The 144,179-nt window shown below is 43.9% G+C and overlaps 3 long non-coding RNA genes and 1 pseudogene across 6 annotated transcripts in view; 1 reads left to right on the top strand and 3 right to left on the bottom strand.

Moving 5' to 3' along the window:
* Positions 1-47,641: 47,641 nt before the first annotated feature.
* On the bottom strand, positions 47,642-82,439 carry LOC109496385. 4 transcript variants are annotated; one of them, XR_006593212.1, is made up of 10 exons: positions 82,310-82,439; positions 78,789-78,863; positions 73,654-73,872; positions 71,760-71,915; positions 68,544-68,682; positions 67,284-67,390; positions 52,295-52,464; positions 51,672-51,786; positions 49,567-49,694; positions 47,642-49,170 (listed from the first exon to the last, which is right to left on the bottom strand). It is a non-coding gene; the product is annotated as an uncharacterized LOC109496385 (long non-coding RNA). The 4 variants fall into 4 exon arrangements; XR_006593213.1 differs by having other exon boundaries at positions 68,544-68,630; XR_006593214.1 differs by lacking the exon at positions 52,295-52,464.
* Positions 59,907-60,539, top strand: LOC109496384 (annotated as a pseudogene).
* A 3,910-nt stretch (positions 82,440-86,349) lies between the features above and the next one.
* On the bottom strand, positions 86,350-105,534 carry LOC123383502. Its single transcript, XR_006593311.1, has 2 exons — positions 105,269-105,534; positions 86,350-86,535 (listed from the first exon to the last, which is right to left on the bottom strand). It is a non-coding gene; the product is annotated as an uncharacterized LOC123383502 (long non-coding RNA).
* A 36,771-nt stretch (positions 105,535-142,305) lies between these two features.
* The window catches only part of LOC109496383, a 26,286-nt gene continuing 24,412 nt past the window's right edge, over positions 142,306-144,179 (bottom strand). Inside the window, exon 6 of the long non-coding RNA XR_006593171.1 lies at positions 142,306-142,364. This is a non-coding gene — a long non-coding RNA (uncharacterized LOC109496383). The remainder of the gene's footprint in view (positions 142,365-144,179) is intronic.

Here is a 144,179-nt window from a genome sequence, read left to right as displayed (position 1 = left end):
TCAGTTACCTTTCTAAAGTGGTGTGTGTGTGTGTGTGTGTGTGTGTGTGTATGTGTATCAGATGTTCAACCAACTGAGCCACCCAGTTGGCTTTTTATTTTTAATTTTTTTAAGTTTATTTTGAGAGAGAGAGAGAGAAAGCAGGAGAGGGACAGAGAGAGAGGGAGAAAGAGGGGATTATAAATTAAAATAAGGGAATCAAACAATAGATGCATTACGGACGAATATCTTAAGTGAAAGACATTAGTTCCTGCCCCTCCGTCTCATTTGTATTGCTTTACAAACTTTCTTTTCCTTTCTAAGTCATCTGTGACCGGTAGAGCTGAAAAGAACTGAGTATTTGTGGATATTTATTTATCCTGGCCAGCAGAATGTACTTTGGGTTATAAGAGATTCTCCATCTATATCATCAGGGGAATGCCAATTAAAACAACAATAAGATGCCACCACACACCTAGAAGAATGGCCAAACTCTGGAGCACTGACAACATCAAATGCCGGTGAGAATTTGGAGCAACCGAAACGCTCATTCATTGCTGGTGAGAGTGAAAAATGGTATCGCAACGTTGGAAGCCAGTTGGATGGTTTCTTACAAAACTTAAACATGCCCTTTTCATATGGTCCAGCGATCACACTCCTTGGTATTTGCCCGAAGGAGTAACAAATGTCCATACAAAATATGTCCATAAAAAATATGTCCATACAAACGTGCACACTGATGTTTATTGAAACCCTGTTCCTAATTGCCAAGACTTGAGAGCAACCAGCATATCCTTCAGTAAGTAAAAAGAAAGGAGCTATCAAGTCATGGGAAAACATGAAAGAATCTTACACGCATACTACTAAGTAAAAGAAGCCCATCTGAAAAGGCTCTATACCATAGGGTTCCAACTATATGACATTTTAGAAAAAGCAGAACTATGGAGACGGTAAAAAGATCAGTGATTGCCAGGAGAAAAGAGGAAAAAGATGGATAGGCAGAGCACAGAGGATTTTTAGGGCAGTGAAAATACAGTTGATCCTTGTACAACGTGGGTTTGAATTATTTGGGTGCACTCGCACATGGGTTTTTAAAATAAATGTAGTACAGTTCTAGAAATGTATTTATCCCCCTTCCGATTTTCTTAATAACGTTTTCTTTTCTCCAGACTACTTTATGGTAAAAACAAGTATATAATACATGTGACATACCCAATGTGTGTTAATCGACTATGTTATCAGTAGGCTTCCCGTCCACAGTGGGCCATTACTTGCTAAGTTTGGAGGGAGTCAAAAGTTACACAGATTGCCAACTCTGTGGGGTGTCCGTGGCCCTAACCCCTGCACTGTTCAAGGGGCAATTGCACTCTGTATGATATTATACAGATGGATATATGGCTGTATACATTTGTCCAAACCCACAGAATATGCGACACCAAGAATGAATCCTAGGGTGAATGATAGACTTGGGGTGATTATGGGTCAATATAGGTTCATCTTTGGTAAAAGTACCATTTTGGCAAGTGATGTTGATAATGGAGGAAGCGAGGCCTATGTGGAGGCAGAGGGGTATATGGGACATCTCTGTAGTTTCCTCTCCATTTTGTTGCAAACCCAAAGCTGCTCGAAACAATAATAAAGCCTAAAACAAATACACGGAATACGGTGTCAATGAAGCCTCACTACTCCACACAGTTTTCAAAAGACAGAATGAGCAACATTTCAGTTGATTTTCGAATACAATTCCCATTTTTTTTCCTCCTTCTAAATGAAAAAAAAAAATGAGAATTTGTCAACCAGTGGCCGCACTTCCCAGCCCTCCTAAGAATTCTTATTACAGTAAGATAACTGGTCAGGAGAGCAGTGACGTCAGGCAAAAAGTGTATTTCGAGATGAAAAAAAAAATTGCTGAAGATCATCCCAGGAGTGAAGAGAGTAGACTAGTGTGTCACAGAAGGTTTTCCTGAAAAGAAATGTCGCATTTCATCTTTATTCATAAAAGTATATATCTTCTGCAAGAATCTTCGCAACAGCACAGCAGAGCAGATGTCTGATGACGGGGTCAACCAAAGAGCAGTATCAGGGAGGTGCTGGAAATGTGAATGTGACAGGTAAGGGAGTGGGCCAAAAAAAACCCCAAAAAACCCAAAAAACCCAAGGGATTTAGCCAAGCTTTCATAACTAAGCAATGGCAGAATCTGATTTCTAATCCTACGTCCTTCATCGTTCACTTTTTTTGTTGTTTTTTTTTTTAGCTGCAACTCTGGGTTCTCCTAGACCTTGAAGGGACAACCATGAAACGGACATTGTTCCTTGTCCTCAATGTAGGTTACAATCTATTTTGTCGTCCCTGGAATTGCACCATGTGTCCCGGCTACAGGGACATCACGGTCCTCCACGTTTGCCTTTCATGCTTCCAAATATTCAGACCTGTACCCGTGAAATACATGAGGCGAAAATGGAAAGGTGAGAGGAATAGACACTTTAATGATAACTTAATAACCCCATTTTCGGTGATGGGTAGAACTAGACAGAAGATAAATAAGAGAAGAATTAAACACCACTATGAATTAACTAGACCTGACAGACATCTATAGAATGCTACACTCACCGAAACCAGAATACACGTTCTTCTCAAGTGCACATGGAACCTTCTCCAGAATAGACCATATGTTGGGCCACAGATAAGCCTCCATAAATTTAAAAAGGATTGAAATCAAAGAAAATATGTTCTCGGGCCACAGTGAAGTAAAATTAGAAATCCGCAGAAGGAAATTTCAGGAATGCACCATGTGGAAATTGGACAACACACTCCTAAATACACAATGAGGCAAGGGAGAAATAATAAGTAAAATGGCAAAGTATTGGGGACGAAATGAAAATGGAAACAAAGCCCACCCTCCCCTCCTCTCCCACAACCACCGGTTTGTTCTCTGCATTTATAAGTTGCGTGAGTTCTGCTGGTTTGTCAGGGTTTGGTCTGTTTGTCTGTTTGCTTGGTATTTCTATGGCCACATCCTGTGCCAGTATAGATCCTATGAGTTCGTATGAGACATGCCACGTCTCCTATCCCTCAGTATATATTACTTAACATTAACTAATGCTGATCTTTGGATCTGCTGCTGCTCAAAGTTCAGCCCTGAAGACGTAAAATCAGCTGCGGGTCTACTGCTCTAGCTACTTCCTTTCCGGGTTACTACTGGTCAGTGCGGTCAGCGCTGAAAGCAGGGAGTGCCATGACCTCAGAAAAACAGCAGTTTCTGCCAACGGCTTCTGCAAAATAGCTTTTGGAAGTGCAGAGAGACGAATTTTATAACTTCCCTGACTGTAGGGAGAGGAAAGAACGTCTTCCACGTTAAGTCCTCTTTGGAAGACTCCGCTCCCCGAAACCCTTACTGTTCTGGTGGCTTCCCGTTTCTCACTCTCAACAGTTGAAATTAAAAGGAGTTAGGGGACTATATTCTTATGTGTGATGGCACCCACTGTATCACTCTATCGTAGTCCTTTCTGTCCGTCTCCTCTACTGGAGGATGAATGCTTAGGGGACCCTTATTCATTTCAATACGCATAATGTCAAGCACGACGCGTTGCACGGAGTAGACGGTCGCCGGGTATCTGTTGACTGGATGAATAGATCCATCTTGTACAGACATTTTCCGCCAGTAGGTTGAATCAGAACTACGTGGTATTGAGCAAGTCTGAAAAACATGCCAGACAGTATCCTTACATGTAACTCACAGATCACCCATCAAGACTTTGAAGATATTTTAGTGTTGAAGAAGACCTCAATACGAAGCAAATATTCCGCGGAGAACCCTTCAAGATGTCCATGCCCTAATCCCCAAATCCTGTGGCTATAAACAGTTACCTTACGTGGCCAAGGGATTTTGCAGATATGATCCAGGTTATAAACCTTCAGGGGCGCCCGGGTGGCTCAGTCGGTCAAGCGTCCGACTTCGGCACAGGTCACGATCTCGCGGTTCGTGGGTCCGAGTCCCGCGTCGGGCTCTGCGCCGACGGCTCAGAGCCTGGAGCCTGCTTTGGACTCTGTGTCTCCCTCGCTCTCTGCCCATCCCCCACCTGCACTCTGTGTCTCTCTCTCAAAAGTAAATAAAAACATTGAAAAAAAATTTTTTTTAAAGGTTAAAACCTTCAGGTGGGGAGGTTATCCTGGATTATCTGAGTGTGACCAATCTAATCATGTGACTCATTAAAAGCAGAGAAACTTTCCCAGCTGTGTTTAGGGACAGATGTGATGATGGAAGGAGGTCACAGAGATGCAGCACTGCTGACTTGACCACGGAGGAGGAGGGTCATGGACCAAGGAGTGTAGATGGCTTGTCGAAGCCTTCTAGAACCTTCAGAAGGAACACGGCCATGGTGACACCTTGACTTCAGCCCAGTGAGACCCATGTTAGATTTCGACCCTACAGAACTATAACACAATAAATTTGTATTGTTTCAGGCTACCAAGTTTGTGGTGATTCCTAAAATTTCATTCATTCATTCATTCATTCATTCATTCATTTTTTGTGGTGATTTGTTTAAACAGCAGCGATAGGAAACAGATACAAGAACAAAACCAGTCGTCGCATCAGGAAGTTTCTGGCAATACTCCCATTGCCAGATTTAATTTTTCCTTTATTGAACATTTGTTAACTGTTAGATAAAAATGATCATTAAGCCTCAGAATAAGCCTTAAGGGCAGCAATGTTCAACGAAATACTTTATAAGCATCCTGTCTGTCTTTAACAACATCCATCGCAAAGAGTATGGTGATTAACGTGAAAAAATTGAGTGCTGTAACATTATCCAGCTGGCTGGGACTACACGCCCTTCAGATGGTCCTGTTACCACTGATGTCTACAAACCCCTCTAAGAACGACCCTTAGAATGGGGGCTATGGCACAAATTGCCAAGGGGTGAGTCCGTTTTTTTCCAAAGTAGGTTATGTCAGACAAAATTCGGGACTTCAAAAAGAGAAAAGCCCACGATTGGCCAGATGTTTTCCCCTGATTTCCAGAAGACTCTCTCTGAGCTTCAAAAGTGGGGTCTCTCCTCCTGTCCTGGGGAACGGCATCAGCCACGCGGTGCCCCCAAATCCTCAGCCGTGTGTCAAGTGAGAGCTTGTTTACGTGAAAGCACGTTGAAGCCGTAAAGGGCTGTGTACGTGTTAAAGGACTGTATCACTGCCGAGTTCCCGTCGATCCATCCATGGTCTTCTTCAAGGCTCTGGTCACACCTAGCATCTCATTAATTATGACAAAACCAGCTCGTGGTTCCAGAGCTATTTTTATCTTCCCGTGTTCCTATACTTGTACCAGCTCAGCCTTCTCTCCCACAAAGCCTGTGACATAGGAAGTTCAAATTCTATTAACTCCATGGACGGAGGAGAGCATTGAGGTTGAAATTAGGTAACTGCAACTTGGCAAATACACATAAGAACCATTGAATTGTATACGTTATTGTGTTTTTGTTGTTGTTGTTGTTGTTTTTTAAAGTAGGCTTCAGGCTCAGCGTAGAGCCCAACACGGGGCTTGAACTCACAACCATGAGATCAAAACCTGAACGGAGATCAAGAGTTGGATGCTTAACTGACTGAGCCACCCAGGCCCTCCGAATTGTACACTTTAAATTTTTTTTTAATGTTTTTATTTATTTTTGAGACAGAGACAGAGCGTGAGCAGGGGAGGAGCAGAGACAGAAGGAGACCCAGAATCCGAAGCAGGCTCCAGACTCCGAGCTGTCAGCACAGAGCCCGACGCGGGGCTCGAACTCACGGACCGTGAGATCGTGACCTGAGCCGAAGTCGGACACCCAACCGACTGAGCCACCCAGGCGCCCCAAGCTTTAAACAGGCAAATTCTATGGTATATGAATCACATTCTCAATAAAGCTGTTATATATAAAAAAATCATTACTACCTGCAATTTTTTTTTTTTTAATTAAGTGCCCAGCCCAAGGTCTCACAGAGTCCGATCAGAGTTGGTTCGTGCTGACAACGTTGGAGATGCAGGGAAGTGAAAGAAACATAGTAGCAGAACCGTGATTATCATCAACCACTGAGCGTCAGATCACCGGACCCAGGAGTCTCGAGCTCCGCTCAAAATGGAGTTCTCCTCACCCTGCCCCCTCCGTGGAAGCTTTGAAACTCCTTCATGCCTCGGTCAACAACTCAGGCACTATGCTAAGCCCGAACCTAGAGGTGAAGGCCGTCGACAGATGTAGGTCGGCAAAGCAGGTCAGACAGAAGCAGTGGCAATGAACCAGAATTGCTCATGTGCTTTCCCAATGGACCGTGCTCAGTGACATTGTTCTGTGTGTCTCAAATACAATGCCCAAAATACAAGTGGGTATTTCCAGCTTATTTACTTTCATGCACAAGTTAGATCCCCGTGCAACGCGAGGAAACTTTATCTGCTTGAGCATGCCCTATACTAATTTCCATTCCAACCTTTAACTGGAATAAAAGAAAAGGCAACAATCACCTCCCAAGTTACAGGACAACAAAAACTGGAGCTGAGAAGAGCCACCGTTCACTCATTTCTCCATAGAAAGAATATGGATGTGGCTTTGAAACAAATATCATTGAGAATTTTCTAGGCAAAACTGTGCATCTCCCCCGCCACCCCCCCCCCCCGTCCCCATAAATGATGTATGCAGATTTTCCCTCCACACAATTCCCAGTGTGCCCCCTGATCTACGCGCTGACATTTCTTTGTGAATATTTAAGCTAATGTCTGTTCTGGTCTCCTGTGCAGAATCAAACGAAACTTTTCCCGCTCAACTTGAGTCAAGTCTTCCGTATTTGCTTATGAACATTGCCTGGGAGAAAAAAAAAAAAAAAAATGGGTCACCTATTTTTAAAAAGATTATCTTGTATCTGTATAAATGAGGGTCCCTAAAAGGCGTTTTGGGGATTTTATTCGCAAAGAACACATTTCAAAGAAGCTTTACATTTACCCAGACCATAGAAAGCTGTCCCAGCTGGAAAATGAAACTACCGTTTCACTAATTACCTCCTTTCATTGATTGGAATAAAGTTCTGTTTGATGTACCGGGACTGTTCCAGTCAATGATGAGTTCAAATGTCTTTCTCTGTAGATGAAGGGCATTTAGTACACCTAGTGACCACCTGCCAACTACGGGAATGCTTTTGCAAGTATCTTTTTGTGTTCCAGAATTGTGCCATCGCGGGGAACTTTTGGTCACAGCTGATCTGCCCATAACAATCATCTAGTTTGCAACTTGAACAACTAACCCCTGAGAACGGGTGCTGGCTCTTCAGTGTCCCACGTAATAATATCTTCCATTTTTGGCTCAAGTTTGTCACTGACTTTATAGGCAACCGCATCTCTATGGGCTCCTGCCATATTCCAATCCATTCTGGCCGCACGTTAAATTGGTTACCTTTCCGCCGTTTCTCTAACTCTTAGTCACTTGATCCAAGTTTCACCTCCATAATCCTTTCTTGACAACTGAGATCGCTGCATGTAAATGAACTACCCTGTGCTAATGATTTATTTTACTCTGCCCCTCAATTCGTTGAGGATGGAGAGTGAAGCCAACACACAGAGAGAAGAAAAGCAGGAGCATTCATAAAATAAAGGGTGAAAGGGGCCTTAGAAATCAGCAGGTCCAGGGGCGCCTGGGTGGCTCAGTCAGTTAAACATCTGACTTCGGCTCAGGTCATGATCTCACGGTTTGTGGGTTCGAGCCCCGCATTGGGCTCTGTGCCTAATTCATCTCTGAATCGTTATGCACAGAACTACACCCTGCCTAAAATAGGTACACATCAAATGCACACATCCAACGGAATAAACTTGGATTTTTTACAGTGTGTTTTTATTTATTTTGAGAGAGAGATAGAGAGCAAGTCGGGGAGGGGCACAGAGCAAGGGAGACAGAATCCTGAGCAGGCTCCGCACTGCAAGTACAGAGCCCGATGCGGGGCTTGAACTCACGAACTGTGAGATCATCACTTGCGCCCAAGTCAAGAGTCAGACGCATACCCGGCTGAGCCACCCGGGTACCCCTGGAAAAAAGTTGGGTTTTAAATTTCAGCCTCAACATTCAAATCAAAACCGAGCTAAGAGGCCCTTTTCACCTACTGGCCAGAGAAAAACCTCCAAGTTTAACAACACGCTTTTTGTTGGTGAGGCCGTGGGGAGAGAAACATCTAAATCATTGCTGCCGAGCACACCAAATACTAGCCTCTCCGTGGAGGGACCGTTGGGACTATAGAGGGAAATTATCATATGGTTTAGCTTTTGACCCAGCAATCTCGCTTGTAGGAATTGATCTCAATGACACACAGGCAAAAGTACGGACAAAATGTGTACACGATACTCTTTACTGCAGCACGATTTCTAACGGTGAAAGACCAGAAAATCACCCACGTTTTCCAGAAGACTGAGTGCAAGAAAGACTATGGTACATGTACAAAATGGATGCACTATGGACCATGCACCAAGGGTCAGTGTCTGACTCCTGATTTCAGCTCCAGTCCTGATCTCGTGGTTCATGGGTTCAAGCCCTATGTTGGGCTCTGTGCTGAAAGCACAGAGCCTGCTTGGGACTCCCCCTCTCTCTCTCTGCCCCTCCCGTGCACTCTCGTGCTGTTTCTCTCCCAAAATAAATAAATAAACTTAAAAAAATTTTTTTTAAAGAAAGCAATGTGAAACAAATAAACCTAGCTATGTATCCAATTGATGACATAACCACAAAAAGAAGAACAATTCCAAGGGACTTTAAATCACGGTGATTTAGTGGCACTGAGTTACTGGGATAAGCCCTGCAGATAAAAATGACCGCAGGGGTGCCTGGGTGGCTCAGTCAGTTAAGTGTCCGACTTCGGCTCAGGTCATGGTCTCATGGTTCGTGGGTTCAAGCCCCGCGTCGGGCTCTGCGCTGACAGCTCGGAGCCTGGATCCTGCTTCGGACTCTGTGTCTCCCTCTCTCTCTCTCTCTCTGTCTGTCTGCCCCTCCCCTGCTTGCACTCTGTCCCTCTCTCTGTCTCTCTCAAAAATAAACATTAAAAAAAATGTTTAAAAATGACTGCAAAAAGCATCTTGACAGTTTTTTTTCCCAGTAATCATATCATTATTAGTAGTTTTACATTGTTATTCTGCAGTTAAAGCCAATGAGCAATTATTTCGGGATCGTTGAGAAGTAGGATTTTCAAGTGGTTAACGAGAGATACACAGGTGAAATTGATAAGGTTAGGGAAGCAAGACAAAGTAATGCTATAAATGTGTAATATACTTTACCCTAAAACTGAACACAACACACATTCTCTAGCTCTGAACGCTAAAGGGTAGTAGAGATAAAGTCCATCCCGATAGCGGCAAACATTCCGAGTGCCCCAGTTGTCTTTTTGAAAGACAACTTCCTACTTAAAAGGAACCTTCGGGGTGCCTGGGTGGCTCAGTCGGTTAAGCATCCGACTTCGGCTCAGGTCACGATCTCACGGTCCGTGAGTTCGAGCCCCAAGTCGGGCTCTGGGCTGATGGCTCAGAGCCTGGAGCCTGCTTCCGATTCTGTGTCTCCCTCTCTCTCTGCCCCTCCCCCGTTCATGCTCTGTCTTTCTCTGTCTCAAAAATAAATAAAAACGTTAAAAAAAATTTAAAAAAAAATAAAAAAAAAAAAAGGAACCTTCAAGGAACTCTTTGGAGAAATGGCTGATTTCAGCGCCAGTGTATGAAATGTACAAAAGGAGCCTGGAACATGTTTTAAGGTCATCAAGCAAGAAACCCATCAAAACCTTCTGGAGTTATGTCAAAAGGACTCAAAAACCAATCGGAATGAACTCTGAATGGCTTAAGATGGGATCGTATGAGCATAAATAAAGATACAAGCTACAATAGGGGCGCCTGGGTGGCTCATTCCGTTAAGCGTCCAACTCTTGGTTTCGGCTCAGGTCACGATCTCACAGTTTCATGAGTTGGAGCCCTACGTGGGCTCTGTGCTGACAGCAAGGAGCCTGCTTCAGCGTCTCCCTCTTTCCCTGCCCCTCCCCTGCTTGCAGTCTGTCTCTCTGAAAATAAAGAATTGGTTGTTTTTTTTTTAATGTTTTTATTTATTTTTGAGACAGAGAGAGACAGAGCATGAGCAGGGGAGGGGCAGAGGGAGAGGGAGACCCAGAATCCGAAGCAGGCTCCAGGCTCCGAGCTGTCGGCACAGAGTCCGACGCGGGGCTCGAACCCACGGACCGCGAGATGGTGACCCGAGCTGAAGTCGGACGCTTAACCGACCGAGCCCCCCAAGGCGCCCCAGAAAGTAAATAATTTTTTAAAAACTTATCCAAAAAAGGATTCAAGCTACAAAAAAGTTAAATACTTTAAATATTTTAAATATGTTGACATCCATAGCTTTCTAATGACACTCAGAGAATCATGACTCACTTGTGGCAGATGCCAAGAAAGGAATCCATTATTCCGAAAACTGGTAAATGAGAAGTAATCATTTCTCTTGCTTTTCCTATATGACATGTACCTCATGAGAACTAATGATAGATTAGGAAGCATTTGTCTTTGTGAAAGCATCTCAGCTAATAAATGAAGAAAGTTATGATTGCATGAGAATATCACCATTTAGAAACCCCTATTGTGTATCACAACAGATATCGGGCACTCGTGAGGGAAGCACTCTGTCACTTCCCTGTGGTACAGGCTCGCCATCACAAAAAAATAGGTAAAATAAAGTAAAAATCTGCAACGTATCCGATCCAGCCTGTGCATCGAATGTTCAATTTACAGAAAATACTAGGGACAGAGAAATATGCTCATGACCCCACGCGGAGGCAGACAGCCAAACCAAACTGTGGAAACTTCCACGGACAAAAAAAACCGTTTCCTCCAAAAAAGTTTACAAAGAAAACTTAGTTATCGGAGCATCTAGAGATTATATTTGGATCCCTACTTCGACAAACCATGAGAAGGTAACTACAGAGGAATGGCTATTTGAGGATATTAGAGAATTGTTCTCATTTGTTGTCAGAGGTAATGTTTAAAATAACATTTCAAGTTTTCAATGTCTATGTATTTGGGGGGGGAGGGGCAGAGAGAGAGAGGGAGACAGAATCTCAAGTGGGCTTTGCTTGTCAGTGCAAAGCCCGACGTGGGGCTCAAACCCATGACGCTCAACCAACTGAGCCACCAAGGCCTTCCTAAAATAATATTTTAAAGGGATACTTTTAAATATCCCTCAATATTTGCAAATTAAAGAATATTATATCTGAAGTTGCTTTACAATAAAGCTAACTCTGTGGCTGGGGTGTAGACGACACAAGATCAGTCACGAGTTGATAATTGTTGAAGCTAAATGAGTTGTAATGAGAGTCGGTTACACTGTTCTATTTTTGCGTATATTTGAAACTCTCAATGGAATATTCACAAAATTTCAGTCGGAAGCTTATAAATAAGTAAACAGAATTCGGTTCAATATTTTATTACCAAGCCTTCCATTGTAATCATTTTAGTGTCTCCTGCCTGAACCTCATTTAGAAACAGAATGGTAGTTGGATCTATTCTACATATGACAAAGTCCTTCGACAAAAATATAGCTGAGTTTTCTTCCTCGGCCCACATTTAGGGAAAGGGGGGAAAAAACAATCCTTTGCTGTGCTGTCTTTCCTATATTCTATCAGGACAACTTATGTCAGCCAATTTAAGAAGGGTCATAATGAGGGGCGCCTGGCTGGCTCAGTCGGTTAAGCGTATGACCCTTGATCTCGGCTCAGGTCACGATCTCACGGTTGGTGAGTTCGAGCCCCACGTGGGGCTCCACGCTGACGGCATGGAGCCTGCTTAGGGTTCTTTCTCTCTCCTTCTCTCGCTATCCCTCCCCTGCTCTGTCTCTCAAAAATAAACACTAAAAAAAAAAACAAAAAAAAAAGATGGGTAAAATTGGGCTTCATACACACTGGTATAACTAGCCACGGTGAGAAGGGCATCAGGATCTAGCCTCCAACAAAATGGAGCTGGGACCCTCTAAGGAATCCAGAACCCTCTCGATCAGTCTAGGAGTTCCAGAAGGGGCCCGATGTGCAAATGACGGCATCCAGATAGAAGCCACAGGATACGGATTTAGACATAGATAACATGATGGGGGACGGCCGCGGCTCAGGCACCCAGGAGCATCATAGGCGTTCAGAGCCAATATTATCCATCTGGCTAATGAATACGATCAGGCGAACACCTGGCTGGCTGGTCATGTTTGGTTTAAAAAATTGGGGGGGGTCTAAGCCTGCAGGCTGAAAGCTCTCAGTGCCTCTAGCTGTGCTTATTCCCATGCTGTCAGCCCTGCCTCTAACGCGTGATGTCCTGCTGAGGTGCCACTACTGATCTTTTCAGAATCAGGTCAACTACCATCTCTTCTAGGAAGCACTTCGTGATCGAGATGGACAAGATTCCTCCTCCGTTAAACCCCAGAGTGTCCGGCCTGTAATTCTCTGATGACATTTCTCTTACTTCGCCTCTTGCCTTTCCCTTGGATGCTTATCTTGCCCCTGTGAGATTACCAACTCCTCCAGGGCAGGGATCACGTCCCCATCTTCTTATGTCCCTCACCCCAGAAAAAAAACTTCAAAAGCATGTGTTTGCTTGGAAGTTTAACTGCCTTCCGAGTTGAAAATCTGATGCAGGACTTCAGGTTTAAAATGACGCCCGCCAGCAGGTTCCTGTTTCACACTCCCTCACTTTGCAAAAATACCTTTAAAGATGGGGGGGTGGGGGGCGGGGGTGGGGGCAGGAAAGAGACAAGAAAAAAGTCACAGTGCCAAAGGAAAAAGACATGAGGCACAATCACGTGACTGCCAGGACGCAGAACAGTTTTTTCTCTAATTACTGGACCCCGAGAATGAAACTGGCGATCGCAATTAAAAGGCGGCCTATGCTTTGCAAGTAGAAATGAAGACCACCTTGGTGTACTATGGCACCGGGGAAGGCGTCATCCCTCCCACGTGTCTGACCCCGGGATGCGCACTATTCAGAAAAGCAGGCAATCACACCGATGCGATGCAGGTAACTTTTGTGGGGGACCAAGATACTCCTGTACTCTCGTGTCCGTTTTTACCTTTGTGATGATCCAGGGCCCGCCACTCAAGAAAACAGTGTGGCAGGAAGGCGTGATGTGAAATAAGAACGGGCAGTGATACCCTGCGTTGCACAAGGAATAGACCCACGTTCACGAGCCTTGTTTGATTTGGTTTGGTCGTTCCTATTTTAGTTGGTTAACATGCAGTGCGATATCGGTTTCGGAGGAGAATTTCGTGATTCATCATTTCCACACAACACCCAGTGCTCATCCCAACAAGTGCCCTCCTCAGTGCCCATCCCCCTCCCAGGCTCCGGGCTCCGAGCCGTCAGCACAGAGCCCGGCGCGGGGCTCGAACCCACGGACCGCGAGATCATGACCTGAGTCGAAGTCGGACGCTCAACAGACTGAGCCACCCAGGTGCCCCTTGCTTAGTTTGATTGTAAAAAGATGCTCCTTCTTGGTGGATCCAGACTCACACGCACATACCTAGGAGAATGAAGTGTATGCTGGATCACACCCCACCCCACCCCCAAACCAGACGCCCTTTTGTAGAACGCAACCTGTACAACCATACTTGGCAGCTGTGAAGAGTCCCAGGACGTAAAAGGCTGTAGGTGGAGGAAGAGATAGAAAAGGGACTGGCACTGGTAGACTCTGGAACTTAGACGTTTTCAGGTTCTTCTTTAGTTCAATGTCAGCAACGAGCGTGGAGACAAAACGAAAACATGGACGTGATCCCAGATCAATTCAACAAAGTCTGCTTAGGAAAATAGTTCTCAATCCGGGGGTCATGTTGGCCCCCGGGGGGACATTAGAGAAAGACGAAAGACATCTTTGGTGGTCACGCTAAGGGAGAACGCACAATTTTGAGGGTCACGCTGGCATCTCGCGGGTAGAGGCCAGGGATGCTGCTAGAATCCTATAATATACAGGAGAGCCCCCCCACAGCAAATGAGCAATCTGGCCCCAAATGTCAATAGTGCCGAAGTTGAGAAACCCTGGATTAGATAAATGTGTACTAGCACTTTAAATTGGGCCAGTAGGGGCGCCTGGGTGGCGCAGTCGGTTGAGCGTCCGACTTCAGCCAGGTCACGATCTCCCGGTCCAGGAGTTCGAGCCCAGCATCAGGCTCTGGGCTGATGGCTCAGAGCCTGGAGGCTGTTTCCGATTCTGTGTCTCCCTCTCTCTCTGCCCCTCCCCCGTTCATGCTCTGTCTCTCTCTGTCCGAAAAATAAATAAAAACGTTGGAAAAAAAATTTTTTTTAAATAAATTGGGCCAGGAAAATACAAACAGCAATCTATCTTGACAATAAGGTTCTATCTATGTATGAGCTGGAAAAGATTAGGGAAAAAGGGTTGCCTACATGTATCTCCGATGTTGGGATGGACTAGAGCTCTCCTCGTCCTCAAAGAAGGAGAATAAATGATTAATATAGGGTCTATGAAGTGGTATTGCAGAACAAAGAAAAGGTGAGTTGTTTTTTTTTAAGTTTATTTATTTTTGAAAGAGACAGAGAGAGTGAGCAGGGGAAGGGCAGAGAGAGAGGGAGTGAGAGAATCCCACGCAGGCTCTCTACTGCCAGCACGGAGCCCGATGCGGGGCTCGAACCCATGAACCTTTAAGATCATGATCTGAGCCAAAACCAAGAGTCAGATGCTTCACCGACTGAGCCACCCAGGCGCCCCGGAAAAGGTGAGGTTTTGAAGGTTTTGTAAAGGGGCAGATTCTGACAATTATTTGTTCTAGGCAAAATAAAAAATACAAAATTAAACTTCTTAGCAACCTGTATAAAATTCAACAAGACACGGTCTTTATGAAATGAGAACAGAGAAAAATGAGGAAGGCTAGAGAATACTATGCAAAGGCATCTAGACGAGCTAAAAAGAAGCTGCATAGGAAGATGATTCTGAAGAAACTACAATAGCACACCTTGAATAAAACACGGTCGACAGGGGCGCCTGGGTGGCTCAGTCGGTTGAGCGTCCGACTTCAGCTCAGGTCGCGATCTCACGGTTCGTGAGTTCAAGCCCCGCGTCAGGCTCTGGGCTGACGGCTCGGAGCCTGGAGCCTGCTTCCGATTCTGTGTCTCCCTCTCTCTCTGCCCCTCCCCCGTTCATGCTCTGTCTCTCTCTGTCTCAAAGATAAATAAACATTAAAAAAAAAATTAAAAAAAAAAAAAAACACGGTCGACAAGCAGAAAACAGAACCGAAAGGAAGGGTTAAGGAAGGGTTTAAAAAATTAACGAAATAGAGGGCAAATTAAGAAACTGTATCAGCAAGGAAAAGGCCAAAACAATGAGAGAAATAAAAAAGACTCTACTACAGATAACTGGTGTTCCTAAGCAAAAGACTAGAATAAAGGGAGCAGATATGATCACAAAAGCTATAATAACTGGAAACTTTTCTGAACTGAATAAATATCAGAGGACAAAATCCTCAGGGTTTAATACAGCAGAAATACTTTTTGAAAAAAAAAAAAGGCCTGCACTATGCATTCTCACAAATATTTGATTTAAGTTAATTAATAATTAAAAAGATCCGACAAATTTCAGGCACGCATGGGTCGGGGCAAGATTTTCTACATAGAAATAAAAATCAGACATTTCAGACTTCACACGTCTTCCTGGATATACTCCAAAGACATTGTTAATAATTGTGCGATACATACAGAATTCTACAGAAGAAACATTCTGCCTCAAGAATTTTATACCTAAGTGAGTTATCATCTATTTATATCAGATATGAAAGAGCCTGAAAAAATACACCAACCAGAAGCCCTTCTTAAAAAAATAAATACTTGACTACATATTCCGGCACAGCCAGGAACGAAGCTAAATGAATAAGTTAAGCAAAAGCTATTCTAACCTTAAGAGGTTGCCCATTGGTCACCCAAGTGGATGAAATACAGACCCCACTCCCAAAGGGATATAATTAGAAAATTTGAATGCAAATGGTAAAAAGTTGTATCATAAGAGACCTATGACGACAAAAACATAATTGCGTGCCTAGAGCTAGATCTCAAACTCTGATGGGGGTTGGGGAGATGGAAAATTAATAAATGATTGAGCACATGGATAAATAAATACATGAACAAAAGAAGCCATTGGTAAAGGAAGCAAAGAAGATGATGTGATGGAGAAAAACTGGGCGACCCACTTTTAGAGAGTAACTTTCTCAGGATGTCGCATTGAAGCTGAGACCTTGAAGGAAGGGAATGTGACCAGTTGGGGAAGAGAGGGGCAGAATGCACTATGGGTGAAGGCCACCACAAGCGCAGTTGTCCTGTGCAGGGAAGGAGCGTGGCACCCTGGAAGAACCGAGCTACAGCCTCACCAGCTTCTTTCACAGTGAGCCTGGGCAAGTATGGTGGGACAGGATGGTAACCAGACTGGTGGGAATGGTCACATCATGTAGGCTCTTGTTGGCCATAGCAATAGTTTGTAGGTTTATTCCAAGATCAAGACGTGTTGGGTATTTTTTAAAGTTTATTTATTTTGAGAGAGAGAGAGAGAGAGAGAGAGAACAGAGAGAGACAATCCCAAGCAGGCTCCGCATGAGCCCGATGTGGGGCTAGAACTCACGAACTGTGAGATCATGACCAGAGCTGAAACTGAGAGTCAGACGCTTAATCCATTGAGCCACCCAGGCGCCCCCAAGATCAAGAAGTTTTAGAGTGAGAAGGAATATATATATAATCTGATTTACTTTTCAAAAGGAAAGTATAACTATTCTGTGGAAATATACGGATGTTCTTTTAAATGACACAAAGACAAATATTTTGCAGTTTACATGAATTATTTCAAAGCAGAGAAAAATGCGAACAGCTTCCCACATAATTTTTTGAATAGAATGTAACCCTGATACTGAAATCTGACAAAAATAGCTCAAAGAATAGCAAGCAAGAGATAAATCTCACTCATAATATAGATGAGCTCTAATTAAAATAATGAGAAAACAAATTTATTGGTATATGAAAAAACGTACCATGACAATCCCAGGGAAATATAGATCGCAAAGATTTTTCAACATTAGGGAATCTATTAATATAACCCATCAAATTAAAAAGCCAAGTGAGAAAAAAAACAGGCAAATATCAGATGGAAAACAAAGTCGTTGATAAAATTAAAGTTTTATTACCGATTCTGAAATTCTTAAATAAACGAGGCATAGAGGCATATTTCCTTAATAGGATGTAATTCATCTATCGTAAACATCCCCATAAGGGATTATCCCAACGTTTTCCGTATTTTCCCCCAAGTTGCCAAAAAATGTAACAACCTCAACAAGAACAGCATTTACAGAGGATTTACCATTTGTAAAACAATGGTGTTATTTGTTTTAGATGACTTATCCCCTTTTGATTTTCACAGCAATCTTAGCCGTTAAGTACTATTTATCTCCATCTTACAAATGAAGAAATTGAGAGCATTAAAAGAAATGCCAGGGCGCCTGGGTGGCTCAGTCGGGTAAGTGTCCGACTTCAGCTCAGGTCATGATCTCACGACTCGTGACTTCCAGCCTCACATGGGGATCTCTGCTGTTGTGCAGAGCCTGCTTTGGATCCTCTGTCTCCTTCTCTCTCTGCTTCTCCCCAGCTCTCTCTCTCAAAAATAAACAAACATTTAAAAAATAAGAAAAGAAATAATAAAAAGAAATGAGATACAGAAAAAAGGACAAAAAGATGCAAAATTATCTTTCCTTGTGAATATAGAATTAGATGCCTAAAAATCCAAGAAAATAAATTTCAAGTGGAATAGAGTTCAGTTAAATTGGCCAGATTTTTTGGGGGGGGGGGGGGGAGGGGCAGATTTTTTTTTTCAAGTACATAATTGTATAAATAACAGCAGACAAATACATTGAGACTTAGTTTCTTTTTTTCTTTTTTTAAGCTTATTTATTTAGTTTTGAGAGAGCGAGAGAGCACACAAGTGAGGGAGAGACAGAGAGAAGGAGAGACAGAATCCCAAGCAGGCCCTGTGCTGTCAGAGCAGAGTCTGACTTGGGGCTCGAACTCACAAACTGTGAGATCATGACCTGAGCCGAAGCCAAGAGCCGGACGCTCAACCGACTGCACCACACAGGCGCCCCAAGACTTACAGCTTCTGTACCCAACATTGTGAATTTGTTCACTGTCCCCAAACTAACGTATATGTGTAAATCAGTTCTAATCAAATACTAAATTCAATGATTGGGAATTGACAAATGGGTACCAACATTCGTAACAGTGACTAAAAGGGCAATGGAAAATTTGGAGAAAGAGTTTTAAGGAAAGACTTGCTCTATCAGATAAATACACATCACAAATCTAAGTAATTAAAATTGTAACACTATTGTAAGTAGCATATCTGATCAACAGAAGAGAATAGAAAGCCTTGAAATATTTTAATATAAAATAATGTAGAAGAAAGTAAATACATTATTTCAAATAAGAGTAAAATGGATTCTTCAATACATTTCCTGATACAAGTGACTATTTGGAAAACACTGGTATGTTGGAATCCAGTATTATTTCACCTCGCTAAACTATACAATAGGTAAACCAAAAAATAAAATATAAAACAACAAATACGTAATGAAACCAGAAGGAAACGAGTGATTATCAAAACTTGATGTTTGTAACCGAAAACTATTATCATTTTGAGAATAAAAGTACTAAAAAGTGAATTAGAGAAATGAGTATCAATGCCCAATAGAAACAGGGCATAGCATGGGCGCCTGGGTGGCTCAGTCAGTTAAGTGGCTGACTTCAGCTCAGGTCATGATCTCACGGTTCCGGGAGTTTGAGCCCTGCATCAGTTCGAGCCCCGAGTCGGGCTCTGTGCTGACAGCTCAGAGCCTGGATCCTGCTTCGGATTCTGTGTCTCCCCCTCTCTCTCTCTGTCCCTCCCCCATGCATTTTCTGTCTCTCTGTCTCAAAAATAAATACATATTTAAAAAATTTTAAAAAGTCACTTATCAAAACAGGGCATAGCATCTAAGAGACAGTCATTAAAAAAAATATATAAATGGTAACTAAACATTGAAAATTCAACCAAAATAAATGTATGACCTTGGGCAAGATCACACATAACCTCTAAGCCTCAAAATCCTCATGTGTAAAATGATAAAATAAGCAAGGGAAATAGTTTGTCTTCAATATCCATGAGGGTATACAGATGACTGGTTATAAATTATCCACTGTGATAACAAAAGTTCCTATCTTTGAATGGGGGCTGCCTCCTTAGGAAAGGTATGCCTCTAGCTATCATGCCAAGGAAAGGAAGGATCTAGCAGATTCCCATATGGACTTACTGGTAGAAAAAGTGGGTCACAATGCCCTTTCAGCATGGCTAAAGTGCAGTTCAGTCATCAACGCATTGTAAAGAATCATTTTTCTACTTGATGGGAGGTGTTCCCGATAACGAGTGGATTCACGAACTCAAAGTTTGCTTATCTGGTGTCCCATCTCACAAAAGATTATGAGCCGCAAATTAAAAGGAAGGGGGAGGACACATGGCGAAAACTGTTGGAGACTGACGGTAACGAAAGAAACAGCGGATAGCAAAATTACTAAAACACACGCGCACACAAATACACACAGCCTAGAGCCATTTGCTGCAGAGACGAACAGCCCTACCAACTTAATGGCCCGTGGGCTTGTCGAGACATTACAAGTCTGAGCAGTAATTACAGACATAAGAACAGCTACTATTGATTGAAAATGTATCCTGTAGCCAGATACTAAGAGAAGGGTTTCGTGCGTGCCTTTTCACTTCATCCTCCTAACAATCGTAGGAGATTGGCACCATTATTATCCCAACAGCATAAACGAGAAAACAGAAAGCTTAAGCAACTGTCAAAGGTCACGGAGACCGAAAGCGACAAAACTTGGATTGAATTCTGGGCATTTCTGACTCTATCCTGCTGTGTGGTCTTCTCCGGTCAGGTTCATACACTATGTGTTGGACAGCCTGAATCTCCATTTCTTTTTCCTATCACTTGTGGGCCGTCCATTTAGCAAACGTATTGAGCAATCAATGAATGGCCTCACCGCTACTCTTGGATGGTCCTGAAGGGGCTCGTACTCTAGCGAGGGAGCACATAGGTCAAATCATTATCAGCAATGCAATAAAGTAGCACTAGCATCTTCCTTGATTGGTGGAGGGGATGAATTACCATGAAATACTTGAGCTTCTTTGCAATGGAATCTAACTGTAGTGCATATTTTATTTCACTTTTGTTCAGAGTTCTCAAAAAACAAATACTGCCTCCTGAAATCCCGATGACATTTCTACCCGATCTTCATGAGTGATGGAGAACGGGGAGGGAATTCTAAATATTGAGAAGAGAATGCAGAAACGCAGGAAAGCGACAGAGAATAACAATGAATTCAGCGACTGGAGTCTTCCGGATAGCTCGTTCTCAACCCTGAGCCATCTGGAGCACCTTCCAAAAATAAAATTAAAAAAAAAAATCGCATTTCTGGTCCCCATTCCAATGATTCTGATTCAGAATCTTGGGTGGGGCCCAAGAATCTGAATTCCAAGCAGGCTTCACTCTCTTACCTAGATGGATCTGATGCATGCTCTGGGGAAGGAACCCTAGGAAGCGATGAAAGGCAGATTCTGGAAGTTTAATAGCTTTGTTCATCTTAGGCATCGTGCCTGAGGCAGTTCCTTGGGCTCCAGCTCCAATTTCCTCTGTGGGGTTACTTCCTACTCTTGGGACAACAGGCCACAGACCATTGGGTCATCTTGCCTGTGGGCTGCAGGCATCCATCCAAGCCCAACTACCAGTGGTGTTTTTTTCTTAGCTCGGGCTGTAGAGGAGCATCCAGAACGAAGCTGAGGTTGCCGTCTAGTGGGTTCTGCGCACCAGGGGAATGACCACACCAACCGCTCTTCGTGGATGTCAGTTTCTGTTTTTAATTTTTTTTTTAACATTTATTTATTTTTGAGACAGGAAGAGACAGCTCATGAATGGGGGAGGGTCAGAGAGAGGGAGACACAGAATCTGAAACAGGCTCCAGGCTCCGAGCTGTCAGCACAGAGCCCGATGCGGGGCTCGAACTCAAGGACCGTGACATCATGACCTGAGCCGAAGTCGGCCGCTTAACCGACTGAGCCACCCAGGTGCCCCCGTGCATGTCAGTTTCTGGCCAAAGCTATCCTTAAACAAGCCCCCACATTACACACACATACAAGCACCCCACCCCCATCGTGCCCCTTCCTCACTTGGCAGATACCAGGCCAGCAAGATGTTTCATGTACTACAGTTGGTCCAGAAGCCAGACAGGAACTATGTATCCTTCAGGAATGACTTACAGACCTTTGGCCCCAAAGGTATGAAATGGGGCCCATTTCTGGCTATTGTTTTAACAATACTAATTAATTTTGAGAGAGAGAGAGAGAGAGAGAGAGAGAGAGAGAGAGAGAATGAGCACGGGAGAGGCAGAGAGAGAGGGAGACACAGAATCGGAAGCAGGCTCCAGGCTCGGAGCGGTCAGCCCAGAGCCCGATGCGGGGCTCGAACTCACAGACCGCGAGATCATGACCTGAGCCGAAGTCGGACGCTTAACCGACTGAGCCCCCCAGGCGCCCTGATTTCTGCCTCTTCTTAAAGGACGAAGCTATGGGCCTGTATTTAAAACACCAACTTTAAACTCTCCCTCTGAGATATTTCAAATCGGAAGGTGTAGTATAGAACAACAACTACGATACCACAACAACATTTAGAGCCAATTTAATACTTGACCGGTATTTATTAAGCAACCGACCCAGTTTTGGAGCTGTGCAAAATGTTACAGGAAAGGGAAAGACATTACTCCTGTTCCCAGACAGCTTAGAGTCTAGGTGTGAGAGAGAGCACCCAATTCCAATTCGGACGGGGTGGGGGGCAGTTTCCCCCACACCACTAACAAGCAATGCCCAGACGCCAGCTAGCGTCCTACGATTTAACTCGATCCTGACACTGTCTACCCAGAGACAGCATCAGATCCCACGGGTCAAGGGCTCAGTCCTGCAAGACTACTCCCCATACGCACGCACTTCAGATGCCAGTTGCCAACCCAGGTTTGTTACCCGTGCTTCTGACCGACCGACGGTAGATCAGAGGTTCCAACCACCACCTCTTTGGGTTCCACTGATGAGCTAGCGTTCCATGAATTTGCTCACAGAACCAGAGAAACATTTTGCTTACCAGATTACCGGTCGCAAGATGATAGGATGTGACTCAGGAACAGCGGATGGAAGAACCACGTGGGATGAGCTATGGGGAAGGGCTGCGAAACCCCCATTCTCTCCCCAAGCGCCATTCTCCCCGAATCTCCAGCCAAACCCGGAAGCTCTCCGAACCCAGTCGTTTTGGGCTTTCACGGAGGCTGCGTTACCGAGGCTTGATTGATTACATCATTGGCCACTGGTGATCCACTCAAGCTCCAGCCCCTCTCCCTTCCCGGGAGGTCTGGGGGCGGGACGGAAAGTTCCAGCCCTCTAGATGCAAGGTTGGCTCTCTGGGCAACGAGCCCCCACGCGTAGATGCTTTCTGTAAGTTGCCTCGTGAGGACAACAAAAACACCTTTATCTTTCACCACTGAGGAAGTTCCAGGGGTTTTAGAAGCTCTGTGCTAAAACTAAGGCCAAGACCAAATACGTATTTCTTCTTAGACATCACAAGACCAACACACACCGATTGTACCGCATACACCACAGCAATACCGTTCACACACGCCACACGAACCCCAAGCCAACACAACACTGAACCACACGCGCACGACACACGTACACACAGAGCACACCTTTGTATGTGTGAATGCGTGTGTCAGTGTGAGCCTGTGCACAGGAGAGGGAGGGGTCTTGGCTCTCTGGAGCCCAGCTAGGTCGAAAGGAAGATACCAGGAAGTTAGTGACAAAGGCTTTCCCCTCCACGTTGTCACGCCCACTAGGAATGCAAAGACGGGGAGAGGTATTTAGAAAGCTATTGGAATCACAAACGACAACAGAAGCGAATCCCTTTGTAATCAGCCACAGCCATACACAGCTACATACAATAAACCCTCAATTAGCCAATCAAATTACTTCACGTTCAGGTTCTCCCCCACATTGTATGTTTAAGGAAAGGGCAAGGACAAAAGAAGTGAATGCAGAAAAGGTCAACAATAATAACATCTGTTAGGTATGTCCAAGAGTCAAAAGAGACTTACCTCTTCCATTTCGCTAACCATCCTGTTGGGGCGCCCCCGCTGGCTCAGTTGGTAGAGCAGGTGACTCTTTTTCTCAGGGTTATAAGTTTGAGACCCACACTGGGTGTAGAGATTACTTCAGATCTTAAAAAAAAAAAAAAAAAAAAAAAGGATTGCGCAAGTTACCGAGACCAATAACTTGCAGTATATTTGCAGATCACTATACTGTTGGCAAAGTACTATTCCTATGTATTATCTCATTTAATCCTTACACCTCTCTCTGACCCTCCCTGGCTTGTGTTCTTTCTCTCAAAAATAAATACACATTAAAAAAAATTTTTTTAAATGTCTAGCTAAGTGTTGTCAACAAGGTCACAACTACTCTTTATTTTGGTGTAAAAAAGCCCACCGACTTTTCATGTTGAGCTGTTCTATGAACCTTTGTGCGACCTGCTCACTTGATAGTGGTAAGAGCATGGGATTTAGAACTTGACGTACTCGTGTAGAAAATATAGGTCCGACACTATCCAAGTGGTCTTGGCCAAGTCACTGTACTTTCACAAGTTTCCACAGAACGGATGGGTTAGAGTCTGGGGTCTAGAGCGAGACCAAGTATGAATCCTAGCTCTTATACTTACAAGCTGGCTGGTTTGGGGCAGGTTAAATAACCTCCCTGTGCCTCAGTCTCCCCATCCATTACCTTCACAGGGTGTTATCAGGAATAAATAACATACTGTATGCATCCAGCACAATACTGAACACTTCTAAGAGCCCAATAAACAGCGGCGATTATTACTTACCCTAGCCTGAGAGTGAGAACGGAAGTTGGCAATTATTAGGCCAAGACTGCAGGTGTGGCTGGCAAATTCAACCAACACGCGCACGTTGACTGTGTCACAAATCCCTCCCACAAAAGGCGAGATTCGCACCACAGTGCATAAAAAAAGCTCACTTCAACTTCAGGAAACGGTGGATTTTTACAAGGCCTTCCTACGAAAACGTTCTCCTGGAATAGTTTAGATTTGCTAAGAAGGCACACCTCTCCCAGCCTAAAGATCGTATCTGGCACTCTCCCTTCAAAAGCGTGATACCAGTTAAAAGCACAGAACAAGTGAGGTTGGCCGAGCCACCAGCTGCCGTTTGGTTAGCCCGGCACACTGGCATGGCGAACAAGGTGTACGACTTGGGGCCACGGAGACCTGAGTTGGAGACTTGGCTACTGGGTTGAATGATGTCTCTGCATCCCAGATTCCTCGTCTGTAAAATAAGAATAATAAGAGCTGCCATTCAGGAATTTTGGCGAAGACTGGAGATATCTAAAGCACCTAGCTGGGGCCAAGAGTAGAAGCTCTGTGAAGGAAGTCTTTACTATTACAAACCGTATTCAACTTCCGGTCTCCGAGTGAGCTGAGGTGGAAAGGAGTCTGTTTTCGATCGATCGATCGATCGATTTATTTGTGGTTTGTGATTTTTTTTTTTTCTGAGAGACAAAGAGCACGAGGAGGGGGAGAGGGGCAGAGAGAGAGGGAGACACACAATCTGAAGCAGGCCCCAGGCTCCGAGCGGTCAGCCCAGGGCCCGACGCGGGGCTCGAACCCACGAACCTGGAGATCGTGGACCTGAGCTGAAGTCGGACGCTTCGGTGACTCAGCCATCCGTGAGCCCGTTTTCTTTTTAATCACACCTTTTCACGTGCCCTTAATGAGAACTGTTCCGACAGAGGATAGCCAGCCAACATTCAGCCACCTGAGTTCAAAACAGTGTCGCGGGTAGAGGGCTGGGCCAAATAGGTGAAAAGCCTCAAACTTCCAGCTATAAAATAAATAAATACGTCACGGGGAGGTAATGTACAGCATAGGAAAGGTAGTCAACAATATCGTAATAACTTTGTGTTGGGTCAGACGGTGACTAAACATACTGCCGTGATCATTTTGTGATGCATAAAAATATCAAATCACTGTGTTGTGTATCCGAAACTAATACGATATTGCACGTCAATCATAATTCAATAAAAAATTAAGAAATAATAGAAAAAAAAGTTTAAAAAAAAGACAGTGCAACGTGGGGGCGCCTGGGCGGCTCAGTCAGTTGAGCGTCCGACTCTTAATTTAGGCTCAGGTCATGATCTCACAACTCTTGAGTTCAAGCCCCACATCGGGCTCTTTGCTGACAGCACAGAGCCTGCTTGGGATTCTCTCTCTTTCCTTCCCCCCCCCCCCCCACTTCCCCTTTCCCCACTGGTGCTTTGTCTCTCTCCCTCTCTCAAAAATAAATAAACATTAAAAAAAAAACACCAGGGGCACCTGGGTGGCTCAGTCGGTTAAGCCTCCAACTCTTGGTTTCGGCTCAGGTCACGATCTCAGTTTGTGAGTTTGAGCCCCACATCAGGCTCCATGCTGACAGTGCGAAGCCTGCCTGGGATTCTTTCTTTCCCTCGCTCTCTGCCCCTCCCCCACTTGCTCTCACTGTCTCTCAAAAATAAATAAATAAACTAAAAAAAAAAAAAGAAAACTTAAAAAAAAACAGTGTAATGTGTAGTCACTTAATTGTTTAAAGTAAAATAATAAAAGTACACGTCATGGAATCACTCATAATTCTTTTTTTTTTACTTTTTATTTTAAGTAGGCTTTACGCCCAGCACAGAGCCCAGTGCAGGGTACAAACACGTAACCCTGAGATCAAGACCCGAGCTGAGATAGAGAGACGAACGCTTAACCGACTGAGCCACCCAAGTGCCCCTGGAATCGCTAATTCTTAAATTTGTTTTAGCTAATGCTTTCAACTTCTTCACTAAGTCTCTCGATTTTTGCAACAAGGAAGCAAACAAAAAAAAAAACCGCCGTCGTGTTTCTATCGTTTTTTTAAAAAAATTTTTTTTTCAACGTTTATTTATTTTTGGGACAGAGAGAGACAGAGCATGAACGGGCGAGGGGCAGAGAGAGAGGGAGACACAGAATCGGAAACAGGCTCCAGGCTCCGAGCCATCAGCCCAGAGCCTGACGCGGGGCTCGAACTCCCGGACCGCGAGATCGTGACCTGGCTGAAGTCGGACGCCTAACCGACTGCGCCACCCAGGCGCCCCATCTATCGTTTTTATTTTGTTTTCCCTACAGTCTGAGAGAGGTGATACGGGACAAAAGTATTGTGGGGTGGCCATAGGAACAAATAAAGGAAATGGACATTTATGGAGCTCCAACTCTGTGCCAGGCGCTGTGCTAGGCATTTAACACACGCCATCTCATTTTAGCAGTACAATATCCCTAAAGCATAGGGATTCTTTTTATCCCCATCTTACAGCCGGGGAACTGAGCTTAAATGTCTTGCCCAAGTCCCACAGCTTGTGTCTGAAACAGACACTGAAATGAACACTTTGCCCTTTTCCTTAGAAGAGCCCGGGTCGCGATTGCTGACCAATCTTTGATCCGAGATAATGAGCCTCAGGTTGCTGTGAAAGGCAGTGTCAGTCTCACCTCCAGAGCAAGGTGCATTCCGCGTGCAGCCATGGCATTAGCAGGCCTAACTCCAAAAGATTTGCGCCCCTTTCCTTTGCTAATTCCTCTTAACTTCCCTTAAGTCGGTAGGAGCCGTGTTGCCCATTGTTCCCTTCAGCCTATTTGTCCTGAGGATTTGCTAATTCAATTATTTTATTCTTCCAATATTGATCTTCGCACCGTCCTCTAAGCCTTCGCCGGTCCCATTCCCGGAAGCGCAATGATTTCCCATCAAGTTTTCATTCTGCGGGTGCACTCAACTAGGTCAACATCACCTTCTCCTTGGTATTCATCTGCCCAGATTTCCTCATTAGACTTTAAAATTAGATTTCCCCGCCGCCTGGAGCAGGGCCCTCCCCTTCCCTGAAATGGCGGAATGATTTCAGCGCTTTCTCAAGAAAGTTGTGTAGGGAGCTACAGCTCAATTTTCAAAGTAAGGGATGCAGTTCAGTGGTTTCAAAGGCCGACCTACCGCACAGAAGAAGTCATATTATCATGACTACCGATTCAAGAATCCTCAACTTTTTGTAGGGGCGCCTGGGTGGCTTGGTCGGTTAAGCCTCCCACTCTTGATTTCGGCTCGGGTCATGGTCTCACGGTATTAACACTGAGGTCCGCATGGGGCTCTTGCGTTGAGTGTGGAGCCTGCTTGAGATTCTCTCCGTCCCTCTCTGTCTGTTCCTCCCCCCCTCTCTTTCTCTCTCTCTCTCTCTATATATATATAAATTTTTTTTAATAACAAAGATGAAAACCAGAATCTTCAACTTTTGTAGAGTATTATGAAATGTTTTATTTTTAAAATTTCTTAGGAGAGCACAGAGTAGATGAAGGGTGGTAAGATTGACAAGAGTGGGGGAGTGAGTGAGAATGATTTGAAATCAGGTCAGAAACATCGGATTATAGCACTTCAAGAAATGACACTTGAGAAATTAAATGTCACTTTTTCTGTTGAAGGCCTGTCTTGTCTTTTCTGACAACCTACATAAGGGCAAATGCAAGATCTATCTTTTAGATCCAGATAGATCATGTATGATTGGAAAAACATACCAGTGGAATCAGCCAACATATTTGACAGGAGGTATTATGGTGTACAGGTGATTGAGCGTTGGACTAGGACTAGAAAGATTCAGCCCCATCAAGAGAGCAGTGTTAGGCAGTGAGAACAGAAAGCTGTAGTTAATTAAGTAAGGAGGGGTTGGTGGCCATGGGCTAAACCAACTAAATTGTTGGTGGGGATTTCTAAAAGCCAGAGTTGCAATTAAAAGTCACTTGGGAGGGAGCACGGAAGGGGGAGAGTTGTTCTAGGATAGGGGAAAACTGAACTTCATTTTTTTGGTCGACATCATACTTTCTAGCATAATACCTAACAATTTAGCTCTTACCATATGCCAAGCATTCTGCTAAGCACTGTCTGTAGATTATCTCACTTAATCCTTTGAAACAATCCTATTTGTTCATAGATAGGAAAATTAAGCTCAGAAAGGCTAGGTGACTTATTCAAACTCACGCGGCACTTAAATAGTGGAATCGGGGTTCAAATCTAAGCATTCTTTTCTCCAGAGTCCGTGCTTGTAAACATTATGTTATATTGGCTTTCAAGTGTAAACAGAAGGAAAGAAACCAGAATATAAAGAGCCTAGACTTGCTTGGAGAGGATTATAATTGATGGAGTTATGGTCCCAGAAAAAGAGTGACTAGAAAGACGGGAGATATTTGCCTTGGGAATGAAAGGAAAACATCTTTCTTCTAGAACAAGAGGGAAAGAAGCTAAGCAGAAAAAGGGAGAGGAGCGACTGGGTGGCTCAGTCAACTAAGCGTCTGACTCTTGGTTCTGGCTCAGGTCACGATCTCACAGTTTGTGAACTCGAGCCCCGTGTCGACAGTACGGAGCCTGCCGGGGATTCTCTCTCTCCTTCTCTCTCTGTCCCTCCCCCGCTTGTGCTTTCTCTCTCAAAAATAAATAAATAAACATTTTCTAAGAAAGGAAGAGACAGAGAGATTTTGAAATGGAGAAAATAGATCCCGAGGGAGCACACAGTGTGTAAGTCAAGTAGCGTGCCGCAATCTAAAAAAGTCTGGAACAGTCGTTGGTTACTGAGGTAGGGACTCTGTAAGATGACAAGGATTTTTAAATATAACGAGGGCCCTCTAAGACTAGGGAAGATGAATTTTCAACGAACTCCATGAACGTGGTTTGATAATTTTCTCAATGATCATTTTTCAATCGATAATTTTCTATAGGGATTACCTTAGAGCCCAAGATATAGTCTATGAAAGGCAGCAGGCTTTAGCCAGGACCGGACAAAAGAAAAATGATGATAATAAGGTCAAAGGGACGGGGGGACTCCGGGAAGGGAACATGTTCGTTCGTTGGGAAGCTTCTAGGAAATTGGGGCACTAGACACATAGATCAACTTTTTTCCCCCACGGGAGGAAACCGACAGCCAGGATTTTTCACCTGGTCACGCTGTGCTGAGCGGGGGTAAGGATCAATGGCACAAGCGACCACCTCCATGCTTCCCTGGGCAGCCAGTCCATGCTGGACTCAAGAGTTCCAATACCAGTAAGACAGAAGTTAATTCTCGGGGAGCCCCCTCAGGATAGTTGGGCCACTAGGGGAGGTCGGGGGCTAGGGAGTTGCTTCCTGCTATCATGGTGATGCACGGAGAGCAGGGTCTCCATGTAAAGGTGTCCTGAATCTCCCTACCGGCTTTGGTGAGTCTGGTGCCGGAGACTTTCCACTGGTTTCTGATCCCTCACGGATGGAACGCGCCCATGAATTACTGCTGAATCAATGTGTCTGTTGAGGAAAGAAGGGTTTAGGACGTCTAGTCTGCCATCTTGCCGATGTCAACTGCCCCTCGACCTCTTTTTTGTTTGTTTGTTCGTTTGCTTTCTTTTACCGGTATTCTTTGTTTGTCTTTCAGCAGATTCCCACAAAAAGGTGCGTGATAGTTCAATTTTTTTTTTACTTGGCCTACCTAAACATGTTTATTTTACTCTCCTGCTTGATGGCTACTTTTTGACTGAATAGGGAATGTTAAATGAAAAATAATGTTCTTGCAGAATTTTGAAGGAATCGCTACATGGTCTCATAGCTCTGTGTTGTGCTTGAGAACTCAGATGTCATTTTGAGGCTTGATCCTTTGTAAGTAACCTACTTTTTCCTACCTGGGAGTTCTTACTGCTGTCTCTTTATCCCTATTGTTCTGAAATTTCACTATCATGTGCCTTTTTGTGGATGTTTTTCCACGTATTGTTCTCAGTGGGCCCACTCAGTCTGGAAACTCGTGCCCTTTAGTTCTGGGAAATGAAAATCACCTTGGATCACTTCTTTGAATTACTTCTTCTCCCTTTCACATTTTTCTCTTATGACAGAATTCATATTACTCAAATATTTCACTTCCTAAGGAGAGCCTCCAGTTTTCTTATATTTTCTTTTTGTCTTTTTATTCCAGCGTGATTTTGTGTGCAAGATCTTTGTCTGCCATTCATCCATGGGTTGCTTTATTTACGCTAACATGCATTTGAGAGCTAGTTTTAATAACCTGATGCTAACATTGTACAGGGCTGCAGTCCCAATAGTTTATTTTTGCTTTTACTTCCCTTGCCTCAGGAGACAGATCTAGAAAAATGTTGCTGGGGCCGAGGTCAGAGACATGGCTGCCGGTGCTCTCTTCTAGGATCTTTACGGTTCCAGGTCTCACGTTTAGGTCTTTCATCCATTTTGAGTTCATTTTTGTGTACGGTGTAAGAAAATGGTCCAGTTTCAGTCTTTTGCACGTCGCTGTCCAGTTCTCCCAGCACCAATTGTTGAAGAGACTGTCTTTTTCCCAGTGCCTATTCTTTCCTGCTTTATCAAAGATTAATTGGCCCTATAGCTGTGCGGCCATTTCCAGGTTCTCTATGCTGTTCCATTGATCTATGTGTCTGTTTTCGTGCCAGTGCCACACTGTCTCGAGCGCTACACCCTCGTAATACAACTTGACGTCTGGAATTGTGACGCCTCCGGCTTGGCTTTGCTTTTTCAAGGTTGCTTTGGCTATTCGGGGTCTTTTGTGGCTCCATACCCATTTTAGGATGGTTTGTTCCAGTTTCTGTGAAAAATGCTGGTGGTATTTTGATACATTAAATGTGCAGATTGCTTTGGGTGACACTTTAACCATATTTGTTCTTCCAACCCTTGAGCATGGAATGATGTCTCCACATTTCTTTCCATTATCTTCAATTTCTTTCACCAGTGTTTTGTAGTTTGCAGAGTGCAGGCCTTTCACCTTGTTGGTTCAGTCTCTTCCTGAATATGTTCCTGTTTCTGGTGCGCTCGTAGATGAGACTGTCTTAATTTCGTGGAGAGAAATTCTTAAGATACGTGATCGGAAATAATAATCAAATTCATAAAGTTTGGGGGACACGATGTCTATATACAAGAGTAAATAGCAGCCCAGATGAATTAGAAAGGATAAATGAAAAAATAATCCTATTCAGAATACCATCAATATAGTTTAATGGTTTACCTTGCGACCTTAGACTAAAACCAGAAAAGCAACAGACAGCCTTTAAGAAGAGAATTATAAAACAATTCTAAAGAAGGTGAAAGAAGGCTTGATAGAGAAACACAGTGATCATGAGTGAGAAGACGCAATTCTGTAAACATGTGACATAACCCCAGATTAAGCAATCTGGTGTCCTTCCAATCCTGATAGGATTTTATTTTATGTTTTATTTTCTTAAAGCTCTAGGTGAGATTTTATTTTAAGTTTATTTATTTATTTTGAAAGAGAGAGGGAGAGTGGGCCGGGGAGGGGTGGAGAGAGAGGGAGAGAGAGCATCCCAAGCAGGCTCTGTGCTGTCAGCACGGAGCCCGAGGTAGGGCTCAATCTCACAAACCCGGGAGATCATGACCTGAGCCGAGACCACGAGTCGGATGCTTAATCGACCGAGCCATCCAGGCACCCCACCCAATATGACTTTAGTACAAAGTGATTGGACAACCCACGTGGCAGAATAAACATAAAGAAGAACAAAGGCAATTCTGGAGGAAAAAAGAACAAGCAAGGACGATGTGCCCCACAGAACACTAAAGTTACTATTATGCTGTAGTATTTAGTTATCCCCCTTCTGGTTATATAGTGGACTAAACGCTAATCTACCGCAAAGTAACAAAATCATTCTTTAAAAAACCTCTGCTGTGTTACTGTTATTGCAGGAAATGGGAAAAATGATCGAAAAGAACAAAAATTTAAGAAACTTCCCTTTTCGTAAGCACTGAAAGGATAGCTATAAGGAGTAAGTATGCAAGAGGGGTAGACTGCCCCGAGGCAGATGCATTTCAACATTACAATCTGGAATTGAAAATTTGGCCGAGATATAAAGTAGCTGTTAGGCTAAGTGACGACCAGGTTAATTTGAAGTGTGGAACAGGGCTGAAGTCCCTCTTGGTCCCATGTGAGTAGTATTCCTGAGACTACTTGCAGAAAAAGAAAAATCAAACTTCCTATAAAAGAGAGAACCTTAGGGCGCCTGGGTGGCTCAAGTCGGTTAAGCGTCTGTCTTCGACTCAGGTCGTGCGTGATCTCCCACTCATGGGTTCGAGCCCTGCGTCGGGCTCTGCGCTGACAGCTCAGAGCCTGGAGCCTGCTTCGGAGTCTGGGTCTCCCTCTCTCTCTGCCCCTCTCCCACTCGCACTCTGTCTCTCTCTCTCTCTCTCAAAATAAATAAACAAAAAAAAAGTTTTTTTTAATAAAAAAAAAAAAGAGAACCTTCAGTTTCGAACTTCAGTATTTCCTGAGATTAATATCACCTAAATCGGTTCACAATGAAAAACAATCAATTAACAAAAGGAAATGAGTCGAGTGGGATCGCAAATATGAAATTTAGACAGATTTCCTCTAGGGGCTTTACATCCTGCAATTATCACATTCAAAATATAAACTATCAGTGATTTTTGGAATGAAGGAGCGTATCAGTCGGAGTTGAACCAGAGAAGCAGAACCAATAGGGTATGTATTCTCTCTCTCTCTTCCCCATCCCCCTAGTCCCCCGACTTCCCAGGTGTCTGCCTTATGGATTGTGGACTTTCTTAGCCAATCCCTGTGATGACAGGTCCAAAATCCGTAGAGCAGGCACTCAGGAAGCAAAGTTCATGGGCTGGCTCAAACTCCACAGGCATGGGCTGAAGCTGTTGCCTGCAGATAGTATTTTGCCTCTTTCTCTTAGGGAAATTTTGTCCCTGCTTTTAAGCCTTTCCAGCAAATTCCATCAGGTCCACCAAGATTATCCTCGATACTCTCTCTTACATAAAATCAGCTGATTAGAAACGTTAGTTGTATCTGCAAGATGCCTTCAATCCAACACCTAGATTATTGCTTTATAGGACGATTGGGTACTGCAGACCGGCCAAGGTGACATATCAATAAAGCCGTTACGTAAACTCGAGAAAAAGTACAAAGTTCAGCCACGTAAAGCCTCTGGAGAATAAACAAAAAACAGGCAGATTCTGTACAAAAATTGAAATTTGAGAAAACAGACCGACACGAATAAATTGTACTGTATTTACAAATTTAGCCAAAGTATAGATCACAGTACAGGTGCAACACGAGGTCACAAAAATTGTGGTTTTTAATTTTTAAATTCTTTTCATGTTCTTTTTTTTCAAAAGTGTTCATTTATTTTTGAGAGAGAGTGTGCAAGCGAAGGAGGGGCAGGGAGAGGGGGAGACGCAGAATCCGAAACAGGCTCCGGGCTCCGAGCTGTCAGCACAGAGTCCGAAGCGGGGCTTGAACCCATGAACTGTGAGATTGTGACCTGAGCCGAAGTCAGACGCTTAACCGACGGAGCCACCCAGGCGCCTCCAAAATTGTATTTTTTTTTTAAAAAATGCCTATTTTCTGTCCTACAGAACCAGAGAACATAGCCACTAAACAACAACAGCCACTGGAAAGTGAGGAGGGAATCCTAGAGAGGAGAGAAGTAATGAAAAGAAAGCCTAAATTCTGTGTATAAACACTGCCTAAATTTCTGTCTGATGGGTGAATCAAGCATATGTAAGACACTCTAGAAACAGAGTACAGCTAACACTTTAAAAAAAAAAGACCTGGGATCAGAATTTATGTCCACTCCAAGCGAGACAAAAATTTCAGTTTGAGCGTAAATAAAAATGTCAACGCTCTTCAAAAGATGGTCAATGAGTTAACAGAAAACACACGCGGAATTAAGGAAAAGATAGGGAATCTAAACAGAAAGCTATGAAAAAAATATGAAAAAAATTACCTAAGTTTCACCGCTTAACCTTGAGCCAAGTCGCACACATTATATAAAAATGAATTAGGGGCGCCTGGGTGGCGCAGTCGGTTAAGCGTCCGACTTCAGCCAGGTCACGATCTCGCGGTCCGTGAGTTCGAGCCCCGCGTCAGGCTCTGGGCTGACGGCTCGGAGCCTGGAGCCTGTTTCCGATTCTGTGTCTCCCTCTCTCTCTGCCCCTCGCCCGTTCATGCTCTGTCTCTCTCTGTCCCAAAAATAAATAAACGTTGAAAAAAAAAATTTTTAAATGAATTAAAAATGGATCACTGATGTTAAATGTAAAACGTATAACTCTGGCGTTTTAGAAAACAGCAGGAGAAAATCTGGAGAAGGCAGGGCTAGGGGACAAGCTGTCCGACTTGACACCAAGAGTATGATCCACGAAAAGAAAAATTGATGTTTGAACTTCATCAAAATTGGAAAGTTTTGCTTTGCGTAAAACCCGGGATGAAAAGACAAGCAGGGCGCCTGGGCGTCTCGGTCAGTTTGAGCATCCAGCTTGGGCTCGGGTCGTGATCTCGTGGTTTGTGAGATTGAGCCCCACGTCTGGCTCTGTGCCGACAGCCAGGAGCCTGCTTGGGATTCTCCCTCTCCCTTTCTCTCTGCCCCTCCCCGTTTGTGCACACACTCTTCCTCTCAAAATAAATAAACATTAAAAGATAAAGGAAACAACCGAGATGCCCTTCGACGCGTAAATGGCTAAAAAACAAACCAAAAAACCCCCAATGCGTTATATGCATGCCGTAGAATACTACTGAACAACGCGAAGAACAAGCAATGAGAGTGATGTCAGCATCATGGTGGCATAGGACATCCTCCTTTTTGTCCTCCCTTCTTAACAATTAATTTGGCATCCATTCGCAAACAAAAGCACCTCGGTGGGAATCGGAGGATCCAGCGCCATATATCAAGGGACCTGGGAGGGTCTCATCCACCTGTGCATTGGGCAATAAGCAGACAGACCTTGATATGGGCTGTAGAACCAGGAGCTTGCAGGATGGCCACGGTTCCTCTCAGCCACCCTCGGGCCAAACCAGGAGAGCGCTAGCTTGAGTAGACACCCGATAGTTGAAATAGCCTTTGTAGAAGTCCAGCCTTTTTGAGGACAGATTCCAGCAATCTGCTGGAGGGAGGAAAAAAAAAAAAAAAGCATGTGAATTCGGATGTATTAGAGAGAGTAAGAGGAATCCTCAAACAGCAATCATAGCTAATACAGCCCACCAAGGGCCCCGTCTCGCATGATATGCGCGCACTTGACACACGCACGTAAATCCTAAGAGCCCAAGAGACCACGCCGGATTAGATTTCTGTCTCATTTCTTTGATTCCAAAAGTTATTTCCATTGCTTTTCAGGCAAATGTTAACTGCCTCCCTATAATTTAACTCTGTGGGAGTCGGGGGATTTTGATGGTAAAGTCATTACTCATTAGACAGATTTGTAAGAAATAATTTTTAATTACATAGCACGGACATAGGAATGAAAACATTGTAAGCACAACAGCGGGGAAAAAAATTACTTGGTACAGACTAATGGGAACAGTTGGAGATAAGGCCCTTCCTCTTTCCCCACCCCCACCCCCACTTTCTAGAAACAAGCAGGAATTTACAAACACATCTACCGAGCTTACGGAAATGAAAAAAAAAGTCCAGAACAAGTTGAAGCCTCTTGCAAATTTCAACTGACATGTTAAATACACAGCAGGAACCATCCCTACAGTTCACATGGAGTGGTGTGGTGATCGTTTTAAAAAACTCTCTTGGGGGCGCCTGGGTGGCTCAGTCAGTTAAGCGGCCGACTGCGGCTCAGGTCATGATCTTGCGGTCCGTGAGTTCGAGCCCTGCGTCGGGCTCTGTGCTGACAGCTCAGAGCCTGGAGCCCGTTTCCAATTCTGTGTGTGTGTCTCTCTCTCTCTCTGACTCTCCCCTGTTCATGCTCTGTCTCTCCCTGTCTCAAAAATAAATAAAACGTTAAAAAAAATTAAAAAAAAAAAAAACTCTCTTGGATGTGAACATTAGTGTTTTAGTAGCAGGCCGGATTGCTCCAGAAAGACAAGGCGGTCCTGAAATGAGTCCAGAAAATTTCTCTTTGCAATCCCTCTTCTCTTCCCAACGCGTTCTCATCACTACTATCATGCAAAGAAAGCGGCCAAGGATATCCCTTTTGATTGCTATGTGGTTTAAGGAATCCCTGTTACTAGTTGAGGAAGTAGTCCAGCCTCCAGCCAGATCCCATAAAAGCAGATCTACATTAACAATTGACTGGGGGGTAGCGGGCAAGGTGGGGGGGGGTGCACCTGGGAGGCTCAGCCAGTTAAGCATCCAACTCTTGATTTTGGCTCAGGTCATGATCTCCCCGTTCGCGAGTTTGAGCCCCACAATGGGCTCTGTGCTGACAGCTTGGAGCCTGCTTGGGATTCGCTCTCTCTCCCTCTCTCTGCTCCTCCCCTGCTCACTCTCTCTCCCTCTCTCTCTCAAAATTAATAAATAAACTTAAAAAAAAAAAAAAAAGAATGGCCTAGGATTTTATGCTGAACTGGAATTATTCCCAGGCTATGTGAACACTGAGCAGGTTCAGGAGATCTTTGTACACGTAGTTTGCCTTTTTCCAATCTCCTTATTATCTCTCTTTCAACTCCCAAAACTACTCTCAATCGTTGTTACTATGAGCTTAAATTAAGCCCTTTGTCAGAGAAGTCCTGTTGAAGGCCTTTTAGGCAGCCAGGGGGAGAAGTCCACTCGTGTGATGAGAAGGCTCTCTTCCTGTGCTCCTAGAGGCTACCTAAGCAATTGAAATTGAAGGAGATTGAAATTAAATGGCTCCTCTAATCGAATGACACCAAGTGTTTGTATCACTTCCCTTGAAAAGTCATGTCATTTGCCAGAAGGCTGGACATCATGCCTTACGTGCCCACTTCTGAAACTTAAGAGAGACATCTTTCCAAATGGAATTCGAACCTTCCAACGGTCACCATACACCTTCAGAAGCCAAAATGACTTCCGATTACTGCTGTTTCTTGTGTCCCAGAGTGCTTTCTGCCCAACATGCTCCTCCTACTGGAGGCAAATTTTTGCCTTCAATTGTCATCATTTAGAGCCCTGGGAATGGTTGACTACATGTGCCGGACCAATACCCGGTATTTTATTTTTGATAAAATATCTATAGTGTCTCTCAGAGGAAAAACTTCTAATATTTTCTAAGATAAACAGAGAAAAAAAAATACTACCCTGCTTCTTGGGCATTCTAGATGCCTCAGCTGAAGCAACACAGTCTCCAGGCTCTCCTGCCATCATAATATCCACAATCCCCTTTGTTTTAGTCTCTGTGGCTCTGAAAGATCACACTTTGAGAAGAAACTGCCATTCTTTAGTTGAAACGTTAGCGAGTACGTTTCTAAACAAAAAAAGCTCTTGTTTAGAAACTGGCCTTTCGCGGGGCACCTGGGTGGAAACTGGCCTTTCGCGGGGCACCTGGGCGGCTCGATCGGTTAAGCATCTGACTCTTGGTTTCGGCTCAGGTCATGATCTTGTGGCTTCGTGAGTTTGAGCCCCACATCCGGCTCTGCACTGGCAGCACAGAGCCTGCTTGGGATTCTCTCCCTCTTCCTCTGCTCCTCCCCCGCTCTTGCCGTCCTTGTCTCCCTCAAAATAAGTAAATACACTTACAAATTTTTTTTTTTAAAGAAATTGGCCCTTCACTACAGACTATGCAAGCCTGAACTCCAAACTTTTTTTTTAACGCTTTTTAAAATAATGTTTATTTACTTTTTTTTTTTTTTTGAGAGTGATCATGCACACGTGAGCCGGGGAGGGAAGAAAGAGGGATAGAGAGAAGCAGGCTCCGAGCTGTCAGTGCAGAGCCTAACACGGGGCTCGATCCCATGAACCCATGAGATCATGACCTGAGCCGAAGTCAAGAGTCAGACCCTCAACTGACTGAGCCACCCAGGCGCCCCCTAACACTTTTAAATGAAATTGAGAATAGTTTGGGATTTTCAAAACAGTTGTGAAGACAGTGCGGGGAGTTCCCATATCTTACATCCAGTTTCTCTGCTTATTAACTTCTTTATATCAGATTGGTATATTTTCCATAATTAATGAAGCAATATTCATAAGTGATTATTACCTATTTTTGTTCTTCATTTTTACCTAATGTTCTTCTGTTCCAGAATTCCATCCAGGATTAATCTCAGTCGCCATGTCTCCTTAGCTATTATAGTTTCTCAGACTTTCCTTTTTATGACCTTGACGGTTTTGAGAAGTAGTAGGTCAGGTATTTCATAGAACGCCCATTCATTATGATTTGCCTGATGTTTTTACAAACAACAAAACAAGCAAACAAACAAACCCACCCAAATACTACTATAAAACTTCACGCACACAAATTATTTTTACTTCTCGGGGCTAACTGTCTAGGCGTGCTCCAAAGTAGCTGTACTATTTCACATGCCCATCTGTTAAAAAAAAAAAAAAAAATCTGGGACTTTGATAGCAATTGAGTTAAACCTGTATATACGTTTGGGGGAAATGAACATCATTACTATGTTGATCTTGCAGTTCTTGAACGTGACATGTCTCTCTATGTATTTAGATGTTTGATTTCTCCAATCAGTACTTTGTAGTTTCCGTCATATGTGTCTAGATGTTTTCTTAGGCTTAAAATGCTATTGGATTTTTAATTTTGACATCTATGTGTTCATTGTTAGTACACAGAAATACAGCTGATTTTTGTATATTTTTGTGTATCGTACAACCTGGCTGAGTTCCCTTATTAGTCTCAGGAGGGTTTTTTGTAGGCTCCTTGGGAATTTTTACATAGACGATCTTATATTCTGAAAATTGGGATAGTGTTATTTCTTCCTCTTTGAACTGTAAGCCTTTTTTCTTTTCTTGCTTTATTGCACTGGCTTTCAACAGTAGTTTGAATAAGGGCAAGGAGGGGAGACACCCTTGCTTTGTGTCCCATCTTAGGGAAAAGCATTCTATGTTTTACATTTAAGTATAATGTTAACTGCAGTTTCTGCATGGATGCTATTTTTTCAAGTTTAGGAAGTCTCCCTGTATTCCTATTTTTCTGGGAGTGTTTTATCATAAAAGATGAGTTTTCTTAATGCTTTTTCTTCATTGATTGGCATGATCATATGATTGTTCGTTAGCCTGTTAATATGGTGTATTGCATTGAATAATTTTTTAAAGTATCGATATAGCCTTTCAGCCCTGGAATAAACAATACTTGGCCGTGCTATAAAATTCTTTCTGTATATAGCTGATTTATATTTGTTAATATTTATTAAGGATTTTATTCATGAAGGACTTTGGTTTGCAGTCTCCTTTTTTGCCCTGTTTTTTTTCAAGTTGGCATTCTGTTAATACAGTCCTCATAAAATGAATCAGAAAGTGATCCTTCCTTTTCTATTTCCTGGAAGAGACTGTGTACCGTTGGTGTTCATTTCTCCTTTGATAGAAATCTCTAGTCAAATTATCTGGGACTACTGACATCATTGTGGCAGTTTTTTAATTACAAAATCAACTCCTTTAATAGCTAGAGAACTTCATATTATCTATTTCTTTTTTTTTTTCCAACATTTATTTATTTTTGGGACAGAGAGAGACAGAGCATGAACGGGGGAGGGGCAGAGAGAGAGGGAGACACAGAATCGGAAACAGGCTCCAGGCTCTGAGCCGTCAGCACGGAGCCCGACGCGGGGCTCGAACTCCCGGACCGCGAGATCGTGACCTGGCTGAAGGCGGACGCTTAACCGACTGCGCCACCCAGGCGCCCCCATATTATCTATTTCATATTCATCGAGTTGGAGTAGTTTCTATTTTTAAAGGGTTGGTCCATTTCTTCTAAGTTATGGAACATATGTGTGTAGAGTTGTTTGTAACATTCACCTACACCCTTTCAGTGCCTGCAGGGTGTGTAGTTAAATTTTCTGTTCACCCCTAATATTAGTGATCTGTGTTTTTGCTTCCCCCCCCCTTTATTATTAGAGGTTTGCCAATTTTATTGATTTTTTATTGAAGGAAATGGGGTTTGTTTGTTTTGGGGGGGTTGTTTTTGTTTTGTGTGTTTGTGGTTTTGTTGTTTTTTGTTTGTTTGTTTTTTTTTTTGTAGAATTAAGAGTTTCCATTGTGTTTCTGCGATCATTTCCATTGGTTTATCATTTCCTTCTTTCTGTTTGTGTTAGACTTTCCTCTCCTTTTTCGTGTTTCTTAAGGAAAGCTATTACATTGAGATCTATACAATTTTCTCATTCAGGGTTGCCATAGGGAGAGCAACACCTCCAGGAAGCACCAAGGCGTTCAAGGAGAAAAGTGCTCATTGAAGAAGTGCTACACCGTGGCCCTATTCTGAACAGTATAAAAAACCCGAATCGCTGCAGATGTGTTCAACAACAGAATTGTGTACCGGTACCCTAACAATGATTTGTGACCTTTTCCCCCTCGAAACTGAATAACTCTATTCGCAGGCAGGAGTTACCATGGTGTCACTAAAAATATTTCAACAAAAAGTAGCGCATCTTTTTGTCCTTGGTAACTATTGCTGTATCTGCCATTTATACTTTTGTCCAATTGCTAAATAAACGAAATTTTGCCTTTTAACATTTCTCCCGGAGGTTTACGGAAACTTCCAGCGTTTCACAGTAAAAAAAAAAAATGTGACTTATATATTAAAATTAGGTTTGCTAAATCCTCCTCTTGCCTGCATCTGTTCCTAGAGTATAAATTGACAGTCATGGCAAACTAAAAACCATTGTTCTGGTCTTTTTACAAACCCATACAAGTATTGGTTTAAAAGACAGGGTGAGAGGGATCATTTCTTTCATGGTCGGCTTCCAGGAAACTAAACGCTGCAAGATTAGGAGTTAGAATTTGACCCAGGATGCCAGTGATGGGCTATGTAGGCAAGAGGGCGTGAGGAGTCAAAGATGATTACAGTTTTGTAAATCTGTGCAGCTGAGAGGTGTCTGTACTATTAAGAGAAATACAAAACACGAAAGAAAGAAACCCTGAAGGTGTGGAGACAGAACAGAACATCCAGCTAGAGATATCTAACTCAACAGGCCTTTGTGAAATTGGGGAGAGGTAAGGGTCAAAAATATCCAATTCAGGGGCGCCTGGGTGGCTGAGTCGGTTGAGCGTCCGACTTCAGCTCGGGACATGATCTCACGGTTCGTGAGTTCAAGCCCCGCGTCGGGCTCTGTGCTGACAGCCCAGAGCCTGGAGCCTGCTTTGGATTCTGGGTCTCCCTCTGTGTGTGTGTGTGTGTGTGTGTGTGTGCGCACATGCGCTCTCTCTCTCTCTCAAAAATAAATAAACATTTAAAAATATACATACAATTCATACCTTCCACAAAAGTTTACTGACTGGCTATTAGACGCCAGATTCCGTTCTCCACTGCGGGGTGCAACTGAGAGTTGCAGTCCTAAAACACGGGATGACACCCTAAAGGATAGGTACGAAGAAAGGTGGAGAGCCAAAGCCACATGCTAATGTCACCCTTACCCTTAGGATATAGGGGAAGGGAAGTGGGAGAAGGGAGCCTCTAAGAGGCAACAGAAGAAGCAGGAGAACACAATGAACCAGAAGCCAAAGGAGGAGAGAATTTCGAGGAAGGGATGATACGCAACAAGAAAGGGCGGGGAGGGTTTGCAGAAACTGGGGAGCAAAAAAGAATGTTGGAGATGTAACTTGCAATCCTAACAGTTAATATTTATTAACCGCTAAGCGCTTCACACGAGTGGTATCATTGTATCCTCACTACAATTCTGTAAGAAGGGGCACGGTTATTTCTGTCTTACAGATTGAGGCAGTTGAGGCTTACGGAAGAAAACCAGAGCCTAACAGTAGAAGGGAGAAACCAGGTTTTCTTCAGGACCCACGGCAATAGGGGGAAAAGAGACGTCAGTATAGGAATGAGCTCAATTCTGAATACAGCAAGGACGAGTGAGAGTCTCTAGCTGGCAGGGTGTGGTGAGTCAAGGAAGCATTAAGGGTATGGAGACTCTTGCCAAATCAAGCAAGATCCCTTACGGACATCTTTCGAAACAAACAACACAGCCCTTAAGCGAGAACGCGTGACAAGACCTTTTGTCACACATGATTCATCCCAACTTTGTCAAGGAAATTGGGAAGACCCTCCGTATTAGTCGACGGGCTTTATCCGGGAGGAAAACAAACTTCTTGATGTCTTAAGGGCAGGTAGCAGTTTTGCAAATTGGAGGAAAGTGCCCACTGAAGTTGGGGGTCTTACCCTTACACAGTAATGGGAGATGGGGGTGCTTATCTCCCTTGATGTCGGCATCTCAGAAAAATGGCTCCCAGGTCTTTGAGGAACTATTCCTGAGTCTTGAGACTGGTGAACTGCTGATTTAGTCAATATAAAGATTTATATACATTTGAAAAGGGCAGAGGAAGAAGTTCTGAAATTAAAGGGGATGGGGGAGTCTCTTCTTTTATTTTTAGCCAGGAGAATTAAGCCTCTTATTTTCAAGTTGTATCTGTCCTTACAGGAGATCTCACAATTAAGGGGACTTAGTTTCCTTAAAGGAAGGGGAAGGAAAAATAATTTCCCCTCTACCCTTCTAGGTCCTTGGCTGAGACACCCAAAAAGTAAAAAGACAGATCGATGGGGGGGGGGGGGGGGCGGGGCAGGGGGGAGGAGACAGAAGGCTAATGAGATGTATACCTCCTGTATACGTGGCAGAGACCCAAGAAAACTGAGTAATTCCCTGAAATGGCCCCCGCCAACACCTTCAATCCATTTCCAGCTAAAGACAAAAGAAGGTGATGGGGGTGGGGAGCCGGTTATAGGAGGTGATTCGGAAAAGCACAGTGAAGGAGGATATGATTGCTATGCAGATTGGAGTCACTGCCTCCTTCTGGATGAGTTTCTAGAGATTTAGTTAGTCCCCCTTCCCTTCCTGGTACAGAGAGGGAGACATCCAGACAAACGAAAATTTCCTTTATAAACATACATTTCTCTTACAAAAGGGTAACTTCTACTGGGTATTCAGAGCTTCTCCTGTGTCTGCTGTTTCTTAAAAATAACCACCTCGAGGGGCGCCTGGGTGGCTCAGTCGGTTGAGCGTCCGACTTCGGCTCAGGTCACGATCTCGCGGTTTGTGAGTTCGAGCCCCGCGTCGGGCTCTGGGCTGATGGCTCAGAGCTTGGAGCCTGCTTCCGATTCTGTGTCTCCCTCTCTCTCTGCCCCTCCCCCGTTCATGCTCTGTCTCTGTCTCAAAAATAAATAAATGTTAAAAAAAAAAATTAAAAAAAATAAATAAAATAACCACCTCGAGGGGTGCCCGAGTGGCTCAGTCGGTTGAGTGGCCAACTTCCGCTCACGAGCCCCAGGTCGGGCTGTGCGCTGATAGCCCAGAGCCCGCTAGGGATTCTCTCTCTCCCTCTCTGCCCCTTCCGTGCTCGCTCTCTCTCTCTCTCAAAAATAAATAAACATTAAAAATTGAAAAAAAAAAAAAAAAACCCCAGCTCAAGACGATCCTCATGTCCAAGTGGGCTATTTCTCTCTTTTTACGCGGACAAATGCAAAAAGCTTGTAGTTGAGAGTAAAAAACCGTGCAAGAAGAGGGCGTTAAGTGTGAGAATGGAGGTACTGATGAAGGAAGCTTCCGGAACAGGAGGGAAGTACTGACGTAAGAAAACAATCTAAGTGAAGTGTAAATTTGGGCCAGGAAACACACTACTTCTTCCTCTGCAACGAGAGGGTGAAGATACAGACAGATGATTTTAGGGAGGAAGACGACTCTGGAATCTGCAGTGTCCCTCCCTTAGCACCATCTCCAGGGACCGAACCCACTTCCGACAGGCACAGTCCAGGGCTGGGACATTTCTGCGGCGCAGTTCACAGCAGCATTTCTGCAACCACCGTCGTCTGATGAGGAAGGCTGTAACAGACGGTGGCAATTTATTTGAATTTGCTCTGATTCACACACCAGATGGATATAAAGACAGGTACTTTAGTCTTCATCAGAGGTCCTACATTTCCAAGCTATCCAAGGTCCTATAGCTAACAAGCAGGAGGTCTGTAGGAGATGTCAAAGCCAAGTAGTTTTTGACAGAGAACTTTCTATTTTATCTGAGACGTCTTCTTTTTTTAATTTTTAAAGTTTATTTATTTTTGAGAATGAGGGGGAGAGGGAGAGAGAGTGAGTGAGTGAGTATGTGTGTGTGTGCACGAGTAGGGGAGGGGCAGAGAGACAGGGAGACACAGAATCCGAAGCAGGCCCCAGGCTCCGAGCCGTCAGCACAGAGCCCGACGCGGGGCTCGAACTCACGGACCGCGAGATCACGACCTGAGCCGGAGTCGGACGCTTAGCCAAGTGAGCCACGCAGGCGCCCCTCTAAGGCTTCTTTTATAAATGTGAGAGATCAGACAGGGTTATCTCTGAGGCACACAAAGAAGAAAATAAGGTAAATGTAATTCAGAGAGGGCTCTTGTTGGGGCTTCGTTTGGTTTTGGTTTTGTCTCCGCTGCCACTCTAGGGTTTCCTCGTCAGGTGCCCCCCCCCCCCATCCAAGGTCACTTGAATCATCCTGTTAAGTACTCCATGAAATATCTGTACTTTCGTCTACTTAAATTAACTGATCGAAGAGAGAAAAGGTAAAATCTCAGACGAAAAGCCCAGATTTGTGTAGAATTGTACGCTGATGTGGACACAGCGAATCGCAGGGCAAAGCCACGAGGCCGAGCAGGATTCTACGGTAGCAGCTTGAAGTAGGACAAAAACCAAAGAGCTAAAAAGATCCTAACTTTGGCCTTTTCGATAGCGTTAACTGGGTGACCTAGAGTAATGCCCTGAGTTAACCCCTCGGGACTCTCTGTTTCCGTATCTGTGCGACAAGACTGTTGGATTCTGCTTTGGTTTGGAAGGCAAAATTGTGCGTGGAGACTGAATTTGTCTCTGCTAGCAATTTACTTTTTTCTTTTCTTTTTTTTTTAAGTCTATTTATTTATTTCGAGAGAGAGAGAGAGAGAGAGTACACGTGGGGAACAGGCAGAGAGAGAGAGACAAAGAGAGAATTCCAAGCCGACTCCACACGGTCAACGTGGAGCCCGATGCGTGAGCCGTGAGGATCGTGACCTGAGCCGAAACCAAGAGTTTGATACTTAACTGAGCCACCCAGGCGCCCCTATGCCAGCCATTTATTTAACGCGGGTTCGCTGTGGGAATTTCACAAGACAACAGCCTACAGGATAACGTCTCTTAATAAATCAATAAAGAAATAACGTACTCCAAACCGATGATAGATTAATCACACTATTGAAAGAGGACTTTGGCTGTTTCCGTTTTGACCTCAAACTTTCTAGCTGGGTTCTTCTTTCCAGCTTCTCTTGGCTCAGGCAGAAGATCATGAGGGTAAATTATCCTCTGATAGGAATGGAAATGCCCCCCGAAACATTAAGGCCTGCCCTGAGCCTGCAAGACGCCACTCGTGATGAACTCCAAAACAATGATGGATTTGACCTTCTCCAGCCCACCCGCAGGTACCCACCCACCTTTGTCCCACACTGTCCTTATAGACCCGGAACTATTTTTGGCACTTTGGAGGCACTTTTCGAGACACTGGTCTGCTGTCTTCCTGGGGTTGGCCTCACCGAAATAAAGTCCTTGCTTATTTCACCCCCACCCATCTGTCTGCCTTTGGATTTTGTCACCACAGAGCGGCTGAACCTGGTCCGTTTGGTACCCCCAGGGCCATGAATTCTTGCACCCCAGCACCCCGGCTACAGTACTGTTCCAGGCAGGGGTAGATGAAAGGAAAACGGCCCGAATGTGGTTGAGGTGTACCTTTATACAAGCTGGTGCTTGGGAGAGATGGCTTAGCCAACCAAGAGTTGATGTTCAGCTCCAAGCTCAACCGTACAAGTCCCCTGCTGCTAGAGCACCTTGCTAGGGACCCCACGGCACTGGTGTTGATTGACAGGCAAGAGGACAGTCTTCAAGGGACCACTGCACAGGTTTGGGCACTGCTGGTAAAAGAATCGCCCTCGACTGCAGCAGGAACCAATGGCCCCAAGGTCCTCAGAGAGCTATTTGAGATCAACAAAGTACAGCCGTTCCCAGACCAAATACTCTCAGCTGGTCTTCACAAACTCTTGGTATTTATAGTCACAGTGTCCCCTTGCCATAGTAGTTCCTTCATATATTTGTGTTGATAAGCCCCCAGTGGGGCCCCTCAGCAGCTGAGCTACTGAGTACTTATCAGTGAGAACGAATGAGATAATGACATCCTGCCAGGACCCAATGCATTCTTTTTTTTTTTTTTTTAAGTGTATTTATTTATTTGGAGAAAAAGAGCACAAGCAGGGGAGGGGCAGAGAGAGAGGGAGAGAGAGCATCCCAAGCAGGCTCTACGCTGTCAGCCCAGAGGCCGACGTGGGGCTCGAACTCATGAACCACAAGATCGTGACCTGAGCCGAAATCAAGAGTCGGACGCTTAACGGACTGAGCCACCCAGGCGCCCCTTACTTCGTTCTTATGCCAAAACTTCTCTCTTAGAAACAATCTCATCTTAGGGGCACCCGGATGGCCCAGTCGGTTAAGCCGTCCAATGCTTGACCTTGGCTCAGGTCATGATCTCACGTTTCATGGGATCGAGCCCCGGGTTGGGCTCTGCACGGACAGGGCGGAGCCTGCTTGGGATTCTCTCTCTCCCTCTCTCGGCTCCTCCCCCACTCTTGCATGCTCTTGTTTTCTCAAAAGAAGCAGATACACATTTATCGTTAATCTCCTGTTGTCACCAACGACTGGACGTGAAAACACGGGAAACCAACATGCAGCAGATTTGTGAAATTAATGCCACAAGGAGGCCGTTGGACTAAGGCGGCTCTAACGGCACCTCCATAAGCAGAGCACAGCCTAAGCCTGCAAATACCTCAAAGTTATAAAAACTGAAATCTAAAGAGAACCAATCGCAACCGACTCAGTTTTAAGCTATTAACTGAGAGGCTAAGAGAAAAGTTACCAGGTGTACTCACAACTGCAAAGAAAAATCTTTCCCTTCCCCCGCCGTTCCTGAAACCAGCCAGGGCGTGCCCGGTCGTAGTCTGACATAAAGGCGGAAACCAATCAAGTTCTGCTGAATGGTTTGAAATAAAGGCGGGAACCAATCAAGTTCTGCTGAGCGTTCAAATTTAAATGTCAGCCTATAACAACTCTGTAACCTCAAAAAAATCCCTAACTTGTTTGTGCCTGTCTATAAAAACGCTGTACCAACCCTGATCGTGGCCTCTTGCGTCACCGGCGACAAGTGCGCGGAGGACCGGGTTCGAACCTGCAATAAACGACCCTTGCCGCTTGGCTTTGGCTCTGGACTCTGGTGGTTTGTTTTCGGGGGGGTCTCTCGAATCGGGGCATATCATAACCAGTAACTTCTTTACTTCCTTCTGCCTTTTCTCTTTTAAAAAAACTTCCCCAGCTCCCCTCAACAGAGCACTTTTAACCACTTCTTGATTGGTACCGCCTGATTCAAACTGATGTCTGCTCAAATAAATCCTTAAAATTTTAATACGCCTCAGTTTATCTTTGATCAGATTCCATGAGTTAGCCTCCAACTTCTACTGAGGAAGCAACAAGGCAAAAAGGCTTTAAACCGCAGCCTCGGGAGTTAAGACTCGGTGAGAACAAAACTTCCAAAGTATTGCAGCTATAGTGAAAATCTTCCTTGGATACTTTTTTTTTTTTTTTTAATAGCAAAACTCCCTGTGTGGAACAGTTGCGGATAAAGGTACGAGAAAGAAAGAGCCTCGAGAAAGGTGCTTCCTGACCATGAGTATAACTGTTTCTAAAATAAGTAAATTAAATGTTCTCCAGAAGTCAGCTTCACTGTGCCATCAGGCAACCGGCAACCGGAATGTTCGATTCACGCACCGTGGGTGAGTACCTCCCACTGAGGTCCAAAAGGAACCCGAGCCCTAGAAAGCTCTGGATTTGGCCCCAGAGCATTAGCATTTTTATTGCTTGATGATCTATCCACATCCATATAAAAGTGATTTACTCCCTCGGTATGTGCAATATAATACTGAAGAATTAGCACTGGAACAGCCTCGGGGGTCAATTAACCCAAACCTAGGAGTCTAAGCCTAGAGATTAGGTTTTGGAATGTCTCCCAGTAATTAAATCTAGCAATGAAGGTGATTCCACCATTTTTCTAACTACCCTGCTTTCGACGCTTTTAACTATCACTGAGTCTAATCTCCTCGTGTAAATAAAAAATCACTTAGGGAGGACTCGGAGTACTTATAGAACACCAGAATATGTCACCCCAAAATATGACCGTAGGAGACCGGAATATGCTACCCTAATGATGCCTCTTTGGCACAAGGATTATTTTTAGGGGCTTAGTTTGAGAAACAGCGAGATATGGGAGGAGCTCTGCAAATAAGAGTAGAAGTCACCCTTTTGTGAGGGAAATTTACATTTATAAAGGAAATCTCCATTTGTAAGGGTGTCTCTCTCAACAGGAAGAGAAGAATGATTCTAAATCACTAAAGAATCTTATCAGTGGAGAAGGCCCAGCTGAAATTTGCATAACCAGCCTGACCCTTGTTTACCTAGCTTTTCTGGCTCCCATTCCGTGACCAGGCTTCCCCACATCCATCTTCTGTTTTGGCTGAAGATGATTTTTTTTTTTTTCAGAGGCAAATTATTACTTACAATACAGCAAGCAGGATGTGGGCATCCACAGATGCCTCATTCCCTTGCCCCCATTTTCTCCAGGGGTGATGCAGACGTCCCTGATGAAAGCATACACTGGCATCCATGTTGCTAGAATCTAGGTGCTGGGACCAGAATTATCCCTGAATCCCCTAGCGCTCCTTTTGGCCAGGCTTCCACCCAGAGGGTGTATCTGATAGGGAAAAATCTGTTATAAGATGGCCGACAGGACCGATGGGCGAATTCCAGTGCCCACCAGGAGACTCCCCTTCCCGGTTCTTCTTCCTACCCTGCTTGCCGTGCAAGCCAAATTACTACTAACTCGGAATGCGGAAGTAACAGACTATAAATTGTCCCCCATGCTTATGCTCTGGATTCAGACCTCTGGAGAGTGATCTCCTCTGAGCCCACCAGTGGGAAATAAACCTCCTGCCTTCCAAGATCTCCGAGGGCTGCGTGGGTCTTCCGCCAGGGGATCCAGACCGGGTTCCGTAACGTATCAGCCAGGCCTACCTGAGGCTCCTGGTAGGGGAAAAAGACACAATGCCCAGCAACGGCCAGGGAATAATCCTGAATGTTCCAAACAGTTTTATCTCTTTTCTCTTCCCTTTTCTCTGATTACAACCCAGGAGGAAGCCAACAGATCAACCCATGCTGGGTGGGCCACTGAAGGAGAGTAGAATTTACCACCTTGAAATATGTCACTTTGGCATGGGGGGTATTTTGAGCTCAAGGCAATCAAAATCCACCAGATGCAGCAAAAGCTTTTTCTCTCTCCTCAGTTGCCTAAATTGACGTTGGAAAGGGGGTACCAGGAAAGTTGTGCCGGGAAGAGAGATCTTACTAGAGACACGTTTTTATTTGAGAAGCTCATTTGCATAACAGGGCAACCTTTGTTTCCCAAACATCTCTTCTTACCTTGTAGTGAGTGGTTCTCCTTCCCTTTGTGTCCCCAGATCTGATGAGGGAACAGAAGGCAAGCTGACACCCGCAGACACCCCTCGCCCCCAGGCGGGATCTGTGTGACACTCCTCAGGCACTCCCGGCTGCTCAAGAACAAAGGAAAAGACAGAAAACAAATGGTTCCCTGATAGAGATCACAGTCACGCAGGACTTGGGTCTCCATCGGTTTGCAAATATCTTAGTAAATTACAAGAAAAAGGCAATCTGGGGCGCCTGGGTGGCGCAGTCGGTTAAGCGTCCGACTTCAGCCAGGTCACGATCTCGCGGTCCGGGAGTTCGAGCCCCGCGTCGGGCTCTGGGGCTGACGGCTCAGAGCCTGGAGCCTGTTTCCGATTCTGTGTCTCCCTCTCTCTCTGCCCCTCCCCCGTTCGTGCTCTGTCTCTCTCTGTCCCCAAAATAAATAAACGTTGAAAAAAAAAAAATTTAAAAAAGAAAAAGGCAATCTTACCAACAGCCTAATGTCCAGGAACTCCCTACTATCTTAATGCTAATGCTTTGCTAGAGGGAAAAACAACCTTAGCCTGACAATAGCTAGGCCTCCAGTATGCTGTAAACCCGCTTTGGCATATGGAAATCCCTTTTAGAAACTTCCTCTTGACTTTACCTCCACCAGCTCTACAGTATTTAAGCAGTCACGCTTCACAACCCCAGTGTAGCTCTTTGGGCCCACGGGTCCTGTCCCCTTGCTTTAATAAAATCACCTTTTGGCACCAAAGGCATCTTCAAGAATTCTTTCTTGGCCATTGGCTCTGAATCCCACCATCACCCCCAAATCTCATCAGATCCCTACCTATTTCCTTAGCTCAGGGTGTTATAGAAGCCTCAATTGCTTGACTGACTGCCTTATGGTCTCATATTTTTATGGGTCTACTATATGGATGAAATTAAAATTTGTTTTTCCTCTGTTAATCTGTTTTATATCAATATAATTACTAGACAGAAGAACCTAGAAGAGAGGAAGGAGAACGTTTTCTGTCCCTATACCACATTCTGCAACCAAATTGTCTTACTAAAAGGTATGGACCAGAAAGAGATAAGAGGCAGAGGCAGAAACAATTTGTAGATTTTTTTTTTTAATTTTTTAACGTTTATTTATTTTTTTTTGAAGGAGAGAGAGACAGAGTGTGGGGGGGGGGGTTGGGCAGAGAGAGAGGGAGACACAGAATCCGAAGCAGGCTCCAGGCTCTGAGCTGTCAGCACAGAGCCCGATGCGGGGCTCGAACCCACAAACCGCGAGATCATGACCCGAGCCGGAGTCAGACGCTCAACCTACCGAGTCACCCAGGCACCCTAGATTATTTTTTAAAATCCATCCCACTTCTTAATGATGTCAGCAGCTCGAAGATGCAAAGGGACATGAACGTCTATCCAATATCATGACCACCAGCCCATTTTTTGAGTGACTTTTATGACAAAAAGCAAACGACTGTCAGACTGTAGATGGTTTGTAAAAGGGACCATGGTACAGTTTTGATTTAAGGGTCCTAACTGGGTGGCCGCAGTTCTCGGATTGCATTGGAACAGCAACACCATGACCAGAAAAAGTGTTGACAGTAATGGAGTACCACAGATAGCCTTAAAAGAGGAATCAAGATTCTCTTTAGTCAATTTGTCCAAAGAAGGAAAGAGCAAAGACTCTTGCAACATGTCCTCCTACTGTGAGTCAAATGGGTCAACTTTCGGCCAGTTGCAAGTTCGGCACCAGAAGCATATAGTCCTTTAATTTAGGACTGGTCTAGGATGGCTATGTTGCCATGTTCAGTCCAGTGATGAAGCTGGCCAGTGATGAAGGCCATCTGAGCAGGCTTGCTCAGCAGCTATATTCCCTTTAGTCTCACCAGAGAATGCGCCCTTACTATAGACATTTACATGAGTGGCTCAGTCCGTCTGACTGCCAGCTGAAATTTGTTTCCATAGTTCAGGACTCCAAAGAGGGGCGTATTTAATCTGCCAGTCTGTAGTCTTCAAAGTGGCAGACCAGACCCCTGGGACATTGGCAACGGCCCCGCAATGTAAAAAGATTCAGGAAGGGTCATATCGGCCAGAGCTAGGAAGCCCACCTTGAGTTCTGTCCAGGGAGTGGAGTAACCGCACCCACTTTTGCTTACAAGTAGCTGGAACTAAGACGGAACATCAGCAGCGGCTCAGTGGACACCAGCCATCAGTAAATCAAGCCTAGAAATGTAGAAGAAGAGTCTCTGTGACTCGAGAACCCCACCGAGCTGACAGTATTGCTTCACGAAGGTGGTGGAATTGAAGAGACTAATTCCTTCAAGGGTGTAGCTCTTTTTTTTTTTTTTTAAGCGTTTTACTTATTTTTTGAGAGAGCACAAGCAAGGGAGGGGCAAAGAGAAAAGGACAGAGGATCTGTGCTGACAGCAGTGAGCCCGACATGGTGTTTGGACTCACGAACCAAGAGGTCATGACCTGAGCCAAAGTCGGACGCCCCACCGACTGAGCCACCCAGGCGCCCCGCTGGCTCGCTTTGATATAAAGCGAAATGTTCTCCCAGCCGGTCCACCTGTGCTCTTGACTATGATGTTTCCATTCAACTAGTGAGGCTTGTTGGGCTCCTGTTAATGACCCTGTACATATTTTAATGTGTTGATTGGGTATTTCTACTTATTTTTCGTGAATTGTTTGTTTGCTTTACTGGTCCACTCTTCTATTCAGTCGTTCATACCTGTATTGCTTTGTTGAGGTTCTTTTTATGTTTTCTGATAAAGATGATATGTAAGGCCACATTTTAAGCCATCTCTTTTTCCCAGCTGTCTGCCATGTATATATGAACTATCTGTGTTAATGAACTTCTTTCTTCTCTCACCGCTCTTTCTTGTGGTTCAAGAGCCCCATCTAAGAATTTAGAAGAACAGAAGAAAAATTACTGTTTTCCTCCCCGACAATATACATACATAGAAGTGTTCCTGGGGACTAATTGTCTCGGTGTTTCCCGAAGATTGACAGGAGAAACTATGACCGACATGCAAATGATCACTTTTGGTTGTGACGCTCCGGTAAGAACCCTCTACCTTGCGTAGAAGATAAAACATTTCAATCAGAAAAAGAGGGCTCATAGCCCAGCTTTAGCCCGTGTGCGAATGTGAGTATGCTACTGACCAACAATGAGGGCTCTTCACTATGGAAATAAGCACGGACGTTTTAATCAGAGAAGAAAGAAATCAAGGGTGACGAAGGAACAGCGCAGCTTTTATATGTCATGAAAGACAAATCAGAATTAGGTCGAAGTGGTCAATTAGGAGAGTCGCAGGATCACGGAATTGGAAAGGGAACTAAGAAATTAGACCAAACCTCTCATCCAAAGAAGAACCCCTCTGGGATGACTGGTGGCTCAGTTGGCTGGACAGCAGACTCTTGATTTCAGCTCAGGTCATGATCCCAGGGCCATGGGATCGAGCCCCGCAGCAGGCTCTACACTGGGCATGGGGCCTGCTTAGTAAGATTCTCTCTCTCTCTCCCTCTGCCCCTCTCTCCTGCTCCTGCTCTCTCTCCTTCTCTAAACACAAACAAACAAACAAGCAAAACCAAAGAAGAACTTCTCCTCCGACACCTAAGCTTGGTGAGCATTCAGTTTCTGCCTGAATACGTTGAGTGACTGGACGTCCTTTGGAGAAGGAAAGGGTAACAGTCTTCCTTTTGTTGAGCAGGCATTTGCCTTCTATAACTCTTGTGCATTGATTTGACTTCCTCCCACAGAAACTATGAAAGATGTAATTGAACCCAAGTCCATCCGCCTGATGTGCAGCAAAGCCAATCACAGAGACATCAAGCATGCAGCGAGGAAAGAGTTTATTTGAGAGGGCAGCCAAAGGAGGAGGTGGGAGAACGGGTCTCAAATGTGTCTCCCTGAAGCGGGAGAGAGCGCAGGGTTTTTGGGTTTTTTTATAACCATAGGGGCCGGGATTACATACATATTGACGAAAAGGGCAGGCAAACTTATGATTTTTCCCGAGGAAAGATGCGGTTGCACATTGAATGAACAGAGATGAAACACCCAAGCCGTGCTCACTTTGGGGCGAAGACTTAACATCAGAACGAGGCAAAATTCAGCCCCTGACTCTAAGAGGTTATTTTAGGACAAGGAGAGGGGGCTATCGGCATGCTCTGAGCACTGTTATAAACAGGATGGAGACTTGGGCTTGTTATCTTGAGTAAGGAACGTAAGCCCTTGCTAGTTCACAGGCTGGAACCGCATCAGTTGACCTTGAGTCCAAGCTTCTACAGAGAGAGCTAGTGAGTTTGTTACTGGGGTCTGAAAAGACACAGTAGCTGATTGGGGGGGCGGGCGGGAATAGCTCTCTGAAAAAATAAGCTTTACTTTTTCTGCTAGTTTCCACTTCATTAACACTATGGGGCACAGTTTCAACTCCTCCCTGAGTTACGATCTTTCCTCCATCTTGAGGAATTAGGATGGGGACTACTCGGCTACTTCCTGATCTCCTCGGGTGAGGTCGATTCGGGGTGAAGAGCAGTGTTTATAAATCTCAGCTGTAAGCAAAATTCCTTGGATGATTAATACGCCTGCCTGCAGGGCGAAGCGGAAGTTTCTAAGCTATAGGTCACAGCAGCGAGGGAAGTAGAAGCAATATGGAGCCCGACATGCTAAGTTTCGCCCCGTTACAGATACACACATAATCCCACTTTCATACGACAGTCCTTGAAGTACTTTAAGGTAGGCCTATTTACTTTAGAAAGAGATAAGGGAAGAATTAAATTTATAATCTGCGAAAAACACTGCAACACGCATGGACAGAGCTGAATATGTTGCTCTGGATATATTTTGACTAGCACGATCTCCACAGTAGACTATGGATCGTCCCACCTAATAGACTTCTATTAACGTGACCCCAAATCCCCCACCCCCACCCCCATGCTGCCACAGGTCACATTGGTGGCGCATACCAACTAAAATCTCCTGGTGTTTTTCACACCGTTAAACCAAAATACTCCCGTCCTCTCCTTTGTACCTTCATGCCTTGACCTTCAGTGAAAGACATTAGAGACAGCATTGAATTTTACCCGAGCCCTACACTCCTGGAAAACATGAAGTTAAGAGGAATCTACCGCTCTTTCGTTTCAGAAAATGTCTTCTTGCAAAGAATCATCCTTTCCCATATGACTTACGTAAGATTCACACAAGCTCTGCTAGTGTATCTAAGCCAAGGTCAAGACATAGATCCTCCAGAGTTCCGTATTCTTTTTTTTTTTTTAATTTTTTTTTTAATGTTTATTTATTTTTGAGACAGAGAGAGACAGAGCATGAATGGGGGAGGGGCAGAGAGAGAGGGAAACACAGAATCGGAAGCAGGCTCCAGGCTCTGAGCCATCAGCCCAGAGCCGGACGCGGGGCTCGAACTCACGGACCGCGAGATCGTGACCTGGCTGAAGTCGGACGCTTAACCGACTGCGCCACCCAGGCGCCCCAGAGTTCTGTATTCTTTGCCTCATAAGTAATCAGACGAATGCCTGTCTCTACTGATATGTGGAACAAAACACTTCCCAACCAAACTCTTGGTAAGAGTCTATCCTTCCCCGAGGCCTCTGAAATCTGGCCCACCCTCATCCGGAGCCAGTTTTCGGCAACTCCTTAAGGGCCCCTCTTGGAAAGCAGGCTGGATCGACAATGTGATCCTGCCCCCCTTTCGGCTCACTTCCCCGGTACCTCGTTCTTTCCAGCTTTGTTTACACCTCTCCGTAAAAGGCAGCTTTTTACTGAACTCTTGGGATGCTTTGGAGATCTTGCGGTCAGTGTTCTCCCTATTACGATAGCTGCTGCTCCCCCTCTCAATGATCCTTTTGAATGAAGTCTCTGCTCACCAAAGGCAGGGCGGGTGTCTATTTGATTTTATGTATATGCTTACGTGAATTCGATTTTGATCGTAGCCCATCATTACGGCCTGTCCAAAAGCTTTCGCATCCTAAATGGGAAAAGAGCACTAGACAGGTCTCTCTCTCGTTTATTGTTTTTTTTTTTTTTCTCTTTCAAGGAAAAAGGAACTGAGATTTAAAATTATGTGTGCCAAAACAATATTTCTGATAATGGCCAATTCACAAACTACCTGGAATAACTCTGCCATTCAGAACAATCTAATAGTAGAGCCCGTTTTCTCTCAGCATTCAGGGATGATTCGGTATAATGATCCCAATCGCTGCCAGACATTTGTCTAGGGTTCTGCTAGTTTCTGATACTTGTCTTGAGCGATTCTGGCAAAACAGGCTGCCTTCGCCCCGTCTCATAGTCTCTCATCGAGCAAGTATGGCTAGAAGTTTGTGACATGGTAGGGGCGCTTGGGTGGCTCAGTCAATTAAGCGTCTGACTCTTGATTTTGGCTCAGGTCACGATCTCACAGCTGGTGAGACTGAGCCCCGTGTTGGGCTCTGCGCTGACAACGCGGAGCCTGCTTGGGATTCTCTCTCTTCCTCTCACTCTGCCCTTCCCCAGCTCATGCCCTCTCTCTTTCAAAATAAATAAACAAACATTAAAAAAAAAAGGAAGCTGTGACACGGTCGACAGTGTTGATGCTTTAAGAAAATATTTCCTCTCACCCAAACATTTCCATAGATTTTCCTCCCTCCATTTTTTTAAAGTAAATTCTGTGCCCAACATGGGCTCAAACTCACCACTCAGAGATCAAGAGCCACATGCTCGGGGCGCCTGGGTGGCTCAGTCGGTTAAGCGTCCAACTCTCGGTTTCAGCTCAGGTGATGATCTCATGGTTTTGTGAGTTCGAGCCCCGCACCGGGCTCTGTGCCGATAGTGTGGAGCCTGCTTGGGATTCTCACTCTCTCTCTCTCTGCCCCTCCCCTCCCCTCCCTGTCTCTGTCTCTCTCAAAATAAATAAACTTAAAAAAAAAAAAAAAGTCACATGCTCTACCGACTGAACCATCCCCAACCATGACCCTCCTGCCATCATTCTTATCCCTTTGATATATGCTTGTGTTGGGAAGAAAAACTCTTCTGTAACGTTCAAGGTTCTTCTGGCTGGTCTAAGAATTGGCATGGGGTAGAGCAACAGAAAATTAATTACTTAGCTATGGGGAATCCACACAAACATGAATGGTTCCAAAGATAGTCAGATAAAATGAGTTGTGTCATCCGGAACTAAGAAGGGGTTAGGGGTCTGGGACTTCAAAGGGAAGGAAAGCAATTTACAGGAAGGTGAAAAAGAGTAAATGCTGGGTACACAGAGGATTGCTAGGTCACGCAGAAACAATGAGACACGGGAGCGTCTGGGTGGCTCAATCAGTTGAGCGTCACACTCTTGATTTCGGCCGAGATCATGACCTCGCAGTTCATGGAATGGAGCCCTGCGTCGGGCTCTGGGCTGACGGGGCAGAGCCCACTTGGGAATCTCCCCCTCCCTCTCTCTCTCCCCCCCCGCCCCCACTCACTCTCTCTCAAAATAAATAAGCATTTAAAAAGAAAAAGAAGCAATGAGACCCAGAGAGGAATTTTAACAAACAGACTCTGCTCAATTCTTGTCTGCCAACCTTAGTTCACGTCATAATGCCATTGTCTATGGCGATTGCTCTCTTTTGGGCCTGAACTGTTTTCAGTTTGAAACAATCTGCAGGCCAAAGTGGCACATCTTGGGGCAACTCACTCCGAACCAACGCTCGGCCTTGTGCGTGGATGTCTGAAAGGAGAACATAGGGACCAGATCTTCCGAGAAATGTGAACACGTGTTAGTTGAGGAGAACTAAACCCTCAGCAGAACCACATATACCTGAACAGATACATTAGATACATAGTAAACACATATGAATATACTCAAACAATGAAAAACAATGGCCAATTACAAATGCAGATTCTAAGGGTCACAGGAGGACATTCTCTTTGAGGACCCTCCCCTTCTTAGGATGTCTCTAGAAAGCTGACATGGCAACCGAAGAGGCTGACCCTTTTGAGTTTTTTTTTTTTACAACTCAATTCACATATCTTCTGGCTCTCAGAAATACAGACAGACAGTTTTGAAATTAAGTCTCTCAGGAGATATACAAGCAACAACCACGGTGCATCTATATGTCTCTCGAGGAGGTTAAGAGACGTTTTCATTGTTCTTTCTTCCATTTTAAGGTATCAATGTATGGGACATTCTGTCCAGACTTTGTAAGTCAGTCCAGATTGTTCTACTACCTTACAGCACGTGGATGTGATAATGCTTATGCAATATTAACTTGTGTTATTTCCCATGTCTCTACTCCTACAGAGGGGTCTATTGCTGGCAGGATTCTTTACATTTCCCTATCGGGTGGTAACTAGAGTAGGTAATTCTTCCTTACTGAGAAGAAAAGCTAGTAAAAACAAGATAAAAGGGGCCAGCCAGACGCCCGAGGCTCGATACTCCCCTTGCAAGCTTCTGGCTTCTGTGATCTTGTTTGCCTCCTGTGTCCACCAACTGCCCAGATAGCACCACTGATAAGGGCCCCCTCCCCTTTTTCTCCTGTCTCTCAACCCCCTACCATCCCAGCCATAAAAGGAGGCCGATGCCAAGGTTTAGGGCTCAGCCTTTGGAGGTAACTCCGCTGGGCCGGCACCGGTGCTCAATAAACAGTCTTTTCCTGATTCTCCGGGTGCGTGTGACTTGTCTCTTCCTGGGGGCCGAGAATTTGCTATAACATTACTAGAGCATCAATGAAGGATTCTGTTATTTTGACTAGAGTGGTCATGAATCTCCACATTATTCCTAAATTGCCTCCTCGTTTCAAGATTTGTGTTCTACGGCTATGGGAGAGGAAGAATAATTGTCCCTTCTACCTTTCTAAGTTCTTGGCTGAGACCCCCCCTCGCCCCCATGGGGCACCTGGGTGGCTCAGTTGGTTGAGTGTCCAACTTTGGCTCAAGTCATGATCTCATGGTTCATGGGTTCAAGCCCGGCATCAGGCTCTGTGCTGACAGTGTGGAGCCTGCTTGGGATTCTTTGTCTCCCTCTTTCTCTCTGTACCACCCCCCCCCCCAGCCCCCACTTGCATGCTCTTTCTCTCTCTCTCAAAAATAAATACACATTTTTTTAAAAAAAAAAGATGCTTAATAACATGTATATCTCCTATATACATGGCAGATACCCAGGAAACCTGAGTAACACCCTAAAATGGTCCAAGCCACCATCTTTTATTTTTTTTAATTTTTTTTAACGTTTATTTATTATTAAGAGACAGAGCGCGAGCGGGGAAGGGGCAGAGAGAGAGGGAGACACAGAATCGGAAACAGGCTCCAGGCTCCGAGCGGTCAGCCCAGAGCCCGACGCGGGGCTCGAACTCATGGACCGCGAGATCATGACCCGAGCCGAAGTCGGACGCTTCACCGACTGAGACACCCAGGCGCCCCCAAGCCACCATTTTAAGTCTATCTCCATCTAAAGACAAAGGAAGATAATGGGGCGGGGCGCCAGTTATGGGAGGTTACCAGGTAAAGAGGGTAAAGGAGGGTATGGTTGTTACACAGACACAAATTACTGCCTTCTCCATTGATAAGAATTTTTAGAGATTTGGTCATCCTTCTTCTCTTCCTGGTACAGAGAGGGGGACACCCTTACAAGTGGAGATTTCCTTTACAAATACACATTTCTCAGCCAATCAAGAAATCAAAGAAGAAATAAAGAAGTCTCTTACCACTCCCATCACTGTGTCTCAACACTGCACGGGGAGTCCTAGCAACAGTAATTAGACAACATAAAGAAATAAAAGGCAGACAAAATGGCAAGGAAGAAACAGAATTCTCACCACTTGCAGATGACATAATACTATGTAGAGAAAACGCCAAGACCAGGACTGATTACTCGAACTGAGAAATGAGTTCAGTAAAGTCGCAGGATACAACGTCCACGTACAGAAATCTGTTGCATTCCTATACACTAATAATGAGGTGACAGAAAGTGAAATTAAGAGACAAATTTCTGGGGCGCCTGGGTGGCGCGGTCGGTTAAGCATCCGACTTCAGCCAGGTCACGATCTCGTGGTCCGTGAGTTCGAGCCCCGCGTCGGGCTCTGGGCTGATGGCTCGGAGCCTGGAGCCTGTTTCCGATTCTGTGTCTCCCTCCCTCTCTGCCCCTCCCCCGTTCATGCTCTGTCTCTCTCTGTCCCAAAAATAAATAAACGTTGAAAAAAAAATTTTTTTTAAAAAGAGACAAATTTCATTTACAGTTGCACCGTAAACAATAACATAATCAGTTCTTTGAGGAAGATGCAGTTACAGCTAGAGTGGATCTCTGGACACCCCACTCCTGCTCCTGACTCCCCACTTTTTGCTTTTGCTGAGCAGCAAGTTGGTCATAGCCATGGCTTTTAAAGACACTGGGAAGACACCCATGGAACCCGAGGGGGCGATTCACAGAATGAGAATTACTCTAACCAGCCGCAATGTAAAATCTTTGGAGAAGGTACACGCTGACTTGACCAGAGGGCAAAGGAGAAGAATCTCAAAGTGAAAGGACCAGTCCGGATGTTTACCAAGACTCTGAGAATCAGGGGCGCCTGGGTGGCTCAGTCGGTTGAGTGTCCGACTTCGGCTCAGGTCGTGACCTCACAGTTCATGGGTTCAAGCCCCGCGTCAGGGTCTGTGCTGACAGCTCAGAGCCTGGAGCCTCCTTCTGATTCTGTGTCTCCCTCTCTTTCTGCCCCTCCCCCCCCTGCCCCCCCCCCCCCCGCGCTTGCTCTCTTTCTCTCTCTGTGTCTCTCGAAAATAAACAAACATTTTTTAAAAAAGACTGAGAATCGCTACAAGTAAAACTCTTTGCGGTGAAGGTTCTAAGGCTTGGGATCATTCTCAGATGAGGATCCACAAGTGACTCACTGGCTGGCACGGTCCTTCTGAGATTGTTAAGCAGATTACTTCCATCAGTATTGAGCCAGGAGTCGACACTGAAGTCATGATTGCAGATGCTTAAATAAACTTTTTTTAATAAATTGGTTATCAGTTGTTAAAAACAACAACAACAACAACAATAAAATACTCGGGAATAAACTTAAACAAAGAGGTACTCTAAAAACTATAAAACCCTGATGAAAGACATTCAAGAACACATGAAGAGGGGCGCCTGGGTGGCGCAGTCGGTTAAGCGCCCGACTTCAGCCCAGGTCACGATCTCGCGGTCCGTGAGTTCGAGCCCTGCGTCGGGCTCTGGGCTGATGGCTCAGAGCCTGGAGCCTGTTTCCGATTCTGTGTCTCCCTCTCTCTCTGCCCCTCCCCCGTTCATGCTCTGTCTCTCTCTGTCCCAAAAATAAATAAAAAAACGTTGAAAAAAAAATTTTTTAAAAAGAACACATGAAGAAATGGAAAGACATTCCATGCTCAGGAATTGGAAGAACAAATATTGTGAAAATGTCCATACTACCCAAAGAAATTTACAGATTGAATGCAATCCCTATCAAAATGCCAATAGCATTTCTCATAGAACTAGAACAGATGATCCTAAAATTTGGTTGGAAGCACAAAAGACCTCAAATAGTCACAGCGATCTTGAGAAAGAAAAAAAGAAAAATACCCTAGAGGTATCACAATTCCAGATTTCAATTTATATTACAAAGTGGTAATAATTAAAATAGTATTGGTACTGACATAAAAAGAGACACATAGATCAATGGACTAGAACAGAAAACCTAGAAATAAACCCATATTTATCTGGTCAATTACTCTTTGTCAAAGAGGAATGGGCAAAAGGCAGTCTAGTCTCTTCAACAAACCGTGTTGGGAAAACTAGACAACCACATGCAAAAGAGTAAAGCTAGACCACTTTCTTTTAGCATACACAAACATAAACTCAAAATGGATTAAAGACCTAAATGTGAGACATGAAACTATAAAAATCCTCAAAGAGAGCACAGGTAGTAATCTCTCTGACATTGGCCGTAGCAACATTTTTCTAGATATGCTTCCTGAGGCAAGGGGAATAAAAACAAATATAAACTATTGGGACTACATCAAAATAAAACGTTTCTGCACGGTGAAGGAAATAATCAACAAAACTAAGAGGTAATCAACTGAATGGGAGAAGATATTTGCAAATTACATATCTGATAAAGGGTTAGTATCTAAAATATATAAAGAACTGATACACTCGACACCAAAAAAGTAATAATAATCCAATTTAAAAAATGGGCAAAGGGGCGCCTGGGTGGCTCAGGTGGTTGAGCGTCCGACTTCAGCTCGGGTCAATGATCTCTCAGTTCATGAGTTCAAGCCCCATGTCGAGCTCTGTGCTGACAGCTCAGAGCCAGGAGCCTGCTTCGGATTCTGTGTCTCCCTCTCTCTCTCTGCCCCTCTCCAGCTCGCTCTCTCTCTGTCTCTCTCAAAAATAAATAAACATTAAAAAAGAAATTAAAAAAATGGGTGAAGACATGAACAGACATCTCTCCAAAGACATCCAGATGGCCAACAGGCACATGAAAAGATACTCAACATCACTCACCATCAGGGAAATGCAAATGAAAACTCCAATGAGATATCACCTCACACCTTTCAGACTAGCTAAAGCCAAAAACACAAGAAACAACAAGTGTTGGTGAAGATGTGGAGAAAAAGGAACCCTCGTACGCTGTTGGTGGGAATGAAAACCGGTGCGGCCATTGTGGAAAACAGTGTGGAGGTTCCTCACAGAATTAAAAGCAGAACTGCCTTATGATGCAGTGATGGCATTCCTGGGTATTTGCCCCCCAAATACAAAAACACTAATTCAAAGGAATCAGCCCTGTGTTTATTGCGACATTATTTATAATAGGCAAACTATGGAAACAGCCCAATGTCCGTCAACAGATGAATGGATAAAGACGTGGCATGCATATGGACTATTACTCGGCCATAAAAAAGAATGAAATCTTGCTATTTGCAACAACATGGATAGAGCTAGAGAGTACAATGCTAAGTGAAATAAGCCAGAGAAAGACAAATACCGTATGATTTCACTCTTATGTGGTTTTTAAGAAAGAAAAGTGAGCAAAGGAAAACAGAGAGAGAGAGAATCCAAGAAACAGACTTTTAGCTAGAGAGAACCAACTGATGGTTACCAAATGGGAGGTGGGTTTGGGGATGGGAGAAATAAGGGATGGGGATTAAAGGGTACATTTATCATGATGAAAAAACATACATAAAAAAATCATTAAGATGGTAAACTTGAGAAGAAAATGCAACTGCAAAAAATATTTACAAATATGTACGTTTCTGTCATAACAGGGTAACTTTTGCCAGGTTTTCAGAGCTTCTCCTGAGTCTGCTGTTTCTGCAAAAGCACCAGGCAGAAACAATCCCATGTCAAAGAGGCATGATTTGGGGTGGCAAATTCTGCTCCCCTTCAGGCCCCAATTCCTATGTTCCCTTCAGTTGTATACCGATCCGATGGTACCGTGCTAATGGGGAAGTATTTGCAAATGACGTGTCCCTAAAGTCACTCCCCACCCCACGTGTACATACACACCCACACACAAAGACTGCTAATCTAAAACACAGCTACACTGTCAACTCCTATCTGCAAGAGAACATTTTCAAAAGTGGTATTACGCGGCATGCGAGCTTGTAGACGGATTACCAAAATAACAGATTCATTTTTCTCGGTGCTTTTTAGGCCTCTGAAAATTACTGTTTGAAGCTGAACTTCACCAGCTCTCAGGCACGGAAAGTGACAGATTTGCGTGGGCACTAAGATGATAATAAGAGGGAAATTGCTTCAGCCGTCTTTCCTCACGTGTCACTGATGAAAACAAAACAGCATTTTCCGCAAGTGAGTATAGGCTCCTGACCCTAGAGTTCCTTCAATTGTTTATTCGTCTTTCTTGTAAAAAAAAAAAAAAAAAAATGCTTTGGTGTTGTGGATCCACGCCTACAAATATGGAGTCTGTTTTCTCCCCCAAATTAATAGAGTATAACTTGTAATAATGAGCCGTGATAGACAAATAAGCGATTCAATTGCAGCATAATTACCGTTAATGGAATTAACTGTTCACTGTGTTAGAAGACAAAGATGAAATTCTATTTTCCAAGCTCAAAAAGGAATCATTTTATGGGATTTACACGGTATCCAGATAAGCAGCCAAACGAGAATTTCCAGAACTTCAATCTCTTCTTGTTAAATGTGATTAAGTGCCAGTTTCCCCGCTCTGGATATTCCTGCTCTGGATGAGGCCAATAATAAAACACACATCTGACGAATAGACAAAATTCTCTGCTTCTTCCATGTCTGCTTAGTAAGGAAATGGCGTGTGATGCCTAATGACTCACTAAATCCCCAATTTCCACCAATTTGAAACTTGCCACCTCCAACTTTTGTGACGTTTATAAAGATGCAGGACGGCGGGTTACCTGGATAAAGAGCGGAATGGTGTTGCAGTTTCAAGCAACTCATACTAGTTGGCGACATTAGTTAGCGTGGGTTTGATTTCATGGAAAAGGTCTGGAACGTTAAAGCGTAAACCCAAGGCGGGCTACATCAATGAAACAAGGTGGCCATTAGACTGAGGGGTTTCTCATGCCAGGGCAGTCTACTTAAACAAACCAAAATCCAAGCCAGTGAATGCCTCAAAGTTATCAAGTCAAAACGCAAAGGGACAACGTATCACAAACAGCTAACTTGGCTTGAAGCTATAGCCAATCAAGTAATGTCTCGTTTTGCTTCCTTACATTCCCGGGATAAGTCTCTCCCCTGCCTTCCTGTTGGCCAGTGCTCCTGAAGCAGGCGGCCATCTTGTCACTTCCAACGAAAGCATGAACGCTGGAGGTCTTATCTCCCGCAGGCACAGCTGGACTAGCCAGAGAACCTGGAGATATACAACCCCACTAGCTTACAAGTAAAGATACGTTTTCAGATTCCAAGTCTCCTGAGATTGAAGAGACCTTCTGGGGACCAGACAAGATGGCACCAGAGCTCCTGCTAGTATGATCTGATAGGCCTCCAGTCAACAACATCCATCTCCTCGGGGGACCCCCCCCGCCCCAAATTTGGCCCTCGAAAGCCCTCACTTGTGAGCCATCAGGGAGTTTGGGACTTTGGATCGTTAGCTCCCCATTCTCCTGGGCGGGGGAGTGCCACACCAATAAATACCCTTTCTTTCCTCACTGCGAAAGCTCAGCGTCAGGTTTTTGTTTTGTTTCGTTTTCATTTGTTTGTTTATTTATTTCTTTTGAGAGAGTCAGAGACAGCACGAGTGGGGGAGGTGAGACGGAGAATCCCAAAGCGTCTCCACGCTATCAGCGTAGAAGAGCCGGATGAGGGGCTCAAACTCCTGAAACCGAGAGATCACGACCTGAGTGCGAACCAAGAGTCGGACGCTTAACGGACTGAGTCCCCCAGGTGCCACCTCGGTGTCCGTTTTTATTGGCTGGCTGTGCATCGGGTGACCGAGCTCTTTGGTTCATTTATACTCCTAACCGCTAACAGTTTGGCACAGCCCTAGGTGAATGGATTCCTGCTCAAATAACCTTAAAAATTTGAATATGCCTCAGTTTATCTTTTAACAAGCGTGTGCCTTTGGTGATGGGGGAGAGGACTGCTTCATTTTGGTTAGACAGAAGGAAAGGGCCTCGTGTTTTTTTTTTTTTTTTTAAATTTTTTTTTTTTTCAACGTTTATTTATTTTTGGGACAGAGAGAGACAGAGCATGAACGGGGGAGGGGCAGAGAGAGAGGGAGACACAGAATCGGAAACAGGCTCCAGGCTCCGAGCCATCAGCCCAGAGCCCGACGCGGGGCTCGAACTCACGGACCGCGAGATCGTGACCTGGCTGAAGTCGGACGCTTCACCGACTGCGCCACCCAGGCGCCCCCAAGGGCCTCGTTTTAAAGGCATTTAAAATTTGCATCCCATCTTATCCGACACATTCTCGGGTGCAAAAAGTTACAATAGCCTCAAGTTCTTAAGTAAATTGTGGGGATCCTGTTCCCCAGCACGGTAGCAACACGCGACGTATTTATGTTCTGATGCCTGAAAGAAAGAGTTGCCGGGAGAACAAAGCGCTGATTTTTATTGCTTTTCGGAGTTAAATACGGTCACAGTCTTTTTTTCCCCCTCTTGAGCACGGATGCACAAACAGTGGCTAGGGAAGAGTTGCGAACACATGAGCTCACTTTAGAAATACACAAATTGAAAGATTTAAAATAAAATCGGTTCCAACCTTTTTCATTCTTCAGCTTTGTCCTTTTGTGATGTGTTATTTATAGCCCGAGCTTCAGGGGGGAAAAAAAAATTTCAAGTCAACTCACAGTGTAGATTAAACCCCTGAAAAATGGCGACTGTGAGGCGTATTCAATAGTGTTCGGTAAAAGAACTCATTTCACCACGATAACGTTGAGACACTGATATGCGGCAAAGCGATTCCATAGATTTATAGCTTCATCATCTGCTTTGCTGATTGCTACTCTCTCAAGGACAAATGGGCTCTGAGATACAATTGTAAATATCCAGGATAAAGCAATGTTATGTCTACTCTGAGCGGTTACGCCATCATTAGGAAAAAGTTGCTAAATAAACTTAATTGAGCATTTTAGAGGGCTGTGTGAAACATTTTTTATTTCTTCCCTAGAGGACCATGCTGGAGTTTTTTGTTTGTTTGTTTGTTTGTTTGTTTCAAAACATCATCCACTCTTTCACTGGCCATCTCTCCTTCCTACATGTTAATTGCCTGAGTGGGTTGACGGGTCACTATTTTCACTGAGATGCAAAACACCACTTCCCCAAAGCCATCCAAGTTGTTGTTTTTTTTTTCCTTCTTCTTCTTCTTCTTCTTCTTTTTTTTTTTTTTTCAATACTGGAGGAATTTGACAATGACTAAGCCCATCAGGTACGAGATGAAGGACACTCAGAGTTTAGAGAAACACAAGAAAGTTTAGAGAGAAAAATCTGTTTGGAAAACAAGACCTGATTCTGCTAAACCCTCAGGGTAGGAAAAATAGCCTCGAAATGAGAGCGAGCAATGATTAAACACTAAAACGGGTTCCTTTCAATCACCTCTTGACATTTATATGGTATCATAACACCTCTGGTAACTCTTCTCGGGTTTATGAAAACAATAATAGAGCCACTGAAATTACTCAGCGCTTTATTTGAAAAGCTACAGACAAGTCCATTGGATAGAAAGCATTTTGTTGTTGTTGTTGTTGTTTTAGTTACTAAAGCAGAGACATTTAGCTGTGGGGATGCCTGTTAGGAAAGCAGAGCAGAGATTCCTAGCAGTAGCTACTTTTTTTTGCAAATACAAACGACGCGGCGCAGAGCCTTGTATGTGCATCTTTGGTCAAGTGGGTAAGCATTGCCGCAAGATACAGTTCTAGGACTGGGATAGCTGGAGGGGGCATGCATTAAAAATGTTGATAGATAGATACTGGAAAATTGCTCACCAAAGAGGTCACACGGCATATCAGTACGCTCGTAATAGGGAACTGCCAGAGTTTTAGCTTTAATCTGATAGGCAAAAATGGTGGCTGGTTGCTGCTTTGTTTTGCATTGCAACTAACATTTGCATTTGCAACTAACAAAGTGAGCCTTGTCATTTCGTATTTCTATGGCTCTTGAAAAAAATATACCTTTCGCAAGATTTTTAGAGCATCCCGTAAAGGCAAGTTGTAAGTAGCACCAAGTGTAATACAGAATCCTCTATTTTCAGCAATTTATTCTAAGCTCGATTTAATGTGCAGTCGCTGATTAGACTGATGGGAACATTTCTGTGACTCACCTTGGCATGTCCTAGTTTGGGGTTAAAGTCCTTCCTCCCAATTTGCAGACAGGCTTCATTTGAAAGGGCCTCTCGGAGGCAAGATGTGGATCACATCTAACAATCTCCTTTCAACCATCAGTGATGGAAAGGACAGCAATGGGAAAGAAAAAAATGATAAGTTACCAGCCGGACCTTATTTAATCCGTGTTAAAATATATTTTACTGTTGAAGAAACACCGATTCGGAGAAGGTAAGCAACCTACCAAAATACTCATAACTATTTTTTTTTGTTAAGACTCATAACTATCAAGTGGCAGATCCAGGGCTAAAATCTAGAAGAAAAAGAAGACAGTCGGGGAGCCCGGGTGGCTCAGTCGGTTAAGCATTGGACTCTTGGTTTTGGCTCAGGTCATGATCTCACGGTTCATGAGTTCGAGCCCCATGTCCGGCTTTGCGCTGGCAGCACGGAGCCTGCTTGGGATTCTCTCTCTCCCTCTCCCTCTCTCTCTCTCTGCCCTTCCTCCACTCGCACTGTTTCTGTCTCTCTCTAAATAAATAAACTGGAAAAAAAAAAGAAGATAGAATTAAAAATATATAGAGGTTGGTTACTTAAGGTTTACTGGCTGTGTGACCTCAGTTCAGTTGCCTAACCTTCCTGTGCTTCTGTTTCCCAACATGAATATTGGGAAAATGCTAGTACTCGCCCCAGTACTCACTCACCTTATTGTTATTGAGATTAAACCAGCTGAGATATGTAAAAGGCGTGGGAGATCATCTGTGTGGCACGGGGCAAACGTCATGGAGGTGTTAATCATTAACACCATGAAGGGGTTAATCCTTACTATCTGGAGCCCGTGTCTCCCAAAGAAACATTCCAGGGCACTAACTTCTCCCACCCTCCGTTCTAGGACTGCGTGAACTATTTGCTACAGACAAATGTCTTCACTTACCCTCTTCGTATAAACTGTGGATCCCTCTTGCCTCTTGTTCCAAAGAACACTCCTCTCCCTTTATTTCCCAACCCTTGCTTCATTCTTTCTCTCCAACTCCAGCTTCTCTAAGGATCCCCGGAACCACACAAGGGGCCAAGGAATCATTCGACCTTTCCTACACGACCCCACCTGTTTTCCTGGTCACGCAAACGCCATGAAGTCCGAAACGCTAATACGGCCCCTCGGCAGCAACCACAGCATCAACGTGTGGCAAACCCAGTTAACAGCCTGCTTAGAAGTCAAGCTCTTCATCAAGACCTTCTAGGGAAGCAGTAAATATTCTCACCTGGGGAGGGAAAACCTGTATTGTATCAGCATCTGGCATCAGAATTCTTGGGAATAAGGCTTCTCAGTAAAAATCATTTGCAAGGTCCTAGGAATGAAAGTGTTTGCTTTGGTTAGTTGTTTTCCTTCCTTTTGTGACTCTGAAAATGAGAGGAACAGAGGGAAAAAGTGAGATACCATCAAAGTGGCAGACTTTTGGGAACCATGGAGGGGGACGGGGTGAAGGAGCAGAAACAAAAATCCTCAGTGGCAAACAAAATCCTTGTGTGATTCTTTTCCCTCTCTTTTAAAAAAAATGTTCATTTATTTATTTATTTTCGAGAGGTGGGGGGAGGGGGAAAGAGAGGGACAGAGGATCCCAAGCAGGCTCCACACTGTCAGCGCAGAGCCAAGGGTGAGGCTGGAACTCACGAGCCGTGAGATCGTGACCTGGGCAGAAGTCAAGAGTCAGACACTTAACCGACTGAGCCACCCGAGTGCCCCTCCTTCTTCTTCTTTTTTTTTTTTTTTTTGGTAAATATTTTATTTTTAAGTATTCTCTACACCCAATGTGGGCTCGAACTCACAAACCCGAGATCAAGAGCTACATGCTCTAACGACTGAGCCAGCCAGGTGCTCCTTTTTACCCCCTTCCTTTTAAAAAACTGAGATAATTACAGGTTCATGGGTAATTGTAAAAAATAATACAGAGAGATCCCTCGTGTACTTTGCCCAATTTTCCCCAATAACCAAGTTCGCAAAGCTCTGGTACGATATCACAACCAAGACATTGACATCGATCTTACGCAGATTTCCCCAGTGTCACTTCCACTCGTTTGTGTGCGTGTGAAAGACTTTTAAACCCGGGCATCTAACGTTCAATTTGAAAACAGTTTCCTTAATTCAATGTAAACCTTCTTACCGAGTCTCTACGGGGTTTTTTTGCGTCAATAAATTTTTGTTTTGTCTGGTTGCGTAAATAAGAAATAACACAAAATACTTTTTTTCCCGGTCTGAGTCAGAACAGTGCACAAGATGGACAGCATACATGGGTGTAAGAGTCGTGAAGTGAAAGGGAACCATGAGAATGATCACACCCAAAATTCACAGAAATCGTTAGAAGGTGTTTCAAGTTCCATATTGTATGGAGTGGAGTTCAAGTGAGTCTCATATAGATGGAAGAACCCAGTTGAAAGGAGCGTCCACCCTTGAAGGAGGTTGTTGTTTATGTCATATGGTGTAAGGAACCCCATAGGGACCCTTCTCCTAAATCCGTAACCACAAGCCATACTGCTTTAAGAGCCACTGTTATGAACTTATTCACTTATATTCCTGAAGGCATTGCTTCTTTTTAAAATTTTTTTTAAGTTTATTTATTTTGAGAGAGAGAGAGCACATGCATGCATGTGAGTGGGGGAGGGGCAGAGAGAGAGAGAAGGGGAGAGAGAGAATTCCAAGCAGGCTCCGCACTGTCAGTGCAGAGCCCGACGCGGGCTTGAGCTCACGAACCCTGAGATCGTGACCCAAGCCGAAATTGAGAGTGGGACGCTTAACCGACTGAGCCACTCAGGCGCCCCTGAAGGCATGTGTTCTTTAATAATCCCTCTTAAATACAAATGCTTCTGGAAAGAGACGTCTGGCTGGGATGGTATAAGTGAGCTCGTGTTTTAACGACCTGTGTGCTCCAAGCACCAAGTTATGATTTAGGAAAGACAACAAAAGAGAAAACAAAAGGACATAGTTGGAATAAGAAATAATATGGTATCACTGAGGACCACAAATAGAATAAAAGCATAAAATAATACGTGCACCTGAAGCCCCTTCTAGGTTCTCTGTTCAGGAGAAGGCAGCTGCTCTACGGAAAAGAAACTACAAGTACTTCTGGAAAGACGTACGGCTGGATCCAGGCTTGAGCCTAAGGGCTTGGAGGGATCGCATTCCCTTCATTATTCACTGAAGTAAAAAGTGCTCTCGGGGCGCCTGGGTGGCGCAGTCGGTTAAGCACCCGACTTCAGCCCAGGTCACGATCTCGCAGTCCGTGAGTTCGAGCCCCGCGTCAGGCTCTGGGCTGATGGCTCAGAGCCTGGAGCCTGTTTCCGATTCTGTGTCTCCCTCTCTCTCTGCCCCTCCCCTGTTCATGCTCTGTCTCTCTCTGTCTCAAAAATAAATAAACGTTAAAAAAAAAAATTAAAAAAAAAGTGCTCTCAACTTGACAGAGTTGAATAAAGAATTAATGAATTTGCAAATATTTCTGAAAAAAAAAATCAACCCAAGCCGTGGCACGAAGGGACAGAGATCAAAAATACATGAAGGATAAATTAAAGAGATGTGGATAGAACAGGGGTTTCTAATATTTGTCTCATAAATTCCAGGAGAACGGAATGGATGGCGGGATGGCAGAAAAAAACTCTTTGAGGACATAATGGCTGAAAATGTTCCAGAGCCGAAAACATAATTCCTCAAATGGAAAGCGCACCCTGGGGCACTCGGGTGGCTCAGTCGTTTAAGCGTCCGACTTCGGCTCAGGTCATGTGTTATACCCTTTTCTTTCTTTCTTTCTTTCTTTCTTTCTTTCTTTCTTTCTTTCTTTCTTTCTTCCTTCCTCTCTCTTTCTCTCTCTCTCTCTCTTTATTTATTTATTTATTTATTAATTATTTGGCTACCTGCCCGATGTGGGGCTTGAACTCCTGACTCTGAGATCAAGAGTTAGAAGCTCTACCAACTGAGCCAGCCACACGCCCCTAGGTAGAGTATTTCTTTTTTTTTTTAATGTCTATTTATTTATTTTGAGAGAGGGAGAGAGGGAGAAAGAGAGAGAGGGAGAGAGAGACTCCCAAGCAGGTTCCATGCTGTCAGCACACTGAGCCCAATATGGGGATCGATCTCCTGAACCATGAGACCATGACCTGAGCCAAAATCAAGAGTCAGATGCTGAACTGATTGAACAACCCAGGTGCCCCTATAGTATTTATTTTTGTTAAGGTTTACGTTTTTTTGAAAGAGAGAGACAGAGCGAGTCGGGGAGGGGCAGAGAGAGGGGGAGTCAGAGAGGATCTGAAGCAGGGCCCGACGTGGGGCTCGAACTCACACACCATGAGATCATGACCTGAGCAGGAGTCAGACGCTTAACTGACTGAGCCACCCAGGTGCCCCAGCCCCTATAGGATTTCTTAATAAAACTTATTAAATTCATAACTATTAAAATGGTTTTAAGTGCCATCCAAAGGCATTCACATACCATAGGAAGTGTTTCTATATCATTTGGAAATGTTGGATTAGATGATTTTCAAGTCCTCTCTGAGCTCTAAATATTGTTGTTTTCTGAGGTTCTTCTGTATGATCATTTTTTCTCCAAAGGCTCCGGACATTTTTCTTCTTTAAAGATGCAAAACGCCTGCATTTAAATAGCAAATATATAAGATGAGGCTTTAATGTTTGAAAAGGGAAAAAAAGCCTCTGCTTTGCTTGAACATTTTCTCTCTCTCTCTCTCTCTCTCTCATTATACATCTTCGAATATTTGCCAGGGTAAATTTCTGCTTCTTTTTCAGAAGCAGTAAAGCTTACTTTTTGCATGTTGTATCTTTTTTCTATCCTTTTACTTTCAGTTTATCTGTGTCTTTAAATTTAAAGTATATCTCTTATAGATAGCATCTAGTTGGGTCTTGTTTTTTTTAATCCAGTCTGGCAAATCTCCCCCTTTTATGTGGAGTGCTTAAGTTAAATTTATATTTCAATTAATCTGTCAGCGCAGAGCCTGATGCGGGGCTCGAACTCATAAACCGTGAGGTCAGGACCCGAGCGTCAATCAAGAGTCAGATACATGGGGGCACCCGGGTGGCTCAGTCGGTTAAGCGTCCGGCTTCGGCTCAGGTCATGGTCTCACAGTCCGGGAGTTCGAGCCCCGCATCAGGCTCCGTGCTGACAGCTCAGTGCCTGGAGCCTGCTTCGGATTCTGTGTCTCCCTCTCTCTCTGCTCCTCCCCTGCTCATGCTCTGTCTCTCTCTGTCTCAAAAGTAAATAAAAACATTAAAAAAAAAAGAGTCAGATACTTAACTGACTGAGCCACCCAGACACCCTGCCAGATATATTTCTAGGTGAAAGCTACGTAGGCAGGATGTCATTTAATAAGCTATAGGGCAGAACGAAATTTTCACATCACATCCAACTTTCAAGAACTCAAATCCCCACAGGTACCTTTTACCTATGGTCATGCTATATTGTTCATAGACAACAGAATTTAGTTCCACTTAAACTTGCAAGCGAAGTTGCTTCTGGAGTGACTGCATGAAAGAAACCATCAGGATGGTTTAAGTTATGTTGCAGTAACAAATGCAAAATTTCAGTGACTTGAAACAAGGTTTCGTTCTTGGAAACAAGGTCTCATTCTTACTGGTGCTGCCTGTTTCTCAAGGGTAAGCTGGGGATCTGTTCCATGCTGTCTTTTCTTAGGACCCAGGAGGACGGAAGTCACTCTCTGGAGCCCTGCCTGTCGTCGTGGCAAAGAGAAAGAGAGCTCTAATTGATGAATTCATGAAGTGCTTGGCCAGAGTCTCTCCTGCTCGCAATTTATTAGCCAGAGCTGGTCACACAGCACTACCCAATCAGAAGGGTCCAGAAGGGTACAACTCTACCGTGTGAGCTCAGAAGGCAAAGAGAATTGCAATATTTGACAAACGTCATTAATGATTATCACATGGGATTTTTTTGTTTTCCAGGTTCCAGAGTCTTAGTTCCTGAAGGGCTAATGCTGCTTAGTCCTTATGTTCTCACTGGGTTGAACCTTACGAATAAATACTGCCAACGAAAGGAAAAGTATTTATGAAACAACGATAAATAAATGGCTGGGGGGCTGCTCTTAGATGTTGGGAAGGACAGGGCTAGGTGCTGAAGGTTGGCAATAATGCTTTCTGCCACTGGACTTGGAGATTCTCTGAGCTTTAGTTTTAAGACTAGATGGATGCTCCTCGCAGAGAAAGCAGGAAGTAAGGAAGCAGGGCAGATAACCCTCATTAACTGGGTGATGGTACAATGATAGGTGCTCTTGTAGGTGTTTGAAATTCAGTATTACAGGAAGCGTCCCCTACAGTTCCCTGGGGGAAAGGCAGAAGATAAAACTAGGTGATAGACAAACCTGTGCAGAATGAGAAACGAAGACCTTGCTTTTCTCTTTGTCACATGCTCTCCATTCCACTTGCATTCGTTGCGATTATATTTTAACGCACCGTTATATTGAGCAGATAATGGCAGACAGATGGCCCACAGGCCGGTGAAAAGGTGCTTATCGTCACTCATCATCGGGAAATGCACATGAAAACCACAGTGAGATGTCATCTCGCACCGGTCAGAGCGGCTGATTTCAAAAAGATAAGAACCAACAAGTGTTGGTGAGGATATGGAGACAACGGAACCCTCATGCACTGTTGACGGGAACGTAAACTGGTGCGGCCACTGTGGGAAACAGTATGGCGATGCCTCAAAAAATTAAAAACAGAAATACCACATGAGCCGGTAATTCCACTACTCAGTTACGTACCCAAAGACAATAAAAATATTAATGCAAAAAGAAACACCCCCCCCCCCCCCGTGTATTTATTGCAGCATTATTTACAATAGCCAAGATATGGACGAACCCACATGTCCATCGATAGATGAATGGATAAAGAGATTGTGGTATCTATCTGTATCTGTATCTGTATCTATATCATCTCTGTATCTATATCTATATCTATTCTATCCACCCATCCATTACTCAGCCATAATAAAAGAATGTGATCTTGTCATTTGTGATAACATGGATGGACCTAGAGGGTATTATGCTAAGTGAAAGAAGTTAGACAGAGAAAGACAGATGCCATGTGATTTCACTTCTATTTGGAAGAGCTATTTTGCCATGATTAGCCAAAGCAAACCCATGGAATCTTCCAGGAAGACTGAATTATGTGGGTGATGTCCTGTCAGGACATCTGATAAGAAGGGACCGGTCAAGCAAGGCACCAACTTTTCTATATTAGAATACATTGTTCTTCCACAAGTGAAATGCTGAAAGGAAGGCCAGGCGGGCGCCGTGTCCTTTAGTCAGAGCCAATAAAATTAAAGAAGTCTGTGGCTAGAGTATCCTAAAGTCATGGTCTAGGTCAGTCCTAATCAAAGTGCGGTCTGAGGGCCAATACTAGTCAACAGATCAGTGCCATTCTATGAACTCTTTACTGGTCAATCTAGAGATTTGGAGTGTTGTGCCAGAACGTGAATCAACGTACTCCTTCCAACATCAAGAAAGTCCTGCTGCAGGGGCGCCTGGGTGGTTCAGTCAGTTGAGCATCCGGCATCGGTTCAGCTCATGATCTCGAGGTTCGTGAGTTCAAGCCCCACATTGGGCTCGCTGCCTCAGCGTGGAGCCCGCTTTGGATCCTCTGTCCCCCTCTCTTTCTGCTCCTTCCCCACTCGTGTTCTGTCTCAAAAATAAATAAACGAAAACAAAAAAAGAAGAAAGTCTTGCTGCAAATATATGCATATCTATAGTGTGTGTGTGTGTGTGTGTGTGTATACATACCCGTGTGTATATATATTCTTTTATGTAGATCATATATATCCTTTTATATATATAGCTCTGTGGCAATACAAATGCATTATTTTAAACTGTCTGAGAAATACGAACCAAGAATAATTAGTTTAAGAACTGTGTAGAAGCGGTGATGCTCCCTTTCTGACATCAGGAACGTCTTGAGAGACCAGATATAGCCATGGAGATTTTAGACTTCCAACACACTGGTGCTTTTTTCTTTTTTGTTCTTTAACCCCTTCTGTTGACATTTCCATTGATGGTTTCCTTCTCAGCTCTTCCCAAATACCATGTATTGTTCTTAAATATCTTGTCAAAAAGGGCTATCTTGATGAAACCAATTGACTTAAGAGTGTAATAAGAAAATACCGTCAAACATTGTTGACAGCTTACCGTGTGCCTGGCACTCTTCCCAAGGGCTTCACAGTATCTGAGGCACTCAATCCTAACAACTGTCCTATGAAATAAGTGCTAGTATTCCCATTTTACAACGAGAATCAAAGTTTATTTTTATTTATTTTCTTAATGTTCATTTATATTTGAGAGAGACAGACAGAGAGACAGGGCACGAGCAGGGGAGAGGCAGAGAGAGAGGGAGGCACAGAATCCGAAGCGGGCTCCGGGCTCTGAGCAGAGCCCGACGCGGGGCTCGAACCCACACACTGGGAGATCGTGACCTGAGCCGAAGTCCGACGCTCAACCGACTCAGCCACCCAGGTGCCCCGAGAACCCAAGTTTAAACGATTTGTCCTAAATCACTCATCACCAAGGGGACAGAATAAGGCACCCAACTGATGCCTTTTAACTCTTGAGTCAACATTCCTAACACCCATGGTGTATTTCCTTTCTAAGGGAAGACAGAGGCAACATATATTTCGTGAAAAGGGTCTGGGACTAAGAATCAAAAGACCTTGATTTTCATCCCAGTCCTGCCACTGGCCAGCCACGTAACCATGGGCAAATTCTTCTCCTGTTTGGGCTTCGATTTCCTAACCTAGAAAAACGAGCAGGGTGGACTGGATGTTTTCTCAGACCCCTTTCAGTTTTAAGGTTTTAGGAGTCTAGAAGCCTAGATTTCTTACTAGAAGCGGAGGCTTATGAATGTATCTTTTATAGAGAATTTCTGGTTCCAATAGAATTCTTTGGTGCTAATTCAGCGGAGCAGGATTGCTCTGGGCTCTCTGCCTGGATGTAGAAATAGCCTTACAATATAGAATTGGATGTTAGCGTGAGGGTCGTTGAAATGGGATCCCATCCCTTTGCTCTCCGCGAAAGACAGGAGGTAACAATTACACACAAGGAATAAGCAAGACATTTAATATTTTGCTTTTTCTCATTGCTCTCCGTTAGGAATAAGGCTACCCTACCTTGTGGCTTGACTTGGCTTCATAAGGAATAAAGTCTTCTTCATGTCTAAGGTCTCGTCAGTCTGGAAACGTTGACATATTTAGGTATTTTGTTTCTGACATACGGCAAATTTTGCCAAGTATCATAGCTCCAAAGTGCACCATTTCTGGTACTAAGCCACCGTGAACAAAGAATACAGTGTTTAACATAGTCTTCTCCTGCTCAGTGAGATGGTGAGATTTGTAATGAATGGTGGGTATTAATGCTTACAGATTTAGATCCATTTGTCTGACAAATAATCAATTTGGAAAGAAAAACATTTCTGGTCTCCAGTTGGAAGAAAAAACAAACTAAATATAAGTAAGCAGCTATGTTCCCTCAAATATGTACTTAAGGACACAATGACGGCTCTGTGCTGCTGTCGGCCGAGAAGTAAATGGCAGGAGAGCAGTTTTTCAAAATATCAGCGAGCTTCTAAATGTCAGATCTATCACCTTTCGTTCTCATTTTGCTTTGCCTCTTGAGTGATGTCAGATTTAAGTCTGCAGTGGTCATCTCTGGCATCATCCCCAAGTGTCAGGTACTTCTGTCCCGTTTTGTTCTTTAGCTGATGGTTAGTTTAGTTGGGCAGAAGGGGGCTTTTCTAAGGTTTTTATCTACACCGCTAAAGGTCACGAGGCTGGGAGTCAGCTAAGCCAGGAGGAAAGCTGGGCCAGGATCCCAGTGGAAAAGTGAAAGACCCAATTCTCACTGGTATGACTTTTTAGTAGCTATGACTGTTCTGTGTGTCCAGGGAGATGATGGGGCAACACTTAGGCTATTCAGATCCCAAGACCATAAATATGGATGATCATCGTTACCGGGATGGGTTCAAATGATATTTACCACTGTCGATATCCTGGTCCAGAAGGGTGGTAGCCTTCGTCTCAGAAATAAGTAGTCATTTAAAGCAGTACTTTCAAATTTGTTCCAGGGCAGCTAGTGCTGGAAAGTTTAAGACTGAAGTTTGCTAGTAGCCTCACTTAAAAAAAATTTTTTTTTGATGTTTATTTTATTTATGTTGAGAGAGAGACAGACAGCGAGCAGGGGAGGGGCAGAGAGAGAGGGGGAGAAAGAGGATCCTAAGCAGGGTCCACGCTGACGGTGCAGAGTGCGATGCGGGGCTCAAACTCAGGAACTGGGAGATCGTGACCTGAGCTGAAATCAAGAAGGACGCTTAGGGGCGCCTGGGAGGCTCAGTCGGTTAGGCGTCCGACTTCCGCTCAGGTCATGATCTCGCGGTCCATGAGTTCGAGCCCCGCGTCGGGCTCTGTGCTGACCGCTCAGAGCCTGGAGCCTGTTTCGGATTCTGTGTCTCCCTCTCTCTCTGACCCTCCCCCATTCATGCTCTGTCTCTCTCTGTCTCAGAAATAAATAAACATTAAAAAAAATTAAAAAAAAAAAAAAAAGGACGCTTAACCGACTGAGCCACCAGGCGTCCCTCTAGTAGCCTAACTTTTAATAGAAAGTAATTTATGGTCATTTTCTTTTGTGCATAATGCAAGGGAAAGGATCTGAGTTATAATTCTCACCTGCTGGTATCTGTATGACTTTGAGGAAATATCTTAAATTATGTTGGCCTCAGTTTCTGCTTCCATAAAATAAGGTATTTATTGGACCAGATGATTCACTTTCTCTAGCTGAAAACGAATTATGCTTTTAAGGCATTAGGATATAAAGATTCAGTCCTCTTAATAACATACCCTAGTTTCCCCTCAAACCCCTGTCCTATGGTCTTCTCAAAGCCTTTATAAACTCAAAAAGAGCCAAGATTAATAGAATGATACATTCTATTTCCAGGATGCTTGACCCAAGGGAATGTGGCAACGCTTACATTAGGTTCCATGAAAGAATTCTGCATCCCTAAAATTACCTAAATGATTAGCAGATACCATTTATCAGTCAACTCCTATATGGGGGGCACTTTACTAGCATTTTACTCATACAGCAAAACCTTGGTTTGCGAGCGTAATCCGTTCCGGAAACATGCCCCTAATCCAAAGCACTTGTGTATCCAGGTGAATTTCCCCATAAGACATAATGGAAACTCAGATGATTTGTCCCACAACCCCCAAATATTCATATAAAAATGACTGCAATACTGTAATAGAATACAACGTAATAACGAAAATACAAAATATAAACAAAAATAAATGAACCTGCACTTAACCTTTGAAAACCTTCGTGGCCGGCGTGAGGGAGGCAAGAGGGAGGAGGGTTATTGTGCAGGACGACGTTCACTATCACTAAGGGAATCACGGCTATCTAGTGGCTCAATGGAATCTTTGTGTGTGTGTGTGCACCTTTGACAAGGAACCTACCCGATGACACTTGCTTTTGCCTCCTTTTGAGGATTTCTCGGAAATGTGACATTGCACCGATGATCATCCACAATCCTGCAGCGAGAGAGAGAGAGAGAGAGAGAGAGAGAAGAACCGATGGCTCAGTTGTGATCATGTGACATGTAGCGTCACATATTGCTCATGTTGCAAGACATCCCTCGTCTATCGAGTTAAAATTTATTAGAAATGTTTGCTCGTCTTGTGGAACCCTCGCGGAGCAAGTTCTTCGCAATCCAAGGTTTGACCGTATTATCTAATTTAATTCTTATGATAACCCGTTGGGATAAAGGAAGGCAACCAGGAAATAGCACTCTTCTCCCTGCTCAATTGTGATCTAATTGAGAACTAAGGGCGTAGAGGTCAGCACGCGGAGAACAAACTTTTACCTTTAATAATGAAGCAATCAGAAATAAATCAGAAAATGTGGCTCGTGGCTGTGGCCAAATAGGAACTGAACAGACTCAACACCCAATGCCGAGCGTATGGAGAAGTGTCCCCAGTCTCAGGCATCCCTGGGTCACCGCAGGCTTTTCCCGCCACTTGTTGGCACGGAGGAGCAGAGCAGAACGCATGCCCCTTGTAGCCAACCTATCTCCCAAGACAAAGGGCAAGAGAATAAATTGGGCCACAAACACCTGGCTCTTCGTCCACACGTACCAATTAGGAAACTCACTGCACCTCCATGAAAAATAACTGGGCGTGGGGCACGAAACCGGGAATGGCAACGGACCTTTACGCCAGCATAAAGAGACTTTGGAAGTGGGGGGAAAGCAAGTAATCCTTAAGGAAACCGAGGTTCAGAGAAAGTAAGTATCTTGTCAAAGATCACACAATGGGTAAGAGGAAGGGTGAGAATTCAATCTCAGTTCTGTCTGACTCCAGAACCCATACTCATACCCCCATATCTTTCCCTACATTGTTACCCTACGGTTTTCACGTTAGCGATGTTTTACCACTGGCTGGAGACATACCCAACAGTTCTTTCTTCCGTTTAAGAATCCCCTGTCACCACACACAAACCATCAGAGTGGTAACATTGTGGGATTATCACCCAAGACAGATTGGCTTGATTTTCAAAATGACTGATGAGAAGTGGCCTTCCTTGTGTTAGAAACCTAGGAACGTTAAGGGGCGTCTGGGTGGCTCAGTTGGGCGACCGACTTTGGCTCAGGTCATGATCTCGCGGTCCGTGAGTTCGAGCCCCGCATCGGGCTTTGTGCTGACAGCTCGGAGCCTGGAGCCTGCTTTGGATTCTGTGTCTCCCTCTCTCTCTGCCCCTCCCCGTTTGCACTCTGTCTCTCTCTCTCCCTCTCAAAAATAAATAAACATTAAAAAAAATTGAAGAAAAAAGAAGCCTAGGAACATGTTGGCTGTTATGTTTCTCTTTTTTTGTAGATTAAAACAATGACAGGAATATGAAATACTCTGTGATCTGCCATTTTGATCCCGCTGATCCTATAGTTTCCTAGACTAGACCGTGTAAACAGTGAAACGGAATGTTTCTAATGAAATATTCATTAAAATTTTTTTAAAAATTTTTTAATTTACATCTATGTTAGTTAGCATATAGTGCAACAATGATTTCAGGAGTAGATTCCTTAATGCCCCTTACCCATTTAGCCCATCGCCCCTCCCAGGACCCCTCCAGCAACCGTCTGTTTGTTCTCCATATTTATGAGTCTCTTCTGTTTTGTCCCCCTCCCTGTTTTTATATTATTTTTGTTTCCCTTCCCTTATGTTCATCTGTTTTGTCTCTTAAAGTCCTCATACGAGTGAAGTCATATGACATTTGTCTTTCTCTGACTGACTGATTTCACTTAGCATAATCCCCTCCAGTTCCATCCACTTGGTTGCAAATGGCAAGATTTCATTCTTTTTGATTGCCGAGTCATACTCCATTGTATATATATACCACATCTGCTTTATCTCTAATGGAATATTCTTTTAAGGCAAGGCAATGTCTGATAGTGTTTTCCAAGTTTATAGATTCTAGTCATGTGCCACGATGCTTTTATTAACAAATCTTCAGAGGTCAAATTTCATTGTAAAAAAAAAAAAAATTACCCTAGGATCAGAAGGACTGGTATAAATTCCAGTATCTCTGGTAAAGAGTTAGAGGTGATAATAAGAGGAAGGAATAAGTTCATAATCTGAACCCAGCAGAACAGAGGACTAGGTACCTGAGCCCAGAGTGAGAAGAATAGTGATCGTGTCTCAGTAGGGATTGATTGGCATATCATTCAAGAGGGACGGAGTCCCCGGGATAGACCTGTGAGCAACAAGAGACAGGAAGGAGCACCACCATGGTAATATGGAGCTAAAATGCTGTATCCTAGGTCTCTTAAATATTGTTCCCTCCACCAGCGAAGTTTCTGACGACAAAATCTATCATTGGATTAAGACAGGTCTAGCTACTTTGAGGAGACACTTGGCCTTGGGATGCTGCCCACCTTCCAAATATGCATCACGTGGAAAACACAAAAAGGGTACCAAATCATCGAGGAAAAGTGATGGTGCGTATTCTGTGTTTCCTGATAAATGTTATGGAAAAGTTTGAATGTGCTGAAATTATCTGAAGGTAGATTTGTTTTTAAATCTTCAAAAGATACACAGGGAGTTCTGGAAGACACCATAGTGAAAATGTCCATGAAATGCATCACTAAATCATGTAAAATGCAGTAGGGAAGTCACAAATTCACAGGTTGCATTTTACTCTCCGGTACAGAAAGCGACTCCTCATCACTGACCAGAACGGGGAAGTCATTGAGGATTTCATTCCTCTTAATAGGTTATTTCTTTTCTTTTTTTTTTTTTTTTTTAGAGTTTTTTAAAATGTTTATTTATTTTGAGAGAGAGAGAGTGAGAGAGAGAGAGCATCCCAAGCAGGCTCTGCACTGTCAGCATAGAGCCCGATGTGGGGCTCAATCTCACAAACCTTGAGATCATGACCGGAGCCAAGATCAAGAGTCGGACACTTAACCGGCCGAGCCACCTGGGCGCCCCTTATTTTCTTCCTGATGGTGACAAGAGCTACTATGAAAAGGGTGGGAGTGGGGCACAGCATCATTACCAAGTACCCGTACGCTGTTTCAAAGAAAGACATTATATTATTTGTGCAAATTAGAAGTAATAGATAAGAAGACATCAGACAAATTTAAATCTAAATCCTGGCCTATTAAAGATGTCTATGAGGAAATATCATTCACCCATATTAAAAGCTTTTTCAAGATTAAAACGGATGCTGGCGATGTAGGCATATAATATTTCCACGGTATTTACCCTCTGGGAATCTACGTGATCATCACGTAAAGGGACGGCAAGAATGTCTTTTTGTCTGTCTCCGTTGCTTGGGTTTTGTCAGAAAAGACGCTTAATAAAAGGCTGTGAGCCAGAGCTGAATTTCCAACTGGAACACTATAGTTCTGTGTTAGTTAGCTTGGGCCACCATCACAGAATACCACAGATTACATGGCCTGAGCAACAGAAATTTATTTTCTCACCGTTCTAGAGACTAGAAGGCCAAGATCAAGACTCCAGCCGGGCTGGTTGCTGGTGAGAACTCACTTCTTGGCTTCTATTCAGCTGCCTTCTTGCTGTGTCCTCACGTGGCCTTTTTTTTTTTTTTCCTGTGCATGTGGGGAGAGAGAGAGAGAGAGAGAGAGAGAAAGAGATTGACCTCCGGTGTCTCTTCCTATAAGGACACTAATCCTATCAGAGTAGGGCCTCACCTTGATGACCGTATTTAACCTTAATTACCTTCTTACAGGCCTTATCCCCAAACACGGTCACACTGCAGGTTAGAGCTTCGACACAGGAATTGGGGGAGGGCGCAGTTCAGTTCATAACCAGTGTTGATACGTGTTACAAAAGACAGAGGTGAACATTATGCTATCACGGCGTACCTACGCACGGGATACCTTAGTCTAGGGGATCAGGAGAGCTTTCCCTGAGGAAGTCAATGAAGCTGAGCTTAAAGCATCAGTAATAGGGGCGCCTGGGTGGCTCAGTCGGTTGAGCATCTGACTTTGACTCGGGACACGGTCTCGCAATTTGTGAGTTCGAGCCCCACGCTGCTCGTAGCTCGTGGCTGTCGGCGCGAAGTCCGCTTTGGATCCTCTGTCCCTGTCTCTCCCTGCCTCTCCTCCACTTGTGCACACACGCTCTCTCTCTCTCTCTCTCTCTCAAAAATAAATAAACATTAAAAAAAAAAAAAAGCGCATCGGGAACAGCCTGGCCAAGAACAAGGGCAGAGTTAGCTAAAGAAACAGCAACCACGCGTTATGTAGGTTACAAAATATGGCACGTTGAGTAAAATAACAGCTGGGGCCGGAGCAGAGAAAAGACAGACCAGAATGATATGAGGCTGAAGAGGTAGACAGAAGACAGGTTACCTTATGAGTCTCATGAGGGGGTGTCACTGCTACTGTAAGGGGAAGGGGAAGCCATTGTAGGGTTTTAAATAGCGGTCAGGTTTACTCTTTAGAAAGAGGACTCTTATTACAGTGTGTGAATGTGAGTGTGTGTGCCAGTGTCTGTATATTCTTATTTTACACGTGCTTTTAGAGGACCTTGGAGCATGGTCACATATTGTCAAGAATACCCACTTTCGACATTCAACAATGCTTCCGCTATGCCGCTCCGTGAAATGGGTACCGTTGCCCTTCCCTTCCGTGGGGGAAAATATACAAATGAAAGTGCAGGGAGGCGGTGCGCTTGGCTTAGTAACCCTTTTCACTTCCCCTCCCTCAAAGATCATATATTTAATGTTTACAATAGTCATTGATATTTACTGACCGCATACGATGCGTCGAACATCGTGATACGTGTTTCATACGGGTTATTTTATTTAATCCTCACAACGATCCCATGATAGAGGTACTATTATTTTTTTGCCTTACAGATTAGGAAAGTATGGCTTCGAAAGAGGTTCCATAACTTGCCACAGAGAGCAGACCTGGCAAGTGAGAGAGCTGTGATTCCGTCGCTTAATGCTGCAGCCCACGTTGTTCGCAAGCAGGCTGCCTTGCGTGCCAGTGATGTGTGCCCAGGTTCAGTCTTAGAAGCAGTGCACAGTGAGGGGATACAAAAGAGAGAATCATCCCCTTCCTCCCTGCTTACATCACGGCATTCACTTTTACTGCCTCTGCCTTCAAGAGTTTCAACAGATGGTGGAAACGCCTGAGCGTTATCAACTCGAGAAAGGGCGTCCACTTTGTTCATCACCGCATGGACACAATGCACAAACCCAAAGGAGAAGATCCCTAAACTTCACAGAAGGGAAGGGCATAGGGGACAGTGACGGACTTTTCCATCCGCTGTCTATGACGGAGCCTAGTTTTTCACCTCACCGACGAGGCCGTCCGATCCCACGTGTCAACCGCAGAATGGTTAAAAGAAAATACCAGGAAATTGGGAGAGTGGTTTTGCAATGCTTCTTTCCAAGTTCAAGTGCAGATTGAATCTTCTCATTTCCTTAATGGGCATAAATGCTAGTCTGGCAAATTATTAGCAGTCTGGATTGGATTCAAAAATTTGGTTGTATATTTCATGAAGCTCATATTTACTGGAGCACAAGGCAACCTACAGTAACAAGCATCAAAAGTCTATTTTACTGCCCATATTATGAGCAGACGGAGCTTGGACATTTAAAAACGCCAAGCCTTTTGATTAAGAGCCTGATTATAGTCAGATCGGGATGGAGAATAATGGCCTTATACAAAGGTTCTCTGAATTTTAAAATACCACTGGACCTTTACTTGACTTTTTGAAATGAAGATATTGGAGTTTTATAAAACGTGGAATTTGACAAACAAAAACAAACCCCGACCTCCCTAAAATGAACACAGAGAGGAAAGGGCTTGTTTTCGGCAGATCAAGGACAGACTTGGCCCTGACGCTGCCAAATCAATGAGTTATTATCGTTATCACACAACAGGGAATAAGCTCTGGGAAGTAATGGCTTATAAAGTTAGTATGGGCTGAAAAGAGTTATGTGCCTAGGTTCAGAATGTGTTTTTGGTTAGTAAGATATTAAAGAAAATCAAGATGATTCGGGGGACATGATGGACTCCAGCACAACAAAAGACCAAATGCTGAAAGTCAGAGCCCATGCTCTTAGGAATCAGGTCCTTCTTCAGTTTTTTTTTTTTTTTAATGTTTATTTATTTTTGACAGAGACAGAGACAGAGCGCGAGCAGAGGAGGGACAGAGGGAGAGGGAGACACAGAACCCGAAGCAGGCTCCAGGCTCTGAGCTGTCCGCACAGAGCCCGACGTGGGGCTGGAACTCACCAACTGCAAGTTGATGACCTGAGTCAAAGTCGGAGGCTCAACCGACTGAGCTATCCGGGCACCCCATGGAATCAGGTCTTTCTCATTCCACAGAATGACAATGGTTAGGCCTGGGGCCTTGGGACCCAAGTCCCCAGAGAATTAACATTCCCTTAGGATCCCCCCAATCTTCTCAAGAATGTATTTCAGTAAGAGGCTAATGAAAGACAGCAAACCTGTTCAAAAAACCTAGCGAGGGTCCTTCAAATACACAAGCACTAAGAAGGCAGATCTGAAATGTTGCCATCTAAAAAGCATTATGCTACGGTACTGTGTAGGTTTTGAAGTCTAAAAACATTAGGCAAGGAGCGCTGGGTGGTCCAGTCAGTTAAGCATCCGACTCTTGATTTCGGCTCAGGTCATGATCTCGCGGTTCGTGAGTTCCAGCCCCGCATCCGGCTCTACACTGACTACGCAGAGCCTGCTTGGGATTCTCTCTCTCCTTCTCTCTCTGCCCCTCGCTTGCTCTCTCTCTCTCAAATAAATAAACATTAAAAAAATTTTTTTTTAATTAGGCTGAATCCAGTTGTGCAACTTACATAGTTGCATGATCTTGCCTAAGTTAGTTTTTCATTATGGCCTCAGTTTTGTCATCTGCAAAATAGGCCAAAATATCACCAGCCCCCTCGGGCCGTTGTGAGGATTAAGTAAAGTGTGTGAAGAGTTAGGCATATTTTTGAAGGCACTTGATTTTCGAAGGCATAGGCTCAAATGTTAGAGCAACAATGAACAATTGTTAACCATCTCTTTGGATTTTCTACAATCAGCAATCTTTTTGGATCCCTTTAATCACAGATTTCTAGATGCTGTCCTGCATTCTGCCTTCAACTTTAGTTCCTAATTCTGATGGCACGTGTCTCTGACCCTACCTGGGGTTCCGGGACTCTTACATATTGCCTCCCTTCCAAATGGATTCGAAGTGGCTTAAATGGAACTATAACATGCCTTTGTCTTTTCCCCGGCGCCCGGCATCTGACGACCCATGCTTCTGAGAGGCAGTCTTGTACGGTGATGAAGAGGTGGGCTAGGTTGCCTGTGATCTAATGTCAACTTTCCCCAAACTTCCTAGCTATGTGACAGTTACCGCTCTCACGGTGTCGTGGGGGTTAAGTGGGCCAACGTACGTCAAATATCTGGCACGTAACAAGCACGAGATAAAGGCTAGCTATTATTATTTTTGCATCTGCTTAACAATTCATGACCCAGACTCACTACCAAACGGCTGCACAGTCTTCTGTTGGCAACACTGAGGCGTCAGGTCAGGTGCAGTACATGAAACATACATGAAATCTAGCATGGCGATAGTCCCAAACCGCAAGCACCAGATTCCTCAGAGGGCACAGAATTACTGCAGGCACTCCGTAAAACGGTATGTGCAACCATCTTTTCTCAAAGAGCTGCAAGTAAAGAGGAAAAAAAAAAGATAATGGAGGTATAGATTTCAAATTATTTAAATGTTAAAAAGGGGGTCCTGATATATATACAATTCTTGTGTTCCCTCAGCTTGTGAAAACAAATAATGCTGAACGATTATAGCTCTAAATAACATCTCGATTTCTGCATCACCATCCCGTGTTCCTCAAAACTACAGCTCATGAAATAATGGGAAATACGATCACAGTTGATTATATTAAACATAACTGCAGCGTACTTCTATTTTTCTTTTTAAAGGAGATTGTTAATATCGCCTCTTTTCTGAAATGTTTACATCTGTCATTAATCACATCCAAGCTTCCAAGACAACAGAGGACCAAATAAAACCGGAAGTTACAGGGGCGCCTGAGTGGCTCAGCTGGTTAAGCGTCGGACCTCAGCTCAGGTCACGGTCTCACGGTTCGTAAGTTTGAGCCCCACGTTGGGATCTGCGCTGACCGCTCACAGCCCGGAGCCTGCTTCGGATTCTGTGTCTCCTTCTCTCTCTGCCCCCTCTCCTGCTCACGTTCCGTCTCGCTCACTCCCTCTCTCCAAATTAAACATTAAAAAACAAAATCTTTAAACCTGGTTGTTACAAACGTTCTAAGTTATCGGAAATACGAATCTTAGTAAATTAAGACTACAGTTAAACACACTGAAAAATCAATGAGATAAATCTTAATTCTAATTGAAATCATTTCAATAAACGCTTTAAAATACTTTTTTTTTTTAGGGTTTGGGGAGAAAAAGTAACTCTTGAAAGCTTAGATTTAGTATGCCCTTTCGGCATCTGCAAAGCATAAAATTTCTGTAAAGGATGATGTCATGTCAGCGAGTGAGCCTTATGGAGAGTGGAAGGCTTTGTTAACTTTTGGCTGCCAGGTGCCCTTCTGTTCAGGGAGTCAACGTTTCTACTCATAGTAGGTTAAGTCATTAACTGTTAAGATCCTCACACCCATCCAACAAAGAAAAGTGACATTAGTCAGCGTCCATTTAATTGAAACGCGGGCATTATCATTCTTTCATTTCTGAGTGGAAACACATGGGGCAGGATTCCATTTTAACAATTCCAACTGTGGCATTGGGACCCTCGGCACATTTTGGGACTTCGGGATGGATCTTAACTTCTCTGAGCCTCCATTTTCTGCTTAGTTTACTTAAAGTCAGTGATGGTCTTCTTAGAGTGAGAGAGGGTCCACCCCGAGGTCAGCTGTGTCTTTTTCAGAGGGTTTACAAAATTTTAAGTGGGAGCACATACATAAAGGAGTCAAGCACGCGGTAGGTGTGCAGATGTGTTAGCTGAATCTGAATTTACAGGGAAAATGAGGAATGAGCTACGGAAATGAGGCTGACATGAACCAGTCACTTATAATAGGCAAATATTGCAAATATATCCGGTTAAACTGTACTAAAAAGATACAGTGTGTAAAGAGGTTAGAGTGGGAGAGAGCCAAAGCATAAGAGACTCTTAAAAACTGAGAACAAACTGAGGGTTGACGGGGGGGGGGGGGGGGGGGGTGATGGGCGTTGAGGAGGGCATCTTTCGGGATGAGCACTGGGTGTTGTATGGAAACCAATTTGACAATAAATTTCATATATTGAAAAAAAAAGATACAGTGTGAACTAACAGAAATATAAAGAACTGTTAGAGATTTCCATTTGCAGCAACATGACCAACTTGATATCTTAAAAACTTCTGCATACAAAAGCTTGAGACACGCCTGATAAAATGCAACAAACATTCTTGTTAGATACGTGGCTGATTTCACAAGTATAAAAAAATCTTGTGGTTTAAAACAGACGAGAGAGAGAGAGAGAGAGAGAGAGAGAGAGAGAGATCCGAAAACCATAATGGTAAGCTGACCAGGGTTCATGGGTGCCCTGGAAATATCTGAAGATTTCTGTAACTAAAATGCTTGAGTTTTAATTTCTGTGAAAGAACAGGAGACAAAGCTCTGGCCCCAATAAAATAGAAATTGGAAATGAAACTCCAGCATTAAGCTGGGTTCCTTTTTTTAAAAAAAATTATTTTAATGTTTATTTTTGAGAGAGACAGAGACAGAGCACGAGCAGGAGACGGGCAGAGAGAGAGGGAGACACAGAATCCGAAGCAGGCTCCAGGCTCCGAGATGTCAGCACAGAGCCCGACATGGGGCTCGAACTCACAAGCCATGACATTGTGACCTGAGCTGAAGTTGTGTGCACAACCGACTGAGCCCCCTGGGCGCAAGCTGGGATCCTTTAAGGGCTATTTCTATGATAAAAGAACAGTTTAGAAAACAATCCACCTGCTGGCAAAGGGACACCATAAAAACATGAGTCCATCTTAACTTGGGTTCTGATTCAAGAAAAACAAAAAACCAAGAAACTCTCCCCCCACCCCGAGAATTGAGAATTTCAGAGCTAAGAAACCACAAACCGGGAAATTGACACCACGTGGTCCGAGGTGTGTGGCAGTAGAGACTGATGGGTAAAAGGAAACACACATCATTAACATGGCACACTTCACTCACCCCACAGAGCATGCCCACCATAAAGATGCAACAAGCAATAAAACATAAACAAAATTTAGGGGCGCCTGAGTGTCTCAGTCGCTTGAGCGCCCGACTTCGGCTCAGGTCATGATCTCACAGCTTGTAAGTTCGAGCCCCGCGTCGGGCTCTGTGCTGACAGCTCGGAGCCCGGAGCCTGCTTCGGATTCTGGGTCTCCCTCTCTCTCTGCCCCTCCCCCACTCATGCTCTCTGCCTCTGTCTCTCTCTCTGTCAAGAATAAAGAAACATTGGGGCGCCTGGGTGGCTCAGTCGGTTGAGCGTCCGACTTCAGCTCAGGTCACGATCTCACAGTCTGTGAGTTCGAGCCCCGCGTCGGGCTCTGGGCTGACAGCTCAGAGCCTGGAGCCTGCTGCGGATTCTGTGCCTCCCTCTCTCTCTGCCCCTCCCCCACTTATACACTCTCTCTTTCTCTCTCTCTGTCAAATAAATAAATAAACATGAAAAAATTACAAAATAATTTACACATAATTGAAGTGTAGAAAAAGCAAAGAAATGAGTGTGTTGGCGGGGGGGAGGGCATAATACAGAGAGATGATGGTTGAGAATTTTCCAGAATGGACAAAAGACATGGATCTTTGGATTAAGAAAGATAAAAATTTCCAAGCAAGATAAATATAAGGCATCCACATATAAACACAGTTAGTGAAACTGCAGAACCACAAAGACAGAGATTTGTAAAGTATACAAAGAGAAAAAAGTAGATTATCTTCAGTGGAACAAAAGTAGAATTCTCAGTTGCCCTAGCGGGAGGCAGATAAAAGCTGGACAGTAACTCCACAGGGATGGGGAAAAATAACTATCGATACAGAAATTATCATTCAGAAGTGAAGTAAAAAAGGCACATTTTCAGAAAATCAAAATGGGGAGAATTTGTCATCAATGGATTCCAACTAAAGGAGCTTTTCAAAGGTGTATTACAGAAAGAAGGAAACCGAACCTAGAGGCAAAAGCCAAGATGGAAGAGAATGGAAAACAAAGAAAGAGGTAAATAGGTAGATTCAACATAAGAAATAGCGACTAGGGGCTCCTGGGTGGCTCAGTCAGTTAAGCGACTGGCTCTTGATCCTGGCTCAGGTCATGTTCTCACTGTTTGTAAGATCGAGCCCCACGTCGGGCTCTGTGTTGACAAGGAGAAGCCTGCTTAGGATTCTCTCTCTCCCTCCCTCTCTACCCCTTCCCTGCTCGTGTGCTCTTTCTCTCAAAATAAATAAACTTAGGGGCGCCTGGTGGTGCAGTCGGTTAAGCGTCCGACTTCAGCCAGGTCGCGATCTCGCGGTCCGTGAGTTCAAGCCCCGCGTCGGGCTCTGGGCTGACGGCTCGGAGCCTGGAGCCTGCTTCCGACTCTGTGTCTCCCTCTCTCTCTGCCCCTCCCCCGTTCATGGTCTGTCTCTCTCTGTCCCAAAAATAAATAAACGTTGAAAAAAAAAACTTAAAAAAATATATATTGAAAAAAGAATTGGTGATTAAACATTTAAAATAATAATGATAAATTTGGAAAGAGAGCTAAGGTAAGATGATTGAAGTAAAATTCTGTGCAAAAATAAAATGTAAGAAGGGAGAGGTAATCAAATTTAAAGAGGCCTGAAGTCCTCAAAATTTTCAGGACGATGTTAAAGATATGGATTAACTTTAGAATTTGTATTGTCTTTTTTTTGTTGTTGTTTGTGCATTAAAAGATTGACTTCAAAGATAAAAAAAATTAAAAAAAAGAATTTGTATAGTTAAGAATGTACATTAAGACTTTAAGAATAACCAAAAGAAGATTAGAAATAGGATATATAATTTCAAAATTAGAAAGAAATCATGGACAACTAAAACAATGACCTCAATGAATAAAAAAAAAAAGCAGAACAGAAAAAAGCAAAAACAGAAAAATCAGGGTAAATAGCACAAAAAAATTATAGAAATATATGCAAATACAACAGCAATCACTATAAATGTAAACTGGCCGAACTTTACAGTTAAAAGAGTTTGTAAATTAGATGACAATATGCAATCTCGCTATATGCTTTTGACAAGAGGCATAAATAAAATATGAGGGCAGAAAAGTTAAAAGGATAGAAAAAGTTACATTAAGCAAATAACTTCAAAAACAAATATAGGTGTATTAGACAAATTAAGCTAAAAAAAAAAACAAACACTATTATGAAGAGAGTCAAGTGATTAAAGATACATTGAACCAGTTGGTGGGAGAGGGGGGAAAACATACACTGTACCAGGAAGATATCCCAATTCCAAACTTGTGTGTATCTAATGACATAGCCTCAAAATATGTGAAACAGAATGGACCAAATAAGATAGAAAAAAAATCCATCACCACAGTGGGAGATTTTACTCCATCTCTCTTTGTATGTAGAAGGTTAAGGAGACCAAAAATTAATAAAACAGATTCAAACAGCTCATCAATCTACAACACATTTCTAAATAATTTAGAGTTCCAAAAAAATCTTAAAATGGGAATTAGAAAATAACTATAAAGGAATGAAAATTAAAATACCATATTACATATAGAAACATGTGAGATACAGTTAAAGAGGTATTTAGATATAAACTTAGCTCAGTTTAGATGTGAAGAAATGTTGAATATTTGTGAACAAAGCATCCAGTTTAAGAAACTAGGAAAACCAAATAAAATTGAAGGGAAAAAATAACCTGCCTTCTCTGTTCCCCTCTCTCTCTGCCCCTACACTGTTCTTGCTCACTCTCTCAAAAATAAATATTTTTTTTTAAAAAAGGTCGAACAAAAGAGAAGCAATAAATAAACAATATTAGGAAACAGGCATACACTGATGAATTTTGTAATCTCCCAAGACAATTCTTTGGAAAACTTTATGTCAATACGTTTAAATATTTAAATAAAGTAAACAATTTCCTGTATCAAAACTGATTCAAGAAGAAACGGAAAACTCCAATAGACCCACAATCACTGAAAACATCAAATCACTAATTAAAAATCTTTCTGCATAAAAGGCACCAGACTCAAACACTTCTAAAGAGGATTGCTAACGAGTTGGTTTTCTTGCATGATGACCAGGTTGGTTTTGTCTTAAAAAGTTAAGGGGCGCCTGGGTGGCTCAGTCAGTTAAGCGTCCGACTTCGGCTCAGGTCACGATCTCACGGTTCGTGGGTTCAAGCCCCGCGTCGTGCTCTATGCTGACAGCTCAGAGCCTGGAGCCTGTTTCAGATTCTGTGTCTCCCTCTCTCTGACCCTCCCCTGTTCATGTTCTGTCTCTGTCTCAAAAATAAACGTTAAAAAAAAATTAAAAAAAAAAGTTAATTAATTTATAGATTCATGGATTGAATCTATTCAATCATGGATTGAATCTAGTTGACATATAACACCATACTAGTTTCAAGTGTACAAAACAATGATTTGATGTTGTATACGTTGTGGCATAATCACTACCATAGAACTACTTACCATCCATCGCCATACAAAGTCACAAAAAATATCTCTTTTTTGTGATGAGGAACAGAAACATTTTCTTATATACAGATAGAATATCAACCAAAATGTCACAATTAATGTCACAATTAATGGTAAAAGTTTACAAGCATACCTTCTAATATCAGGAAAAAGAGAGAGATACCCACTGTCACTACTTTTATTCAGTGTAATACTAGAGTCATCAGCCATCACAGTAAGGCAAGAAAAGTAAATGAAAGATGTAAGGATTGGAAAGGACGGGACAGTCAACGATTTCTTCTTCTTTTTTTTAAACTTACGCTTTATTTTTTTATTTTTGAGAGATAGAGAGCGCGAATGGGGGAAAGGGTCTGAGGGAGAGAGAGAGAGAGAGAGAGAGAGAGAGAGAGAGAGAGAGAGAATCTCAAGCAGTAATCATGCTCAGTGTGGGGACTGAGCCCCACATCAGGCTCCATGAACCTGGGATCATGACCTGAGCCAAAATCAAGAGTCGGGTGCTCAACCAACTGAGCCACCCAGGGGCCCCTAGTCATCAATTTCTTCTGATAGAATTACTAAGAGCTCTGAAAGACTGTATTTTGTATTTTATTTACATTTTGCAGATGAGAAAGAGGAAACTTAAAAAGTACAACATCACATAGCTAGTATGTAGTGCCCCTTGAGTATTTCCTCTCTTGGTCAACGACACCACCATCTATCCGGTCATATAAGCTAAAAATCTAGAAGTCACCCTTTTCAATAATCTCTCCCTTACCTTATCACGTCCAGTGCGTCATCAAATTTCTCTACATCTCTCCTAGCATGACTTTCACACGGACTTCTTACACTGTTGTTCTGCTTATTCAACAACAGCTAAGTAGCACTTGCCATGAGATATGCACTCTCCTAAATGCTTTGCAAATCTGAACTCATTCATTCCTCATAGCAATGCTCTGAAGTAGGGATTGTCATTATCCCCATCTTACATATTAGGAAACTGAGACACAGAGAGGTTTAACAGCTTGCTCAATTATACACAACTCGTAAGTAACAGAGCTGGCCTGTGAGCTCAGGCAGTCTAAACTCCAGAGTCTATATTCTGCCTATTTCGAATATTTTTCTATTATGCAGCCAGGGTAACCTTTCAAAATCGTAAATCTGATTACGTAATTCCGCTACCAAGAAATTATTTGGTGGCTTGGTAAACTAAAAAATTCTTTAGTGAACTAAAAAATAAAAAATAAAATATCCTTATTATGACCAACAAAGCCTTGCACATTCCGGTCCCTACCTATCTCTGCAGTATCGTGTCCCATCTCATCACTCTCTATTCCAGGCACAATAGTTTAACGATTGCACTGCCCCCAATCCCACGCCAGGACCTTCACACGTGCTATTTCTTTTGTCTTCTCTGATTAATTTCCACCCGATTAATTTCAATTCATGGTTCATATCAGTGCTTCAAGAAAGTTATCCCCAACCCTTTATTATAGGCTTTCTACTCACTGTGGGTCTCTCCTTCATAGAACTTAGCACAACGGCAATTTTACATTTTATTTGTGTGCTTATTTATATTCATAGACCATAAGGGAGGACAGAGACCATGGCTTTTTATCCTTGTGACTGTATCACCAAGGCTTAGCATCGACACTTAGGTCTTTATGATACCAAAAGGCCTGCTACATGGTGTGCTATGATGTAAAGTAGATTTTAGAAAGTACGTCACGGTGCCTGGGTGGCTCAGTCGGTTGAGTGTCGGACTTTGGTTCGGGTCATGATCTCGGAGTTCGTGAGTTTGAGCCCCGCATCGGGCTTGCTGCTGTCAGCACAGAGCCCGCTTCAGATCCCCTGCCCCCCTCCCTCTCTGCCCCTCCCCTGTTCATGCTCTCTCATTCAAAAAATTTTTTTTAAATATATATATTGTCCCGGGTTTAAACTCATCAAATATTTATTGAGCATCTACTGTGTGACAAGTACCATGCTGGGCTATAATGGCAGCAAGAGCATATATGTGTGCACATGAATGTGTATGTGTATGCATGTGTATACATCACGTAGAAAAGACTATTATTAATGGTGATCCCTGGGGGCTGAGATTATGAATATTTCTTATCATGTTAGCTGTGCTTTATGTCGTTTTTCTAGTAAATACGCACTCTCTTCGCAATAGAGAAAACAAATACTTTTTTTTTTTTTTTAATTTTTTTTTCAACGTTTATTTTATTTTTGGGACAGAGAGAGACAGAGCATGAACAGGTGAGGGGCAGAGAGAGAGGGAGACACAAAATCGGAAACAGGCTCCAGGCTCTGAGCCATCAGCCCAGAGCCGGACGCGGGGCTCGAACTCACGGACCGCGAGATTGTGACCTGGCTGAAGTCGGACGCTTAACCGACTGCGCCACCCAGGTGCCCCAACAAATACTTTTTTTTTAAGCTATGGTCTGTTTTAATTTTTTTAAATCACTTTACGTTTATTTTTTTTAATTTTTTTTTTTAACGTTTATTTTTGAGACAGAGAGAGACCGAGCAGGAACAGGGGAGGGGCAGAGAGAGAGGGAGACACAGAATCGGAAACAGGCTCCAGGCTCTGAGCTGTCAGCACAGAGCCCGAGGCAGGGCTCGAACTCAGGGACCGTGAGATCATGACCTGAGCCGAAGTCGGATGCTTAACCGACCGAGCCACCCAGGCGCCCCTAAATCACTTTACATTTAAATAATAACAATATTGTTCTTCACAAATCTTTCCTCTCAGGTCCTTATTTTGTACAGTTCCCTTTCCTTTTTTTTAATTTAAATTTTATTTTTTCAAGTTCTTTTTAAAATTTATTTAATTTGAGAAAGAGAGAGAGAGGGGAGAGAGCATGAGCAGGGGAGAGGCAGAGAGAGGGAGAGAGAGAATCCCAAGCAGGCTCCATGCTGTCAGCACAGAGCCTGACGTGGGCCTCAAACTCACGAAATGTGACATCCTGGCCTGAGCCAAAACCAAGAGTACGGCACTTGACTGACTGAGCCACCCAGGCACCCTTGATTTTTATTTTTTTAATTTATTTAAGTCCAAGTTAGTTAAGATATAGTACAATAATGGTTTGAGTACAGTGTAGTGATTCATCACTTACCTATAACACCCAGAGCTCATCCCAACAAGTGCCCTCCTTAATGCCCGTCACCCATTTGGCCCATCCCCCCCCCAACACCCCACCAGCAACCCTCAGTTTGTTCTCTGTATTTAAGAGTCTCTTCTGGTTGGCCTCCCTCTCTGTTTTGATCTTAGTTTCCCTTCCCTTCCCCTAAGCTCATCTGGAGAAAACAATTATTCTTAAAAGAAATATATAACCTGACAAAATTTGATTTACTCTGTAGAGCTAGAAACTGACTTATGCAGATTTCACAGTCCCCTTACTCAATGATATTTCCTTCTGCTGCTTCCTGGATCAAGGATTCTAGACAGCATGTGACTCTTTTGTTTTTTAAGTTTTTAATGTTTATTTATTTTTGAGGGCGAGAGAACGTGCAAGGAGGGGAGGGGCAGAGGGAGAGGGAGACACAGAATCCGAAGCAGGCTCCAGGCTCCAAGCTGTCAGCACAGAGCCCGACGCGGGGCTCGAACCCACGAACGGCGAGATCATGACCTGAGCTGAAGTCCGACGCTTAACCGACTGAGCCACCCAGGTGCCCCAAAGGCGTCATGTGACTCTTGAAGAAAGGATTGTCAAAGGAGTGGTTGAAAACTATTTCCAGCATAGGGTGCAGTTTACGTAGTATGAGGAATCTCCATGTACCCTTCACCTTGCTTCCATCTTGCATAACCATGGCACATTTATCAAAACTAAAAAATTAACATTGGCACAATACTATTAATTAAACTACAGACTTCATTCAAATTTCACCACTTTTTCCACTAATGTCCTTTTTCTGTCCCAGGATCCAGGCCATAGATCCCACATTGCACTGAGTCATTAGATCTCTTTAGCCCCCAACAATCTGAGAGTCACTTGTTTTTGTTTTTGTTTTCATAACTGTAACATTATGAAGAGTACGGGTCAGGTATTTAGCTCATCAGGCAACCCCTCGATTTAGGTTTATCTGATGTTTTCTCATGATTAGATTGAGTTTATGAATTTTCGACAAGAATAATGTGGAGGTATTGTACCCTTCTCAGTGCATCGTATCGGGAGCTACATAATATTAACTTTGATCACTCGGTTAAGATGTGTCTGGCAGATATCTCCACTATAAATTTATGATGTTTTTCTTTGTAATCAATATTTATCTTGGAGATGATAGTCTGAGGCTATATGAATATTCTGTTTCTCCTTAAACTTTTGCCAACTAATTTTAGCATTCACCAGTAGATTTTTCCTATAGCAATTATTACTATTGCTATAGGAATAATTGCTAATTCTAATTCTAATTGTATATTGCTAATTCTAATGGTGATTATTTCCCTCTTTCCTTGTACTTTGTACATTTATCACTTGGAATTCTTCTATAAGGGAGATTTGTCTTTTCTCCCTTATTTATTTAAATATTTTAAAAAAAATTTTTCCGTTTGAAATAATTTTAGACTCACAGAAAGTTACAAAAATCGTACAATGAGTTTTCATATAACCTTTTCCCAAAGATAAATTCTTACATAAGCATAGTGAGCATTACCAAAACCAGGAAACCAATGTTGGTACAAAATATACGGTTAACTAAACTATGAAATTTATTGGATTTTACTAGTTTTTTTTGTGCTCTGTCCCATGTGTGTATATGTGTGTGTGTGTGTGTGTGTGTGTGTGTGTGTGTGTGTGTGTTTAGTTCTACAAAATTTTATCACTTGTATAGACTTGTATAACCACCACCAAAATCAGGATCAGACCTACCATTTATTTATATCATGGTGGATGCATGGGTATTATTTGATTCATTTGGGTATAATGCTATTGTCATTTATTTTTTTTGCTTAAATTGTCCAACTTTGGCCAATGGAAACTCTTTTGGGTGGACTACTGTGTCCTTTTAAACAAACCAACCACCTTTTTTTTTTTTTTTTTTTTAAAGCACCTTCTAAATTTCTGGCACCAGAATCATCTTGTATTTTTCCTAACCTAGCTCTGGAATCAACCATTTCTCCAAGGATTCCTAGTTCCTTTTACTGGAGAATGGTATTTAGAAACCATGGCCTGTGTGCTCTGTATATTCATGGCTACTGGAGTATCTCTCTGGGCACTCTCAGTGGCTATAGCTCGATATTATATGTGTGTGTGTGTGTGTGTGTGTGTGTGTGTGTGTATACATATATATATATATATATATATGCAAACTACATATAAACCTATATATATTAGCTGTATATAAACTATATAGTTTATATTTATAGTTGATATATAATATAGTTTACATATATAGTTTATATAGTTAATATATATGGGTTATATATATTTAATATATATACGGGTTATATATATTTAATATATGGCATATATTAAAATGAATATATATGTAATATATATATATATTTATATTTATTTATATATATGTATGTCCAATTTGGCACCACAGGGTTCATTCCAGTGTTCCTCTTCTGCTTATTTGTAACTTCTTTAACCAACGGTGAGAAATCTGGATTTCATTATCGAAAATATATTTCCTTATTTGTTTAACCCTATATACACATAAAGTTGTTTCAGAATTGCTGACCCATAGACCTATAAGAAACAAAACTGACCAACTTTTAAAACATAAATGTCTCCAGGAGGTATAGAAACACTTGTTTACGCTAAAGTCTTAGTAACTACCTAGAAGACATCTTGAGAGAAATAGCAGCAGTAGAAACTTAAATGATGGGGTGTGGGTTGAAGAAAACAGGGCTGGAAAGGAATGAAGGACAAGGAACAAAAAGCCACCCACCAAATGCTGTCTCCTTCCTGCTTTGGCTAAGGTATAAATTTGATCCTGTGGCTCTCAGGGTCTGGTAATTCCTGAACTCCCCGTCTCTGTGATACTCGTTCAAATCACAGACTGCTGGTGACAAATGCCTGACTTTTGGAAAAAAACATATAGCCTGGAACACAGTAGTAGACGTTAAGCTATATAGATCTGCCCCCAGTACTCCACCTGCTTTCGGCAACTCTGATTTGCATCCAGCAGAGACGCTTTGGCATTTGCTAAAGTATTTGTGTATAGCCATCCAGTGGCAGTGCGATAACAAAGAGGAAGGATGAAAAGCAATAAAAAAAAAAAATACTGTCAAATAACAAACCAGCCAAAGACACATCCTCTAATTGTTATTCCAGACAGTTACCAGTTTTCTGGCGAGATTATGGCAGCAATAAATATTGAGGACAGGCTTCCCTGAATCTAACCTCCCCACACCTTCACCAACTTAGACTTTCCTTTACACAATTCAAGACGGTTAGCAACGGAAACTTCTACAAACCCCAGACCAATAGTTGTGTCCTAGTCTCATGATCATATTCCATACCTGCCCCCCTCTTCTTATATATACTTTTGGGAAGACCTAAAACATTGTAAGAATGTGTTTTCGTTGTTGATTTATAAGGTAGTGTTGGAAATACATACGTTTCCGAACCATAACTTAGGTTCGATTCTTGGATCCAAGAGCTACTCTTAGCTCCCTGAAGTCCATTAAGCTTCAATTACTTTATGTATATAGTATTTATCTGATATTGTGCCAGGGTCTATCTAGATGCTCATCAATCCCATTTCTTTTTAAAAAAAAATTTTTTTAATGTTTATTTTATTTTTAAATTTTTACGTTTATTTATTTTTGAGAGAGAGACAGAGTATGAGTTGCAGACAGGCAGAGAGAGAGGGAGACACAGAATCTGAAACAGGCTCCAGGCTCCGAGCTGTCAGCACAGAGCCCGGCCCGGGGCTCGAACTCACTAACCGCGAGATCATGACCTGAGCCGAAGTCAGACGCTTAATCGACTGAGCCACCCGGGCGCCCCTCACCAATGCCATTTCTTTGCGTGACTATACAGAAAGACTATTTCCCAGGCTCCTTTGGAATTGTGCTGTGGCACTTGACTGGATGCTGGGAATACAATACGGACAGAAGTGATATATATACCACAGCCAGGCCTGGCCATGAGACATCCCATGTGATCCCTCATGCTCTCTCTTTTGGTTTGTTGGCTAGTGGAATGCAGAGGAGCCAGTACAGAATTCTGAGGAAGGCTTAAATAATGGGGAATTCCTATACAGATAGAGCTTATGTCCCTGAGTCACTGTTTGGAGAACTCTATGGAAAGCCACCCACCAGTATCTGAATAGATTGAGACATGAATGGAAAAAAAAAAAAATTAGCTCATGCCAGGAAGACTATGGGATTATTTATTATAGTAGCTCATATTACTTACCCTGATTAATACATACTTGCTTCTATTATTCAATAAGATATTATTGGTGGGGAACCTGGGTGGCCCAGTTGGTCGGGCGTCCAACTCTTGATTTCGACTCAGGTCATGATCTCACAGTTCATGAGTTCAAGCCCCGCATCGGGCTTTGTGCTGACAGTGTGAAGCCTGCTTGGGATTCTCTCTCCCTCTACCCCCCTCCCCCTGCCCCCCCATCTCTCAAAATAAATAAATAAACTTAAAAATGTATACATTAAAAAAATAAGATGTTACTGGTAAAGCACATAGCATTGTGCTCGGCACATAGTAGGGGCTTAACATTGTTGAGGTGTTATAAATATAATCTGACCCAAAATATAGACTTGCAGAGAAATGAAAAGGAGTTCAAAGTTTGTTTGTTGAGCAAGGACAATGAAACTACATTTCCTAGTTCTTTCCCCTGCATCTTATTTCTCATGATTCTGCATGGAAATATGTGAAGCTCCTTATTTTTGAGAGAGAGAGAGAGAGAGAGTGCATGAGCAGCAGAGAGAGAGGGAGACCAAGGATCCGAAGCAAGCTCCGGGCTGACAGCAGAGAGCCCAATGCGGGGCTTGAACGCACAAACTGCGAGATCGTGACCTGAGCTAAAGTCAGACACTTAATCGACTGAGCTGCCCAGGTGCTCTCAAGCTTCGTATTTCTAAATTATTTTGTTTTACCTCTGTGTATGTAGATTTCCAGTTTCAGGGTTTGAACTGTCATCTTTCCTATTTTATATTTATTCGGTTCCCTAAAATGAGGCGAGTACTTTGAAGGGAGAAGCTTGTTTTTTGCCTGAACCTCATGCCTTCCAGCTAACTCTAGGTCACATCAGGTACTTTTCCCTCTGCCTCTTACGCATTATCAATCACAGCGTTATCTAACTCGGGTTTCATCTCCCAGCCTTGGGGTAGAAATTTCTTTTCTAATTGCCCTAGATTATTATCATACAGTGAAACACTGACTACGGTGGGTACGTCATTCTAACATTTCAGATTGGTTTGACCGCAAAAGGCCTTGAAGTGTCTCTCGGCCACCAGGCAGAAGTCTTTCAGTTTCAAATCATTTGTGTACTGTCTTTGTTTATTGAATGTTTCTGAAGCCATCCCTCGCATCTTTCAGCTCCTATAGAGATAGTTCCCTCCTCCCTTTAAGGCAGACAGAAGAGAAAACAAGCCACCAAGCCTATACTACCTTAATTTTTTTTTAACATTTATTTATTTTTGAGAGACAGAGAGAGGCAGAACATGAGCAGGGGAGGGAGAGAGAGAGAGAGGGAGGCACAGAATCCGCAGCAGGCTCCAGGCTCTGAGCTGTCAGCACAGAGCCCAACACGGGGTTCAAACTCACGAACCGCGAGACCATGACTGAGCTGAAGTCGGACGCTCGACCGACTGAGCCACCCAGGCGCTCCGATATACCACTTCATTTAAAAATTTTTAAAGTTTCTTTTGAGAGAGAGAGAGAGAGAGGCAGAAAGAAAGGGAGAGAGGGAGAATCCCAAGCAGGCTCCTTGCTGTCAGCGCAAAGCCTGATGCAGGGCTTGAACTCGCAAACCGTGAGTTCCTGACCTGAGCAGAAATCAGGAGTCAGACACTTAACTGACGGAGCCACCCAGGCGCCCCCTACTTTACGACTGAAAAGTTTTTTTCAGCTTTTTTTCCCCCCCACAGAACATTGGAAGCTTCTGTTACTTGCGTTTTTAGGCGGAATGAATGACTGCCTCCGCTTAAAATTTTTCTGCAGAGGCAGTTCTCTTATCAGTGCTAACGCATTGGCTCAGAAACTTTAATAGTTGACAAACTGCCCCATTGAGAACGTTTTGAAAGTCTACATCTGCTCAGGTTTTCATCCACGAGAAAGGGAAGATCTTTCACCACTGAGTACATATTAAAGCAACAGAAGGAGGCAAAATACAGATGCTTTCAGATTACAGGCCATGAGTTCTGATTATTCAAGGCACACTTAATACTGATTTATCCCACTTATAAAAGAGGCACATGGAAACTTGCGCTGAATACCTTAGAACAGTGGTTCTCAAAGCGTGGTCCCTGGACCAGCCGTATCAGCTACACCCGGAAATTTGTAGAAATGTAAATTCTTAGGCTTCGCGATACAATGTCCAAATCAAATCCCCTGTGAGTGGGGCCTAGCAAGCTGTCACTTAGCAAAGCCTCCGAGTGATAATGAGGTAGGCTAACGTTTGAAAATTATTGCCTTAGAAAGTACCACAAAGCTAACGTCATGTATCCCAAAGTGACGATGATGAAGACGGTAATAAAAACAATAATATCTAGGGGCACGGTGGCTCAGTCAGTTAAGCGTCCGACTTCGGCTCAGGTCATGATCTCGCGGTTTGTGAGATCGAGCCCCGTGTCGGGCTCTGGGCTGACAGCTCGGAGCCCGGAGCCTGCTTCGGATTCTGTGTCTCCCTCTCCCTCTGCCCCTTCCCCGCTCATGCGATGACTCTCTCTGTCTTTCAATAATAAATAAATGTTAGAAAACATTTAAGAAAACAAATCAATAAAACAATAATATCTAACACTTACTAAGCAGTTGCTATGGGCTAGGCGGAGTACTTCAAATGGATTAGATCTTTTATTTTTACTTATTTTTATTTTTATTGTAGAGAGAGAGGGAGGGCGGGGGGAGAGGGGCAGAGCAAGAATGTTAAGTAGGTTCTGTGTTCAGCGTGGAGCCCGATGCAGGGCTTGATCCCACGACCCTGGGATCACGACCGGAGCCGAAATCAAGAGTCAGACGCTCAACCGACCGAGCCACCTGCGCAAGGGTTGGTGGAGTGTTCCTGTCAAACGTTGACTATTCCGGAAATAAATGCAGAGACTTTTGAAATGCACATCATGACGTCTGGTCTGATAGCTGTTGTACTTAACGCTGGGCATGGCTTCATAATATGTTTTGACTTAATTATATAAGGTTGAAAAACAGTATTTCGGGACAGGTTAATTTTGCACACCCTGGTGCGACGGAACCACGTGAAAGTATCTCAGAGATAAAGTTTCCGCTCATCCTGTGAGAGTTTCCAAGCATTCGCCATTCTGGAAGAGAGAAGTTGTGAGCCAAACTGTTCTCTCTTTTAATGGCTTTAGATTCTTGTGGCTTGAGTGAGAGCTGGCCTTTCAGAGAGCCAGGGGCCCGATGAATCCCTGAAATACTCCAGGACAAAATAAAAGGTACGTCTATTTCTTTTCTTTTCTTTTTTTTTTTTTTTTCCTGCCTTAATCCCATCAGTACGCTAAATGTCTATGCTGATGTAGACATCAACTTACAACACTGGGTTTGCCATCATAATTATACTGCGAAGGAGTCCTTCTCTCAGGGAAGGTCATACAGGCTACAGAGCAAACGAGAAAGGGCAGGCACCGCTCCTAAGAGGCTCCATTCATAAAGCAGGAGGAAGCATGAATGAAGCATTATTCTTTGGGGGGAAGTTCTGAAAAGGTTGACCTCAGTGGAATGAGTGCAAATTTGCATAATGCTTCATTTCCTTCCAGCAACTCAAGGCTTGGTAACCATTACGGGAGGCCAGACAACATCACTAGGAAGATTAATGGGACTGGGGTATCATTACTTCCAAATAGAGAGGAGTCATGCCAAGGTCACTACAAGGTTGATGTTTGCTCATTGGAATGAGTGATTTGTCTCTCAGGCTGATGGGGTAAAAGGAAACCAATTGCACTTCTCTAGATAGTACGCTGTCCAGTAAGGCTGTTTTGTGTTAAACAACGTAAGTGGACAAGGCACGGTACGGATGAGATTTATACAAACTTGCTGGCTTATACTATTTGGCAAGGACCGTGGTATGAAAACCCTTTAGCCAACGAAGAGTATTTTTCTTTCTTGTAGCCACAGAAAAGAGAAAGAAAGAAAGAAAGAAAGAAAGAAGAAAGAAAGAAAGAAAGAAAGAAAGAAAGAAAGAAAGAAGAAAGAAAGAAGGAAGAAAGAGAAAGAAAGAAAGAAAGAAAGAAAGAAAGAAAGAAAGAAAGAAAGATCGAATTTTCCTGTCAGAGTCCTGGCTCCTAGGCTCTGTGTGAGTTAGCATATGGATAAATTGGTTGGTTTAGCTCCTTAATGCAGCAAAATAGCCCCAGGGGCTTAGGTGGAAGTGAATGGAGAACTTAACCCAAATAGTGACAACGAAATACCAATGAGCAATTCGTTTCTAATAAGGCTCGACCCCACAAAGACGTAAATGGCTTTCCACAGAGAGAACATATCCTGATTATTCCCTCCTCCTGCTGGCTTAGAACCCAAATGACAGCCAATGGTGTGTGCTCCCGACCAAATTTGTAGACAATGAAGTTCAAGATTTGCCGCAGATAGGAGAAAAAACAAGAGGGTAAAAACACAAAACGTTGTGGTTTTTGTTTGTTTGTTTTTTTAATGGAGAGAGACAACACGTTGGCTAACTATAGTAACTTCTCTCAATATGAGGGAGCAGAAAAGGACCCACCTCTCCCGTTCTCTAGAAGCAATCCTAAAACAGTTCACATGACTTCAAGTTTCTCCGGTCAGATGCTCAAGTCTAGGCTGATGACAGGAGACTGCTGATGTAAATGGCCTGGACACAAGTCACTGCAATATGCAGGGTCACCAGATGGACAAGTGCAAACATTGAGCTCATGTGAATGCAATTCTACTCAAAGGAGTCTGGTCTCTGAATGGTGACTGAGGCAATAATTTATAAATTTGAATTAACCTTAGGACCAGCTCTGGGCACCATTATAGTTCAGACTGCAGTCGGGGTACTTTTTCAAAAAGAAATCTTCTTATAGGGACACCTGGGTGGCTCAGTCGGCATCCGACTCTTGATTTTGGCTGAGGTCATGATCTCCCCGTTCCTGAGTCTGAGCCCTGCATTGGGCTCTGCGCTGACAGGGAGGAGCCGGCTTGGGATTCTTTCTCTCTCTCCCTCTCTCTCTCTGCCCCTCCCCTGCTCATGTGCATGTGCGTGCGCGCGCTCTCTCTCTCTCTCTCAAAATAAATAAACATTTAAAAATGGGAAATCTTCTTATAAATATTTTGAGATTTTCCACCCCTAATTTTGGGACAATAGAACTGCTTTGATAATTGGGTCAGGCAGAGTATATGACTCTGAAGATTTTCAAGTCTGGGATCTAGAGATTTTTATGATCTAACCTCACTATAATTTTAAAATACAAGGAGCCAGAAACCAAAAGTCATTCCTAAACGTTTTGTTTACCATTAGGGTTTGGAGTTCGCTTGATATCGATCACTTGCAATTGCAAAGATGAACTCTGTTTAAGGTCCTCACATTTCAAAAAGAAAGGCCAAGTATGATAGAAAGAGAAATAATATGGAAGACTGAGATTGTTTTATGGTACTTACGTAGAGTCTTAGAAGCAAAATTATTTTGAACAGATGATCAGAACTCTGAGGGCAGGATTTGTATAGCATCGATCTCTCAATACCTAGAGAGAAACTGGAAAATAGAAGAAACTCAATAAATGATTCTGTATGAATGAATGAATAGGTACCTACAACATTGTAAGCATGTAGGGCAAACTCTGATCTTATTGCCAGAATGTTGTTTTAGCCAAACCCATTGATGCGAATGTAAAATAATTTTCATGTTTATTTGATATCTGGGTAAGACGATCAACAACAACAAAACAACAACAAAGTACCCATAATCAGAGTAACAGCTGAAACACAGGAATATTTCAAGGTGTAATTAGGTTCATGTGGCCAAGTATGTAAAAGAAATTGACAAGGTGTTCCTGTAATCCAGGAAACAATAATAAAGAGTAGGGGCATCTGGGTGGCTCGGTTTGATAAGCGTCTGACTTTAGCTCAGGTCATCATCTCGCCGTTTGTGGGTTCGAGCCCCACATTGGACTCTCTGCTGTCAGCACAGAGCCTGCTTTGGATCTTCTGTCTCTCTCTCTCTTCCCCTTCCCCACTTGGGCTCTCTCTCTCTCAAAAACAAAAGAACATTAAAAAAAAACCCAAAACACAAGCAACAATCACTTACAAAGAGAATACTAATAAATAATAAAACGGATAAAAAATAGACGAGATGGAGGTTCAAGGACATAAGACTAAAAAAAAGAATTATCCAATTATTTTAATTTTTCTCTCTGGTGTTTGTAATAGCTAATCTATCAGGAGCTTAAGAGGGAAACATTTCTTTCACCTCCATTTCTCTTCTCTAACTACTCAGTGTGCCGTGTTGCCTCTGTGAGTTTTCCTGAATGCCTGCTCTCATCCCTTTGCATCGACATTTCCATTTTCTCCAACCAAGGCCTAGGAAAAGACTTTGGCTAAGACAGCACAGGCCCCCCCCCCCAGTTTTTATTCTGGCAGAGTATAAAATCCTTGGCCTGCTTTTTTTCAGAATAGTGGCAAAGACAAGATGTTTACTAATCTCTCCGTTCTGTACTCTATTAAAAAGCTCATACACGGCTCAGGCTCTTCTGCTGTGCCCAGAAATTTGAATCTTCTATGAAGTATCACCTTGCCTAGCATCGTTTTTGTTTCTGTCCTATAGATTAGGGGCAACAACATTTACTGCCCGGGATTCACTGACTTCATGCTTTTGACACATGTCCAGAGGTGACGGTTAAATTCAATAGAAAAGCTAGAACTTCAAAGTCACGCTGAAACCTGTAGCTATGCCCTTATCACCCTCGGTGAGAATGGACAGAGGTTAGCACGTTCTAAATAAACGCTCCGAAGTAATAACCACAGACAAGAAAATTAAACACTTCAAGGGAAAGAAGCAATTTGGTTACTATACTTCCAGCTCTCGAGTGTGGCCATGATAAATGATCTGATAAAAACCCTCTATCATCACCTGAATGTTGAATACTAATTAAAGAAAAGATTGGGCATCCTCTCCATGCTCACCATTTATGGCCTTTCCACTTTGGTAACTTCTCCTGTTTGATTGTCCAATCTGTAACTCACTCTTCGCTGTCTAAGGAACTCCAGAGACAATGAACTTTCCACAAAGAATGACGTCAACAGAAACTTTAAGGCAGCCACAAGACAAACAGGATTGAAAGTAAAGAGAGAAAAGGGCATATTGATTTTTGGCCTCCCGTACCCTTGCGTCTCATCCTATTATCCAGAAGAAAACACCAAAGGTTTAGTTATAAGTAGCAGTGATAACATATTCCTCCCCTTCTCCAAACCATCTCGTCAGGGCTCCTCGTTAGCAGTTACTTGATTTTTCTGAAGGTGGGTCTGTCATGTGTTCCCTCGACTCCCCCAAGTACCCTCCGTTAAGCCGTGCCTTTGTGTGGCAAAGTCTACTACATGTGCAAAGGCAGCCAGGTAGTAAATGCAAGAAATGAGGAGAAAGGGATTTGGAAAAACTTGCAGAACTCCCCTGAAATCTAGTTCATATTCCTGTGACCCATTTCAGAACTCTGTACCCTTAGTCTCAGCTTCCTCTCCACACGATGGCTTTGGAATGTCCTTGCTAGGTTCTCCACATCTTCTCTAGAAGTTTCTTTCCCTCCCTTCCCTTGACATTGCTTCTTAGGGTATGCATTCCATAAATAGAATGCTGTCCATAAACGGCTTCTAATGTGTAGTCATACCTCACACAAAGCGAAGAACGAAAGAAGATGTATCAACAAATACTCTTAAATGTGGATCTCCAGCCAATTTCTCCCTCCTGAGTTCCAACCCCAATCATCCGACAGGACGTCTCCACTTTGAATGTCTCTCATAAGCAGTGAGATAAACCCACCCTATCCCAAACGGAAACTCTTCACCTTCTCCTCAGCTCAATCCTTCAATGTTTCCTATCTCAGGGCATGGCCGTATCATTCCCCTGCATTCTATACTCTGTATATTCTAGTGTGGATACCTGATCTTTTCACCCCTCGGATGATATGCTTTTTATTGTCTCTCCATTGACTCTGAATACCACCTACCCACCCCCTCCACACATACACACAACCCGTTCTAGGCAAGGTGGCAAGATGAGAATACATAGATTCTCAAATATTTGTTTGAATTGACAGGATAAAAAATAGGAAAACTTCTGCCGTTTATTTTGGTGATTTTTAAAATCTATTCCATAGTATGTATGTGTGTGTGTGTATATATATATATATATATATATATATATATATATGCGCCCCTATATGTACATATATATATACATATATGTTTTAATGTTTATTCATTTTCAAAGTTTTTAAAAATTAATTTATTTTAAGAGAGAGAGAGGGAGAACAAGCTGAGGAGGGGCAGAGAGATACAGAATCCCAACTAGGCTCTGCACTGTTAGCACAGAGCCCGATGTGGGGCTCGAACCTGAGCCGAAATCAAGAAACGGATGTGTAAACGACTGAGCCACCCAGGCGCCCCAATGATTATCTGTTTTTGGGAGAGAGGGGGAGAGAGAGAGAGAGAGAGAGAGAGAGAGAGAGAGAGAGAGAAAATGTGGGGGGGGGAGGGGCAGAAAGAGGAGGAGACAGAGGATCCAAAGCAGGCTCTGCACTGTCAGCACAGAGCCCAATATGGGGCTCGAACTCATGGACTACAAGATCATGCCCTGAGCCAAAGTCAGATACTTAACCAACTGAGCCACCCAGGCGCCCCTATACTGTAGTAGATATTGAGTGAATACTACATGAAGGAACCTAAGTGCTTAAATCCATAGAATCCTACCAATTACGGAATATTCCATGGGGAAGTTATCTTAAAGTTAATTGCTCAAGGTCACATAGTAAATTAGGAGATGGTTTCATACCCATATGGCTACTATATATAGTTGCTAGTTTTTAGCAACCACCAGGATAACATTTAGATCTATGCCAGCTAGTGCAAAATTTACATTTCTCTCTGGCATTCATACTTTCGTATTTTGTCATTCCTTCTTAATTTGTGGCTTCCAATTTAGTGCAACTAAAATAACTTTTATCCGTCAATACTGCTCTAGTCTCACATGACTGAAGGTTGAACCCTTAGCCTGGGTGTACCTTACGCTTACATCATGTAAATGAATTGGAAAATGCCAGAAACAGGGCTATACCAGGAAATCACTCGCTTTTGGAATCATGCCACTTGGGGGTTGAATAATCCCTCTGCCATTATCTTGTTCTGGGCTCAAGATAAAGTAATTCTCTGACCTTCAGGTTTCTCATCTATGAAATGAGGAGGACAGTAACTATCTCCTAGGGTACTTCTGAGGAGAAAATGAAGTCAGGTATTAGGTTGAACCATACGCAACCGCTATTTATGTAGGTCAACAATGATCAACGATGGCAATTTTACACTTCGATCTAATACATAGAACGTGGTGCCCGGTACCTGCCGTAAATTCAATAACTAGTGGTTACTGTGATATCTTTAAAGAATAAGAGAGGATAAGACACCGGTCTGTGAAGTACACTTCTGAAACACATCTAACGCGTTTCAGTTCTTTATCGCCCTCGTAAATAAGAAATGTCCCTCAACTCACATGAGAGTCATTTCTGAAATTTTATGTGGACAGTAGAACGATACGGAATTTTTGAAAGACTGGGTTTTCCGGGACTTGGGAGATGCTTGTGTTTCAGCATTTTGTTTTCAGCTCCCTCCGGCCTTACTTATGGACTGGGATCGTACCAGTCTCTCGCAGGTAGATCTTAACAGCTATCATGAAATCTAACACCCCTTTAACGTTCTGCTTTGCTGTAATAAAGAACAAGGTCAACAGCAGCGTCAAGGGCATCAAAATACCAGCCTCACCAGTGGACATGAGGATTCTCTGGGGTTCACCGTCAATGGATGTGGCGGCCTTCCACAGTGATGGGTTTTGTTTGTTTCTTGGTTACTTACAAGTTTCTCTTCCTATGGAAAACACATGGGCCATAGTTTCAACTTTCCCTTTTTTCCTATAATCACATTTTATCTGTAAGTTATTGTGCTTTTGTCTTGTGTTTTATCATCACTCAGCGAATGAGTTTGGCTCCTAAATCTAATTCCATCAAATATATTGATCAAATAAATACGTTTATCCACGCAGTAAAAGTCGAACCTCATTAATTTGAGGGAGAGCTGAAAATGTTTCTACCACATCAAGCATTTCTGCAAAACCATTTGGAACTTGGGGAGTGTTAGATAGCATCTCATCTCGTAAGACATATTTAATAAGAAATCGGCATTATGGACAAATTGTTTATAGGAAGACCGTGTACCATGAAGCTGCAACAAAATCTCAAATCCACAGAAACGAAGACCGTGCGATAAAAAGAGTATTTTTAGCTGTTCCTCTGCCGAAAACGCAAACAAAAACCCCTTCATTGCTGTTATGTGATAAAAACACATTAATTCAGTACGCACTTATTCAAAATAGTGCAGAACAAAAACAATCTTCCTCAACCAACTAAATATAAACCTAAACCTAGTCGATTGAAAGTCAAATTAATAAGACTGCCTTGCTTGTGAACATGTGTCCCTTTTAGATCTCCTTTATTAAAGACAGTTCAGCGGCTTTCTGGGCGATGTGTTTATAAGGACACGGTGCTGAAACCACTGGACTGGAGAAATGGTGAATTAGAGAGCCATGGTAAATTATCTGACAGGCTATTCTTTTATTTCACTTTGACTGGCTTTAAGCTGTGAAATTTGGTTTTAAAGCGTTCTTAGGTGGCGTATAAGCTATTAGGTGCCCTCAGAACCTTGTTAAGCCTTTAATACAATGGGGCTCAACCTTGGCTGCAACCAACCAGGGAAATCCAAAAAATTCTGTGGGGCCACACTCCACACCAATTCATTAGACTCTCTCGGGGTGGCCCAGACACCATAGTTTTAAAGCTTTGTAGGTGATGCCAAGGTAAAACCAGGTGGATCACCATAGATCTAGCCCCACTGGCCAGGGGGACAGCATCGCGTGGCTCATCAACTAGTTCTGAAACAAACTTTTAAACTATGTTTAGCAATAACGACGTGGGGATTAATGGGCAGGCTTCTAAGCTGACTGCTTTGAGGGTCGATGTTCATTAGCATATATACAGTTGATGAAGTTGGTCTCATGACTGTTCAGTCGTTCCTCAGACATACAGGAAGGCTTCCCAAAGACTTCACCGGGAAAGTAAAAGAGGGGGAAAGAATTTGGGAAAGGGCAAAAACATTTGGAATCCAGGGATTTGATGAAAACAGATGGAAAGTATAACCAGCACTCCTGGAACTGACATGTAGAAATACTTTATTCTCTTCACTACATTTCCATCCAAGTTGTTGAGTTAAAATGCACGTGGTATAAAAGGCTGATTTCTAAAATGTGATCTTCATTTAGGTAGTGAATGCTGGTTGTCACAGAGAGAAACACATTTTGAAAATAAGTGACTCCCTTTGTTTTTATCTTCGCCAACAACGATCTTTCATTTCTCATTCAAAAACTGGGAGCATCTCTCATCAAAAAAAAAAAAAAAAAAGAGTGATGCAATGTCAACAACCTCAGGAGCCAAATCTTAGACTCTAGATAGAAATAGGTTAGGAAAAAAGGACTATGTCATATTCTATTACTGCATGAATATTTGCATTCTATTTTTTAATGTTTATTTTGAGAGAGAGAGAGAGAGAGAGAGAGAGAGAGAGAGAGAGAGAGATTGAGAGCGAGAGAGCGCATGAGTTGGGAGGGGGGAGAGAGAAAGGGAGAGAGAAAATCCCAAGCAGGTTCCATGCTGTCGGCATGGTGCCTGACATGGGGCTCGATCCCATGAACTGTGAGATCATGACCTGAGCTGAAATCAAGAGTCAGACACTTAGCTGATTGAGCCACCCAGGCGCCCCTATATTTACATTCTTTATGGTTGTGAGAAAAGCACCTGAGGTTACAACAGGCTAAACGGTCTTCATATAAAACGAAAGTATATTTAAACCCTAAATCAACTGATTAAAAACCAATCGTTTCCTCTTCACACATGAAAAATGTGACAGCTAACGGTGAAGCAGCCACAAAACTGATCAACATGGTGGAGATTTGAGCATCAGAAATGCTGTTGGACCAGATGAGCTTTAATATTCCTGCCAACCCAGAAAATGCACAAGTCCAAGAGAAAAAGACTCTGATCTTAATCTTAGCAACATAAATAAAGCTGCTATATTATTTTCCACTTACAGTTTTGTATTCAGTTTTTACCTCATGACAGTTTCAATGCAATTTGAGTCTCTGGACAATGCCAAGCTAGGGGATAAATTACACAAATTTGCTTAGAGGGGAAATTACCATCCCCCCCCCCCAAAACATTTGGAATATACCAGTTTCCCGTAATCTTTGGCTAGTCTAGCTCCAATGTATCATCAAATTCCTGTGACAGTTTAAAGCAGTGATTCTTAACCTGGTACTCATGGATGAGTTTCTGGGGATCTGTTATATAATCTAGGATTGTTCTGAAAAGTTTTGGAGCGGGGCGATGGTCCCTAAGTTTCATAAGATTTCGAGGGAATTTGTGAACTCAGTAAGATAATGAAAGGTTAGTCTATAGGACTCCATATAGAATAATCAGCGGTCAGAGCGCAATCTGTTCAGGTCAGGTTCAAGTACTAGCAACCCTGTTTGGGGTTTGGAAGCAAAGAGACAGGATTCAACCAGGGTGGTTACAGAAGAGTTGAATTTTGGTGTTTGGGTTTGTCCCATCAATCATCAGAACCCAGAACGAGTTCACGAAGGAGGTCCCTGAGGCTGATACGAATGTTTATAAATGATTCACAAAGACTGGGTGAAGAAACTGGCACAACTTTGTCTGCTACAGGTCCAAAGGCAGGGGCTTCAGGAAAGGGGTGAGATAAAATACTAGGCAGGCCTCGATACTGTAAATATAACAAGGCGGCAGTAATGATTAAATACACATTTCGTTCCTATTTCACTTGAGAGAAAATAATGCATTATCCATATTTGCAGTTCATTGGCATTCCCTTGGATCAATTTCAGGTCTGTTTCAAGTGAAAGCATTTCAAAAGATTGATCCCAAGTTATAATCCCATCCACTTTAAAGCGTAGACTTATCAGTATTGTTATTCATCATTTATTAAATGCCTGCATCGTTTTAAGCTGTCTAGAGAACTAAGGCAGACAAAGCCTTGCAAATGATGCCTGGTGGCTGAGAGAAACGTGGAGAGCATCGATTTCATTGTTAATTGATTCATTAAGTGCCGAGGTGTTACAGTTGTAAGCACTAGAGAAATTCACCAAGGATCAATAAATAGCTTTGCACCTTGTGGAAATGATAATTGAGCTTAAAAAAAAAAAAAGGTGCGATTTCCTTGGAGCTTGTTTGATATGTAGCATCACTGTACCTGAGGACAGTGCTATGGCCCCTACTGAATTCACCATGCAATTCTCCAATCAGGCATGTTAAAAAGATTTTGGATCTGGATGCTTAATATGTATCCTGCCATCTACACATGACCTATTCTGAGATTACCGACCAGACTCCTTTATCTTTTCTAGTCATATTTTCACCAGATATGCGTCTTACTTTTCTCCAAAGGCTCAAGATCATCTTAGGGGCATGCCCAAAGAATATGTAGCCCGGACCCCTAGCCCTGCGATTTAAAGATTGCTGATTGTTCTCCAGAATGATATTAATTGCTATGTCAGAGTCAGTACCAATGTAGGATTGTAGATGAGAATATTTAAAAGTCCTAAATAATATTTTTCACGTTATATAAAAATGTGGGTCACCCCAGGCCCCATACATCCCTGCGGTAGGCCTGGGAGCCCAGAGTGGGGGGAAAAAATGTAAGTGATGTCACCAAGTTAATGCATTTAAAATAGGAGAATAAGGTAACACAATGTATCTCTCTAAAGCAAATGGATGGAAAGCCATATAAATCTGGAACCAGAAACAGGTTCTATCTCTTGAGCCTTGTGTTTCAAAAGGCTAGCGCATTGACCCTTGTAACTGAGTGAGCATTTGAGCAAATCAACCAAGCCCTGTGATTGGCTGTGGAACTGGCCATCATCCATAGGTCATTTATTCAGGAGGTTTGACCACAGACTATGGTACCTTCTTTATTTTCATCCACATTAGCCCATTTCTTCTTGCGAATATCCCTACAGAAATCAAGGTCTGCTAGGCTGTATATAAGCCTCATAACCCTTCTTCCTACACTCGAAGGTGATTAGGAATTCACTCCTTAGATTTCATGTAGCCTTACAAAGCAACTCCATTGGCATTTTCCCTTTCCTTCAATATGCTATTTAAAAATACGTAATAATTCTTGGGGCTCCTGGGTGGCTCAGTTGGTTAAGCGTCCGACTCTTGATTTTGGCTCAGGTCATGATCTCATGGTTCGTGAGTTCGAGCCCCACATCGGGTTCTGCGCTGACAGTGCGGAGCCTGCTTGGGATTCTCTCTCCTTCTCTCTCGGCCCCTCCCCTGCTACGCTCTCTTTCTCTCTCTCTGCAAAAATAAATCAACTAAAAAAAAAATTAAAAACAATAACAATACAAATATGTAGAAATTCTGAATCTTCCAAAATGTATTCACGTTCCTCTAGCCATATGATCATACAAAAATCATTTACCCTTGTGGAGACTCACTCTCTTCACCTGAAAAAGGGGTATAATAATACCTACAGCTTCAAGGGTATGAAGTATTAAATGAAGTAAGGAGTACAGGTGCCTCTCCAAGTGCCTAGCATATAAAGCGTTCAATAAACTGTACTTATTAATATTACTATTAATAAAAGAGAAAACCTCGTACTGGAAATAGCACTCTAATAGCATGATGATCCATGCTTAATACAGGAGAGGGAAGTATAGCTATTCAATTGTCAGATACATTTTCAGGATTAAGAGGGTAGAGGAATCACTGTGGGAAGTAAAAGAATCTCCGCGGTTCCTTCCCTGATGGAAACAGCGCTCGGGACTCTTTTGGCTGCCTGGGTAACTGATGCCTAGAACTTTTGCCCCCAGGTGGACTCCTCACCTATTTCCATTTAAGATATTCAGAGGTTCACCCAGCAGCAGATTCTCCTCCTTCCCGAAGGGACACACCCAACTGGAGCCCCCCCCCCCCCAATTTCCTCCGTTCATGCGTTCAGTTTTCAGAAAACAGTCTTCATAAATTAATAGCCTGTGTCATGCCGGCATCGTAGAAATTGCTTTGCGCGCACGATCTTGTCTAGCTTCACCCACATAAAGACCTAGAGCCGTAGTTGGAAAGACAGCACCACCTTACCCATTTTACAGACCGGAAAACTGAGGTATATCCCATGACAATGTTTCTATCTTCCAAAAAAAAAATAAATAAAGTTCTCTCCATGGGGACTATGTATCACTTCTCAAGATACTACTCTCTAGTTACATAAAGGGCCACATCCAGTTGCGGACAGGTTACTCACCAGGTACCAGATGGAATCGGGCTCCTTCCATCTCCCATATAATCCTGGAACACCGATACTCTGAGCCGGTCACCGGGCAACCCCCCCCTCCTCCCGCCACCCCCACCCCAGCTGTCATTCAACTTCCCCAGGTGCAGGCTGGTGGCGGGGCAGGGCGGGGCTGGGCAGGGAGGGGAGCCCAGTGCTCACGAGTATTAGTCTAGCTACCTGAGATGACACTTCTTTGATAAATGTAATCAGAATTCTTCCAACGCTTGCTTGCTTTATTTATTTATTTATTTATTTATTTATTTATTTATTTAAATAACACCTGCCTGGCTGCTGTCTCCGCCCATTCAGAGCTTTTTAGAAATCATGATAAACAGCTTAAATTCAGCCAGAACGTTTCCGAACAGAAACTGTACATTTGATTGCCGATAAATGCTGTGCACTTCGTAATTATAGAAGGTGGCCATGGCCCAGGGCCCTGTCTTTAAAAAGAGGCTGTTTTATGCATCCAGAGAGACAGTTTTCCAGATAGCAAGACAGTCTTCCAGACAAATAACCCAAATCGATTTAGCCACTTCCCCTTCAAGGGACAAAAGAGAAATTTCTCTGGTGTTTCCAACGTCGCTGAAAGCTGTCACAAGTCCAATTGAGAGGCAAACTTAGTACAAATTGTGTTCACCCAAGCAATCAATTTCAAAAGCCCACGCCCCCCACTCTTCTTCTAAAAGCAGTAAGCTGTAAACTGGCCTTTGTTCTAGGATTCTTAGGTGAATGCGTTTGCCTTAATAGCAATATTTCCAGTAAAAGTGATCCACGTATAGATTTCGGAAAGCTTTCACTTTGCCGCTGCACATCTCCCCTGGAAGAAAAAGAGTTCAGCCGAAGAGCTTAAGAAGGTTCACTTTGGGGACAGAACAGCTGCAGCATGCTGAAAGAGACTGCTCACGGGGCCCCGGCAGAAAAAACCCAGACCCGTGTGTTCAGATGCCGCAGTACCCAGCTAAGAGTCCGTTTTCCCGACGGGGCCATCAAATAGAAATATACTTATTCTAGAAACGGTGCCAGACAGTGTCAGGGAGCCAGGCGAATGGGTTGGAGCGGAGGCATTCATGTGACTCATCACTGCAGCAGGGTACAGGACAGGCGCTTTAGCCTGGTTCGGGCTGGCCAGGGAGGCTCGTCTACGCAATGCAGAACTAAGAGTGGGGAGGAATAGCCACTTGGCATGATTCTATCGCTGAATGTCTGTAATGCCCTTTGTAGTTTTTATTTTTTGGAGTTTATTTATTTATTTTGAGAGAGAGAGAGAGAGAGAGAGAGAGAGAGAGAGAGAAGCCCAAGCACTGATAGTACAGAGCCCGACGTGGGGCTCGAACTCATGAACCACGAGATCACGACCCGAGCCGAAACCAAGAGCGGGACGCTTAACTGACTGAGCCACCCAGGCGCCCCTGTAACGCCCTTCATACATTTTAAGTCTCACCACATCCCTGTGTAGGAAAGGCTGGGCAGCCCCGCTCCATTTCCAAAGATGAGAAAACGGAAGCTACAAAACGGTAAGTGACCTGCCATCAAAATTCAGGCTGTGCTCAGATCAGTCTTCTGGTTTTTTTCCATGGTAACCTCAGGCAGAGTAGAACCAATTTCACAGAGCAGAGACCTCGATGAATGAATGAAGGATCAAATTAATGTTGATTTCCCAGTGCTGTGTTGTTTGTTCATGCAGCCTCTCGGTCCCTTTATCTTAGTGAACTGTTAACTCATCTTTCTAGTTCTATTTGAACGCTTCCTCCCTCACCGAGGCTTTTCCCTTTTCCTCCATCAACCCTCCCTGCACAACCCACCCCAACCCCGCCATCGGTCTCATCTCTCTGAATAACACGGTCCCGTGCTTCTGTCTAATAGCCCCTATATCTGGCCTTCCACTGGAGTTATTATCAGGATTTACACCCAAACGCTAGATTGAAAATTCCTTGATGGCAGGAACTGGGTCTCATTCACCTTTGTGATTTTCACAAAACCTCCTAAGTGCATGCATGGTAGGGTGCCCAAAAGATCACTGTTGGGTGGAACGATTGTGATCGCAACGCTAAACTCAGCCATTAACCACGAATCTAGCCCCAATTTCCCTTATTCTAGATTGGCCGGGCCTTTAGAGTTTCCTAGCCTTTCCCTGTCGCTGTATTTACCCACTGTCGCAAACCAAGAAGAGAGAAAAAGAAAAATTATAAACATGACCCAACATTTGCAGTTTCTGTCACGGTCTTGTGTGGTTTTTTTTTCCCCCAATCAAGAGATTTTCTTTTCTACATGATTAATTTCTCCTCTCTGACCCTTTGAAGCCCAGAGTTATCCTAAAAGTTGCCTTGCATCTGTTTGCTTAAGAGAATACATTAATCACCTTGGCAACGTTCGTTTGTAAGTATCTAATCCCCCGTGTCTGTGTGTATGTTTCTGTGTATGCATACATATTTCTCTTATCAATCCCTACCTTCTAGGTAAAGTGATTAAATCCACTAGCACAAATACCCACGGGGGGAAGTGGGCTTTCTGGAACCTTGCCGCGCTCAAGGAAGAAATACTTCTTAGGGGCACCTGGATACTCACTGACCGCCTCTGTCCCCGGGGGGAACATGTAGACCCATGACGCTGAATTCAGCTGAAGAAGCAGGAGAACCCGGTGCTTACAAAGCGCAAAGGTTATTTAATTCTTCCTGGCCAGTGACATAAGCCACACACAGAAAAGGGCTACAGTGCAGCACAAAATCGGGGTTCTTGCACCCAGAAGTTGTGTCTTATTCAAGCAGTATTTCCTACTACTGCTTGCCTAACATTAGGGACCCAAAGGGCTAAGGGAGCAATACTGCTTTCCCCCCGTTCTGGTAGGCCCCCCACTTGTGCTACATTTGTGTATCTCGGGCTAAATAAATCAAGAACCTAACTGTGCGTGCTGGCGGGTGGGGGAAAGAAAGAGAAGAGAAAAAGAAGAGGTCGTCTTACCAGCCTGTAGCACACCCAGAGGGGTCCCACAGTTCATCTACTTTACTACATCGTCAATTCCTTAAGATCAAGGTCCTCATGTGTCAGCCCTGCAGCCCCCATACTATCTGCCCAGTGCATTTGTACTGGGTAGTGTTTGATTCGCAGATGAACTGGATAAAGGGAAGTTTCTCGATCAGTTTCCTATGGCTGCTGTAAGCCGTCACTACTCATCTCAGGCCTTACAGACAGCACAATGTCATGATCTTACGGTTCTGGAAGTCAGAAGTCTAAACAGGTCTCACTGGATTAAAACGAAGGTGTCAGCAAGGGCTTGACGGTTTTCCTGGAGGTTCCCGGGTAGAACGCATTTTCTTGCCTGTTCTAGTTTGTGGCCTGCACCCCGAGGTTCCTGCTCTCCGTCGTCGTCCACCTTCAAAGCCAGCGGCGGCCATTCGAGACACTCAAGACATTACATTGCATCATTCTGGCGCTCTCCTGTCTCCCCCACCCCCCTTCCATTTCTAAGTAGCACCCTTTGGGAGGATACCGGGCCCACCTCGATCACTCAGGCCACCCTCCCCATCTCAAGGAGGGCTGATTAGGAAACCTAATTCCATGCGCAACTTTAATTCGCCCTTTACAAGTAATAGAACATATGCACAGGCTCCAGAAATTAGAACAGGAAGTCTTTTTTTTTTTCTTTATGGGGGGGGGGGAGTTATTCTGCCTTCCACAGCTTCTTTTAAGAAGACTGTTTTTAAAACGTTTACACTCCTTGAAAACATTTAACAATATAATAAATTCTTGACAAAGGAATTATATACAGTGTTTCCCTTCCACTTCTTTAAAAAAGAAGCCCAGCCTCCTGCCATAGATTTTTTTTTACCCGGGTAAGTAGGAAACGATGGAGACTAGACCAGTTCTTGCTAGCAGGGCTGTTTCTTTCTTTCTTTATTTATTGATAAAATTTATTTTTCAGAGAGAGACAGAGGCTAAGAGAGAGAGAGAGAGAGAGAGAGAGAGAGAGCATTCCAAGCAGGCTCTGCGCTGTCAGCACAGAGCCTGACGAGGGGCTTAATCTCACAAATGGCAAGGTCATGACCTGAGCCAAAACCAAGAGTCGGATGCTTCGGTGACTGAGCCACCCAGGCGCCCTGCAGGGCCACTTGTAAACAAATGACTGAGGTATTAGTAGGCCACAAAATTGCATGAAACTTTTCAGTGCAACTTGAAGACATATATATATATATATATGTATATATATATATATGATTATATACTTACATAAACTATATATATTATATATATAATTAATACATATATTGCATGAAATATACATACACTGCATGGAACTTTTCAGTGCAACTTGAAGCCATATATATATAATTATATATTTACATAAGGTATATATATTATTATATATATAATTAATACATATATTGCATGAAATATATATACATTGCATGAAACTTTTCAGTGCAACTTGAAGCCATATATATATAATTATATATTTACATAAGGTATATATATTATTATATATATAATTAATACATATATTGCATGAAATATATATACATTGCATGAAACTTTTCAGTGCAACTTGAAGCCATATATATATATATATATATATATATATATATATAATTTTCTTATGCTTGAATTTACATAATAAATGCAAGCTAGCTGAAAACATTCCCATACAAATGCCTGGGTTTGTCTTTGTCTTTGTGGAATTTCAACCTACTATCTTCTTCGAATTCTCTCATCGGAATGCTTAGGATATAAACTGAAAGACAACCTATTAAGGGTACACTGATGTTGTTTTTGCCAGTTAGTCATAGCCTCAAGATGGTATTCATAATGTCCCCTAAGTATAGAAAAACAAACTACTTTCTATAGGACCCTCAGAAGTATTGTGGACTCAGGAGTCAAAACTAATCTTCATATACAGGCTACTTTAATTCAGCCTTCTGTCCTTTCATTTAAAGCCTCACTAAATCAACTGTAATCATAGATAAACACAGAAGAATATACAAACCACCCTGCTTATGCAGAAGTAATGGATAAACAGATTTCCAGTTAAATATAGCAAAATAACCGCATGAATTTATCTCATTTCCCTCCCAAACCCTTATCAAAATGTCAAGGATGGCAATAATAAAAGGTATTAACCAACAGGACTAAGAAAATAGAGGACGCAACAGCAGACAAAAGATTTCAATAGAGTTTTCAGAAAATAAAGAAGTTGGCGGGGGTGGGGGGGGGGTGTGCCTGGGTGGCTCAGTCATTCGGCTCAGGTCATGATCTCACTGTCCGTGAGTTCGAGCCCTGCATCGGGCTCTGTACTGACAGCTGGGAGCCCGAAGCCTGCTTCGGATTCTCTGTCTCCCTCTCTCTCTGCCCTTCCTCTGCTCACGCCCTGTCACTCTCGGTCTCTCACAAATGAATAAACGTTAAAAAAAAATTTTTTTTTAAAAGAAACAGAAAAGAAAGAAGGGGAAGGAAAAGTATAAATTGATAAATCTACAGAGTAAAGGAATTTATAAGGTCAGCACTCACAGAGGGGAAAGAAACAGCAGTGAGAAGTGACCTCCGCAGCCCCGCGGAAACTGTGGCACCAGGCACCACAGAAGGTCGGGAGGTAGAATAAAACGAACACGGAGTGACTGGCTGAAAGATAATACACAGAGGGTTTGGACTCCCCAGGCCCCCTCTTCTGATCCACACAGACGGCGACCACCCTTTCCTTCTCCAACTGGAGACAAAAGGTTTAGTCTTTGGAAAAACTGAAACTAGGGAGGTTCCAGATTCAAGGATGACGGTGTAGAACAGGGATAAGGCACGGAATGGAGAACGAGGAGATTAAGTGGACATCTCATTGGGGGCAGCGGGGTCCTCACTCCTTTCCTGTACCCCGTTCCTAGACACAGCCAGGTATATACCACTACGGTTCCACTCAGGCTAATGGATTAGATGACTCTTCTTGGAACCCCTAAGGTCTTCTAAGAAAAAGAACTCTGATATTTTGGGCGTCTTTGTGAAGAGGCCCACTTCTGCCTGATCACCGTTCAAGCAAACCCACCGGTCAGCAAGCCATGACCTGAGCAGAAGTAGGACGCCTAACTGAGCCACTCGGGTGCCCCACACAGAGCTTCTTTTTTTTTTTAATTTTTTTTTTCAACGTTTTTTATTTATTTTTGGGACAGAGACAGAGCATGAACGGGGGAGGGGCAGAGAGAGAGGGAGACACAGAATCGGAAACAGGCTCCAGGCTCCGAGCCATCAGCCCAGAGCCCGACGCGGGGCTCGAACTCACGGACCGCGAGATCGTGACCTGGCTGAAGTCGGACGCTTAACCGACTGCGCCACCCAGGCGCCCCCACACAGAGCTTCTAATCATTGTTATCAGGTACCACTGTCCTCTCATCAAGAATTGCCAAGAAACTCTCCAATTTGAGAGAAACTCTTAAGAAAAGACAGATTATAAGAACTCAAAACTACTCTCCACGTATCTTAGGTTGCTTCATCAAAGTGAGGGAGTAAACCTAGAAAGAGAAGAACCGTGGAAATAGGAGATCCCACACGGAATGAGGAAAGGAGACTGTAGGACAAGAATTGTGTCCCAGGCCTAGAGAGCAGAAGTAACCATTCTAGACCGAAACAGGATGGTACAGGGTGATGGGAAAGAGGCTTCCAGGGCAAGCCGGAAATGGTGGATTTTTGGTAACTTTTTCTAAGTATTTGAGTAGTTGTAAAAAAAAAAAAATAATGGGCATTTGACAATTCTGGAGGGACATTTCAGGGAGGGGGGTGTTGATGTTAGCTATGTAGAAAATAAGGCAAACGAAAACAGAGGGGCGCCTGGGTGGCTCAGTCCATTAAGCATCCGACTTCAGCTCAGGTCATGATCTCATGGTTCGTGAGTCTGAGCCCCACATCAGGCTCTCTGCTGTCAGCATAGAGCACATTTCAGATCCTCTGTTCCCCTCTCTCTCTGTCCCTCCCCTGCTCATGCTCTCTCTCTCAAAAATAAATATTAAAAAAAAAAGAAAACAAACAGAAAAGAGAATCGGTGACCCAAAATTGTAAGAGAAAAGAAAAAGAAGCATGTAGACAACTTAGCTCAACAGTGAATAGTATTTACATAGGCATGGTATTTTAAACAATAACGTGTGAATTCATGTGACAGAGAAGAGAGCTTGAATTTCTCATCCTCCATTAAAGGAAGCTAATAGACAATGTGTGATGCTGATAAACCAAGAAATTCTATGGTAACTAGGCTTATTGCTGTGATCCGTTCTAAATGGACACAAATGTCAAATCACTATGCCATACACATGAAACTAACAGAATGTTGTATGTCAGTTACACTTCAATAATAAGTACCGCTGAACAGTCTAAAACAGAAAAAAAAAAAGAGAAAGAAATGGCAACAAAACACATCATTTAGAAATACGGAGGAAAAATACCAAGAGAAATGGCTGAAAGTTTCGAATGGGACTGAGGAGTGGAGAAATATGAATAAAAGGAATGCTTTGTTTTCCAATTTAAACTTTATTTTTTAACTGTCTGTGTGTATTACTTTGGTAACATTAACAATTTTTTAAAAGGAAGAACGGAGGGGTGCCTGGGTGGCTCACTCCATTGAGCATCTGACTCTTGATTTCAGCTCATGATCCCAGGGTTGTGGGATCGAGCCCTGCATCAGGCTCTGTGCTGAGAGTGGAGCCTGCTTGTGATTCTCTCCCTCTCTCTCTCTCTCTCTCTCTCAAACTAAAAGATGCTCTTCCTCTGCCTCCTCCCCCACTCTCTCTCTCTAATTAAGTAATTAATATTTTAAAAAAATACAAAAAGGAAGAAAGGAAAGAAGGACAATATTGAAACAAACTGAATTGAATTGCCCAAGAAGCAGGATGTGAACGTAATAGTCTGGGTGTATTTCAAAGAAAGATATTCAACATGAAGAGGAAATTGGCCAGTGTTGCCTCAAAAGCATTGATAGGGATAAAGCTACCAGCCAAACTTTAAAGGTGCTTAATTGTGCTTGCTTACCACTACTCTCTGGGGCTCACGTGGGGCTTTTTAACAATGATGTTAAGAACGTCCAGGGGTGCCTGGGTGGCTCAGTCAGTTAAGCGTCCGACTTCGGCTCACATGGTGATCTCACGGTTTGTGGGTTCAACCCCGTATCGGGCTCTGTGCTGACAGCTCAGAGCCTGGAGCCTGCCTCAGATTCTCTCTCTCTCTCAAAAATAAATAAACATTAAGAAAATGTTTAAAATAGAGGTTTCTGAATAAAAGTGACATTCCCATTACTAATCATGTGCTGCTTTTCATTTACGGAGAAGGAACGCACTTAGGATTGTTTTCACATTGTTATGGTAGATTTAGGCCACTTACCTGATGTTTCATGTCAGTTACTTGGGGCCAGGAGCACGCATTTATTTGCAAGAGACCTTGCTCAGGTTAGGGGGTATCGCCCAGAGCCACGAAACATGGCTCGGCCGGGTAGCCTCGCCTGAGGGAAATAAATTCAAATCCTTTGCAGGGGGCGGTACCATGAAGAGCCAGGGTTTACTCCCCAATTACTTGATTTTCAGGCTACCTGCTTCAATAAACCATTCCCCCGACACTGTTTATGCGTTTATTTTGGCAGAGTCAACCAAAAATTCAAGACCTTGCCTTGGACCTGTGTGTTTCTTGCTCGCTAATTATTCTGGAAAGGCTACCCCCTGCGTCCATCTGGGTGAGGGAGAGATTGCATGGACAGCTCTCTTGTGCAGTAACCATCCTAGACTTCCGCTCCAGTTCAATTCTGACCCACGGAATTCTTCCTCACCTCCCTCGATGGCATCGTAAGGGTCTTTCATGATCTGATTTATGGCTCTCAAGGTGCTTCGCAGTTTCTTCTTTGCCGATGGGGAAAACAAGACTTACGTTTTTCATACGGTTATTACACTGAAATCACCATCAGGAAATTAATGCACTTAATAACTGCCAAACAGAGTGAAAAATGGGTCTGAAACATGAAGACCTCAGAAAACGGGATACATGTCATGATGATTTTGATCCAGGGCACCCTGCCATTTAAAATTTAGGTGAAAAAAAGATGTGCTTTGTTCCGCCAGAGCTGAGGCCGTCATCATGAATAAAGGTCATTTACTTTACGCTACTTTTCACTTGTTCAGGGTTGACGGTCTCTGCATTTTGAGCATTGGCAGGAAAAGGCCCTTCTTATCTGGGGTAAATTATAAACCAGGTCACGCTGCGAAGGTATTAAACACTCAGCTCTTAAAATCTGGAAAGGGTCCCTCAGAGGAGGGAGATCAATTAGTTACTGCTACAGGATTAGGCCCTTTTGGCCTCTTGTTCTCCCTTCCCGGTAGCCAATCGTCGCTCCTGGAAATAGGACCCACTCATCCTTTTCATCATCTTCGCGGAAATTACGAGGCCCGAGAAGATGGCCTCGTATTCCACACAATAGACACTCAAGATTTCTTGAGGGTGTACTTGGCACCAGTAGGGATGGGAGAAGATTCTACCTACCTCCTTTTGCTTGGGGGTGCTCGGTGTAACTCTTGCTTCTCCATGGCCCTGAAAAACCTTACAGGATCTCTTCCCCGAAGCTTTGAAATTCTTACAGGAGGTACTCACAACAACTCGGCCTGCTTGCGAATCCTGGGTTTACCTTCTGTGGGTCGGGGCTACGGGGACTTTTTCAGCCCACACTGGTATCTGAACTGCTCACAGGGCTGTGTCCTTAGCCTAAATTACTGCTGGGCTTGAGTTATAGGCTATTCCAGATAATGCCACTCATAAGTGTGTGTGTGTGTGTGTGTGTGTGTGTGTGTGTGTGTGAGAGAGAGAGAGAGAGAGAGAGAAACCCATCACCAAGGAGTTTTACAGGGCAGAAAAGCAAAGCTGCAACTCTTTCCCATTTCTGCCTCTTCTCTGAATGCCGTCTGCCACCATGTTCGTCTGAGATAATATCCTTGCCTGGCACCGTGATAACCAAGTGTTAATTTAGTTGTTTTCGCAGGAACTCAAGGTTTTATCGAGTAGGGCGCAGGGCGCCTGGGCAGCTCAGGCGGTTAAGCGTCGGGCGCTTAGGTTTCTGCTCAGGTCATGATCTCACGGTGCATGGGTTCGAGCCCCTCACTGGGCTCTGCCCTGACAGAGCAGAGCCTGCTTGGGAATCTCTCTCTCCCTCTCTCTCTGTCCCTCCCCTGCTGTCTCTCTCTCAAAATAAATAAACCGAAAGAAAGAAAGAAAGAAAGAAAGAAAGAAAGAAAGAAAGACTCTCTCCTCCTCACCCAGACCCTTTTCCACCTGCCTTTACAAACCTCCTGATTCTTCCCCTGGGGAGGCCGATTTAAGGCTTGTGCCCCTATCTCCTCATTTGGTGGCCTTTTGAATGAACCAATGGCCTCCTTGCTGCGAGGCCGGCAAACCCGGGTTCGGTCACATGTGTTTTAGTCTATTTCTGCCACACCCTGGGGTATCTACTTATTTTCCAAAACTGCCTCATGGCCCTTCTCTGCGTTTTAGAAATCTGGCCTTGGCAGGAACAGAACTCAGAAAGAGTTCTTGGAAGATCCCGTATAGTTTCTGGCCTGCCTGGAGGGCTTCTCCCTGTTTGTTTTGTGCAACTTTCTCTTGCCCCCTCTCTTCCCTTTTTTTTTTTTTATTATTTACAATTTTTTTTTTAATGTTTATCAATTTTTGAGAGAGAGAAAGAAACAGAGCGTGAGCGGGGGAGGAGCAGAGAGAGAGGGAGACCCAGAATCCGAAGCAGGCTCCAGGGTCCGAGCCAGCAGCACAGAGCCTGATGTAGGGCTCAAATCCACAAGCTGTGAGAGCACGACCTGAGCCGAAACCAAGAGTCAGAGGCTCGAGGGACTGAGCCACCCACGCGTCCCTCCCCCTGCCCTTTTTGCCCAAACCAGGTCAGACCTGCTCTGCACCCCCACCCCCAGCCCGGATGTTCCTGGCACCGCATTACAAAGGCCACGCCAGCACATTTTGGGATTTAGATCGTTGCCAAGTCAGAGCCCCTGTCTCTGTATACACCCAAGGGGAAGAAAAGAAACTTCATGAAACACAATTCCAAGCTTCTGTTAAAAGTAATTTTTTTTTTTTTTTTTTTTTTTGCTGCTTCCTTGAGTTCCAGTTTAAACCCAATCATTCTTTACCGTTTTGTTTTTTGGAAATCTTAAATTTACACTGCCTCCATTCCTTAATACACCTTTTCTTAATTTTCAGGACTTCTAGTCGGAAAAATCCACAAGTATCCAGTATGGAATTTCTCCACGTGGTTCATAAATCCCTCTTCATTTTGATTCACAAACTCCATTTGTCATCTATAGTTGCCATTGTTTCCATTTTTCCTTCCTTTCTCATCGTACAGAGGCCAAGAAGCTGTATATCTTGGATGATCTTTCCAGACTATCCTGTATGGCACATTCCTCTTTCTGTCTGGTACTAACTCGGTCTCTTAAAATTTCTCTTGCTCATGAAACCACAGATGCATAACTTCGTGCGTGCCCTTAACCTGCCTCTACTTCCTCTTGCGAATTTAGCTATTAAAATCATCAACAAAATAAGATAAAATACTCTTCCTTCTGTCCTCATTACACTTAGGCTTTATCCCTATAAACACAGAGAGAGAGAGAGCAAGCGAGCAAGTGAGGTTTTACTTTATTTAGAACAGGAAATCCTTCCTCCTACTCTTCACTGAATGGGGCCAAGACCTCAGGGCCAGAAACAAGTAAACAAGGTCAAACGAACACTGGGTTTGCCATGGGAACAAACCGCTCTGAGGGTATTCTGGAAGACCCGTAAGAATGAGCTCACACGATAGTAAATCCAAAATATAATCCCCTCTTGGAGAAGTCGTGGCTTGAGAAATTCAACTTTCCATGGTCAAGAAAGCGGCCTTTCCATGAGACAAGTCAGCCCGTGCTTACTTTTCCAATCGGGCGAGGCTAATAGCACAATTTATTCTCCCGCGATCCCTCTCCAAAATGTGCCCCAAAGCCTGGGGTCACGCGCATGGGAGTTAGACTTACTTGTGTCCCTAGACAAAACAGCAAGGGCCAAGCGGAGAAAGGTACAAGGGGGCAGACTGCAGGCCAACATAGAGAGTAGGTTTTGAACTGGGACAGTTGCCTGAAAAACCAAACCCGCTGCCCCGGGAGATGGTGTTTGAGCAGAAGCTAGATGACCTCTTGCCAGAAATGCCCTCCAAAGGACTCAGGGATAAATGTGGTACAGAGGAGTCTAGGATCTTTTTCGGACTCCTAATGGTCCATAGCCTTATCATTTTCTTTTCCGTTTTTTTTTTTAAGTTTATTTTGAAAGAGAGAGAGAGAGAGAGAGAGAGAGAGAGAGAGAGAGAGAAGGAGGGGCAGAGAGAGAAGGAGAGAGAGAGAATCCCAAGCAGGCTCCGCGTTGTCGGCACAGAGCCTGACGCGGGGCTCGAACCCACGAACGGTGAGATCATGACCTGAGCCGAGATTGAGAGTTGGATGCTCGACCAGCTGAGCCACCCAGGCGCCCCGATTTTATCATTTTCTAAATTGTCTCTAGCAAATGTTCATCTGATTGTGTTCTTTTATACCATTGCCCTCCATCCAGGCGTTCCTACTTAACTTACTTTTCCCTATAACTCTTAGGCTAATAAGCCCTGGGACTGGTGCCTGAACTACCAGAAAGTTTACAGGAAGTTTCCTGGCTGGGATACGTGTTCACGTGACATTCAAATGTCCTTGGGGCGAGCCCTCATGGTTGTTCTCCAATCCACTCTGCCCTGTTCCGCTCCTTCGTTGTTTGAGGCTCTTCTGAACTTGGCCTTCTGACCAGCTGCTGGCTTTGCTTTCCAATAAACTGGTTCTCCAAGGTTCTTGATTTCCCCCCAAGACTGCTGACTCCTTGCTCTGACCTTGGATTCGCACGAGCTTCTGGCCTCCAGATTTCCGCCATCACCTGCAGCACGGACCCACGCGGGTCCTAAAAACAAACTACGTCAAGTTTAAACCCAGGCTGCTCTGCCACTTACCAGCTCCGTGACCCTTAGACAAGACAGTTGTCCACCTAGGGTTTCAGTTCCCTCTTTTGAAATGTAGAGGACCAAGGCATCACCTACTTAATTGGGTTTTTTGAGAATTAAATAAAGTATGTAAGAGGCCAATGAATACCATGGGTGACCTTGAAACGCATCAGACATTCCAGGAGCTGCTCGAACAGCCACTGACAGAGATCTCTTCCGGTCGCTCCAGCATGACTCCTTCAACCTCAACTCCTTGCCGTTCCTTGTGGATGCCTCGGTCGCTACCCGGGTCCCCAGAATTAGTTTTGTATTATCTGCACCTCGAACCTCTCCCAAGGAAATGTGAAGTGGCTTATAGTAAGACAGACACGGGAGAGATGCCCTGTACCTATCTTCCCTGCCCCACCCCCTTCCATAGCACCTGAGCCGCCATTCTTCCGAGACGTAGCAGAGTAGGGAAAAAGGTCGGTTCTGGAGTCAGACCGCCTTCATTGAAACCCCACCTATCCGCTTACTGGCCATGTGCCTCAGTTCCCCCACATGAAATAGAGATGCTAACGACAGCACCTACTCCATAAAGTCTATGCGTGGATGATAGGAGTTGATATACCTTACCACCACGTTCCTGGCGCTCAGTAGGCATTCAACTCATGTGAATTATTATTGTTTCCTCCCGAAGAAAGGGAATATGGCACACTCCGATACATAATAATGATTCTTTTAACATTTATTTATTTTTGGGACAGAGAGAGACAGAGCGTGAACAGGGGAGGGGCAGAGAGAGAGGGAGACACAGAATCGGAAACAGGCTCCAGGCTCTGAGCCATCAGCCCAGAGCCCGACGCGGGGCTCGAACTCACGGACCACGAGATCGTGACCTGAGCTGAAGTCGGCTGCTTAACCGACTGAGCCACCCAGGCGCCCCAATAATGATTCTTTTAAAAAAATTCTGTAACGTTCATTTATTTTTGAGAGAGACGGAGAGAGAGACGAGCGCGAGCAGGGGAGGGGCAGAGAGCGAGGGAGACACAGAGTCCGAAGTGGGCTCCAGGCTCTGAGCGGTCGGCGCAGAGCCCCACGCGGGGCTCGAACTCACGAACCGTGAGATCGTGACCTGAGCCGAAGTCGGACGCTCAACCGACTGAGCCACCCAGGCGCCCCCTAATAAGGATTCTTAATAGGTTTGCAGAAGTAGTAGCCAATCCAGGAAAGGAAGCAAGTGCATTTCGAATTCCACCTCCTCGGGTGGTGTGGATAAAGGTATGCGCGCAAACAAGAAGCACTGACCTACTCAGCTGCTCAGAATACGTCTCCATCTTGTTTTACTATCACCTGTCGTCCTGACACCGAGCTTCTGGAGGCCGCCCCAGGGCGCGTAACCCACAACCACCAGGGGCCCTGGGCGGACACCTCGTTCACATGGCAACATTAAATTCCATATACACAGGCCCCCAACCTGGTGATGTTTATACTTGTGTCCGGAAGAGAGAAGCACATCCAGATGCTCACTAAGCATTAGGCGGATTAGCCTAAAACAGGTGCAGACCAGGGCAGAAGAGACAGAGGAAGACAGGAGCTAATTCATCTGGAGAAGACGCTGGAACTCACCAGAAAATTCCATGGAGATTAGGAATAACATGAGCTGCAGTTTCACCAACAATGTTTGCTGAGGGAAAAGGTGGAGGGGGTGGGGGGGAATGGCATTCCAAGGAAAGGAAGAGGGCTCACTGAAGAGAGACGGTCTGAGCGTAACAGGGAATTCTCAAGCACCCTTCTGCCACTCCTCTGCTGTGTGACACGGGGACAGCTTCTTGCCGTCTCAGCGCCACTTGTATTCACATCGCTAAACTAGGGGAACCCGCCCTTCCCCCCCAAATCTGATGAAAGAGCACAGGGCATTGTATCGGGGCTTCCTTCTGGAAGCAGCAGCGGAGATCTTAAACGCAGCGCCCTGGCCTTCGTTCTGGAAGCCTGGCCAGAGGCTGGACTCCAGCCAGGATCCCAAACAATGACTTATTTGCTAATAACATGCTTCTTGCCAGCAAGCTGCTCTGTAAGGGCAGAGTATAAGAAGTAATTAGGAGGCCAGGGTCTAGAATCGGGTTCTGGCTCTCACCCTAATGAGTTGTACAGCCTCGGGCAAGTTAATTTTTCCGCGCCTGAGTTCATTTTTCTCAGTTGTGAAATGAGGGAAATGGCAGTACCTCCCTCACTGGGTTCCTGTGAGGACTGAGGTAAAGCACACGAGGCCGGGAGCTCAGCGCTAGGCACACAGGACATGTTAAATAAATGGGACCCGTAGGATATGGATCATATATAATACCCAATATAAATCTAATAACATAATCTAGACTCGCTATTCACATCTGGGTACGTCAGGGGAAATAGGAGATGAAAAAGTGGACCGATACGAAGGCCTGAGATGGGGCCCGGGTGGCTCAGTCCGTGAAGCGTCTGACTCTTGATTTCAGCTCAGGTCACGACCTCACGGTTCATGAGTTCAAGGCCCGCGTCGGGCTCTGCGCTGACCGTGCAGAGCCTGCTTGGGATTCGCGCTCCCCACCCCTACCCCCCACCGCCCCCCCAACCCTACCCTACTTGCTCTCTCTCTCAAAATAAATAAATGAGCTTTAAAAAATTAAGAAAAAAAAAGAAACAAAAGAAGGCATGACGTGAGTGGTCACAGGGGGTGGGCTCGATGCCCTTGGGGAGCATGTGTTGATGGGAGGGGGTGTGATCTGGTAAAACCAGGGCGCGCCTAAGGAAGGGCAAAGGCAACCTCACGAGCAGCTGAGGCTGGGACTGGCTTCAGGCATATGACAGCACAAGAGAATGTGCTGGGGTGTTTGCTCGGGAAGACTGAGAGCTGCCAAGGAGAAGGAACCCGTTCACTAGCACCATGCTTTCCAGAGTCATAGCTTGAGCCACGTTCCTTCGCAGAGGGTCCGCTGGGAAGGGGTGAGGCAGATCGAAGAAGGCAAGTCAGGGCAGGAGGCTGAAGAGAAACGGGCAGGCGCTGGCTTTCAAGGTTAGAGGTCTGACTTCATTCAGGAAACAGGAGCGGGGTATCTATTATGTGCAAGGCATTCTTTTTTCTTCCTTTTTTTATGTTGTTTTTGAGAGAGAGAGAGTGCAAGCAGGGGAGGGGCGGGGGGGGGGGCCAGGATCCAAAGCGGGCTCTGCGCTGACAGCAGAGAGCCCCACGTGGGGCTCGAACTCGAAAACCGAGAGATCATGACCTGAGCCGAAGTGGGATGCTTAACCGACTGAGCCACCCAGGCGCCCCTGCGGACAACACCTTCTTATGGCCTCTGAGGACAGCAATATACTTCCGGAGGCCATCTTGCCTCTGTGAACCCCTCAAGCAGATCACCATTCCCAGTCCCTCTTCAGTCATCCACTTAAGATTTGCTGAAAAATCCACGTGCCAAGTATCGCGGTAGAACCGAAAGAGAAAAGGAGAAAAGAAAGGAAACAAAAAGGCTTCCGGGGCAGTGTCTTGTGCCCTCCGGGCAAGGGCCTACTTTGCGGGTCACCAGACCTCCACTGTGTCCCACACGTGGACAGTCACACAGCCAGTGTTTCCCCGGTTGCATGTTGTAGGTCTCTTGTGGGGGTCACAGAATTTTGCTTCCACGATCATCCAAGCTCGCTTCTCACAGTGCTGTTCCCAGAGCAGACATCTCCCTAGGTCAGGGGTTTTACAACTCTGAGCCAAAGGCCTCTCAGATTCCTTAAGGAGGTTAGGAGGTTTCTGAAAGAACTCAGTTTGCGTTACCATAGTCATAGTTTTAAAGATCTTTTCAAAACAGAGTAAAATAATAAAACACTCAAATGGAATAACAAATTGTAAGATCTTGGGAACCACTGCAGTGTTAATTTGTGCTACTGGGTAAATTAGTTTTTAGTGCAGGCGTTGATCGATAAGCTATTCCTACCATTTCTATGTAATTCAAGAGTCCCAGAGATGGTAAGTGGAACTATCCAAAACACTGCTTCTATCTGCAATGTAGCGGCGTGAATTAGGAACGTCTCTACACTGTGCGACCAAAACCTTAGAGCAAAAAATAAATTAGACGCTGAGGCTTAACGTAAGAATCCAACGGTGGCCCAGAACCCCATATTTCCAACGTTTTTATTTATCAAAACTTTATTCACATACTGATTATGCCCTAAGCAAATAGTATACCCCTGACCCTAAACTATTCTAATACATGGTTACACATTCCAGCTTTCTGTAAGACTCCATTTGATAAAAGTAAAACCTACCGTTCAAAATCAACTTTAGGAACGTATCGCCCTACGTGAACTCTGCAGTCCAACGTTTAATAGGACGAAGTCAATTGCAAACCATAAGCAAACACACGGCAGCCCTAGTGAGGGGCCTGAGCCAATGAGATGCCTGGAAAGGGTGGGCACCTATGTTTCCACATCAATCTACCTCTTCGAGAAACTGGAGGACATTTCCACAGAGCTCTCCGCATCGTTAAGGCTCTTTGGCCTCTGACACTTTTGTTTCAGGTACTGTCCGTATTCATGACGCTCTCTCTGCGCACTCCGACTGAAATTGACCCTGTTCCCCTACCATGATTGTAAGTACTCCCCTTTGAAGCGGCAAATGGCTCCGGAGAATATGGAACACAGATTGCCCTGGATTCCCAATTCTACACAACGGCGGCTAAGTTCCTGGGAGGCCGGGAAGAATATGGACCAAAGTGCCTTACATCTGAGGATTCACCAACCGTTGCTTGCTTCACCCAGTGCCCTTTCATCTGCCCCCACTAAAATCAAGCTCTTCCTGCCTCACTCTGGTGGGATCCTCGGGGCTCTTCAAACTTAAGATCAAGCAACTTTGGCGCAACTCACTTCAGTAGTGGGACTTCTCGACGGTGGCCCTTTGTTCCCAATCCCCTTCCCTGGAGGGGACTCAGCCTGGTCCACTGGTGGCCTATTTGCACAGTCCTCGGGCTTCTGTATTCCTGTCCCTGAGTGGCTGGATTGAGTCTTCTCTTGACTTCTGCCCTGAATTCTACTCTGGCCCCTGCCCTCCTCAGTTTACCTCCCTTTCCTTCTCCTACATTCTCTCAGCGAGGGCGCTAGCCCAGCTCCTCGTGATCTTGTGTCTCCTCTGTCAACGCCACGCTTCCCGGTGAACCTTGAGCAATCTCCCTCTCCAACGATCACACCTGCCCTCGTCCACACAATCTCTGGCTTGACAAGAAAGAAAACCTGATATCCGATTCTGCTTTGTGATCATCTAGAAGGAGGAAGATGATTCCACCTTTCATAAAAATTGTAAAGTGAAAGCCGAGGCGCAGATATTTTTTAATTTTCTACTTGTCTTTAAAGTTGATTTATTTTATCTGGAGAGAGAGAGCACGAGCAGGGGAGGGACACAGAAAGAGAGAGGCAGAGAGAGAGAATCCCAAGCAGGCTCTGTGCTGTCAGCGCGGAACCCGATGCGGGGCTCGAACTCACGAACCGTGAGATCATGACCTGAGCCGAAATCGAGAGTCGGATGCTCAACTGACTGAGCCACCCAGATGCCCCAGATACTTTTTTAAACAGTAATTCAGACCGCCTGTTTTCTTGATCCTGTAAACATATACCAATAAAACCAGCAAAGACAAGAACCAAAAAAAAACCACGGTATAGTTAACAATTGAAATAAATCCCTCCGAGCCTGGGGCCTTTCAAATAGCTCTTTTTCTCCTATTGACTTGCACAGTCAGATGCTTCCACGTTCTGCTTCCTGTTAATTGCATTCTGCATTTTTTTTTTTGAGAGAGAGAGGGCGCAAGTGAGTGAGGGGCAGAGAGAGAGAGAGAGAGAGACAGAGAGAGACAGAGGGAGAGAGAGGGAGAGAAGCAGGGTTCACCTGATGTGGGACTCGAACTCACGAACCACGAGATTATCACCTGAGCCGAAGTCAGATGCGTAATGACTGAGGCACCCAGGCGCCCTGTATTCCACTTATTTTTGAGAATTTCCCAAGTTCTTTTCGTCACCTTATTTATCCACATGAAATCCCATTAAAAATAAACATCAAAGGCGTTCTTGAGGGGCAGGGCAGACAGCAACTTGCAGTTTAAAGGGCCTGTGTAGAAACTGGAAGGGAAAAATGCTTTGGGCAGCAGATGGTCGCTTAGGGGGGAAGGTTTCAGGGGCATTCAGTCTGTGTGTGACCCTCAGCTAAGGAGTTGCCATTATTTTCACCATCATCACACAGCCCGCTGCTTCCTCAGTGGGTAGTCCCCCTGCCCTGCCCACTTAGCAGGAAAGGAAATCTATAACTGGGGGGAACTTGGGTGAGGTAAGAGCCCCAACAAATTCTGATAGGATATGACATAATGGGACACTAGATGGATATGAAAAGAATAAGGTAGATCCATCTGTGCCGATGTAAAAAGTTTCCAGAAAATATTGCAAAAAAAAAAAAAAAAAAAAGTGAACGGAGGAAACGATTTGCGTCTGTAACCCTCTCGTGATACCATTCTCGCTTTAAAACACGACTATAAACAGTACGTGAGGGTCAAGGCATTAAAAAGAAGCGACGATGAGGCCAGCAGGACGCACACTATTCACCTTGGCTACCTTTGGGAAGAGAAGTTGACAAGGGTTAATGGGGACTTTCACCTTCCATTGTATACACTTTGGAAAATGGTAACAATGAGTGAAGGTTCTTTTTGTAACAGACACAAGAAGACAAGAAATGAAGATGGTTTCAGGATTAGAGAGGAGATCGGCGTGACCCCCGTAAGCCTTGCCCTTGAACCCTCTATTCTTCTCATCGGCCAATACAAATTCCAAAGAGTGTAGGCTGCAGAGAGTCAAGGCGGTTCCTCAAAGCATCCAAGCTCTCGCACATGCTTTCCTTTCAGCCTAGAATACCTTTCTTCTCCTCCTTGCCTTATTTTCACACGGTTGATTTCTTCCTGTCCCGCTGTTTGTGCTCAGGGGTGGCCTCTTCCAGAAAGATGCCCCCAGAGGCCACTCTGCTCCATCTTCCTCCATGTTCCTACCCATCCTGCCTGCGGGACAGGGCTGGATCAAGGACCAGGTGAGCAGTTAAATGCCCACCCAGTGAAAAGGAGAAATGATAGGTTCAAGAAACTATCAGAGAATAGTTACACTTCTTTTTATTTATTTTGAGACAGAGAGAGAGAGAGAGAGAGAGAGAGAGAGAGAGAGAAAATCCCAAGCAGGCTCCACAGCGTCACTGCAGAGCCCGGCGTGGGGCTCGAACCTATGAACCACAAGACCATGACCTGAGCCGCAGTCAAGAGTTGGATGCTTAACCCACTGAGCCACCCAGGCGCCCCGGGAATGGCTACACTTCTGAGGTGAGTTGCCCCCAAATACGCGGTCTTAACAGAGGCATCCCGAGCTCCAAGAGAACCTGGGTTTTCTCCATCCCAGCACCTGCCGTTCAGTATTGCGATCGTCTGCTTGCTTGTCTGTATCCCTCACTCAAATACAAATGCCGTGGGACCATAAGGGAAGACTGCTGGTCCATCGTACTCTCCACTGTAACTCAGAACGGGCACAGGAGATGCAAAATATTCGTCTCAGCCGGAGCTGCTCTAACAAAATCCCGTAAATGGGGTAGCTCCTACAACAAACGTGTGTTTTTCACAGCTCTAGAGAACGGAAGCCTGTTGTCAGGATGCTTAGCAGCATCGAGTTCTTGATGAGGGTCCTCTTCCTGGTGACAGGGGGCTGACTCCTCATATTCTCACGTGGTGGCAAGGAAGCTAGCTGAATCTCTGGCTTCTTTAAAAAAAACATTTTTAATGTTTATTTACCCTTGAGAGAGAGAGAGAGAGCACAAGCAGGGGAGGGGCAGAGAGAGATGGAGACACAGAATCCGAAGCAGGCTCCAGGCTCCCAGCTGTCAGCCCAGAGCCCGACGCGGGGTTGGAACTCACGAACTGCGAGATCGTGACCTGAGCCGAAGTGGGACGCTCAACCGACGGAGCCCCCCGGGCACCCCACTGGCTTCTTTTTATAATGGCATGAATCCCATTCATGAGGGCTCCGTACTCATAACGTAATCACCTCCCAATGGCCCCCACCTCCTAATATCACCACATTGGGATTAGTATTTTCACATAAGAATTTGGTGTGAGTGGTGGTGGGGGGGGTCAAAATATTCCATCTATAGGGATATTTATATACGGAATAGACGTATACATCACAAAGGTCAATGACTTACTGAAAAGAAGTGAGTCTGCAGATAGAACAACATTGTATCCTGTACCCTGGAGATGTGGATGCTCCAATCATAAGACTGAGAGAACCCAGAGGCACAAAGACCTGGGAACCAAGTATAGCTTTCACGCTGGGAAAAATTAAAAGTGGCCTCTACCTGACTAGATGATCGCCTCGACGCAGGGCAGGGTTTCGCAACCCCAGCAGTATAGATAGACATCTTGGACTAAAGAATTCCGTGCTGTAAGAGGCTGTCGTGTGTATTGTAAGATGCCGAGTGGCATCCCTGCCCTCTATCCATTAGATGCCATTAACGCAACTCCCCAAGTTGTAACAACCAGTCTGGCCAATTTTTGTCTAGGAGGCAAAGCCAATGACGCAGGCTTGTCACACATATACGACCGCAGCGCCGCGTAAACCAGACGACGCTTGCACGCTCCGGCATGGTCCCTTTTGGAGTATGATTTGGTCTTTACAAGCAGAGGGGCTCCACAGGAAGGATTATGATTACTGGGCAGGTAGGGGTTTGGATGCCAATTTGCAGTAATGCTGATGAAAGGGAAGCCATCTAAGAACACGGGGGCTTACCTTATTGGTGGAATTTAAGAGCTTTATGAATTATTTTAGACCTGTATTTAGAGGCTTGCTAGAAGCCCAAAGGGCTCCCTTAAACTTCCCAGTCATAATTCACTACATTTTATAGGGATATTATATGCTACAGTGGCATTCATAAATTTGGCAATCTGCAAAGATCTTTAGACATAACCCTCAAGATTTTCAAGGACCTCTGCAAATTTAGAGGTCCCAGATGTGCCCCTTCCTGTCGACATCCCAAATCACCTGGGCAACCAGCTGGATGACTCCTTGCCTCCTTAATGAAATCAAGTTCTCCTCCTGTGTCAATGGGCAAATAGATTCCCTATGTGATATTCAGATTATGTAACTGCCCGATTCTCAGGCCTATAGTATACCACCACCGCAGCATGTCAGATCCAAGCAATAATCTTGTGTATGAGTGAACTTTTAGGCCCTTCACCAAAGGGCGATACTCTGTGACTTAGCATCCCTCATTTTGCTGGGACGTTCTCACGCGGTTCCTCACTGTGGCCTCCTTGCCCTAAACCTAGGTTCTTTCTGGGTACCTGCACAATGCCCAAGAGGCCAGGAGAAGCCCAATTAAAGAGCCCTCTTTACGCATCCTGCTAAAGATTCGTTACCGTGAAAATGCCATGCGGTATAAATGAACAGCACGTCATTTGTGGGCTCCATCTCGGCTACTCATCAAAGGTGTGAGATTTGAGGCAATGACTTCACCCATCTCGACAATCCTTAATCAGTTTATTTTGTGTGTGTGATCATCATGAGAATTAAATTTATCACTTGACACCCCCCACACACACACACACTTCCATGTCAAGCTGGCTGCATTTTTCATTTCCCCCACCATCCTTATTTCAGTCAATGGCACCCAGTATTTCATTCCAGAAAACTCCATCACAGAGTCTTATTAGTTCTATGACCTGTTGTCTCTCATCCACATTATTACCCTTCTTCCTCCTTTCATCCCCCATCCTTTCCACCAAGTCCCCTCACAGTTCCCAAAAATGATCTTTTAAAACAAACCTAAGCAGACTGTCATTATCTGCCTAAAACCCTCCAGTGGCCTCTACTTGGATTAAGATACAAAACCATATTTTGTATTACGACCTTCAAGATCCTATTTAATTTAGCCCCAGACTACGTCTCTGACCTTATTTCCTGTCACTTCTCCATATTTCACGCCACGAACTCTCCCTTTCTGGATTATTACTGGTCTCCCTTGCTTCCCCCCTTGTCCGCCTTCAATCGATTTTCACACAGCAGCCAGAGTAGCCTTAAAATGCATAAAACAATTAAGAGGGAAGATATTTCTTTTTGTTTATGTTTATTTATTTTTGAGACAGGGAGAGACAGAGTGCAAGCTGGGGAGGGGCAGAGAGAGAGAGAGAGGGAGACACAGAATCCGAAGCCGGCCCCGAGCCGTCCGCACAGAGCCCGACGCCGGGCTCGAACTCACGAACTGTAAAATCATGACCTGAGCCGAAGTCCGACGCTCAACCGACTGAGCCACCCAGGCGCCCCAAGAGGGAAGATATTTCTATATCTACCAATTCTACCTCTAAAATATACCTGGAGTTAATCTACTTCTTTCCAATTGTACCCCGAACCAAGCCATTACTGTCTTTCACAGCAATGTCTATTATAGATTCTTGATAGGTCTTCCTACTGCTTGACTTGACCTCTACAAGTCCTCCTCCACGCAGCAACTCGGGTGATATATTTTTTCAAATTCAATACAGTGATCTCTCTCTGTCCTATTTAGGACCTTTCCAGAGCTTCCCAACGGCTTCGAATAACCAGGACGGCCAAATGGTGAACAAACGGGTCTCTGGAGAATAACCGGCTGGACTGTCACCCCAGCTCCATCACTTAATAGCTGTCGGATGTGGAAAAGTGACCTCTCTGAGACTCCACGGAGTCACCCACCAAAGGGAACAATCAGAGCAAACCTACCTCGTAAGGTTATTGCGAATCTTACGCTCAATACGCATTCAGGGAATGTGATTTGCTATTATTTGGGCTAAACAATTCAGAATCTTTAAAGAGGGCTCCCAGAGCCGTGCAAAACCTCGCTCCTGTTTATCTTTCTAGCTTCTTCTTTTGCCATTTCCTCCTTTGCTCCCTCTGCCCTACCGCTTTGGCTGTCATTCAGGCGCTCAGAGTAGACCAGTAGTTCTCACACTTTCCTTCGGATCAGAATCCCGAGGGGCCTGTTAAAACATAGATGGCTGGGCTTCAACCCCATGGTTCATGATTCAGTAGGTCTAGGATAGGGCCTGAGAATTGGCATCTCTGACAAGTTTCCAGATGACGCTGACGCTGCTGGTCTGGGGACTGCACTTTGGGAACTCCTGCAGTGGCTTTTTTTTTTTTTAATTTTTTTTTTAATGTTTATTTATTTTTCACACAGAGAGAGACAGAGCATGAACAGGGGAGGGGCAGAGAGAGAGGGAGACACAGAAGCCGAAGCAGGCTCCAAGCCCTGAGCTGTCAGCACACAGCCCGACTCGGGGCTGGAACTCAGGACTGTGAGATCATGACCTGAGCCGAAGTCGGGCGCTCAACCGACTGAGCCACCCAGGCACCCCGGCAGTGGTTTCTCTTATGACCTCAGAGCCTTCAAACACATACAAACCTTTAGTCATACGTCAAGTTGAGACTTGAATAGTTGTCCTTATAAAAGCCTTCCTTTGACCTTCCAAACTAGGCTAAATACTCTTGATGTGTTTTTAATAGCACGCATAATTGTTGTAATCAGTCATTTGTCTAATTGTTTTTGACTTAAAACGTATGTCTGGGGCGCCTGGGTGGCGCAGGCGGTTAAGCGTCCGATGTCGGCTCAGGTCACCATCTCCCAGTTCTTGAGTTCGAGCCCCACATCGGGCTCTGCACTGACAGTGTGGAGCCTGCTTGGGATTCTCCCTCTGCCCCTCCCCTGCTTGCTTGCATGTGCACGCCCACACACCCTGTCTCAAAAATAAACATTTAAAAAAGAAAAAAGAAAACATACATCAGCCCTGGTGTATTGCTTGGCACTCGAACATTTCTGTCGAATGAATTTTTCTTTATGTTTATTTATTTTTGAGAGAAAGGCAGAGTACGAGCAGGGGAGGGGCACAGGAAGAAAGGGAGACGGAGAATCGGAAGCAGGCTCCAGGCTGCGAGCCGTCAGCACAGAGCCCCACGCGGGGCTGGAACTCACGAGCTGTGAGATTATGACCTGAGCCGAAGTCGGACCCTTCACAGGCTGAGCCACCCAGGCGCCCCTTTGTCGAATGAATTTTTTTTAATTTTTTATTATCATTTTTTTATTTTTGAGAGCGAGACAGAGCATGAGAGGGGGGAGGGGCAGAGAGAGACAGAGAGACAGAGAGAGAGAGAGAGAGAGAGAGAGAGAGAGACACAGAATCTGAAACAGGCTCCAGGCTCCGAGCTGTCAGCACAGAGCCCGATGGGGGGCTCGAGCCCCCGAACCGTGAGATCATGACCGGAGCTGAAGTCGGACACATAACTGACTGAGCCACCCAGGTGTCCCTTGAATGAATTTTTTTTTTAATTTTTTTTTTTCAACGTTTATTTATTTTTGGGACAGAGAGAGACAGAGCATGAACGGGGGAGGGGCAGAGAGAGAGGGAGGCACAGAATCGGAAACAGGCTCCAGGCTCCGAGCCATCAGCCCAGGGCCCGACGCGGGGCTCGAACTCACGGACCGCGAGATCGTGACCTGGCTGAAGTCGGACGCTTAACCGACTGCGCCACCCAGGGGCCCCTGAATGAATTTTTAATAAACAATAGCAATCTATATAAAAAATGGCTAACGTTCACTCAAACATGCTGTTTTTCTTCACAAATATCCAATTTTTTTTTTCTGAGACGAGCACAGGTTGCTGTAATTTCTCTAATCTCTACCTCATTGGCTACAGATTCTTCAGATTCTTTCCCCCCTTCGAGGCCCCCACCTGTGCCCCAACCAAATACAAGGCTTTCAGTTTAAGTTAGACCTTACAACCACCTGCAGAGCTTCTCAAGTGGCGCCAGGCAGGTCCCACCGCTGACTGACTGTGTCCCAATTTCCACATTTTAAAATAGAGTTTCTCTATATTTAAAAATATCCACAAAGGATTCTGATACACGACAAGAGTTGGAAAACACTAAGCATGAATGAATCTGTCTCTAGACGTAAAAGTAGTTGTGTCCATTTTGATGATTCTGCAGTAATGCTAAGCCCATGGCTAGGGTTCACCTGATACGCTCTTAGAAAGGAAGCATTTCTTTTGCTACCGTCGTTATATTAGAAGTTCCTAGATCTGTGTGTCCCAAACTGTGATCTATAAACCTCTGTATCAGCCACATGAAAAGACGCTCAACATCACTCATCATCGGGGAAATGCAAAGCAACACTACAATGAGGTATGACCTCACACCCGTCTGAAGGCCTAAAATCAAAAGCTCAAGCGATAACAAGTGTTGGTGAGGAGGTGGAGAGAAAGGATCCCTTGTGCGCAGTTGGTGGGAATGCAAACTGGTGCGGCCGCCGTGGAAAACAGTAGGGAGGTTCCTCCAAAAATTAAAAATAGAATTACCGTGTGATCAGTGATTCCGCTCCTGGGGATTTAGCCAAAGAATGTGAAAACACTAATTCAAGTAGATATAGGCGTCCCTATGCTTATTACAGCATTATTTAAAACAGCCAAAGTGTGGAACCAACCCAAATGTCCATTGATATATGAATGGATAAAGAAATATATATTTCTGTATTTCTATAAATATAAATATCTACATAACACACGATATATGATAAGATCTAGATATATATATATACACATGCGCATATATATAAATGGAATATTAGTCATAAAAAAGAATGAAATTTTGCATTTGCAACAACATGGGTAGATCTAGAAGGTATAATGCTACATGAAATAAGTCGGGTGGAGAAAGACAAATACCATATGATTTCACTCCTATTTGGAATTTAAGGAACTACAACAACAACAAAAAAAAAGAAAAAGAAAAAGACAAATAAAAAATAGATTCTTAAATATAGAAAACCAACTAGTAGTTACCAGACAGGAGGTAGGTGCGGAGAGGGGTGAAATAGGTAAAAGGGATTAAGAGTACACTTACCATTGGGGCACCTGGGTGGCTCAGTCAGTTGAGTGACTTTGGCTCAGGTCATGATCTCGCGGTCTGTAAGTTCGAGCCCCGCGTCGGGCTCTGTGCTGACGGCTTGGAGCCTGGAGCCTGCTTCGGATTCTGTGTCTCCCTCTCTCTCTGCCTCTCCTCCCACTCCTGCTCTCTCTGTCAAAAATAAACAAACATTAAAAAAATTAAAAAAAAAAAAAAAAGAGTACACTTACCATGATGAGCATTGAGTAATGTACACAATTGTTGAATCACTATGTTGGATGCCCGAAAGTAATATAACACTGTATGTTAAGTATATTTGAAGTAAAAAACAAAACAAAAGCAAAAACAAAAAAACCCACACATATTCCTGTGCCATACCTCAAACCCATTGATTCGGAATCTTGAGAGGGAAGTGTGGGTCAGGACCAGGGGCCTGGAGGATTTCAAGCTCGTTTTTTGAGTGATTCTGATGAACAGTAACGTAAAAATATTACCGTATTAAAGAGTAGTAGGGCATAGCAAAAGAAAACGAAATAGCCAAGCTGCTAGCTCATGATGGAAATTTGAACACATGCATTCAAAGGCTATACATTTAGTAAATCCATAACACAGAACCGATACTAGCCCTCCGACTGATCAGAACAGTGAATTCCACTCACAAAGAAACTATGTTTGGGAAAGCATATTGGCAATCATTTGAAGATAGAGGGCTGATAGGATAAAACAGAAAAAAAAAATGGCTGCCCTCTAGCCCACTACCGATGGGTAGTGAGGGAGAAGATGTATGAATCAGGTAAGAGCAGGGGGCAAATAAGAGGAGTGGATTCCATATGTAGATCTACCAAGGGACAGCAGTTGTGATTTGAACCCAGCTACGCCAAGTCTCCGATCGGATACTCTTAACCCCCGTAGCAGTGGTTCTCAGCTTTTAATCTACGTCAGAATCCCTGTTGAAACAGATTCCTGGGACCCACCCCCAGGGTTTCTGATGAAGTCTGGGGTGGAGCCCAAGACTCTGCATTTCTAATAGATTTCATACATATGACATCTTACAGCATTGTTTCTCAGATGGTGGTCCATGACCCACTGTCATCAGAATCACCTAGGGAATTTAATGAAATCATAGGTCCCTAGGTCTCTCCACCAGAGGTTTTAATTCAATAGGTTTAGAATAGAGCCCAGAAGTCTGAATCTTAGTAAGTCTCTCCATCTGACTGTGGGGTAGACGGTGGATGAAACACACAGTGACAAATAATATCAACATCTGGCCCACCTCATATGACGTCAAGGGATGTTTAGTGCGAAGAGGAAATGTATTACGGGTGGGGCTGGGGTGGGCAGTGGAGAAATGGTTCTGGGAGAAAAAAGAGTTCAATAGGTCAAAGTCTCTAGGAGATAGATTTTAAGGAAGAATTTCAAAGGCTGACTTTAAGGAAGAACTTAAAACGAGAACTTTTCTATTGTTTTTAATGTTTATTTATTTTTGAGAGAGAGAGAGAGAGACAGAGAGAGAGAGAGACACGGGGCGGGTGAGGGGAAGACAGAGGGGGACACAGAATCCGAAGCAGGCTCCAGGCTCCGAGCTGTCAGCACAAAGCCCGATGCGGGGCTTGAACTCACAAACCGCGAGATTGTGACCTGAGCCGAAGTTGGACACTTAACCAACTGAGCCCCAAGCACCCCAAAACTAGAATTTTTCAGAAGAACTGGCTACCTGAGGAATTTGTGAGGTTATTATTATTAGAGATATTATAGGAGAGGTGACAGATATATTTTGCAGGCTGTTCAAAATCATTATTTCTCAGTATAGATAACGATCCACTTGGATTGTAATCATCTAAGGGTAACTTTCATTGCTGTAGGTTGGGCTCCATCCAAAGTCTACTGAATTAAAATATCTGGGGATAAAGTCTTGGGATGTGCATTTTTAAGAAGATACCCAAAGAATTCTGATACATTTGGACCATAATTCATACTTTGAGGAAA

Source organism: Felis catus, chromosome X, assembly GCF_018350175.1.
Source record: "Felis catus isolate Fca126 chromosome X, F.catus_Fca126_mat1.0, whole genome shotgun sequence".
In the NCBI taxonomy this organism is placed as follows: Eukaryota; Metazoa; Chordata; class Mammalia; order Carnivora; family Felidae; genus Felis; species Felis catus.
Note: the sequence above shows the minus strand (reverse complement) of the source record. Positions and strands in the feature narration are given on the sequence as shown.